The sequence below is a fragment of the Lithobates pipiens genome, unplaced genomic scaffold (assembly GCF_037356315.1).
Source record: "Lithobates pipiens isolate NorthernLeopardFrog02 unplaced genomic scaffold, aLitPip1_a1.2 Scaffold_8, whole genome shotgun sequence".
NCBI lineage: Eukaryota > Metazoa > Chordata > Amphibia > Anura > Ranidae > Lithobates > Lithobates pipiens.
Genome location: NW_027507903.1, coordinates 519,064,724 through 519,208,902, shown reverse-complemented (window position 1 = coordinate 519,208,902; position 144,179 = coordinate 519,064,724). Strand labels below are relative to the sequence as shown.

Here is a 144,179-nt window from a genome sequence, read left to right as displayed (position 1 = left end):
TTTTTTTAGAAATCTAGAAAGGACATTTTAAAAGTTCCTAACTTTGTCTTTATTATAAAGTGGTTTTAAAACAAATTATTTTTTAACTAAAATAAAAAAGATGTTATACATACCTGCTCTGTGTGGTACCTTCTCCTCTAGGGTCCCTAGCCGGCGCACTCTGCTCCTCCTCTTCTGTGTGTGACCCCATTGCAAGCTGTGTGCTATAGGGGCACATGTTATTTTTTTATTGGATATGTTATATAGCAGAAAGTAAAAAATATTTGGGGTTTTTTTTCCACAATTTGTTGTCTTTTTCCATTTATATTGCAAAAAAAAAATGAAAAAGACAGTGGTGATCAAATACCACCAAGAGAAAATTCTATTTGTGTGAAAAAAATTCTATAAATTTTGTTTGGGTGCAGTGTTGCATTATCAGTCAAAGTAGTGCAGAGCTTAATAACAAAAAATGGCCTGGTTATGAAGGCGGTAAAATCTTCCAGAGCTCAAGTGGTCAAAGCATTCCCCAAGCATGTTATTTACCGTAAATGATTTGTGTAATTTTAATGTTGCCCATTATGCTGCATTAAAATACCTTCTACTCGCTTCTCAGTATTTTGAATCTTTTTTTTTTATTTGCATTAGTATATGTTCCCCATGGCAGTGCCCAGCCACTTATGCACTTTTTTAACTATAGCTTGCCAAAGGACCTTTCATAAATGTTCTAAACTAGAAATAGTCCTGCTCCTGCTAACAAGAAGTATGTAGGATCTCATGTAAACCATTATTCTACCACACACATACAGTGGTGTGAAAAAGTGTTTGCCCCCTTCCTCATTTCCTGTTCCTTTGCATGTTTGTCACACTTAAGTGTTTCGGAACATCAAACCAATTTAAACAATAGTCAAGGACAACACAAGTAAACACAAAATGCAATTTGTAAATGAAGGTGTTTATTATTAAAGGTGAAAAAAAATCCAAACCATCATGGCCCTGTGTGAAAAAGTGATTGCCCCCCTTGTTAAAACATACTATAACTGTGGTTGTCCACACCTGAGTTCAATTTCTCTAGCCACACCCAGGCCTGATTATTGCCACACCTGTTCACAATCAAGGCATCACTTAAATAGGAGCTGCTTGACACAGTAAGGTCCACCAGAAGATCCTTAAAAGCTACACATCATGCCGAGACCCAAAGAAATTCAGGAACAATTGAGAAAGAAAGTAATTGAGATCTATCAGTCTGGAAAGGGTTATAAAGCCATTTCCAAAGCTTTGGGAATCCAGCGAACCACAGTGAGAGCCATTATCCACAAATGGCGAAGACATGGAACAGTGGTGAACCTTCCCAGGAGTGGCCGGCCGCCCAAAATTACCCCAAGAGCGCAGCATCGACTCATCCAAGAGGTCACAAAAGACCCCACAACAACGTCCAAGGAACTGCAGGCCTCACTTGCCTCAGTTAAGGTCAGGGTTCATGCCTCCGCCATCAGGAAAAGACTGGGCAAAAATGGCCTGCATGGCAGAGTTCCAAGGAGAAAACCACTGCTGAGCAAAAAGAACATCAAAGCTCGTCTCAATTTCTCCACAACACATCTTGATGATCCCCAAGACTTTTGGGACAACATTCTGTGGACCGATTAGACAAAAGTGGAACTCTTTGGAAGGTGTGTGTCCAAGTATATCTGGCGTAGAAGGAACACTGCATTTCATAAAAAGAACATTATACCAACAGTAAAATATGGTGGTGGTAGTGTGATGGTCTGGGGCTGTTTTGCTGCTTCAGGACCTGGAAGACTTGCCGTGATAAAAGGAACTATGAATTCTGCTGTCTACCAAGAGATCCTGAAGGAGAATGTCCGAACATCTGTTCGTGTACTCAAGCTGAAACGAACTTGGGTTCTGCAGCAGGACAATGATCCTAAACACACCAGCAAGTCCACCACCGAATGGCTGAAGAAAAACAAAATGAAGACTTTGGAGTGGCCTAGCCAAAGTCCTGACCTGAATCCTATTGAGATGTTGTGGTATGACCTTAAAAACCTCGAAAACCCTCTAATGTAACTGAATTAGGACAATTCTGCAAAGATGAGTGGGCCAAAATTCCTCCAGGACGCTGTAAAAGTCTCATTGCACGTTATCGCAAACGCTTGGTTGCAGTTGTTGCTGCTAAGGGTGGCCCAACCAGTTATAAGGTTTAGGGGGCAATCACTTTTTCACACAGGGCTATGATGGTTTGGATTTTTTTTCACCTTTAATAATAAACACCTTCATTTACAAATTGCATTTTGTGTTTACTTGTGTTGTCCTTGACTATTGTTTAAATTGGTTTGATGTTCCGAAACACTTAAGTGTGACAAACATGCAAAGGAACAGGAAATGAGGAAGGGGGCAAACACTTTTTCACACCACTGTATATGAGACAAGTGTAGCAGCTATCATTTTAGCCTCGCGTCAGTAAGAAAAATGTGTTTTTTACATCTGTCTATAGTGGTCTCCACTGGGATTAGGTCCAAAGAAAACAAGGGTACTTGTGATGACTTTATCTGTCATGGCCATTATCAAGGCTGCATCCATATTGTGCATGTCCTAGTTTTAAACCTTAACCTATCATTACAGCTCTGTCTCTCGCTATGTTTATCTCCATCCTTCTTCCTTCAGTTTTTCTCTTTTTCCTCCTCTCTATTTTCTATTTTTTTATTTGGTTCTCTATTTTATTTCCAACAGTTTTCTATTCTTCCCTTATATGTCTCTTACTTCTCTTTTATTTTTCTGTTTTCCAGCTACTCCCTGCCCAAATGTCTTATCCCCACTGCAGCAAAAAAATACTCTGAATTGTCTCTAAGGCCGCGTACACACGGGCGGACTGTTCGCCCAACTTTGTCCGCTGAACAGTGTTTCAGCGGACAGTCCGCTCTTGTGTGGGCTTCAGCGGACAGTTTCAGCGGACAGTCTGACGAACAAAGTTTTTCGGAATTTCCGTAAGACTGTCCGCTGAAACTTGGTTTGAGCGGACAGTCCGCTCGTGTGTAGGCTTGTTCGATAAACTAAGTCTCGCGCATGCTCAGAAAGAATTTACACGGCGAAGGTTGCATTGCAGTGTATTGGACTTCGAATTTCTCGTCCCGTCGTACGTGCCGTTCACGTCATCGCGCAAGTTTTCAGCGGACTGTTCGTTCGTCGTGTGTGGTCAAGTCCGTTCATGCTAATTTTGAACGGACTGTTTGTCAAACTGTTTGACGAACCTAGTTGGGCGGACAGTCCGCCCGTGTGTACGCGGCCTTAGGCTGGATTCACAACTATGCTTTTTTGTGCTTTCTGCATTTCGCAGATTTGCACTGCAAATCGTGTTCCATAGAAAACCATGTTAAATGGACTGTAGTGCAAATCTGCAAAATGCAAAAAGCACTAAAACTGCATAGGTGTGAATCCAGCCTCAAGCCCCATACACACTATCGATTTTCTGCTGATTTTTGTCTTCAGATTTACCAAAAACATGTAGTGCAAGGGCCTGCCTGATTGCATACAAATTGAAACTCCTAAGGTTTGACCTCATATTATATGGTTTTGGTAAATCTGAAGACAAAAATCAGCAGAAAATCTGAGTGTGTATGGGGCTTTAAAGTGGTTTTAAACCCTTACAGACCACTTTGACCTACAGGTAAGCCTAGATTAATTAGGTGTAGGTGCAAGAAATATCTCCTTAACCTACATGGTTAATGAGATATTTGCAAGAAAGATGGCACCGATGTCTACGGCGCATGTACGCCATAGACAAAGGAGCTGGCGCACTGAGAGTGCCATTTAATGGCACACTTGTTCGGCTCCCACGCACAAATGCGGGAGTGACGTCATCGTGGCTCCGGCCAGTCACAGTGCCGAAGCCGCGATATATGGATATTTTTTGTGCTATAAACAAAAAAAGAACAATTGAAAAAAAATAAAAATAAAAACAATATTTTTTACTTTCTACTATAAAACATATCCAATAAAAAAAAACAAAAAAATTTAAATCAAATTTCCTCATCAATTTAGGCCAATATGTATTCCTCTACATACTTTTGGTAGGAAAAGATCTGACCCCCGAAGGAGCTGCTGGTTTTTATTGGGCTTACCGTTACCTCACCTGCTCGCTTCGTCCGTCTCAGGGGTCCCGTTGTAAAGTAAATCAAAGAATGCCAGTCCTTTTTCCAAGATTTATTTGAGATAAACAAAAAGTTTTGTAATAGAGGGATAGAGGGTTAAGCGCAGTTCAGGTACCTTGTAATTGCGGGTTAGAGGTATTTCCTTGATCCAGAGGACAAACATCTTCCACAGACTGGATCTAGCAAACACCAGATAGGCCTCTCTCACTGACCTAGCAGCCAGTGAGATGCTCCAACAAAGTCTCTGCCACAGACTTGTCAATTTAAATGAACTCCTTGAGAAATTAAAGAGTTGTCACACAGTACCAGGCGATACTGTGCGGTTAGTGACCCGGGTTGCGTCCTCCAACTGAGTCTCCAGGCTCTTCCAGAGATACCAGCCTTGTTGCTCAGTCCTCTCCTGAAAAAGTCCTCCCCTGGACCTCCAGATATGTCAGACAGAGAGTCTATTTCAGAGTCCCGTAACTCCTCTGCAGGTACATATTTACACACAGTCCCAGTATGTACATTTTCCCCCGATTTCTCACCCGTTCCTGTCTTGGATTCCTCTGGAGCGATCTCTTTCTCTGGATCCGATTCAGGCAATCTCTGAGGTAGGCCTCGACCGCGGCCGTGGGTGGCTTTCACATATCCCACCTTCTTTTGGACAGGTGAAGCAAAGTGGGTAGCGGTAGAAGAAGCAGCTTCAGCAATGTCCACTGTTGTTCCTCTGATGGCAGTTACAGACCATCTCCCTTGGGACCACTCATTGTAGCAGGTTTTTAGAATGTAGGCCCGGCCGTAGGAGTGAATGTAGCGGTCTCCTCAGTGGCGATGCCCGTGGCCCAATCCATCCTGTAATCAAGAGGTGGCCTGGTGGGTTGCTCCACTGTGAACAGGTACTCCCCGCAATGTAAGCATCGGACAAATGGACGGAGGTTTGCGACCAGTCCCTCACACTTGTTACACAGCATGTTCAAGGCCTCGACATCTCCTGTTGTGTACAGTACGAAACACCCGTGTGGTTTCAGGCAAATACCAGTGTCCGTCAACAATGTTCCAGGCAATCTGACATTCATAGTGGTACCCCCAGAGAACATCCTGGGTCCCATAGCAGACTGCATTCCTGCCATTCGGAACATTTTAGCGACAGACAGATCCTTCCTCTCAATATCTCGACACAGACACGCAGTGCCTTGTGCAGCAAGTAGACATGAAGGCTCCTCCTACTGGCTCCTCTGGTCACGTAACTCATTGACTTTCTTGACTCTGCCCACAGCTCATGTGCCAGGCAGTGACCCGCAATTAACCCCTTGTAGAAAAAAGTATGGCGCAGTCCAGCACCCTCTATTGCATTGATTTCCTTGAGTTGCGAGAGGTAACGGAAAATCCCAGATGTACGAGCCCCCACATGTAGCACTGACCCCTGAAGGAGCTGCTGGTTTTTATTGAGCTTACCATTACCTCACCTGCTCGCTTCGTCCGTCTCAGGGGTCCCGTTGTAAAGTAAATCAAAGAATGCCAGCTCCAACACTTAGTCCTTTTTCCAAGATTTAATTGAGATAAACAAAAAGTTTTGCAATAGAGGGATAGAGGGTTAAGGGGAGTTAAGGTACCTTATAATTGTGGGTTGATCCAGAAGACAAACAGCTTCCACAGACTGGATCTAGCAATCACCAGATAGGCGTCTCTCACTGACCTAGCAGCCGGTGAGATACTCCAACAAAGTCTCTGCCACAGACTTGTCAATTTAAATGAACTTCTTGAGAAATAAAGAGTTGTCACACAGTACCAGTTTCCTTCAGCGACCCAGCGATACTGTGTGGTTAGTGACCCGGATTGCGTCCTCCAACTGAGTCTCCAGGCTCTTCCAGAGATACCAGCCTTGTTGCTCGGTCCTCTCCTGAAAAATTCCTCCCCTGGATCCTCCAGTTGCTTGGCTTCTTCCCACAGGCAAGACAGCACAGGACCACCCCTGGATCGATAGGCCCGAAGACTTTTGGGCCTACCCTTTCAGTTGCAAAGCCTCGGACCAGCTGGCCCCGAGACACAGGAACAGGCAGCACACACCCCTAGGCCAGGAGGGCCATGAGGTCGGGATAATGAACCCCAGACAAGAACCCTTCAAAATGGCATCAGTACCTTAAATACCCCCACCCAGAATGCACAGCAGGTGAACTCCTCCCACTGGGCTATCTCTGAGCAAAAGGGGAATGCAATGCATCCAGCCTGTTGCATTTCCAACACTTGTGACAATTAACATCAGGGGTGATCAAAGGGTTAACTGTGTGCCTAGTTGGTGTTTTACTGTATGGGAATGGGAGGTTGCTGCTTTGCAGGAACACAGGATCCATGCCTTACTTACTGACAGAACAGTGATCTGCCTTGTGTACCGAACGATCAGCGGGTGCCGGCAGGCATTGGGTCCGAGGGACCTGCTGATCAGGTCCCGTTGTGTAGAATCACAGCAGGAGCAAGTCGCCGGCAGCTTGCACTCAAACCCAATACCCAGAAGTGCAGGATCCAGTATATATACCGTATTTATCGGTGTATAACATGCGCCGGTGTATAACATGCACCCCAAGTTTAGGAGGGAATTTTAAAGAAAAAAACTTTTAGGAGGGAAGTTTAAGGAAAAAAACTTACATTTAAATGCCCATCAATGCAGCCTTGTCAGTGTAATTTTCAGCATTGCATTGCAGCCTTGTCAGTCATTTGCAGCCTTCCATTGCAGCCTTGCATGTCATTAGCAGCCTTCCATTGCAGCCTTGCATGTCATTAGCAGCCTTCCATTGCAGCCTTCCATGTCATTAGCAGCCTTCCATTGCAGCCTTACATGTCATTAGCAGCCTTCCATTGCAGCCTTACATGCCATTTGCAGCCTTCCTAGTCATTTGCAGCCTTCCATTGCAGCCTTGTCAGTTTCTTTTGCAGGCTTTCCGTTTAAAAATGGCGCCGCCGAGATACAGAGCGGATGTCCTGTGTATCTCGGCGGCGCTCGGTAGCTCTCGGCCGTTCTCGGCTATTTTCGGCCGCACTCAGCCAATCTCGGCTATTTTCGGCTATTTTCGGCTGTTCTCGGTGGCTTTCGGCTGTTCTTGGTGGCTTCCGAAAGCTGCCGAGAATGGCCGAAAATAGCAGAGAGAGCGGCTGAAAATAGCCAAAAGCTGCCAAGACCATCAGAAAAGGCAGAAGAGCTCGCAATCGGCGGGGGATCGCCGTATAACACGCACCCACGATTTTCCCCTGATTTTAAGGGGAAAAAAAGGGCATGTTATACACCGATAAATACGGTACGTGATCCTGCACAGTAAAATTGCTATAGGGCGGTCGGCAAGTGGATATTGTTTACCGGAAGCCAACTTCCACCACACTCAAAACATTTCAGGACCACAGGCATTTTATACAACTTCTAAACAGAGGCCAGCTAATTTCAATCTTTTTTTTTTTCTTTGGAAAAAAACAACATTATTGATATAAAACACATTTTTACAAGCCATTCGGGTACATATATTCATAGAAAGTCAATTACATATTATGACAGCGAAAGTAAATATGCAAAAGTATTGCAGGGTGTGTATACATATATTCACAGGTGTAGTGAATCGATTGGTACCTTAATCCATCCATCATGTAAGCAATGTGTGCCACTGGTGCAGGGGAGCACCGCACTGAGAAATACACAAGTCTCCCCGTCCTCCAACCATCTGTACCATATCTTAGAATATTTTTGTGAAGATTCCCTGTGTGCGTAGATCAGTCTCTTGATTGGTAGGGTATCATTTACTGCTTTTTTCCATAACTGTAGCGTGGGGGGCACATGAAATGAGTATTGTGTGATACTTATCCACCTCTACGTCAGGCAGAAGCCCCAAAATACATAACTTGGAGTCTAGCACCAGAGGGGACCCCATATTGTCATGGAGGAAACGGACAAGCTGCGCCCAATATGTCTGGACATGAGGGCAGCTCCATATGATATGATGATAAAACGAGCCTGGGTAAGCCCTGCACAAGCGATACGTCCGATCTGGCGTGTGCTGGAACTTCGCCATTCTCATTGATGTCAGGTAGACTTCATGAACTATATATTTTTGTGTCAGTCTATCGGACATCTTGGGAGATACTAGCTTGGTTCCCTCTAAAATTTCTTTCCAGTCAGTGTCATCTATGGGCCCTATATCCTGTCTTGGCATTGTGTGACACAGCTGCTACTCACCATTGTCTAATTGTGTAGTACAGGTGTGATATCAGCTTGGAGGGGTCATCTCCCAAAACTATACCCAGCAAAGGGGGAAGCTCCTTAGATCCAAGCTCGGTAATTGGGTTCTAAGTGTGTGACGGAGCTGCAAGTATTTAAATGCTAGTTGGTGTGGGAGGGAAAACTCCTCTTGTAGGCTGGATTTACACCTATGCAGTTTTAGTGCTTTTTGCATTTTGCAGATTTGCACTGCAGTCCATTTAACATTCTGTAGAGCAAATCTGCAAAATGCAAAAAGCACAAAAAATACATAGGTGTGAATCCAGCCTAAGGGTCTGAAACTGCTTAAGCCTGGAAGTGGATAGGACCTGATGGAGAACTGTAATCTTTTTAATTCAATCTTATTTTATTCAGAAAAAAAAGGGTGAGAAAGAGAAGGTAAACAACACAAGCAGTAACAAGATACACCAACAGTATGCTTCGTATATGCCTGAACAAAAACATGTCTATGTTACATATAAATGGATTGACAGCACGTAAATAAGGCCTTCCAGGAAACCGTCAATGAGACCAATCCGTATTTGCGGGGGAAGGGGAAAAGGAAAATAGAGAAGAAAAAAAAAAAAAATATATATATATATATATATATATATATATATATATACATACATACACATATACATATACATACACATATATACACATAAACAAATACATACAGAAAGAGTAAAATAAATACATCGTATAATCTAAAGAACCTTTCGTCTTCAGTACTGCCAGGGGGGTTCAAAACTGGCCCCCGCGCAGAACTCCGGACGAAGTTATATAAAAATCTGCAGGGAAGATATTACGTAGGGTTCTTACACCAGTTCAGGAACATTAGATAAGTCGGAGCCATGGTACATTAGCTAGATGTATTCCTAGGGGTGTATGGAAATATATAAAAAAGAAAGAGAATCAGGGACATAGAAGAGGGGGCATAGAGATAGGGGACGAGAATCGCTCCATCATGGACCCAGTGCGACGTCGTCCAGGCCACGTTCAGCCCAGGAGATAAACTCAGAGGAATATCGGAACATGGACCAAGATGTCCAGGTGAGAGTAAACTGTTCATTTTTACCACATTCCTCTGCCAACAGATGTTCCAGGTCCCTTATGCGGTCCACCTCCATAGCCCAGTCCCCAAGGGAAGGCATGATCATCGATCTCCAGTGACGGGGGATCACTACCCTGGCCGCCGCCAGGAAGTGTCGTAAAATATCTTTTTTGATAGATTTGAATGTACCAGGGAGTATAGATAAGAGAGCCACTTCAGGTGAGGGGTGTATAGAGGTCGCCATCAGCTTACAGTAAAGTTTGAATATCTGTTGCCAATACTTTTGTACCGGAGGGCATTCCCACCATATGTGTAGCATGGTTCCCCGGGAGCTAAGACACCGCCAGCAGGTATCTGGTACTCCCGGGTTGAAATGGAACTGTAATCTTTTTAATGCATGTTACAGTCCTCTTATGCCAGTGGTCAGTGAAGACTATACGCTCTTTGCTGTAATGGTGGGTAGACAGAATCACTTGGACTGTCTCCACTAGCAGCTGATGAACAACTGCCTTCTATTCATGACAACAAAGAATCAATCATGATTTAGTAATAGTGAATATTGATGCAAATAGAGAATTTTACTATTTTAATTACCGTATATACTCGAGTATAAGCCGAGATTTTCAGCCTCTTTTTTGAGGCTGAAAGTGCCCCCCTCGGCTTATACTCGAGTCATCGCTGTCTGCCCGCTCGATCAGCGTGTCGAGCAGACAGACAGCGGCCATTCTATTCAAAAGCCGCGCCTCCGGCTCCGCCTTCGCCTGTGATAGGCGGAACACTGAATTTCCCAGCAGCCTGTGTTCCGCCTATCACGGACATCGTATCATCCTCGTACTACGGACGAGGATGATACGACGTCTGTGATAGGCGGAACACAGGCTGCTGGGAAATTCAGTGTTCCGCCTATCACAGGCGAAGGCGGCGGCGCAGCTTTTGAACTTTACAATGGCCGCCGACGAAGAGGGCACGGGACGGAGGCAAGGGAAGGCACGGCACGGGACGGGACGGGACGGCGGCGGCAAGGCACGGCACGACACGGGACGGATGCAAGGAGGCAAGTCACGGCACGGGACGGAGGCAAGGAGGCAAGGCACGGGACGGAGGCTCGGGACAAAGGTAGGCTGGACACACACACACACACACACACACACACACACACACACACACACACACACACACACACACACACGGATGGAGACACACACAGGGATGGATGGATGGATGGATGGAGACACACACACACACAGGGATGGATGGATGGATGGATGGAGACACACACACACAGGGATGGATGGATGGATGGATGGAGACACACACACACAGGGATGGATGGATGGATGGACACACACACACACAGGGATGGATGGACGGACACACAGGGATGGACGGACACACAGGGATGGACGGACACACAGGGATGGACGGACACACAGGGATGGACGGACACACACACAGGGATGGACAGGCATGTCTCACCCTCGGCTTATACACGAGTCAATAAGTTTGCCAGTTTTTTTGGGGGTAAATTGGGGGCCTCGGCTTATATTCGGGTCGGCCTATACTCGAGTATATACGGTATGATAATTTTAAAATGTAATATATATTAGTTTATTTTTCTTTTTTTCTTTTATAATTTGTATTAATTTTAAAATGGGTGTACAACATACAGTGGTGTGAAAAAGTGTTTGCCCCCTTCCTCATTTCCTGTTCCTTTGCATGTTTGTCACACTTAAATGTTTCGGAACATCAAACCAATTTAAACAATAGTCAAGGACAACACAAGTAAACACAAAATGCAATTTGTAAATGAAGGTGTTTATTATTAAAGGTGAAAAAAAATCCAAACCATCATGGCCCTGTGTGAAAAAGTGATTGCCCCCTAAACCTAATAACTGGTTGGGCCACCCTTAGCAGCAACAACTGCAACCAAGCGTTTGCGATAACGTGCAATGAGGCTTTTACAGCGTCCTGGAGGAATTTTGGCCCACTCATCTTTGCAGAATTGTCCTAATTCAGTTACATTAGAGGGTTTTCGAGCATGAACAGCCTTTTTAAGGTCATACCACAACATCTCAATAGGATTCAGGTCAGGACTTTGGCTAGGCCACTCCAAAGTCTTCATTTTGTTTTTCTTCAGCCATTCGGTGGTGGACTTGCTGGTGTGTTTAGGATCATTGTCCTGCTGCAGAACCCAAGTTCGTTTCAGCTTGAGTACACGAACAGATGGTCGGACATTCTCCTTCAGGATCTCTTGGTAGACAGCAGAATTCATAGTTCCTTTTATCACGGCAAGTCTTCCAGGTCCTGAAGCAGCAAAACAGCCCCAGACCATCACACTACCACCACCATATTTTACTGTTGGTATAATGTTCTTTTTCTGAAATGCAGTGTTCCTTCTACGCCAGATATACTTGGACACACACCTTCCAAAGAGTTCCACTTTTGTCTCATCGGTCCACAGAATGTTGTCCCAAAAGTCTTGGGGATCATCAAGATGTGTTGTGGAGAAATTGAGACGAGCTTTGATGTTCTTTTTGCTCAGCAGTGGTTTTCTCCTTGGAACTCTGCCATGCAGGCCATTTTTGCCCAGTCTTTTCCTGATGGTGGAGGCATGAACGCTGACCTTAACTGAGGCAAGTGAGGCCTGCAGTTCCTTGGACGTTGTTGTGGGGTCTTTTGTGACCTCTTGGATGAGTCGTCGCTGCGCTCTTGGGGTAATTTTGGGCGGGCCGGCCACTCCTGGGAAGGTTCACCACTGTTCCATGTCTTCGCCATTTGTGGATAATGGCTCTCACTGTGGTTCGCTGGATTCCCAAAGCTTTGGAAATGGCTTTATAACCCTTTCCAGACTGATAGATCTCAAATACTTTCTTTCTCAATTGTTCCTGAATTTCTTTGGGTCTCGGCATGATGTGTAGCTTTTAAGGATCTTCTGGTGGACCTTACTGTGTCAAGCAGCTCCTATTTAAGTGATGCCTTGATTGTGAACAGGTGTGGCAATAATCAGGCCTGGGTGTGGCTAGAGAAATTGAACTCAGGTGTGGACAACCACAGTTATAGTATGTTTTAACAAGGGGGGCAATCACTTTTTCACACAGGGCCATGATGGTTTGGATTTTTTTTCACCTTTAATAATAAACACCTTCATTTACAAATTGCATTTTGTGTTTACTTGTGTTGTCCTTGACTATTGTTTAAATTGGTTTGATGTTCCGAAACACTTAAGTGTGACAAACATGCAAAGGAACAGGAAATGAGGAAGGGGGCAAAAACTTTTTCACACCACTGTACAAACATGTCATGTGCTTTTCCCTAGTACATTTGCAAACCAACCTAACACAATGTTTTCTTAAATGTTAGCCTGGCACATATTCCGAAGCAACATTATTAGAACCATTTCTTATGCACTCAAAAAGTGAATTGAGATGGCGAAATAAGATGATTATTATAAAAACAGAGACCTATAAACCAAAAGGGTTTGCTACCCACATGACAATGCTAATGTGAGCTTCTGCACACATAAATAGATACAGATAAATAAAGGGGATAAACTGGGTGGAAACAAGGAGGAAGAAGGGCAGAAGGAAAGGGCAAGAAGGGGTATGTAAAAAGATGTACCGTATATACTCGAGTATAGGCCAACCCGAATATAAGCCGAGGCCCCCAATTTACCCCCAAAAAAACTGGCAAACTTATTGACTCGTGTATAAGCCGAGGGTGAGACATGCCTGTCCATCCCTGTGTGTGTGTCCGTCCATCCCTGTGTGTCCGTCCATCCCTGTGTGTCCGTCCATCCCTGTGTGTCCGTCCATCCCTGTGTGTCCGTCCATCCATCCCTGTGTGTGTGTGTGTCCATCCATCCATCCCTGTGTGTGTGTGTCTCCATCCATCCATCCATCCATCCCTGTGTGTGTGTGTCTCCATCCATCCATCCATCCATCCCTGTGTGTGTGTGTCTCCATCCATCCATCCATCCATCCCTGTGTGTGTCTCCATCCATCCGTGTGTGTGTGTGTGTGTGTGTGTGTGTGTGTGTGTGTGTGTGTGTGTGTGTGTGTGTGTGTGTGTGTGTGTGTGTCCAGCCTACCTTTGTCCCGAGCCTCCGTCCCGTGCCTTGCCTCCTTGCCTCCGTCCCGTGCCGTGCCTTGCCTTGCATCCGTCCCGTGTCGTGCCTTGCCTTGCCCCCGTCCCGTCCCGTCCCGTGCCGTGCCGTGCCTTGCCTTGCCTCCGTCCCGTGCCCTCTTCGTCGGCGGCCATTGTAAAATTCAAAAGCTGCGCCGCCGCCTTCGCCTGTGATAGGCGGAACACTGAATTTCCCAGCAGCCTGTGTTCCGCCTATCACAGACGTCGTATCATCCTCGTCCGTAGTACGAGGATGATACGATGTCCGTGATAGGCGGAACACAGGCTGCTGGGAAATTCAGTGTTCCGCCTATCACAGGAGAAGGCGGAGCCGGAGGCGCGGCTTTTGAATAGAATGGCCGCTGTCTGTCTGCTCGACACGCTGATCGAGCGGGCAGACAGCGATGACTCGAGTATAAGCCGAGGGGGGCACTTTCAGCCTCAAAAAAGAGGCTGAAAATCTCGGCTTATACTCGAGTATATACGGTATACCATCTCTTCTTCCATCCCATGAGTTCAGTCTGTCACTCTATATACTGTACTATGTCTTCTGAAATGTAATGTATCTGTAGGTCCTATATTTTTTTAAATAACGGTAATTTATCTTGTAATGTGGTCGTCAATTTTTTGTTTATCATTATGCATGATAGCTTTGGTTTTATAGTGAGAACTGGAGGACCTCTGTGATCTAGCAATTGCTATCCTGGCTGCTAATAATATGAATAACATCAACTTAGTAGTATGTTTCAGTACCTCCTCTGATGGGCTGCCCAGTAAGGCTTGCCGTGGGTATTTTTTCAGATTTGTCTGGGTCGCAGAGTAGATAAAGTTATAAATTCAGATCCAGAATAGCTTGACTTTTCGGGCATGACCACCATAAATGGTAGTCTGTACCCCCTAAAACACTTTATTGAGGCGCCTGGAATATATGATGCTAGTTTTGTGGATACCTTAAAGTAATATATTTTAAAGTCAAATTAAACCACTAGTAAAAAATACATAGAACTATAAAACGTTAAAAAAATAAAAAATTTAAAGAATCTAAAATGTCCTCAAGTTCACATAATTTGCATTAGAGAATTTCTGCAATAAACCAGTAACATATATTTGATGAGCACATAGCAAAATAGAAAAAGATGTAACTGAAAAAAGTTATATAACATACTGAATAAAATGATATGAATGTGGCGTTAACAAAGAGTGACTTTAGTCACACTTGACCCATTCATGTTCCCAGGACATTTGCCAACCCTGCATCTCCTGTAGCCACGCTTGGGTCTCCTCTCTTAATGGGACATTTACCTTCCTTGTATCCCCTGTAATGAACTGGAGTCTTCTGCCCTCATGGAACATTTGCCTGCTGCAGATAGTATCCTGGACGAGCCCACAAATGTAGCACGGCCCCCTTGAGGACTGCTGAGATCTACCTGCTCATCTGCATGGCCATGACCAATTGAATCTTCCAACCTACCTGACACTCTGGGTTCAGACATCCTGTTAGTACTATAGAGCAATAATCAAGCAACTCAGTGATATAAGGTTCTGAAATATTTTACTTGAACCAAATAGGAAAAGTTATTTCACAAAGAAAGGAGTAAATCTGCTGAGCTGTGATAACAGCGCCAACTCAGCAAACAGACTCCTCCCGAAAACACAACAAGGTTTAAACAATAATGCTATATACAGAAAGATACACTGTATTCAGATCCAAAGTCACCATCTAGTGGATGTTTCAGTTGACTACATACACGTATGTGGCCACACTGAGATAGATGTAATCTAGACAGCTAGTGCTATTTTAATGAGAGAGCTAATCTCCCCCTGGTGTTATATATATATATATATATATATATATATATATATATATATATATATATAGGCTTCCTGTGAGTAATGGCAGTAGAGTTCCACATGGCAGGACTGTTATTCTTCGCTAGCTAGTTGGAGCTCATTAACTGTGTTCTTGGGTAGTGATGTGTACACACGTGTTCTGTAATGGTGGTAGTGAATAGATAAAGGTTAAGCAGCTTGCTCTCTCACCCAATGACCCAACTCGATCTGCAGTCTTCTGTACAGGAACATGGATGGCGACACTCCGGCAGCTGATCCTCTACTAATAACAGGATGTCCGACAGGGGGTAGCAAGACTAGGCCTCTCAGGCCTTGTGGTGGAAATAGCGTTCCATGTGGTAGGCCGCGACCTCTCTCTCTCTCATAGAAAGGTCCGTATTGCGTCAGGCCCAGGAGGAAGAGATGTCGCGCGAGCCTCTAAGCTCTTTTTATCATCCCTCCCAGCGTCCTTCAGGCCACTGCAAGGGCAATTGGGATTTGAAGTCTTGGGTACATGGATGCATAGCAGCAGATTCATAGAGGATTATCCTCCCCATAACTCACTCTGTTGACGCACAGGCTGCACGAATAATCACAGGGGAAAACAATGTTTACAACACTGGAAGGTGCAAGACTTTATGATAACAGTCCATATCACTACATCCATGTCAAAAAATATAATTGTCTGATTATGTGTGATATTGTTTGTAGTTTGCTTAATATTTCTCACTTGAAATACTGTACACGAGCGGAATGTACGACAGAAAAAGTCAGACGGAAGCTTTTCATCGTATATTCCGATGGTATGTATGTCTCCTCAGACTTTTTTTTTTTTAAATTCTGACGGACCTAGAAATAGAACATGTGCTCAATATTTCCGATGGAACCAATTCCTATAGGCAAAACCGCTTGTCTGTATGCGGTTCCGACAGACCAAAAACGACACATGCTCTGAAGCAAGTACGAGACGGAAGCGCTCGGTGTGGTAAACTAGCGTTCATATTGGAGCTAGCACATTCCTCACGCTGCTAATTCTGTGATCTTTTAATGCAGAACATTCTTTTCTTCTTTATAATGCTAGAAGAATGAAGTTGTTTTGCTGCTCATATTCACACAGAGTTCTCACAAACTTCTTTCTTCATTATTTAATCTGATCTCATGAATCATATTGTATGATTTAAAAGCCAGATCTCCATAATAATGTTTATGGTTATTTTTTATAGTCATCTTTTATTATTATTTCATCAAGATTTTTTTTAGGATTAATTAAAAGTTATTTTCTAGTGATCTCCATTTAATTTTATTTTTTGGTGTGTCAAGTTACCACAATAACATTATTATCTAGTATTTTTTTTAGTTAACCTCAACAAGGTTGGTGTCCCTTGTTAATTTGACATTGTCTTTTTGAATTTTACCTGCCTACTCACAAAGAAGCTGTCCTTTTTGTAGAAAAACACATAGGAAAGTATTCTCTGAAAATAAAATATCCATTTATTCTGGGTAACAAAATAAAGAGGAAGGCAACGCTGGAGAAACTTTTGGAATTTGCGAAGCCTTTTGGCCCCCAGGGCACACATCAAGTCTGTGGAAAAGAAAATTGGAAGCTTGAGGAGTTCATATAATTTGGAGCCAAATTTGGTCCAGGAATCCCAGAGATTAGGACCAGCAGCAGATGACACATTTGTCCCCAGGTAGTGGTACTACACCAGCCTGCGTCTTCTGTCAGATCAGACTGAACCCAGGTCATCACTTTCTTCTCTTCGCTGCAGCCTTCCCTCCACGCTTCCCTGCAGCCTTCCCTGCAGGCTTCCTTGGAGGCTGTGGCTCTGGTAGTGGACTTGTGGCAGGAGGAGGAGGAGGAGGATGGGATTGCTCATATATGAGGCTGTTCTCAGTCAGCTGCCCCCCCCCCAACCCCTTCTGAAGGGCCTCAAAATGAATTCCCTCACAGAGGAGGCATTGGCCCTTCTCCAATTCTAGCAACCTGGTGGCTAGATAGCAGCCATAGGCCTCTTCAGTGTTGGGGGGGCTCCTGAGGACATCGCTTGCTTCCCTAATTAGGCCCAGTGCTGCCTCCTCCGTCGTCGTCCCCTTCCTGGGCCTTTTGGTGGTAAGGCAGAGGGGAGGCACCTGGGATTGGGTGAGGCTCCTACTGGGCCTGCTCACCTCCTGGCTGCCACTGGGCACGGCCTCCTCCTGGATGACACTGGGCCCACCCACCTCCTGGCTGACACTGGGCACGGCCTCCTCCTGGCTGTCACTTTACAGACCCTCCTCCTGGCTGAGCTCAACCTGTATATGAAAAAGGAACATAGTTTTCATTTTTGCTTTATCAATCACACACAATTTTCAGCTCATGACTTGCAAATTCAATGTTAATAAATAGAAAATACTATCATTCTGACCCCAGCAATTTCAAGCTTGTCACAAACATTTTCAGCCACTACTGTGAATTGATATGTATACATAGTTTTTTGGATAAAATCATTAATTTGTAATCAGTTATCACATCTGGTTAACATCATTAATATTAGGACAATAAATATGTCTAAAAATAATATACCTGGCTCCAGCTGGGCGCATTCACTTCTTCCAGGATGGAAGGCCCAGGTTGCTCCTCGTCAGCTTCTGCTGGGGTTGAAGGAAGGGTGGAGGGAAGGCCTCAGGGAAGGGTCGGAAGTGATTCCCCGGCTTCAGTCTGGTCGTCCAGAAACCGCAGTTTGTTGAAGTACCATAGCCTGGGGATATACACATTCTCTGCTCCTGTTCGGAGTGATTTCTGGATCTTATTATGCATGTTTCTCAAGATCCCAATGTTCTTTTCCAAGAACTGGATGGTTCGATCTGGGACCCGAGTCTTCACAAATTCCAGAAGTTTCTCCAGCGTTGACTTCCTAGCTTGTTTATTATAATATAAACTGTGTTTCACCTCCCACAAATTCCGCATCTCCCTGTACTTGTCAATGAAACTGGCCATAAATTCTGGGTCGTTAAAGTGATTTATATTTTCTGTAAAGACAATACACAAGACAAAAACACCAATGTCATCCTAAACTCTCATAATCTTATGCCAATATAGGCCTCACAAACTTGAAGCAGTATATGCCACTGATGTACCAAAGTTAAGATTTTACCTTCATTAGAACGTTCATCCTCCTTCCTCAGCACAACGATCGTACGTACGACACACGTGTTACTTTTTATAAACACTGCGCATGCGTCGCCCCTGTCACCCGCCCCTGACGTTCTTTCTAGTGTATTCCCCGATCCTTCTCAGTAGGGGCAACATGGCGGAGACACAGCAGATGTGTGATTGGAGGAAAGCCCAGAGGCCGAAATGTCCCGATCCCGGAGGCGACAATTTAAGGCTACAAATATGTCCTTTCTTGAGATGGTGAACATCTTGAGGAGGAACAACTATGATGGCAATAATGGTTCGTACACCAACCCCAATGTGAGAAAGGCCAAAATAATGACAAAAGTTGTGAAGAGTCTGCACACAAATTTTAGGGAACGACGAATCAAAGGAGCAAATAAGGAAACGCTGGTCAGACATGAAACTGAGGGAGCTGGATTAGTATAGGAGGATCAAGAGAGTGCTTAGAAAAGTAAGTAGTTGTCATTTGTCACGATTCTTTATTATTACTTGCATGCTGCACCATGTGATTTTCTTTACTGTAGGACATTTTAAAATGATACGTACTGACTGCATGCACTGAAGACCAGATAGAAAGCCACAAGCACTAAAACGATCTGAAAAAGCAGGAGTCTGATAAACAAACGCAAATCATCTCTAACCAAACTTCTACTAACACGAGATTAGCAGAAGGAGCCCAAAGGGTGGCACACTAGGTCTTGAACCTTCTTTATCTAGTCCTGTCGTACGTGCTGTACGTCAACGCGTTCTTGACAATCGGACTTTGGTGTGATTGTGTGTACGCAGGTCAGTTTCAGCGGTATTCCGTCTGAACTCCGTCGGAAAAACCTTCAGAGTTTATTCCGATGGGAAAACCGGTTGTGTGTTCTGCAAATGTTATTGGTCCAATTTAGTCAAAATAATGCATGCTTTGGGATGTTGTGGCCACCAGGGGGCAGGTCAGTAACAGTAATAACTATTTGTTGCTGTGGAGTACTCTCCTGCTATGTGGTTTATTTTTACATGTTAGATAAGAATGTGCTTTTACATCATGAATGAGTAAAAATTCCCCAAGGACAAATGGCAGCAGCAAAACATTCCATGGGTAAAAATGATTTAGCTGCATATATGTTATCAAAATTGTAAACATGGATTCAGACATACTGGAAAAATAAACAGAAAGATAAAAGATATCACTTTTTGTATATATCAGACTGCAGAACATCAAATTGTGTATGGGACATGAACCTGATCATGACTGAGAGTGGCCATGAACAGATCAGCAATCAGCAGAGATAATCAGTCAGTCAACAGATTGAGCAAATTGTTGAATTTCACTTTTTTCTGTGAATCATGAATTTCTGAATATGTGCTGAATATGAGAACTGGTCAGTTCATGATCAGTCAATTTGTTTATCTGTACCAGGCAGGTTAAAAATGCAGGCATTGAAGTTCAAGAGGTTAATTAAAAGACTTGAGTCTATAGAAAATGACCTTTTTGTTCTTCTTTTCTGGTAGCCCCATGTAGAATGCAGTCCTGCTTGTTAAAGAGAACCTGTCACCTCCATACCTAGCTGACTGGAAAGCCTACACTGAGAGCCATTTCCCAACCTCTGGTTTCCCAAAAATTCTAAAACTATCTATAGCTAATGGGTGCCCCTCTATCCTTGTGCTCAGCCTGCTCAGATCATGCCTAAATCACCAAGACACACTCTAATTTAAGGGTGGACTGAGACCTGGCTGGCACCCACTCGTACCACGACTCTTCTAATGGGGACACTTAAGCTCCATACACACTATCAGATTTTCTGCTGATTTTTTCCTTCACATTTACCAAAACCATATAATATGAGGTCAAACCTTAGGAGTTTCAATGTGTATGCAATCAGGCAGGCCCTTGCACTACATGGTTTTGGTAAATCTGAAGACAAAAATCAGCAGAAAATCTGATAGTGTGTATGGGGCTAAAGAGCAAAATGTGGACAGTGAGGGGGAGGACTTAATACCCGCTCTCCATGAGAAAAAAGGTCCCCCACTACTACTTCCTCACCATCTGAATACTGAGCCCTCCACATTATTGGTTGAACGTTCAATCCTACTCTTGTTTTTTCATCTCTTCTCATTCATTATTATTATTATTATTTATACCTTATGTTTAATATTCTCTGAAAAACAGAAGTTGATTGTTAGATTGATGGAAATCAATCTATTGGAAAAATGTTCACAATCAGCGGCTGCAGACAATTCACTGCAGCCACTGATCACTGTATTCTGACAGTGGTGGGCGTTGTTGTCAGAATACAATGTCCTGCTTCAGTGGATGGAGGTATCTGTTAGTTTTCATTCAGTCCACTAGCTGAATTAAGAAAAACAATTGTGTATCAGTCTAAAATGGATATAGAGCAGTGGTTGTCAACTTATGAGATAAAGGGGGGCCCTGATGACATCACCAAAGAACCGCATACAATGTTCAATATGTGTAATGCTTGAGAGGACTGTCAGAAACTGCAGACCTTATAGAGAAAATAAGGGTCAGAGAGTTTGAATGCAACATTTTTGGCTGGGGATATGCTGCCGAAGACAATACGAAACTCAGCAGCCTGTAGAGATTAGGGTCCAAGGGGGCATCAGGGTTGTAAAGCATTAAAAGCACTGAAAAATTACCTTTCATGGAGAAAATGCTGCTACAGACTCTTGCCAGTGCTGGCCGCAGGACCAAAAGCCAAAGCATTTTCTCCAGGAAAGGCAAATGTTTCAGGTCTATATTTTTCGTTACAGCAAAGATTAAAATATGAAAACAGGTCCACTTTAAGGCAGAGCTCCACCCAAAAGGGGGATTTCTCCTTTAAGGCCTTCTCCCCAGCTCCTGTTTGCCTGTTTGTAAAGTGGGGGGGGAGTGGCTACCCGATTTTAACATGTACCCGCTCCCACTTCCGCTTCAGATCGCCTACCCCCTCTCTTCCTCCCAAAGTCTTCTGGGACATATGACAGGTCCCAGAAGACTTCAGGACCAGTCACAGAGCGCAGCGCCACTTGCGCTTGCACAGTGGGCACCCGGCTGTGAAGGCACAACCTGTCACAGCCGGGTGCCCATAGTAAAGATGCCAGCGCCACCGAGGGAGGGCACAATGTAAAAACAGCTGGGGTGAGTGCACCGCTGGATCGTAGGACAGGAGAGTGGCTGTATATTAAAAGTCAGCAGCTACATTTTTTGTAGCTGCTGAATTTTAATAAACACAAAAATGACTGGAACTCCTCTTTAACTACAAATGCAAGGGAATGCAGGCTTGCTTCACCCAAGCGTCTATGACCAAGAAGTGGGTAGACTGTGTGCAGAGTGTCTTATCGCCGGGGAATTTAGCATTTGGCTGGAAAAACAACTACCCAGTTGATCAACTGTTCTCTGAGATCATATGCCATATGCCACCTACAGACATTACAATCAACGACAACTACCATTTTATATCCAGGATTACTCATGACATTGAACTTTTCATTTTAGATGGAGTTTACTAAAAAATAAAAATATAAAAATAAAGAATATTTATATTTCTGGTTTTGCGTTTGGCTACCTATACTATGAAGTTCCTGGTATACTAATTATTTCCACTTTACACAGGTCTCCTCTATGTCTCCATCTAATGCGGCGAGAGTGCTATTTATTATGTATCCCTCAGTCATTTGAGGTGTTCACATTTGAGGAATACTGGATCCGCTATGTACCAAAGAAACATAAAGAGCACTGTAATGAATGGCTGTCTTGGCCGTATAAATGATGTAAATACAGACACCAGCATGATATTTACTTGACTCATTTTCCTACGAACCAAAAAAGTGACATTAACCGATTTATTTATATAGTGACAACATTGCCTGCAGACACAACAACAGTTTGTGATGGAAGTGTTCAAAGCAGATTTGTATTTGTGTTCTGGTCCCCTATTACTAATGTCATAGTCCCCGACTAACCCTTATTTCCTGGAACGGTCTAAGCTTGTCCCTGGAAATTTTAAACACTGGAAACTTACACATTTTCAGCGCTAAACACCAAATATTATACCACCCATACTTTCCTGTAATCCAACGATGATGTCATAGGAGGCCTTTAGGAAGCATCGCCTACCCAAAATTAATTCTGCGCTCTCCTAATGTACCTTTATATAGTGTTTTCTAGTATTTCTCCCATAATGATGGTGGACACTCCATTGGTTACAAATCTCCTCTCAGGTCTGTAATATCTATGGTATCGGCTCTACTATGAATGTAATGTGTATCTAAACCCAACAACCAAAAATGTATGGGAATGAAACTTACTGGTCCTTATGCTGCGTACACACGACCGGACTTTCCGGCAGAAAAGGTCAGACGGAATCATTTCATCGGATATTCCGATCGTGTGTGGGCTTCATCTGACTTTTTTTTTTCCAAAAATTCTGATGGACTTAGAAATAGAACAAGTTTTAAATCTTTCCGACGGAATCAATTCCTATTGGGAAAACCGTTCGTCTGTATGCTATTCCGACGGACCATAAACTACGCAAGGGCAGCTATTGGCTATTGACTATTGAACTTCTTTTTTCTAGTCTCGTCATACGTCATCGCATTCTAAATGAACGGACTTTGGTGTGATCGTGTGTAGGAAAGTCCCTTTCAGCAGAACTCCATCGGAAAGACCGTCAGAGTTTATTTTGATGGAAAGTCCGGGCGTGTGTAAGCTTCATTAGATGTGTTTGGTGCGTTAGTTTTCTTTTTCACTTTTTTTTTTTCATTTTATTTGGTAATCCTGCTATTAAAACACTTCCTTACCTAGAGTGACAACTGTACTAAGTAGCCTTATCCCCATAAGACAGGGAGTGTTTTAGGAAAACAGAACACCTCCCACTCTTCTCTTCTTCATAATATAAAGAGGTGTTTTGTAGTGCACAGAGATAGCAGATACCGCAGGAAGTTATCAGCTCACAAGATTTCCGGCTGGATGAAAAGCTATTTTTTATTCTTTTTTTGCACTTGTTGAACAGCTATAATAAAATGCTTTAACCTCTTCCCAGCCGCACTATAGCTGAATGACGGCTACAGTGTGGTTGCACATTTCCGGGAGAGCGTCTACTGACATTGTCTCGTGATCCCGCTTGACGCCCCCCCGCAGTGTGCATCTGCAGGGATATGTGATCAAAGATCGGGGTAAAGAGCCAATCACAGCAGCTCTTTGCTATGTGACCAGCTGTGTCCAATCACAGCTGATCACAGTGTAAACAGGAATTGCCGATTATCGGCAGTCCTTTCCTCATGTTGACTGCCTATCAATGACGCCTAATGCCGCGTACACACGGTCGAACTGTTTGACGTACTTAGTCCGTCTAAACACATTTCAGCGGACAATCCGCTCGTGTGTGGGCTTCAGCTGACTTTTTCAGCGTGCAGTCTGGAGTACTAAGAATTTCGGATTTTCCAAAAATCTGTCCGTCGTACTTTGGTTTCAGCGGACAATACGGTCGTCAGTATGCTAGTTCGACGGACTAAGAATGGCGCATGCCCAGAAAGGATTTACACGGTGGAAGGGTGCTTTGCTGTGTCTTGGACTTCCTATTTCTAGTCCCATCGTACGTGCTGTACACGTCATTGCGCAAGCTTTCGAAGGACTGTTTGTGCATTCGTGTGTGGTCAAGTCCGTTCAGTGGAAAGTACGACGGATTGTCCGTCGGATTGTATGACGAACTAAGTACGTCAAACAGTTCGACCGTGTGTACGCGGCATATCAGTGCAGCCTCAAAATTACTTATTTACAAAACTTTTTTTCATGTTTTCATTCTGTCTTTTTTCATTTGTTTAGCAAAAAATACATAAAAAACCCAGTGGTGATAAAATACTGCCAAAAGAAAGCTCTATCTGTGTAAAAAAAAAAATCTTAAAAACTTAATTTTGGTATAGAGTTGCATGACTACGCAATTGTCCTTCAAAGTGCAACAACGCTGAAAGCTAAAAATTTGCCTGGTCAGGAAGAGGGTGAAAGTGTTCAGCAGGCAAGTGGTTAAATGGTGTACAGTATTGTACAAAAGAAAAAGGACGAAAAATTGTATCTCAGTAGTTGCCTCTATTAGTAGTAGTGTTACAATAGCAGTTATTATTAAAGTGCCACATCACTATTATAAATATGATATTATATATTGTTATTACTCTTTTTATAGGAGCAATAGAAATAGTAATGGTATCAATGTAATTATAATAGTAATATCTCCACAGCCATTGAGGTCTAAAGTCTTGGCTAGTTTATTAGCTCATTTAGATTCTATTATAATTTATATGTAGTAATGAAATCTATCGGTCAGCTCTCCACTGTATTATCTCCTGTTTCTGACTCTTTTATGGGCTTTTCTCATCTTTGATGTCATCTTGTTTCCTTAGAAACTACATTGTCAAAACATATATTGTCTATTTCCCATCGTAATTGACCTCCCTGCCTGAAATAAAAGTTACAGTAGATAATACATCAGAATCTCCAGCATTTCATGTTTGTTGTTTCTGTGGGGCAATATTGGCTTCTTCTATCTTTGGAATTTCAGTTCCATTCCCTAGCTACCATTTCTGGCCTACGTTCCTTTATTTTCTATCTCATACATTGTTTCATAAACTCTTGGTCAAGACCCCAAATGGGTCGTGGAAGTGTTTGCATTATTACGCATAGAAGGTTATTGAAAATGTCGTTTTGCAATGTACTGTAGTGTAAAGTGAATACTGTCTGTATACTGTCTGTATACCAATCTTTTCTAATGAAAACTTTTTGTGCATAAAAAAAAGAAGAAAAGAAAATGTAAAAAAAATGGATTTATCATCTTTTCTAAAGCTGGCAGAAATGGTGAAAAGTACCTGCAATGTGTTATACGGCCATTGTTATGTGTCTCTGTTGGACCCTGCTGACATTTTGGTAAATTTCTCATCTAGGTTCCCTGTATGGTAATCATTTTTTATTGGGATCTTGGATAATGAAGTTTATACAAGTAATACTTGATGCAACAATAATTCTGATGTATTTCTGCTTTAGATTCTGGCTTGACTCTTATTTTACCCTCCTCTGTTGCCCACCAATGAACAAACGAATTAACATCATTACTCCAAACTATTTTAAACTTTGCTGTTTAAATCATGCACCTCTTATCCCAATCTTCGAGTGCTACACATAGGGTTGAATTACCATTAGGTAAAGTATGTCTCTGCCTATAGGCTCCATAAGCAAATAAGCAGCTTTGCCCTATATAGTTATTGGCCATGTGTTTTACTCATTAGTGGAAGGGTAGTCATCACATGTAAATCTATATACACGTTATCACAATATTGTATGCCAGGTTAGCACCAAATAAAAAGCAGAGAATATTTGCTTTGAGAGCCTACAGGTTGGACTGATGGAAAGCCCATCCTTTCAACAGGTATTCTTCTTCACTATTCTTCTTCACTAGTCCCTCACCTGGCAACCAGTTTTATAAGTAAAACAGGACAAAATCCTAACAAAGCTCACTCCGCACAACTGTTCCATAGGTCACCTAAAAATGTCAAGATTACACCCAAAGTGCAGCTTCTACTGAATTTCTTCCCACTTTCCCATTTCCCATTTTCTAGATCTGCTTTTCTCATGCTGTTTGGCATTCTGTAACCCAACCTTTCTCAATGTTTTTTCTCAATGTTTTCCCCCCAGAGGAACCCTTATAATAACTTTCAAGTCTCAGTGAACTCCTGCTAAGATTAGTCCACCAGGGTCATTAGGAAGATGCCCTTTACATTGGTGGTAAGCAGTGATGTAAGTAACTCAATTAAAATAAATGGAGTTACGTACAGTTACACAGTTACTTTAGAGGGTAACGAGTAATCTAACTGATTACTCTTCCCCTCATGATAACTCAGTTCCCATTACTTGGGTAGAGTTACCTCAATTAAATCTACCGCCCGGGAGGCCCACCGCGGCCGCGCTGCCTGGCCATTCGTTCTGCCGCGGGGAGGGGACCTTTCGCCTGCTGAGCTGAGAAGAGGTTGAGACTCAGAGAAACTGTCTGGACCGCCCCATCCCGCCCCGCCTATCCAGAGAGAGAATGTAGGGAGGCGGGGCGGACACTGAAAAATGAAGTCAGCTGACCAGCTGACACCAATCGAGGGAAGGAAAGGGTCTCTCTCTCCCCATGAGGAAAGGCATCCCTAGAGGCATTCAAGTAAGTGACTGTCTGAGGTTTCGAATTGCAGTGCAATCGATCCATCCCAAGTCCTCCACCACCTCTGCTTCTTACTGATCCCATCCCTACCCATCCACCATAACTTCTACAACAGAGGTGATGGGGGGGGGGGGGGGATAGGGTAGGGATGAGATCAGTGGTGGTGGGGGATGGGCTCAGTAAGAGGCAGGGGTGGTGGGTGGGAGAGGATGGCACCATTACCGCTGCCACCCCCCCCAAGTACCACCGCTGCCTGCCAACCCCCCAGTACACCATGGCAGTCACCCCCAAGTACTGTACACCACCACCACTGCCACCCCCTCAAGTACCACCGCTGCCACCCCCTCAAGTACCACTGCTGCCACCCCTGTCACAGTTACTTTGCTGAGTAACTAATTACTTTTCCAATGTAGTAACCGAGTTACTCACGCAATTCATTTTTGGGAGAAGTAATTTGTAACTTAACTAATTACTTTTTTAAAGTAAGATGACCAACACTGGTGGTAAGTAAGAAAAATGTCCCCCTTACAGTGGTGGATAGAATGCCACCATTAAAGTCACCTAAAAGATCACTGGTGTTATGCTACTGGCTCTGCCAACTGGCGATAGAAGTGGAACTATGCAGGGACCATCAGGTGGGAAGCCAACCAGCCACAGCTCAAGGAACCCCTATGAACCTTTTGAGGAACCCTGGAGTTCTCGAGAAGCCTGGTTGAGGATAGCTGCTCAAACCATTCAAATGCAATTTAAAAACTGACCTCTACATAAAAGTCTATGATTTGCCTTAAGGCATTCTATTGAGTCACTTATCCACCACTGCTTACTCTTCCACTCTCTGTAGTGCATACGGTTGCTTTATACACAAGTTCCCCAATCTCGTATTTTTTTCTAAAAATTATTTCTTTAGACTGTAAGCTCTGATGTGTAGAGCTTTCACTTTAATACTTATTGTTCCCATGTTTTTCACTGTACTGTATTCATTTACATTCTTTATAAAGCACCAATAGAAATTATGGAAATCATCAATTAAATACCCATAACTGTTATAGTAGTAAGAATTCTGCAGCTGCTGAAAAGACATACAGTAACAGTGTAGCAGTAACATTATTGGTTGCATCACATTATTAGTATGAACGATATTGTAAATGACATACAGGGATTTAAAAAAGTATTTATACCCCTTGAAATTTTCCACATTTTGTCATGTTGCAAGCAAAAACGTAAATTTTTTTATTGGGATTTTATGTGACAGACCAGCACAAAGTGGCACATAATTGTGAAGTGAAAGGAAAATGATAAATGGTTTTCAATTTTTTATACAAATAAATATGTGAAAAGTGTGGTGTTCATTTGTATTCAGCCCCCCGAGTCAATACTTAGAACCACCTTTCGCTGCAATTACAGCTGCAAGTCTTTTTGGGGATATCTCTACCAGCTTTGCACATCTAGAGAGTGACATTTTTGCCCATTCTTCTTTGCAAAATAGCTCAAGCTCTGTCAGATTAGATGGAGAGCAACTGTGAACAACAATTTTTAATGCCACGTACAAACAACCGGACTTTTCGACAGCAAAGGTCCAACGGAACGAATCCGCCAGACAATTGGATCGTGTGTGGGCTCCATCGGACCTTTGCAGTCCAAAAATCTGACAGACTTTAGAAATAGAACATGTTTAAAAAATTTTCGCCAGAACTCCGCCGGACCCAGTTCCTATTGAGAAATCCGCTCGTGTGTATTCTAGTCCGACGGACAAAAACCGACACTAGGGCAGCTATTGGCTACTGGCTATGAACTTCCTTATTCTAGTCCAGTCGTACGTCATCACGTTAGAATCCATCGGACTTTGGTGTGATTGTGTGTGGCCAAGTCTGTTCATTCAAAAAGTCAGTCGGAACTCCGCCGAAAGTCCATCGGGAAGACTGTCAAACCTAATCCGTCGAAAAGTCCAGTCGTGTGTACACGGCATAAGTCTTGTCATAGATTCTCAATTGGATTTAGGTCTGGACGATGGCTGGGCCATTCGAACACATGAATATGCTTTTATCAGAACCATTCCATTGTAGCTCTGGCTGTATGTTTACGATTGTTGTCCTGCTAGAAGGTAAACCTTCCCCCCCTTCTTAAGTCTTTGTAGACTTTAACAGGTTTTCATCTAAAGCCATGTACACACGGCTGGACTTTTCATCGGACTGAACTCTGAAGGACTTTTCGACGGAGTTCTGCTGAAATGGACTTGTCTACACACAATCACACCAAAGTCCGACGGATTCGACCGTGATGACGTACGATCGGACTAGAATAAGGAAGTTCATAGCCAGTAGCTAATAGCTGCTCTAGTGTCGGTTTTCGTCTATTGGACTAGCATACAGACGAACAGATTTTTCGACTGGACTCGAGTCCATCAGAAAGATTTGAAACATGTTCTAAATCTAAAGTGCGTCTGAATTTTCTAAAGCAAAGGTCCGATGAAGCCCACACACGATCAAATTATCTGATGAATGCGTTCCGTCAGACCTTTGCTGTAGAAAAGTCCGGCCGTGTGTACACAGCATAAGATTGCCCTGTATTTGGCTCAATTCACCTTCTCATGAACTCTGACCAGCTTCCCTGTCCCTACTGAAGAAAAGCATCACCACACCATGAAACTGCCACCACCATGTTTCACGATGGGGATGGTGTGTTCAGGTTGATGTGCAGTGTTAGTTTTCTGCCACAAATAATGTTTTGCTTTTAGGCCAAAAAGTTACATTTTGGTCTCATCTGAATAGAGCACCTTCTTCCACATGTTTGCTGTGTCTCCCACGTGGCTTCACGCAAATTGCAAACAGGACAACTTATGGCTTTCTTTCAATAATGGCTTTCTTCTTGCTACTCTTCCATAAAGGCCAGATTTGTGAAGTGCACGACTAATAGCTGGTCTGTGGACAGATTTTCCTACCTGAGCTGTGGATCTCTGCAGCTCCTCCAGAGTTACCATAGACCTCTTGGCTGCTTCTCTGATTAAGGCTTTCCTTGCATTGCCTGTCAGTTTAGGTGAACGGCCATGTCTTGGTAGGTTTGCAGTTGGGCCATACTCTTTCCATTTTCGGATGATGGATTGAACAGTGCTCTGTGAAATGTTCAAAGCTTGGGATATTTTTTTATAACCTAACCCTGCTTTAAACTTCTCCACAACTTTATCCCTGATATGTCTGGTGTGTTCCTTGGCCTTTATGATACTGTTTGTTCACTAATGTTCTCTAACAAACCTCTGGGGGCTTCCCAGAACAGCTGTATTTATACTGAGATTAAATTACACACAAGTGGACTCTATTTAGGTGACTTCTGAAAGCAATTGGTTCCACTAGATTTTAGTTAGGGGTATCAGAGTAAAGGGGGATAAATACAAATGCATGCCACACTTTTTAGATATTTATTTGTAAAAAATTTGGAAAACCATTTATCATTTTCCTTCCACTTCATAATTATGTGCCACTTTGTGTTAGTCTATCACATAAAATTCCAATAAAATACATTTACGTGGAAAATTTCAAGGGGTATGAATACATCCACTAGATGTGGACTGTCACTTGCGATGTCGCCTGGCACCAGATGTGGATTGTCACTTGCCATGTCACCTGCCACCATTTTCAGATTGCCACGTCACCTGCCACCATTTGCAGAGTGTCACTTGCCACGTCCCCTGCCACCATTTGCAGATTGTCACTTGCTAAATGATGTGGATTGTCACTTACCATGCCAGCCAGTGCCACCAAATGTGCATTGTCGCTGCATTAGTGGCAGGCTGGCAGCACTGGTCCATTTAGTGAGGGCAGGAGAGCGGTGATATGGGGAGGGCAGTGAGAGATGATGTAATCTTGCTGCTCCCCGCTACACCTTCAACTTAGAAGAGGCCCGTGCTGTGAGGGCAAAAGAGTGCTGATGTGTGGCGGGCAGTGAGCCATGATGTCATCTCTCTGCTCCCTGCCACACCTCACTCCCACGTTGAAGAGGCCTGGCTGTGAAGAGAGCTGATGTGGAGCGGGCGGAGAGAGATGATGTCATCTCTGCTCGTCTGCCCGCTCACTTCTCTCCTCTCATCCGCCTCTCTCATGCAGCCAGCCCGCCCGCCTGCCACAGTCATGGCCACGACCCGCTGGTTAGGCAGGGACCCTTTAACAAGAGACTCTGGGGTATGGGCCAGATTAAAGTGTGCTCACAATACAACTGTGACTGGCTAAATTTATTTACATTGGAGAATTGTCTGTGTTTGAAATTAAATAAAGCTGTGGCCTTGTCCTTTCCAACTTAATTTTTCTACGTGTGTTTCTTTTATGGGGGGGCAAGGTTAATGAATTATCAGTTGGTTTTCCAGGCTTATGCTCCTCAGCAACCAAGGACGCAGTCTTTTTCTGTTTTTGTTTCCCCGGACATGGATGGACTAGAAAGTAAGCGGATATAAATGGACACAAGTCTGTTTACATTAACCTGCCCACAGATCTGCATGAAAGGTCTGATCGGGTCTTGCTAAAAAACTGACAGGAAGACCCGATCAGAGAGCCTGTGTGAAAGGGGGCTTATCAGATATTTGTACTAATACTATGTTATCAATGCATGGTAAAATAGTCATAGCCCATGTGTATATGTCCTTACAGCCCAACTCTGAGCACAACTGGGAGACACTTATCACCCAGTAACAGGAAGTGCTGAAATATCGACCTTCATGACAGGAGTAACAGGTATTATTTTAATGAACTCTGTAAATTTAAAAACATTGAAGACACCTTTTGAAATTACAATAAAATATATATTAACAGCTCCGGAAGGTTTACCCCCCTTCATGACCAGGCCATTTTTTGAGATACGGCACTGCGGTACTTTAACTGACAATTGCGTGGTCGTGCAATGATGTGCCTAAACAGGTTTTTGTCCCTTTTTCCCACAAATAGAGCTTTCTTTTGGTGGTATTTGATCACCTCTGCATTTTTTTTTTTTTTGCACTATAAACAAAAAAAGACTATTTAAAAAAAAAAACAATATATTTTACTTTCTGCTAAAAAAAACATACCCAATATAAAAAATGTGAAAAAAATCGAATTTTGTTTCATCAATTTATGTATCCTGCTACATATTTTTGGTAAAAAAAAAAATCACAATAAGAGTATATTGATTGGTTTGTGCAAACGTTATAGCGTGGATATTTATTTTAAATTTTTTTTTTGCTAGTAATGTTGGTGATCAGCGACTTATAGTGAGACTGCGATACTGCAGCAGACACAGACACTTGACACTTTTTGGGGACCATTGACACTAAAACAGTGATCAGTGCTAAATAATATGCACTGTCACTGTACTAATGACTCTGGCAGGGAAGGGGTTAACATAAGGGGCGATCAAAGGGTTAAATGTGCTTCTGACATGTGCTTTACTACTGTGGGGAGCTGTTTGTACTAGGAGGAGGAATGGATCGGTGCCCCTGCTTAGCAGAGACACAGGATCCATGTCTTCCGTAGTGACAGAAAGGTGATCTGCCTTGTTTACATAGGCTGACCGTCGTTCTGTCAGTGTATTGAAGCATCGGTGGGTGCCGGAAAAACATGGATTCCGCCATACCCTTCAATCAGCTCCTGCTGTGTCTAATAACAGCGGGAACGGGTCGCCGGGAGTGCTAGGTGCATGGTACGTAATCCTGTGCAGGAGAGCCATCTTGCCACCGTATATCTACATTATGAGGTCAGCCACCAGTTAAAGGCCAAAAAACTTTTTTTTAGATAGACTAAGGAGGTGTTTTTAGTGCCGATTATGTCCTCTTTAGAGGGATTTTCCCTCTTTCTTTGTGCTGGTGACCACCATTACTGGGATAAAAAAATTTAAATTTTGAAGTGTCACAAGATCGGAAATAGAGGGTCAATCTTCCAATGGGATCACTACAGTGATAACAGTCTAAAGGGGATTTCCCTCCCTTCTTCACACTCTCTGTTGTGCCTATAGAGCATATAGTAATGGCAAAACAACCCAATAGTAGTTTTCAAGCATTCAATACACTATGCATTAAAAAAAAAAAAAAAAACTTTATCTTTAAGTGTTAGTAAATCCACAACAGTAAAATCGTTGTGTATATGCAGTGAAGCATGCTTGGTATACTCACTGTGGAACCTAAGGGGTTAATCTTCTGCATTGTGTAAAAAAGCAGTTTGATCCTGTCTTCTCTGATACTCCCCTCCATGCATTGTCCCCTGGACAAGTCCGGATAACACAGAGCCTTTGGAGTCAGGCTGCACATGCTCAGTTTGGTGTGTATTGCTAGAGAGGTTTTTTTTTTATTGGGAGAGTACATGAGACCAGCACAGGGCCAATCAGCACTTTCCAGACATGTCCAGATAGAAGCTCAGGAGCCCTGCAGACTCATATGACATTTCATTGCAGTATGAAAAATCCTTATACAAGCTTCACCAGGAACGTTTATTAAATGAATTGCATTTCCATGTTCTGTGTACTGTGGAGACCAGATATAGTGAATGCAGGGTCATAAGCATAAAAAATGCATCAAATATGCACCAGACCCCAGTACATTGGAAAAAAAAAACAAGAAAGAGGAAGAAGAAAAACATCTGGAATGTATCTGGAAACTCAACAAAAATGCACCAGAAATCATCAAAAACGTGTTAAAAATGCGAATGGAGGACATTTTTCGTGCTGTGAACGGGCGGCACTAATGATTGAGAACGTTGACCGGAGTGTTCTGGAGGGGGTGTCGTCCCCCTGTCAGAACACAATAGAACAGCAGGGGAGATCACTGTACTAATATCAGATAGTTAGTACAGCGGCTTCGACCTGAGCTGTCAGATTTTTTTCAATCTGCTGGGTTGAATGAAGAAAAACAAGCAGTGTGTACCAGGCTTAACTCTAAACTGTGAGCTGTAAAGGCTTTTAAAGGGTGGTCTATGGACAATTTTGAGTACCGTTGTTATTTTATTGCAATTGTACAGGTGTTTACAATTAAAAGACTTGACATGTTTGGCATTCATATATGCGACACAACCCCATCTTTTATATTTTACCAAAACTTTGGATATAATATAGTGTTTACTTGCACTAAAATATCCCCCCTCCCCTCCCACCGGTGTTTCTCAGGCTTGCAATTTCCATTGACTTGCCTGATAAACGATCCGACGGTGCCACCAGCTGGCTATACAGGCGATCAAAGAGCACATCCGCTTTGATCGCCATTATGGATTTGTAAGTTCGACGCAGCATCATGATGTCACTTCCGGTCCAGGGTGAAGATAAACAAGTTTTGTTTTTTTTGTATTTTAAAGCAAAAGTTTAATATATATATCTATATCTATATATATAGATATATCTATATCTATATATCTATATCTATATTTATATATATATATATTTACATTCCTCTTAATAGGAATAAAAGTGATAAAAAAATAAATAAAAATGAAGGGACAGTGTACAAAAAAATACAATAAAGAAAAAAACTTTTTTTTAAAGCGCCCCATCCCTCCATGCTTGTGCGCAGAAGCAAACATATAGGTAAGTCACACCCTCATATGTAAACGGTGTTCGCACCATGCATATATATATATATATATATATATATATATATATATATATATATATATATATATATATATATATATATATATATATATATTATTTTATTTTTTTATTTTTTTTTTTTTTTTTTTCTTTCTTTTTAGATCATGAAAGTGTATTTTGTAAAAAAAAATAAAAAAAAATTGCGTTTGCAAAATACTGTGTGACATAAATAATTGCTATGATCACCATTTTATTCCCTAGGGTCTTTGCTAAAAAAAATAAATAAAAAAAAGTATAATGTTTGGAGGTTACAAATAATTTTCTAGCAAAAAAATACTGATTAAAACTTTAAAAGAAAAAGTGTCAAGAAAAGTTCGGTCAGCAAGTGATGTGTCGTGGCTCGGTCTGTGTCCATTGATCAGAAGGGGACAGTTGGGTGACAATAGCGCCTCCATGGCGGAGCGCAGTGTGACAGCTGGGAGAGGGGCGGGGCCCCCGGACAGCTCAGCTCTGGGGCCAATCTCTGTCATTGCTCACCTGCAGCGCTCAGCTCAGCACTCAGCTCTCCGCCGGGACAGGCAGACCAAGAGGAGGAGGAGAGAGGAGCTCGGGGGGGATGAGATCCACTGACACCCCGATCTGTCCACACACCTGACACCATGAGAGTCATCTCCACAACAAGGTGTCACTGAGATCCCAGTCCCAGGATGGTGGCCGGAGCCTGCGCTGGGATCGGGCAGTGATCGGAGGAAATCAGCCGGAGATCCTGTGCTGGGATCAAGCAGTGATCGGAAGGGATCCTGTGCTGGGATCGGTCGGTGATCGGAAGGGATCCTGTGCTGGGATCGGTCGGTGATCGGAAGGGATCCTGTGCAGTGATCTGGTTGTTTTGGACTGTCCCATGGATGTGTGTTCCCTATAATTGGAAGGAGGTGAGTCGGCCGGCTGCAGAAGAGTGACAGGTCGGTGACAGTCGGAGGGCGGACTCGGGATCGGCTGGAGTATGGTGCTGTCATCTGCCGGGGAAGTCATGCTGCTGCTCTTAGGTAGGTCACCTCTGATCGCACAGGATCGGGAGGAGGGTTCTTTTATTGATCATCGCAGGTCTGTGGTGGAGATCTCAGCTGGAATGTAATGGGGGCCATACACGTATTGAGAACTTCTCCCCGATCCATCTCTTCCCATAGGAATAATTAATCAATAACGTAATCAATATGCCACACCCAGAGAGTGGAATCCGATCAATAATTGGATGATACAATCATAAGTTATCCATCGTATCCCTGTTTCCACTGGACAACTTCCCAATCCGATTTAATTCATGACCAAATCAGCTAAGATGCAATGGGATCAATAAATTTCCTCCCTGGCCGATCGTCTTTCTATGATCAAATCTGATGTAAATCGGTCGGGAGGGAAGTTCTGGATATTGATTAGTATCACTTTGATCAAATTGATCTGATTAAAAAAAAATGTTTATGGCCATTCTAAGGCTGACCATAATATATCTATATATATATATATATATATATATATATATATATATATATATATATATATATATATATATATATATATATATATATATATATATATATATTCGCATACATATAGCCTTAGAGCGGCCATACACACTTTGATTATTATTATTATTTTTTTTAATCAGGTCAATTATTATTATATAATCTGTACACACACACACATATATATTTGGACAGTCTCCTCCCTTTAGCGCGATGACCCATTTTATGAATGGTCTGCAGGTCACACTACAGACCCATAAAAGTAGCTGAAGTACCATTCTTTGGCATCTGCTGCCCACGTTTGGGGTGATATTCAGAAGTAACAGAGCCACAGACTGAGCACGTTTTTTTTTTGTTTTTTTTTGTGTGTGTTTTCACTCATTTCCAGAAATGCTTGCAGAAACGTCATTTTGTCAGATTGTATAGTGTATAGTCAGCGCTATCTAATAAAACCTAAGCAAGTATTGATGTTTCACTGTGTTTGGTGATAAAATAAGACGTTTGTAAACCCAAACATTTTGTGTGTCTGCCAGGGCCTGGACAAGGGGTGGGCAAGAGGGATGGCTGCCCTGGGCACAATGGTTTATTGCAGGGATGTGGGCGCCCTGACCCTAAGGGAAGGTGGGGGGCGCAGTTTGGCATCTTTGCCCTGGGCACTGGGTAGCCTTGTCCTGACACTGCTTACAATACGGGGACAATGACATTGTTTTGGAGATGTGTGACCACATCAAAGCTCTGACATCGGTGTCAGTAATGTGTGGTGTAGACCGCCTGTAGTGAACATGTATCATCTGCCACAGTGCCATCGATTGTATAAAGATCGAGGTTTGGTGATGCTTTGATAATCTGATCATACACTGTACAATCACCTTTTAGATCTACCAATAACTATTTAATGTAAGGGCCTGTGTGATTGGTTAGAAATGGATTGGCTTGTCTAGGTTTGTTCTTGGTAAATTTGAATGAGCTTGTACAATCTCTGCGATCTCTACTATGATTGTAGTGTGTATGGCGACTTTAAGCTGGATACACACTATACAATTTCCTTCATAATTTTTTTAATTTTAGATTCACCAAAACCATATCATATGAGGTCAAACCTAAACCCTTTCAATTTGTATGCAATCAGGCAGGCCCTTGCGCTACATAGTTGAAGGGAAATCTAAAGGAAATCGAACAACAAAAGTTGTATAGTGTGTATCCAGCCCTTGATGGGGAAGGGTTGAGCTGAGAGCCCCATTGAGAATTGCCATCCATGAGTAAGGTTTATAGTATGCTAATCCTCTGGGAAATGTTCTCATCACTGGGACTAATAATAAGTGCTGACATCACGGCTCATTAGACGAGGATGACAGAGAATAACACCCCCCACACACACCAAGATCACAGAGACGTGTAAGATCTTCAGGCATCTCTGCTACTCTGACCTCAACTTCTATTACTAGCCCCAGCCTGACAGGTCCTAATGGCTCTCCTACTCAGGAAGATCAGGATTGTCTGACATGCTGGGAGTGATAGTCCTGCATCTGTCCAGACACAGATCCCTCAGTGTATGGCGTGTAGAGGAGTTCGCACAGTGTATGGTGTGTAGAGGAGATCGCACAGTGTATGGCGTGTAGAGGAGATCGCACAGTGTATGGCGCGTAGAGGAGATCGCACAGTGTATGGCGCGTAGAGGAGATCGCACAGTGTATGGCGTGTAGAGGAGATCGCACAGTGTATGGCGCGTAGAGGAGATCGCACAGTGTATGGCGTGTAGAGGCGATCGCACAGTGTATGGCGCGTAGAGGCGATCGCACAGTGTATGGCGCTTAGAGGCGATCGCACAGTGTATGGCGCGTAGAGGCGATCGCACAGTGTATGGCGCGTAGAGGCGATCGCACAGTGTATGGCGCGTAGAGGCGATCGCACAGTGTATGGCGCGTAGAGGCGATCGCACAGTGTATGGCGCGTAGAGGCGATCGCACAGTGTATGGCGCGTAGAGGCGATCGCACAGTGTATGGCGCGTAGAGGCGATCGCACAGTGTATGGCGCGTAGAGGCGATCGCACAGTGTATGGCGCGTAGAGGCGATCGCACAGTGTATGGCGCGTAGAGGAGATCGCACAGTGTATGGCGTGTAGAGGCGATCGCACAGTGTATGGCGCGTAGAGGCGATCGCACAGTGTATGGCGCGTAGAGGCGATCGCACAGTGTATGGCGCGTAGAGGCGATCGCACAGTGTATGGCGCGTAGAGGCGATCGCACAGTGTATGGCGCGTAGAGGCGATCGCACAGTGTATGGCGCGTAGAGGCGATCGCACAGTGTATGGCGCGTAGAGGCGATCGCACAGTGTATGGCGCGTAGAGGCGATCGCACAGTGTATGGCGCGTAGAGGAGATCGCAGGAGACGGATGTCCAGAGCTGGAGAGCGTCCGATTCCTGTTTACTGGTGGCACTAGATTGTCATGTGGTGACTTCTCGTGGTGGGAGGTTGGGCGGCGGGCCGTGTGTAGCCGAGTAATGACAGATTTATGAATGGCTGGGATGTTTTGCTGGATGCCTGGAGGAGTTGGGAGACCTTAGAATAGAAATCTGTGTATATTGGAGTGTTTCTATATCTTCTGTATACCAGCTGATCTCTATCCGGGCTCCTCTGGAGGTTGTTTGGGGTTCCTGGAGCCGTGGCTGTCTCCTATTTGGGGACACCTCCATTTGGCAAAGCCGGCAGCATGACACCAATGACCCTTTTAGCTGTCTGTTAGGCTGCGCTCACACCCGTGCGTTTAGAAAACAAAATGTGAATTTGCCGCAAATTTCAGAAACGCTCAGCAATTTGCGGGTCACACTTGTGGTGCGATCAATTGTTAATGGAACCCCAAGTATGGATAGCAGACACAGGTTTTGCTACAGAACAAAATGCACTTCAAACGTGCACAGACACTGCACCCAAAAAGGTTCTGGAGCATTTGTCGCACATAGGACGCCCTCCTAGGTGTGAGCCGCATTACCCTTGAAGAGCACACAAAAAAACACAAAGTTCAGGTGTGAAGAGGCCTATCACACTGCTCCATTGAAAAACGCATATGCGTTTTTGGTGCATTCTGTCACCAAAAATCATGCAGCTGTGAAACATGGACATGTTACTAAAAGGCTGCATCATCACCTAGGCGTTTTGAATCGCAGGCAGAATCGCAGATTTTTAAAACGCTCTGGTAAAATGGTAAATCGCACAAGGTGAATTTCAGATACCACCCATATTAATGGTACCTAAAAACACGGTGCGCATCGTATGAAGCTTGTCACCCAAAAGTAGCTCCTGAACTTTTTTTGGATGACGAGCTTTCCAAGATGTGGTTTGCTGCACAATTTATCACGTGACAATCACGGCAGGACCGCACTGCGTTTTAGGTGCCATTAATATGAATAGCATCTGAGACTTCGCATTGTGCGCTTTGTCATCTTACCAGAGCATTTTGAAATAGCAGGCAGAATCGTTGTGATTCTTCCTGTGATTCCAAACACCCCGGTGTGAATGCAGCCAAAAAGTGCACCAAAAACACAAGCGTGGTGCATTTTGTTTGTGTTTTCCATTCATTTCAATAGGGAGGTGCGTTTTTAATGCACTTTTTAAACATACACAAACAAATGCAGCATGCAGGACTTTTATAAACGCACTTCACCCTCAGTTCACTGGTTCTATAGGTTTAGGTGACACATTTTTCTTGCGTTTTTTTTTTTTTTTTTTAAGCACCAAAATGCACATCAAAAACTGATCAGTGTGAAAGAGCCGTCAGGGTGATATTCTGAACACCATTGTCGGGGTGGGGGGCATTCCTTCCACTGACTACCAATATAAGGGAAATTTTTCCTTTTGAACCCCTGATGTTTTGGTTTTAGATCTGGTTAACACGAGTGTGACTTCTGATGCGACTTGAGTCTCACAAAATCGCATAACAAGGGAAATTTCTGCTGAGTTGTGGTCACACACTAACTGGCCGCATCTAATCAGCTAGTTTTGTATGTGGTCATAGCACAGAATGCGGCTGCATCCAATGATAGTGTTTAGCAGCCTCCGAACGCAGGATGTATATCCACTTCTGTACAACCAGCCTGCCCATACATGGATCGAAAATTCCGAGGGTCTCGGCTGAACCAGCTGAATAGTATGGCTGTCCTAATTGTGAGCACAGGGATGTTATTTTATTTCTTATTGATAGTTGCCGGTTAAATGTAACAAATGACAGATGAAGCCGACGCGGCCTGCTGCTACTTTTATATACTGTACGATCCGACCTCCTGTCCTCCCCCTATCCCCAACTCTCAGAAATCTCTGGATCCCTAGAGATTCTAGCAGATCTGGCCACATGTGGATTGGAGTTCGGCTGATTCCTGCTGAATCGGCTGAAATGAGTTTGGTGGCTGGCCCTGTCCGCACCATCCGGTTGGACCAAAGTCGATTTTCCAGATGTGGCTGGGCAGATTTGTGCTGGGAGGGGGTATTTGGTGTGTGTGGGAGGATGGGTACTCGGAGTGGAGATTTGAGGAGTAGAGAATTTGTGCTAGAAGGAGTGATTATATATATTTTTTTTGGGGGGGATGGGGGGGGGTTGTGCAGGGGTGATTTGCGTAGAGAGATTTTAGTTGGGAAGGGGCAAAGATTTGTACTGGGGGGGAGAGATTTCTGCAGGGGGGCTTGGGGTGGATTTTTCCTGGGAGGAGGGGTAATTTATATATACATCTTTGGGGGGGGGGCAGTTTGGCATGTCACCTAGAGCCCAGGGCAAACATGCCAAACTGTGCCACCCCCAAGATTCATGAGTGTCAGTAAAATTCCCCCCACAAAAACACTGAGCACTAATCTGCATGTTTACCCTCTAATGATAAATTTCTCCCTCCTCCCAGTACAAATCTGCCCCCTTGGCTGAAAGCCCCCCTCTCAGCACAAATTTATGCCCCCCCCCCTTCAAAAGAATAATTCACCCCTCCTAGCACAAATCCTCTTCCCCTAAAATTTCCCCTTCTAGGACACACCTTGTCTCCCTGCTGCATGATGTCACTCCTGTGCATGCGCAGGAAACCCTCATTCTGGCACACAGAGACCAGCCCGGCACTGTAAGCTGATCTGCACATGCGCAGCTCTGCAGAAGACAGCGAGCTGCCAGGTAGGGGCATTATATCGCAGAAGAGACAGGGCATGTTTCTTGGAATAAAAAAAAAAAATCTGTCTGTTCGCTGTTTGTTACAGTGGAACTTGAGTGTTGATTTGAGTTCTCTTTATCACGTCCTAGGACGGTGATGGTGAACCTTGGCACCCCGGATGTTTTAGAACTACATTTCCCATGATGCTCCAGAACGCTGCAGAATGCAGGAACATCATGGGAAATGTAGTTCCAAAGCATCTGGGGTGCCAAGGTTCACCATCACCGTCCTAGGACATTTTATATCCTATCTTTTTCCTACACCCCCCATTTATATTTATGCGTTTTCTGCTTCAGTTGCTGTTGTGCTGCGCTGCTTCTTTTGGTGTAGTGCATATTTTGCTCCATAGACTTCAATAGGATCACACCAGAAGCGTGTGCATGGACTTTTAGTGCATTTGGGGCAGATTATTGAGTATGAAATGTAGTCTCCTTCTACAAAACGATGCATGAAGCGTGGAAAATGTTGCAGAGAAACGCACTACAAAAATCACTGAAAAATGCATCATTATTCAGCGGCAACCAGTGTGAACGTCATGCGTACACACGATGGGAATTCCGGCCAGAAAAAGACCGATGAGAGCTTTTCATCGGAAAATGGGACCGTGTGTATGCTCCATCGGAATTTAGCTGTCCGAATTTCCGCCAGCCAAAAATTGATAGCATGTTCTCAATTTTCCCGATGGAAAAACTTTCTATCGGAAATTCCGATTGTGTGTGTGTGTATGCACTTTCAAGATGCCAAAAAACACGCATGCTCAGATTCAAATACGAGACGGAAGCTATTGGCTACTGGCTATTGAACTTCCTTTTTCTAGTCCCGTCTTACGTGTTGTACGTCACCGTGTTCTAAACGATCGGAATTTGGTGTGACTGTGTGTAGGCAAGACAGCTTGAGCAGAATTCCATTGGGAAAACCATCAGAGCTTTTTCCAACGAGAATTCCGATCGCGTGTACGCGGCATAAGAGTGACCCTTCTTCCAGAAACGCTCCCGTGTATCTCCATCCCTCCACCTCCAGCTCTCCCCCAGGAGAGGCTTCCTTCTGACAGCGCAGTCTGTGTTCTCCAACTCATATCCTTCGCCTCTGGACTCAATTTCTGCAACAAAACAGGAAGTTCCAGGTAGACTTCGAGCCCCCGGGTCGTGCAGAAAGAAACCGATCTGGAATTCTTCACATTGACATCATTTTTCTGCAGTTTGTATTTGTTTTGTTACTACATGCTACAAAACATATGGAGAATGATTAGGGCCTGCCAAAGGAAAGCAAACAATGCTTTCAGCCATGGCTAAATGTTGGCATGGCTAAATGTTGGCATGGCTAAACGTTGGCATGCCGTCATGTGGATTCTCCATTCTGGCATTGGTAGGAGAAGGCCCCCCCAAGGCGTGACATTCAGCTGTTTAGGCTGGGTTCACACTGCTGCGGTGTACAAGATCGGATGTGATTCGCACCGCAATGCAGTGCAAATCACATGCGATCTCTGTGCGAAGCGATTTCAGCCATACAGATAGTATGGCTGAATTCGCATCGCATCCGGCCCAAACTCGTACAGGACCCTTTTTTTGGTCCGCAGCAGAATCGGATCGCATTGGGTGTTCACACCATGCGATCCGATTCCTGTCCGAGTTTGCAGATCACACTGCGATATGCGAACTGATTTGGAGGTGTCATTAACTTTTCACTGACACTCCCAGCAGTTCGCATAGGGCAGTGTGAACTGCCGCCGAGAGGCATGCGATGCGGGAACCCGCAGTAGATTCGCAGCGTTCCCGCATCGCAGCAGTGTGAACCCAGCCTCAGAGAGGACTGAAAATAACTGGTACACAGAACATAGTATAATAATAATAATAATAATATATTAATAATGATAAAAATAATATGGAAAATAGTGATTGTTATGGCAATTCCTGCATCCATTATGCACTGGTCAGCCATAACATTATGACCGGTAACGTGAATGACATCTCATGACAATGGCACTTGGAAAGCGGGCGAGATATATTAAGCACTAAGTGAACATCTTGTCCTCTGAAGTTTTGAAAACAGAAAATTGGACAAGCGTAAGCAACTTTAACAAGGGCTAAATTGTAATGACTGAAAGACTGGGTCAGAGCAACTCCAGAACTGCAGCTCCTGTAGGATGTTCCTGGTCTGCAGTGGTCAGAACCGACCAAAAGTGGTCCAAGGAAGGACAAGTGACGAGTCAGTGACATGGTCCTTGATGGTTGAGGCACATGGGGAGTGAAGGCTGTCCTGCATAGTCTGGTCCAATAGAAGAGCTACTGAAGCTTGAACTGCTGAAAAAAGTTAATGTTGGCTCTGATAGAAAGGTATCAGAACACAAAGCGCATCACAGATTATGTATGGGACATGAGTAGTCGCAGAGCGGTCAGGGTGCCCATGCTGAGCCCAGTCCACAGCCAACAGCAACCTACAATGGGCATCTGAGCTTTGGAACTGAACCACAGAGAAGAAGGTAGCCTGGTCTCATGAATTCAACAATGGGTTGAGCAACACAAGTGTTGACTTGGCCTCCAAATTCTCCAGATCTTAATTCAATGCAATAGATCATTTGTGGGATGTTCAAGAACAGCAAGTCCGATCCATGGAGGGCCCCACCTCACAACTTACAGGACTAAGCCCCCCCCCCCCATTCAGATTGGAGCAACTTGTCATGCGATTTGACGGGTCGAATTGTATGATAAGTTGCATCTAATTGCCGACAGTCGCACTGCTCAAAACTGTGTGACGCTGACTTTGGGGCCGCATCGATTTGACAAAGTAGTACATGCACAACTTTTAGTGGCGTTGGGTGTGACTTGAATAAACATATGTGCATTGGGCCGCACAGATGTCTTCAAAGTCGCACCAGCATGTGGCTTTTAAATCGTGAAAGTTCAGATAAAGGTGTGCAATTTTAAAGCAGCAGTCAATGTGAATGGGGGTGTAAAGGATCTGCTACTGACTACAGATGCTGCAGCATACCTTCAGAGGTCCAGTATCTAGTAAAGGTCATATCCTTGACGGGATATGGTGGGTGGTCATAATGTTATGGCTGATCAGTGTAGTTTCGTAAATTGAGACTATGGAGTTTGAAAAGTGTCCGGTATCCATCCAGGACCACTGAGGGGAGGTATGGATTTTTCACAATACCGCTCCTAGGTCACAAATACCAAATCCACAAGAAGTAGAGGAGTATGTATAGAGGTAAAGGTCCGGGCATCCGGGCAAGGATCGGAGCAGGTGACGTTTGTACAGGAGCAAACCAGAGATATGAGGGAAATCACTTGCTTACCTAATGAAATTCTTTAGGCTATGATCACGCTGATCAGCTCACACAGGAAAACACAGTATTTTTTACCTTTTTTTTTTTTTTTTTTTTTTTTTTTTTTTTTTTTGCTGTAGAACTAAAGGCAAAACTTTTTTTATATTATTTTTTTTATTTTTTATTTTGGTTTTACTTTTTTGCCATCGGTGTTCCATTGGGGGAAATCTTCCTTCGCTTCCTGTCCCCTAGCCAAATCAGGAAGTGAGAGGAAGAAGTCCCCCTAAAATGTAAGAATCTCTGGTAGTCACCTGAACTAGTGTCCCCATTGGAAGAATTCCCTTGTATTCCCGTGAAACTGGCATGTACATTTATTGTGTGTGAATGGGGCAAAATGAAAGGTTCTCAGGCATATTCCTCTACAGGTCAAATGTTCTTCATTCATGTATTGTATAATAGAATCGTCTGGGCAAATCCTATATAGAGTGGGCGTAAATAAATAAAAATAAAAAAATACATAAAAATATAAAAATTATATATATATATATATATATATATATATATATATATCTCCATCTAGTGGCAATAATGCAGTATTTTCCCAACCACTCTATTATACATGATGCAAAAACATTCGACCTGTAGAGGAAGTAGCCTGAGAACATTCGATTTGCTCCATTTTGCACAGAATAAATGTACATCCCAGATTCGCTCAATTAATAGCTATGCGACTCATTGGAGGCTTGTGTGTTTTCTGTTATATTGCTGTGTTGTATAGGTGGGCCTCCACTAACACGTATTACAGCCTACAATCTTTAATGTTTCTACAGCTGAAAGTGTCTTGGAGGCACATAGGTAACCTAGGTAAGGATTATTATTATCATCATCGTCCGCATCAGTTAATGGGCAGGAGAATACAAAAATCTGGGTTGGAAAGGTTGAGACGCTGATTTATAGCTTTCCGATAATTGCCAGTGTAATCGTTCCTAATAACTGCTTGTCCATTACTTGTTTTGTTAACTGACTAATAAAATGCCTAAAAAAATAAAGTAATATTTTTTTTAAATGATTATAAATGCAGCAAATTTTTGTACTTCCCCGATGAGTAAAGATAAACATATTCAAGGTGTGATGTCATCGCTCATTCCATTGCCTTGTCTGTCACTCCAAAGTCTTTACACTGTTTATTAAAACCCAACTCCGGGGTGAAAAACCCTTTTGTAGAGTTGCCCCTCCGCACTGCAGGGGTTAAATGTGTGTCGGGTCCAGAGGGATGGAGAGGCTCTACTACTTCCTTTTCCTCTTCTGTCCTCTGCTGTGGAGGAGCCCCCATTGTCATCGTGTACATTGCGGGGCTATTAACCCTATGTTGCATGTGGAGGAGCTGACAACGCCTTAGGCCTGGTTCACATTCGTGCGAAGAGTTTTGAATGCGATATGAGGTGCAACTATGCATTGCAGGTGCTGTGCAATTTTTGCGTGAGTGTTCTGCGATTGCCATGCGATTTTTAGTGTCGTGCGTTTTGGACACGATTTTATGGTTTGGGTCTACTACTACAACTGTTTTTGGAAAAAACGCAACAAAATCACATCAAAAATGCATGTGTATGAAAGTCTAAACAAAATCACACTGCATCACACCAAAGTAGAACAAGACCCTTCCACAAAGTTGCATTGCAGCTGCATCACGCGATTTTGTGTGACCCAAGTTGCATCAGAAATCACACTAATGGGAACCAGGCCTTAGTGAGGAGGCTTCTTGGCACCAATGGTACTGATGGAGGGAGTCTATAGGAGGAAGGAGTATGGTATAAGGCCGGGTTCACACTGGTGTGCTGCGTTTTGGCTGTAGCATGGGTGTTTCTATGCGTTTTTGCTGCATTTTAATCCTCTGTCCCATTCATTTCTATTAGGTTGCATATTTTTACATAGTTACATAGTCGGTAAGGCTGAAAAAAGACAATAATCCATCCAGTTCAACCTGTGTAGGTGCATGTGTATCAGTGTCTATACTGATTTCCCTGTATGTTGTGTCCTTTAAGATGTTTATCTAAGCCCTTATACACACGGTCGGACATTCTGACAACCAAATCCATTGGATTTGTCCGACGGATTTTGTCCGAAACTGTTGCATACACACGGTCGGACAAAGTTGTCGGAAAATCCGATTGTACATAACGTGATGACGTTATTTCGTTACGACGGGACTACGTTCAGGCTAGTAGCCAATAGCTTTGGTCTAGGAATTTGATCTGAGCATGCGTGGCATTTTGTCCGTCGGAATAGGCTACACGTGATCGGAGTATGTCTGATCGGAGCATTTTGTCGGAAAATTTTACCGGCAAGTTGGAAAAGTTTGTCCGTCTGATATTCCGCCGGAAACAGTCCGATGGAGACCACACACTCGGAATATCCGACAAAACGGTCCGATAGAACACATTCCGTCGGAATCTCCAACCGTGTGCACAAGGGCTAAGAGTCTTTTAAAATATCCATACTCCCTGCAGCCACCACCAATTGTGTGAGAGAGTTCCACATCCTTATTGCCCTAACAGTAAAGAACCCCCTACGTAGTTTGAGGTTAAACCGCTTCTCCTCCAATCTCATTGTGTGGTCACATGTCCTTTTACACTTCCTAGGACTAATAATGAATAATAATTTTATTTCCTATCCCGGGATCCCCATTGAGGTATTTGTAAACCTCTATCATGTCCCCTCTTAAGCGTCTTTTCTCCAGAGAGAATACATTTAGTTTCTTTCGTAATTGAGGTCCTCCAGGTCCTCCAGTCCCCCTGTTTTTATTTTTTTTTTATTTTTATTTTTTTTGTTTTTTGTTTTTTTTGCTGTTTTCTGAAAATGCACCAAAAGTCCAGCATGCTGTCTCATTGATACACTCCTAGCACACAAGCTAATAGAAATCTGGCGACTAAAAATGTGGCAAAAATGCAGAAACCACACATACATCTGTGCTGTGCAGTGCACCAGTGTGAACCCGGCCTGAGGGCTCGGTATTAGGACTTGTTCTTTTTAGAGGGGCAGCCCTTGCTCGCCCCTCTAAAAAGTGGTCTGCAGTGGATTGTTTTTCAGAGGGCTTTTAACGGGCAGTGAGAAGGCAACGTTACGCCCTTTTCACCGCCTGTTTTAACCCTAAAAAGGCTGAACCACCATGCCACAACTGCTTGCTTTGTACGCAGTTGCAGGGCAGTTGTGGCATGGCCCCATACCCTTAAGAGTCGCATTCAGCAGTGGTTGTGCCTGCCAACTGTGACATGTAGTTTAATTTTGTTGCTGTGTGCATGACCTTCTTTAGGTCGGGGACAGTAAAACAATGGCTCAACTACCTGCTTTTACTGCCCCTTGCCTGCGTGTGTTAATGAGCCCTTATCCCTGTACCCCTAAACTTAGCAAGCAATTAACCCTCTCAAGAGGGTTATTTTTTTTTATTTTTTTTCTTGTGCTCAGAGTTGGGCTTTAAGCATCTTCCACACTGTGAAGTGTGGAGGATTCTTAAAGCTGGCCATAGATGATATCATTTTCTTTTTAACCCCTGGTTGCAGGAAAGAAAAACGCTTGATTCCCCCATCAACACAGTTAGTGTTGATGGAGGAATCCCCCCCCCCCCCCCTGGAGCGGTGGGGGTGGGGGGGAACCGTCCCTGCCAGGAGAACACTGAGATTATTTTTAGCGGCTTTCAATATTTTGCATCCTAAAAAAAATGACATGCTGGTTGTACCCAAGTTGATCGTTGGATCGACTTGGTTAATCCGCCTGCCCATACTTGGTTGGAATCATGGCTGATCCCCGCTGAGCCGGAGGAGATTCAAACTGTCTATGGCCGGCTTATGACTGTACTCCTTGTATTCATTGAAGAAAAGGGACAAGGCATTCTGTGAATGGAGGCAATGCAGAGCGAGTGACCCCCTGTGGCCATTGTGCAGAGGGGAAGCGCAGGACCCAGAAGATCCAGCTTCCCCCCAGGGTCCACCAGGTATGGGATATGTATACTTACAATGGTCCAAACTAAACAAATGTAAGTATACAATAAAGATCATACCTGGAGTTCAGCTTTAGGCACCATGTGGAGCAGTACAGACAAGTCTCCTAAGCCACTTATAAGGCAGACGAGGGAGGGCTAAGAATACCATTGTGCTGTGCCCAGTTACAAGGTGCCCAGGTGTAAGTGGCTTGAATGATAATAAATATATACATACACAAAAAATATATACAGTATATGAATGAGACCGCTCTGGTATAGACTACATAGGATGAAGTTTCCTTTACTGTACCCGGTGTGGTCAGCCCAGTTTTCTCTGGGAAATAAAGCGCGCATATTTCTTGGTCCCATATCCCTGTGACTCAGAGAAAGGATGACACCAGAGGTGTGGCTCTTGTTTGTTTTTTAATTTGGAGATATTAAAACCTACACAACCACGGAGGAGATTGTTAACCCTTGGCTCTCCAGCTGTCATGGACATCAGCTCCCTCACAATCTGTAAAGGTCTGAGAGCTTTGTTGCATAACATAATGCAAAGAGCTATGTAAGGGAAACTAGATTGCCCAATCAGTTGTCGGCATACAGAAGTGGAATGTGATCTGGTCAATAAAAGTTTACTTCACAATGGCTGCTTTGCTAATTGCACATCGTATAGGTCATCGGTGCTCAACCTGTGGCCCTCTGGCCGTTGCAAAACTACAAGTCCCATGAGGGATTGCAAGGCTGCCCGTTACAAGCGTGACAGCGTCATAACGACAGAGGTATGATGGGACTTTTAGTTCCACAGCTGGAGGGCCACAAGTTTAGCATCCATGGTATAGGTAAAGCTGTCCATAGATGGGTTCAAAATGAATCCGGTTCAGCAGGGTTGGGCTGAATTTCTAACCATCTATTGCCGATCCTATTCAAGAGGAGTCAGTCTGGTGATCGTTTCCTCCTGAACAGGACTGCTCATGTATTTTCACTCAATCAGTGGCTCCTACGCACTTTAAATTCTTTATATAGGTGGCTGCATGTGCCAACCATTGAAGAATTTGAGGTAAGACAACAACCTAGGCCAATTAAATTTAAATATGCAAATTACTGTCACCAGCTTTAACTTCCATAAGTTTCTATGGTCTGCCAGAGTCCCCAGGTGGGTGGTGCAATTATTATTATAATTTTTTTGCCTCTCCCTTCATTTGAATCCTTCTGTGATTGAAGCAGAATTCCGGGCAGATTTTGCAGTTATGTACTGTCAATTCACCATATCTGTGGGATACCTGTGGAAGCTGGAAACTACTGCTTCTACAGCGATTGCCTCTAGTTTTCAGGTCCTGTGCCGTGAAGCTGCCCTGCTGCTTACTGAACAGAGGAGGTCACTCGTTCTGCGTGGGGCACCATTCAGAGAATATTTTCTATTTTCTCAATGAATGCAAAGTGTTCTTCGATGGGGACGAGGTGGAGATTGTGATCGTACTGTGCCCGTCTATCCACCTTGTCCATCCGGAGAGCACCTTTGGGGTTGATTTGCTAAATCTGGTGCAGCTGGTAGCCAATCAGCTTCTTCACCTTGTTCAATTAAGCTTTGACAAAACCTGGCGGCTGATTGGTTTCTATGCAGAGCTGCACCAATTGTGCGCTCTCCAGTTTTAGTAAATCAACCCCTTTGCATTCATTGAGAGAGTGCAGAGCATTCTCTGAGTGGCACGTGTGTTGAACAGCCACCCTCCTCGGTATTGCCCTCCTCGGTATTGCCCTCCACGGTATTGCCCTCCACGGTATTGCCCTCCACGGTATTGCCTTCCACTGTATTGCTTCACATATAGGGGCCTTAATATGAACTATGGAGCGAGACCGCTCACATTACTGCCCAGATATAATGGACACAGCTATGCAGATCACCAACAGAGATGGTAGTTCTCTCTGAATATGATTCATAGAAGAACTATGCAGGGAAACGTAGGGCCACTGCAGAGACGCCCCATGTGTCCTCATCAGTCCTCTGTGTTGGTCCTCTACTGTGTTATTCTACAGTAAATCCTCTTCATGTTTACCATGTACTCTGATTAGCAGTAATGTGGAGGCAGAAACCAGCCCAGACCCGGGCTCCCTCTAAAACAGAGGCCTAGTTGAGGTTCAACCACTATGACCCCTGTATGCAGTCTGTAGTGGCACTTTGCCCCTCGTTAGTGCCCTTTGCATTGCTCGTGCCATTGTGTACATGAAACCTTAGCAGGTGGTTATGCCGCACTTAGGGGGTTAAAAGCTGGATGACTTATAGTTTACTAGAGAATCTTAATTTTTAAGAGTGTGTATAAAATGAGTGACGTACGCTGGCTGAAGGCCTGGTTTTATGAGACAGACGCAGTAAAGACTGGAAGGGGTGTCAAGTAATGTACAGCTAAAGGACAGCCCCTCCCCGGCTTTAAAAAAACTAATCACCTTGGCATTTTTATTAAACTCAGGTGACTGAAAACTGTAAAATAAATGTATGTTATTACATAACTATAATTCTTTCAGGACTACACCGTTACGTTAGACTGCTGGTGATATTGCAGCCTGGAGGTGTGTCTGGCGCCTGTTTACACCTGTGAAACAATGTACTTCAAAAGATACTTCACCCCGAGATGGGTTTATTTTTAATATACTCCTCTTACACTTTTTGCTGGCTCATCCACTATAAACATACTCACATAACCCACAAATCTAGCCTTGATCTGTTGTGATCCACTACTCCGGCACCACCTCATGGCCTCTGATGACACACCGCTAGGTTCCACCTTATCCAGCTTTGTGGAAGTGGAAGTCGATGCCCCCTGGGATCTGTGGCATGTATATCCCAGGAGGCACCAGAAGCAGGGTTCATGGCATTCTTGCCTAGGTGAAAATAAAGGCAGTGGCTAAAGCATGAAAACCAAAAAAATTGTGTGTGTTGGGGAGGAAGGGGGGCAAGGGGTGTTTACAATGGTGCAAATCATTTTTTTTAAAGTGAAGGTCCACTTTAAGTGAAACTTGTTGCCTTTTATTGAAGTGGTTGGTTTGTATGTGTTCAATGTGAGAAGACCAAGTAACAAAGAGCCAACAGATGTGTTGTAATAATGGAAACATTAAGTGTACCTCTGGAGTTATAACGTTTGAGTACAATATCTGTTCCCCCAGGTTGCAGTTGATAGGACTGCAATGAGAATCAACGTTTTTGAGGTGTCGGAATAACTCAGGCTGGGAGTTGAGGATTCCAGAAAATTGTTGAAGATCAAACCCTCCAAGTTCCTCTACTCCCATTTTCATAAATTAGCCCAGACTTTAAATGTAGGTACCAGTGGCAGTCTTTTCTGCCCATTTAGGCACCATTTTCTTGAGTTCTTCTAAGGGCCTTATGCACACTGCTGCTTGTAAATAGACATTTAGGAGCAGTTGGGCATTTTGTTTTCTGCTGCCCCGGAACTCTCCTCTATGCTATCTTATCAGCACATGTACACTGAGTAGTTTATAGTCGTTTCCAGGCAGTTGAGGTTAGAAGTATTTTTTGGAAACCAAAAAGATGCACTAAGGGCGGATGTTCAGAAGCATTTGAAACTCCAAATGCCTGTAACAGCTTGTAGACGTGGTAACTCTCATTTAGCCGCGTTTCGTTTATAGGCGTTTTTAATGGAGATTCTCTATCATTATTTATCATTCAAGACATTGAGAAAAATACATGATCTGTTATTTTTTTAGAATTTATATAATTTCCTTTGGTAGAGTTATACTGTAGCACTCCAATACTGGAGTCAAGTCAGACATTTTTAATGTCGGCTACATTGATGGCATACTTACGTTAAATTATAAGCTATGTTATATAAGGTGCCATGTCCCCAGTTCATGTAACAGAATGGTATTCGTCATATTTTGGTGATCCATTCTGAATGAATCTGATAAGCTCATGTAATTGCTCTGGGGTGGATTGACAATTAAGCACAGTAAGCACGTGCCTATAGGTGGCAAGGGCAAATAGGTGGCTCTTTCCTGTATAATTCTTGGCCATGCATTTTTTTTCTTCCATTAGCAGTAGAAATAATTATTTTCAGAAAAGGGTTTGTTATGTATCATAAAATTCTAAGCCAGGGTAGGACCAGGAACAAAAAAGTAAATGCCTTGTTTAGAAGAGGTGACCCAAGCAGAGGGGCGACAAATGTTGTGTGCCTACAAACTTCAATGTTGGAAATAAGACTCTGACTGCTGTAATATTGTGTGACTTCGTACGGATGGAGGATGGACCGACGTGCCCAAAACATTCAGCCTAGATAGATAAGAGAGCTGCACGATTAATTGTTTAAAAATCGAGATCTTGATTAAACCCCCCCTTACAATCTTAAAGCGGAGGTCCACCCTAAAATGGACCTCCGCTCATCGGAATCCCCCCCCCCTCCGGCGCCACAATCGGCACCTTTCAGGGGGGAGGGGGGTGCAGTTACCTGGATAATCCAGGTAACTGCACCCACTTCCGGGCTAGCTCTCTGCGGAACGAGCGTAGGTTACGCCCCCGTTCCGCAAGCGCCCGCCCCCTTCAGCAAGTGCCCCGCTGCCTGCTGGGAAACACACAGCTCCCAGAGGCAGCGGGGACCGTCCGGATTGCGCCGCGCGGCTCGCGCATGCGCAGTAGGGAACCGGGAAATGAAGCCGAAAGGCTCCATTTCCTGATTCCCATACCCAAGATGGCGGCGGGACCCGGCAGCCGAGCGAGCGATCGGCTTCGGGTGCCGACATCGCGGGCGCGCTGGACAGGTAAGTGTCACTATTTAAAAGTCAGCAGCTGCAGTATTTGTAGCTGCTGGCTTTTAAAAAAAAAAAAAAAAACGCGGAGTCCCGGTGGACTCCCGCTTTAATCTGGCATTTCCACGATTTTATGTAAATAGTGCAGAGTGGTTCTCTGCTCAGAGCTGTCAGAAAAAAAACAGAGAAACATTGTAACATTTTGTTCTTTCAAAGGGAAGAACTTCTGTCTGCAAATGAGGTCAGTTTAACCACTTAAAGAGGAGCTCCACCTTAAAAAAAAATATGCGGTGCCCACGATGTTGGCAGCAGAAGACGAGCAATCGCTCGTCTCTCGGCTGCCCCCCGCCGCCAGCCTCTGTGAGGAAATCAGGAAGTGAAACGTCACCGCTTCACTACCCGGTTCCCTACTGCGCATGCGCGAGTCGTGCCGAGCGTCTTCACTGGTCCCTGTTGTGTTCTGGGAACTGTGTGTTTCCCAGAACACAACAGGGGGGACGGGTGACGGGAAGTGATCCATCTGCGGATATTCTGCATCTATCTATGCCCGGAAGTGGGTGCAGATACCTGTATTCTGCAGGTATCTGCACCCCCTCCCCCCTGAAAGGAGGGAGGTAGGAATCCGATGAGCGGAAGTTCCACTTTAGGATGGAGCTCCGCTTTAAGGGTACTCTCACACAGGGGTGGAGGCAGCGTTAAGGGTAAAGAGCATCTGTTATAGCAGCACTTTTCAGCCACTAGCGGGGTGCTTTTAATCCTCGCTAGCAGTCAAAGAAAGGGTTAAAAGCACCCATTTTGCGGGCGCTTTTAATCCCAGGAGGCTTTAGTAGGGGGATGTTGTGATAGACTCCCCCATAACAGAGGCTTTTGGATAAGACTAAATGCTAGCCTCTTGCCTACTGGCTATGGGTCCTGGCATTTGAGGGAGCTACAAGCATTTAGGGAGACGTTCTGTTATGTAATGCAAAAGACATTATTAAAAAGGCCATGATGGTCTCTGCCAGGTTGGGACCCATAGCTGATGTTGATGTCATCAGCAAGCCATCTGTCTGGGGCCCCCTGCCATAATGTGTTTATTGTAAGTAGGTCTCCTGCTATTGTCTGAAGGTTTGCTCTGTTTGGGTGATACTTATGATGATGTGTATTGTACTCAGGAGCTTGGTGACAGCAAGACTTACCTAGAATGAAAACTCTGAATAGTAATAGTCTGGGTGGGCACTCACCTAGGTCACCCTGATGGCTAATTAAGGATCCTCTGTGATGGGATTAGCCATGAGTCAGCTGTATCTCTGTTAGCTAAACCGTTGTGTGATGTTTTGGATAAATATTTGGGTCATTGTTAATGTGGTGAGTGACCTCCTTCTCAAGTGTATAAAAGTCTGTATTCTTGTTCAAATAAACAATTCTTATTCTGGTTTACGCCAAAACTGGTGTTGCCTAGTTCTTCGGGTAACTATAGCCAGATTCACTGGTCTCATGTTCCAGAGCTTGGGAAGCAGCTTTTTGGTGGAGATACCCAGTCAGGGTATCCGGAGTCCGTCACAGATGTCATTCCTTCCAACGCAAGAAAGCCAGAAGTGTGGAGCTGGGTCCTGCAAAAAAAGTATTTTACATTTTTAAAAAGAGGAAGACTGGGTTTACACTGATGCGAATTGGATGCAGGTTTTACCACATTCAATTCGCATGACAGGACTGGCTGTGTGACTGGCTCTCAATGGAATCAGTTCACACACCTCCGGGGCGGCCACAGTCCGAATTGCAAAAGGGTCCTGTGCGTCTTTTGGTCTGTTTTCAGGTGCAAATTCAGACCAAAATTCCAACATGATTCGCACCTGAAACAGACCAGGAGACGCACAGGACCCTTCTGCAATTCGCACTATGGCCGAAACTGTGAACAGACCCGCATTGGACCCCCTGCTGTGAGCCATGGCTGCAGCTAGTGTAAACCCAGCCTTAGACTGCTTTCACACTGGGGCGGTGGCGTTGACGGTAAAACGCCGCTAGTAATTTTAGCGGCCACATTACAAGTCAAATGTGCCCATGTAGCGCCGCTGCTGAGGCACTTTGTAGGCCCTTCGGAAGCGCTGCCCATTCATTTCAAAGGGCAGGAGCGGTGTATACACCGCTTCTTCACCGCCCCAAAGATGCTGCTTGCAGGACATTTTTTAACGTCCTGCCAGCACATCGCCCCAGTGTGAAAGCACCCAGGCTCTCACTCTGGGACTGCAGGGGAGGTGTTTTTCAGGCGCTTTACATGTGCTATTTTTAGTCCAAAAGCGCCTGAAAAATGGCCCAGTGTGAAAGGGGTCTTAATGTCCGCTTGTATAACAGGTGGGGAGCAGGAGGAAAAACCTTGAAAAGTCATTAAAGAGGGTGAAGGTCTGCTTGTCTGCGTTAACTCTCATGAAGTGTATGGCACCTTCAGTGTCACTGCCTTTTCTTTAATATTTGCAGTTTCATTCCTACCAAGAAATACAGCATGAGACCTGTGGCATTCATACACAGAAGCCATACTGTCATGTATCTGCCCCCTCTCCGCTCATCCGTTCACAGAATGCCTGGTATTTTGTGAATGGCTCACAAAATACAAGGTGCTCTGTGAATAGATAAGGGAAGAGGAGAGAGGGTAAATGACACTAGAGCGAACCATTGCTCTCATAGCCACAGTGGGTCAGAAGTATATGGAGAGCTGTACTTCCCAGTGTAAATATAAATGACAGGGCAGCAATGCTGGACATGGCATATACCTTATGAGACTTAAAGTGGACCTCCACCCTCTTCAATGATTTTCCATAACTTTTTGTTACAAAGCACATTTTAATTAAAAAAATATTTGTCATGAGTTCTGCTTTGAGCATGTAACCAAAGTAAAACATTGATTTGTTCTGTGCAAAATGCAGTTGGATATGTATGTCTTACCTATCGCTCAGCATTCCTTTGATAAGAAGCACGCAAGTTTCTCACCAGTCTTGGCAGCACGTGGCTGGGAGGGGGCAGAGGAGACGATGATTAGGGACAACTCCCCTCTTTGGGAATGAGAGCAGGAGGGGGTGTACATAGGATGAATCACAGGTGTAGGCGTGGACTGTCTGCTCTTCATCTCCAGACTCCACACCTTACATCCTGAATAGAGGTGTCATCACAGGTGCACTGTAAATGTACCTCTGATGATCAGCAGAACAAGGTCAGTCTGGCCTGCCTGCAAATCGCACTACTAAACCTGAATGTTACGCTGCGGTGTTTACACAGAGGCCGAAGCTGACGTTGACCTTTGTGCTAGTGTGTTTACCAAGTGCCATGCATCACTTTCCTTCCTGGCATGCGGTGTACAGGTCTATACCGCACACCATGCACTCACTGTGTGACTGTTCAGGATTCGCCACAACAGCTGCTACAGTGCACTCATCTTAGAAATATATGTTAGGAACCCAATCAGGACTGAGCTATCATTTCAGCTAAAATATATTGGAAAAATTTTCTGCAAGAATCACCTGTACAGATGATTGTTGATGTTCATGATTGACACTTGACTTTTTGTAAATACGGCTATTCAGGACCAAGTTAAAAGGAACTTCAGCCAGGAGGAAAAAAATAGCATTATTAAAGTGCTTCCTTGGACAATCCAATAGACTATCCCTTTGCTTATAAAGTGCGCTCTTCCGTTCTTTGTACCCCTCAAACATGCCTCCATTTCCTGTTTTGCCTTTGCAAATGGGTACCGCTCTTTCCTCCCTATTGCAAAATGGCTCCTAGTCATATTTTCTACTCTGATTGATTACAGAAGGAAACAGCAATGTGCTTTTATCAGCTTCCTTCTATGAACAGGTGAAATCTCCATAGCCCCTGGTCCTGACCCAATTCAAAGAACAGCGCCCCCGCATGAATGCCAGTCCTATGACACCATGGAATAAGGTGGTTTTCTATCCCCACCTAGCTGTACACATGGGATGTGACGTTCTCTGTCTGCCTAGGCACCAAGGCTAAAGGAAAAAAAAAAAAAAATGAATGAAATTACATTTAAATTGCTGGCAATAGAATTTTTTTTTTAAACGGTGTGGGGTCCCCCCTCCAGTCCATACCAGGCCCTTATCTGAGCATGTAGCTTGGCAGGCCAGGAAAGGGGGTGATTGAATTATACCAGGCCACGTGCCCTCAACATGAGGGGTGGGTACTATGCTGTTTGACAGTTCATATATAGGTGGCCCCGCCTCCCTCATGACGTCCCCAACCGGTGCATGTTGGGTCAGTGACGTCACAAGGGAGTGAACACCTACCGTATGCCTGCCGAACTCCCTGCACATTCAGGTGTTCACTGAACAAAACAGGCAGTGTTTGGGCCGAACTTTTGCTCAGCCCAAACTGTTATCCCAACTCTACCAGCCGCTATTATTGTCACCACAATAATTGCTTGTTTTATGAGGTAGCCTTACTACAGGGAGATCCTTTGTATTGGAACCAATGACCTCACACAAAATCAAAGCATTAATTACTCAAAAAATAAAGGTGTGTTTTTTTTTTTTTTTTTTTTTTTTTTTTACATTTAAAAGCCCTTTTATTCTGGATGGGGACAGCTAAGGGTCAAAAGTGATCAGGCTACTGGGGTTCGGCTTTAAAAAAATCAAAGTTAATTTGCCATTAATTTTCAGCTCTGTATTAGGATACTACATTTAATCAGTTTGTTGTTGCTTGGTTGTGACTGGTTTGACACCTAGGCATGACTAATGGCCTGTACATACGATCCGAAAATCGTACGAAAGATACCACTTTTGACGCGACCATGCGATAATCGGATCGTTAGTACAGGGCTTTTGAGAGCCGATCATGACAGTTCCTCAGATATTATTAGATTGGACATGCATGAAAATTTTCCTACGATTTTTGTTTAGTCAGTAGAGTTATCATCCTAAAATACAATACAAATACACTACAACACATAACATCACTTCCGTTTTTTTTTTTCTTACGTACGAAAATTTTCGTGACTTTAGTAACCTATTAAATTTCTACTTGCGACTAGTAAGCGAAAAAAGTCAGATGATCTGTCGTCCGATTTTTGGATCATGTGGATGGGGCATTAGACTGGGTTCACACTGTGTGTGGAGCAGCTCGCAGTGGCCCTGGAGATGTGTGAACCGGCTCTATTGAGTGCTGGTCACACACTCCTGTCGTGAATTGGATGCAGAGAAACCCGCATTCAATTCGCAATAGTGTGAACCCAGCCTTACTCAAATATAACACATTGATTTTAATACAGGAGCCTATGTGTTCATTTCTGACAGTTACATTTCATGCAATGTTCCATATTAATCATTATTGATTATATATTGTCCTTACCTAAAATAATTAAAAAAAAATCCTGTATTGTAATTAGTCGGTAAAGCTGGCCATACAAATAAAGATTTTTGTTCAGTCCAGAAAGCTGAACGAGAGAAATCTATAGACCGCCCCATCTGTCCATACTAAACAACTTAAATAAACGGATCTCCCAATGCATGTATTGTATTCTGACAGCTGATACCTGTGGCTGTCAGAATACCTGAACAGTGATGATTTGAAGTCTGTCATGCTGGGTGATTTTGGTAAGGCCACCCACTGCTCAAATTTTGGTAGATTCACACAAAATCAAGCTTTTGATCGCCCCTTTTTTTTTTATGGTAGGATTTCTTTACATTTGCTGGTGTTTAGAAGATAAAGTTCAAGTTGGAAAACTTCTTCTAAAATAACATAAACATATATATTGAGTGTTCAATCACATTGGCTAAATATTATAGAAAAATCCCAGCTCAACAACCAGCCTGCAACTGACCGGTTGGTTGCAGCCTGGTTGGTAAGTTGAGCTGGGAATTTTGTTTTATTTGTTTCACATGCCTCATCTTTCCAAGTGCTCCCTGCTCGAAGGCCAGTTATAGATGGGGGCAGCAGCCATTTGTTTGTACAATTGGCTAAATATTACCTGTAGAGGCCTTGGATTCGCTTTTACTTTAAGCACACTATCTGCCAGAATGAATTATTACAAATGAGTATGAATGTTTCAAAGAGATGATGTGGCTTGACCCCTGCAGACATACAGTACTTGCCCTATGTATAGCTTTTAGCTTGAAAGTTATCTTATGGTGATTAGCAAAAATATCGGTGTTTGTTCTTTAGCACTGTTTCAGGCAAAATAAAGTGGTCAATTAAAGCAGAAATTCACCCAAAAGGGGAAGCGCTGCTTGTCTGCCTCCTCCTCTCCTCAGTTTTGGCACTTCATTTTTTTAGAGGGTGCAGGTACCTGTTTTTGACATGTATCTGCTCCCACTTCCAGTCGGATCGCCACAACGATCCAAGTAGAAGTTCGCTCCCCTTTTTCCCTGCGGTCTTCTGGTGCACGTCACAAGTCCCAGAAAGCTGCGGAACCATTCACAAAGCTCAGTTCGGCTTAAGCATGCACAGTGGGAAGCCGGTTCCAAGCAGCCACAGTTGGCTTACCTAAGTAAACATGCTGGTGCCTGATGGCCGAAGAGCTGGCTCAGGTGTGAACCACACTGGATCCTGGAACAGGTAAGTATCCTATTATTACAGTATTTTTAGCTGCTAATTGTTTGTTTCTGAGGTGAAGGACCGCTTTAAGATCTCCAATTTCCAACAGTACGTACTCGCCTTTGATTGCCCCTGCAACAAGCATACGCTTCAAACTGACATGCCGGAACTTCCACAGGGTTAATATAGACTTCAACAGCCACATGTAAAAGAACTTGGTCAATCGCATATCAGTAATATGATTTTTCTCTAACAGTCCTGCTTGTGATACTGGAGCAGACACAGCAGGCATCTTGTTGCCTCACTTAAAAAAAAGGCTGTAAAAAAAAAAAATGCCAGACCTAGGACCTTGGACATGGAGAATGAAGCTTGCCATGTGAATTTCAATGTGTTTGCTCATGTGGTAAGAGACAAAATACAGGTTTCCTGGAAGTTACTTCTATTATCCTCTTTAGGAGAACCATGCTTGTGGATGCACGTAACTATAAGGACATTGCGGTTTATTAATGGTTTACCAGCTAACTGGATATACAGTGCCTTGAATAGTATTCGTATTAGTATTGAATAAGTATTCGTACCCCTTTAAATCTTCCATATTTTATCATGTTACAACCAAAAATGCAAATGGGATTTTATTGGAATTTTATGTGATAGACCACATAATTGTGAAGTGGAAGGAAAATGATAAATGGTTTTCAATGGCAATTTTCAAGTCTTGCGACAGACTTTACATTGGATTTAGGTCTGCACTTTGACTGGGCCATTCTAACACATCCATATGCTTTGATCTAAATCATTCCATTGTAACTCTGGCTGTATGTTTAGGGTTGCTGTCCACACTTTTCAGATATTTATTTGTAAAAAATGTTGAAAACAATTTATAATTTTCCTTTCACTTCACAATTATGTGCCACTTTGTGTTGGTCTATTACATAAAATCCCAATAAAGTACATTTACGTCTTTGGTGGTAACATGACAAAATGTGGAAAATTTCAAGGGGTGTGAATACTTTTTCAAGGCACTGTATGTGATAAATGAAGTGGTTGTCTATGTCATGAGTAAAACTGAAGATCAGCCACCCCTGGTTTAAAATCTGCCAGTGTTAAATGGATCCAGCACTAAACAGATAAATCACTTTAACTGAAGAGCAGAGGCAGAATGACCTAGATCATTAACATTCCTTGACTACCAGTCTCTGCTTTCGCATGATCTGTGATATTTGATGAAGAATATTTTTTTTTAAGTTGGTTTTCCATCGTCTTTCCTCTTTTCCTTGTACATCCAAAGGAAAATGGAGACTGGAGTTTTCATCTCACAATTCATTTGATCTGCATGTGAGAACTGTCAATTTGTCAAATAATTGCTACCTTTGAAGGGATTTACATTGCGCGGCTGGAATGTTATCTGTCAGCCTCGATAGGCAGACAGAATTTTATACATGCAAATCATAAGCCGGTTTCTTTGTCACTTATCTTATAAATACCTACCCTGGAATTCCTTATGAATATAAAGTTGACTGAAAATACTTTTCTGGTTGCTGTTAAGTGTAAAATTGGCTTTGCACTGCCAAGACCAGAAATGGGGTCTCAAACTAAACCCATTGCATTGGAAGCTTACCAGATGTCACGTTCACATTTTACCCATAATTCAAATACAGGCAATTCATTTGGGGTTCAGAAGCCAGTGTGTGACATCTAAGGCTATATTAAATAGCTAAGAGCTTTTCCACTGGGAATAAGAGGAAAGGCTTAGGTTCTGGTTCGATACATGGCCCATTGGACATTTTTCTAGACCTGCTGTATCAGCAGATAAAAGGTCTCATCTGGAAGGAAAGGGCTTAAGCCCCATACACACTGTCAGATTTTCTGCTGATCTTTGTCATCAGATTTACCAAAACCATGTAGTGCAATGGCCTGCCTGATTGCATACAAATTGAAACTCCTAAGGTTTGACCTCATATTATATGGTTTGGTAAATCTGAAGGAAAAAATCAGCAGAAAATCTGATAGTGTGTATGGGGCTTAAGCCCTTTCCTTCCTTAGTGTGTAAGGTTTTCTAAACTGTAGCTGACAGTCACAGTTTGAGGTGTGGTTGAGTACCAATCACTTTACTTGGTTTCAGACGTTGATATCAAGACCAAAGCTCCTGAACACCATGTGGTACATAGTTACTTTTATATTTCTGGTGCCAATGGTTTAGCGCCCTGGTGTAATGTGCCTCCAGTCTATGACATAGTTACATAGTTACATAGTTAGTAAGGTTGAATAAAGACGTCAGTCCATCCAGTTCAACCTGAGTGAGTGTCTACAATTGTCCCTATCCCTGCACATTGCACACTCACATTGGTCCCTACCCTCAAGGAGCCCACAATCTAAGATCCCCATTCGTATACTAGGGCCAATTTTAGACAGAAGCCAATTAACCTAACTGCATGTCTTTGGAGTGTGGGAGGAAACCGGAGTACCCGGAGGAAACCCACGCAGGCACAGGGAGAACATGCAAACTCCAGGCAGGTAGCGTCATGGTTGGGATTTGAACCAGTGACCCTTCTTACTGCTAGGCGAGAGTGCTAACCACTACACCACTGTGCCACCCGTTTACTGTCTCCTAATGTGTGTCTCCAAGCTCCAACAACTTATATAGCATGTTCACAGTCTCTGGCAGTCACCTGCAGCATATCCATAGTATCTGACCATCTCTTGTATAAAGTCCGCAATCTCTGACCATCTCCTGTATCATGTCTCCAATCTTTGACCATCTCCTGTATCATGTCTTCAATCTCTGACCATCTCCTGTATCATGTCTCCAATCTCTGACCATCTCCTGTATCACGTCTCCAATCTTTGACCATCTACTGTATCATGTCTCCATTCTCTGACCATCTCCTGTATCATGTCTCCAATCTCTGACCATCTCTTATATCATGCCTAAAGTCTTTGCTATATCCTGTTGTGTGTCTGCTGTCTCTGATATTCATTGAAATTTACGTGTGACCCTTTTGTGATGTTGGGGGTCACACTGGAGGACCCCCATATCAAGAAAGTGAATTATACTCTGTGCACAGGCAGAGGGCATCGCACAAGATTTCTGGCAGGACCAACAGGTGTGTTTTTCATCTATCAAAGGATAGAAAAGAACACATTTAATGGTATTTTTAGCAGACCAAATGAGAGCAAATAAGAGATGTTGTGTTTTGTTTTGTGTTTTGTTTTGTGTTTTGTTTTGTGTTATGTTTTGTGTTATGTTTTGTGTTATGTTTTGTGTTATGTTTTGTGTTTTGTTTTGTGTTTTGTTTTGTTTTGTTTTTTGTTTTGTTCATATTTACATATACCATAAGCCACCATTTCACGCAGTCCTCAGATGGGTGAGTACAAATACCACTATTCTAGGGCTGGGAGTAATGTAGAACAGGCTGTACTGAATGTATGGGTGATATACAGTAATACCTTGGATTACGAGCATAATTGGTTCCAGAAGAATGCTTGTAATCCAAAGCACTTGTATATCAAAGCGAGTTTTCTCATAGGAAATAATGGAAACTCAGATAATCCATTTCACAGCCACTGCTTGTCTATGCAGTACCGCATGTGGCCAGAGGTGCGGGGGCGCCGGAGAGGCTCAGAGTCGCTCGGGAACTAAACCCTTGCGGCCCCCTGTACCTCTGGCCAAATGCAGTACTGCACAACCCAGAGGCTTGAATCCTGCTAGACCATGTTCACAAAGCAAGAAAGAGTATTTTTTTTTTTTAAACAGCTCGTATTGCAAAAAAAAAGTAAACCACTTTACTTGCAACCCGAGGTTCCGTTGTAAGATACTGAGGTTCTGATTTTTGCCTAGAATTTCACTCTGTTTCAATCATACTTCTGTTTACTATATTTGAAGTTCCCTCCACAAATGTGCACTGAGGATTTTGCTTCTTCTTTTTGCACTCCTTTATGGGAGAGGTATAGGGAAAACTACCGTGGTTCTGTAGTGAGTTTGGCCAGACTGGGACATAGTTAAAATGCCTCAATTTGTAGGTCATCACTTAGTGAATGTTTTATACATTGTTACTTCCAGCAATTATATTATTTTCTTCTTCTTATTATTCCTTTTCATAAGATCATAGAATTACACATTACTTTTCAAAATTTGTGAATACTGCAAAATATGCAACATTTATAGAATGGAAAAAATGAGTGAGAGCCTTGCTTGCAAGTGGTTGCATTGTGAAGGAACTGGGGGAAATGAGACATGAGGAATAGATATGCATTTTCTACGAAAGTCCAGCCACTGCTAATTATAAAACACCATCATTTTATATTAAAGTTCCGTGAGCCAGTCACACAGCTAAATTTAGTGAAAGGAAAAAAATAAACTGCAGTTAAAGAGAAAATGGGGATAACACTGTCAGGAAGAAGTAAGATAACTGAGGATAAGAAGTGGTAGTAAAAAAAAGACACAATTTGGTAAGATGTGTAATACCAGCACCATTGAAAACTACAGTGCCTTGCAAAAGTATTCAGCCCCTTGGCATTTTTCGTGTTTTGTTGCCTCACAACCTGGAATTAACATGGATTGTTTGAGGATTTGCATCATTTAATTTACAGAACATGCCCACAACTTTGAAGATTTTTTTTTTATTGTGAAGCAAACAACAAATAGGACAAAATAACAGAAAAAGTCAATGTGCAGAACTAGTCACCCCCCTAAAGTTAATACTTTGTAGAGCCACCTATCGCGGCTCCAAGTCGCTTTGGATAAGTCTCTATGAGCTTTCCACATCTTACCACTGAGATTTTTGCCCATTCCTCTTAGCAGAACTGCTCCAGCTCCTTCAAGTTGAATGGTTTGCACTTGTGAACAACAATCTTTAAGTCTAACCATAGATTTTCTATTGGATTGAGGTCCGGACTTTGACTAGGCCATTCCAATACATTTACATATTTCCCCTTAAACCACTCAAGTGTTGCTTTAGCAGTGTGTTTGGGGTCATTGTCTTGCTGGAAGGTGAACCTCTGTCCTAGCCTCAAATCACACACAGAGTGGTACAAGTTTTGCTCAAGAATATCCCTGTATTTAGCACCATCCATCTTTCCCTCAACTCTGACCAGTTTCCTGGTCCCGACTGCTGAAAAACATCCCCACAGCATGATGCTGCCACCACCATGTTTCACTGATGTGATGTGTTGAGTTTGCACCAGACATAGCGTTTTTTTTTGATGGCCAAAAAGTTCAATTTTAGTCTCATCAGACCAGAGCACCTTCCTCCATACATTTTTTGAGTCTCCCACATGCCTTTTCGCAAACTCAAAATGTTCCATTTAGTTTTTTTGCTGAAAGTAATGGCTTTCTTCTGGCCACTCTGCTGTAAAGCCCAACTCTATGGAGTGTACGGCTTATTGTCATCCTATGTACAGATACTTCCAGTCTCTGCTGTGGAACTCTGCAGCTCCTCCAGGGTTACCCTAGGTCTCTGTGCTGCCTCTCTGATTAATGCCTTGCTTGCCCGGTCTGTGAGTTTTGGTGTGCAGCCATCTCTTGGCAGGTTTGCTGTTGTGCCATGTTCTTTGCATTTGGTTATGATAGATTTGACTTGTACTTCTCAACAACATTGTTCCTTACTTGGAGAGTTCCTTGGTCTTCATGGCAGTGTTTGGTTAGTGGTGCCTCTTGCTTAGGTTTTGCAGCCTCTGGGGCCTTTCAAATAGGCCTTTCAAAAAGGTGTGTGCATATGTTTTTCTAATTTTTCTTCACCAACTTAGACTATTGTGTTCTGATCCATCACATATAATTCAGATTAAAAAAACATTGAACCAAAGGCTTTAATGTAACAAAAAATAGGTAAAAAGCCAAGGTGGGTGAATACTTTTGTAAGGCACTGTACATGGTTTGAGCAGTGTTTCTCAACCTTTTTTCAGTCAAGGCACCCTTCAAAAATGGACAATCTCGAGGCACCTTTTAAAAATTAAGGACAGTCTTGGGGCACCCCATTCTAAAAAAGTAAAAGCTATTCTTATAGTTTTACATAATGCAACAACATCCACAAGTCCAAGTAGGACACCTATTATTAGATGTGATTTATTCTTCCAACACGAATACACTTCTGCAAATTGATACTGACTAGTATTCCAGTGTTTCTCTTCTCCCTACGTTTTTCTCCATCACCCAGCTAATGTGACCCCCAACGCTGATGGAGAGGGGTAAGGGAGGGACAAACAAGGAGGAGCCTGACATCCTCCTCATCAACTGATGACACCATTGGTCATTACGTAGCTACATAGTACATAAGGTTGAAAAAAATACAATTGTCCATCCAGTTCAACCTGTGTAAGTGCACATGTATCCAGTGTTTATAATTATTACCTATATCCCTGTACATTGTGCTCTTTAAGATGCACATCCAAGAGTCTTAAGACTATCCATACTCCCCGCTGCCATTACCGATTGTGGAAGACAGTTCAACATCCTTATTGCTCTGACAATGAAAAACCCCCTGCACAGTTTAAGGTTAAAACGCTTCTCCTCCAAACTCCTTGTGTGGCCCCATGTCTTCGTACACTCCCTGAGACTGAATAGGTTTTTTTTCCTATGCTGGGAATACCATTGAGATATTTGTAGATCGCTATCATGTCCCCTCTCAATTGTCGCTTCTCCAGCGAGAATAAATTTGGTGCTTGTAGTCGTTCCACATAATTGAGGACATCTAGTCCCCTTATTAATTTCATTGCCCTTCTTGGGACTCTATCCAGTTCCAGCACATCCTTCCTGAGGACTGGTGACCAAAGCTGGACAGAGTACTCCAGATGAGGCCTAACCATATTTTTAAAAAGTGAAAGGATTATTATTTTTCATCCCTGGATTGGGACAGCTAGAATATTGTAATACCGTATATACTCGAGTATAGGCCGACCCGAATATAAGCCAAGGCCCCTAATTTACCACAAAAAAATGGGAAAACTTATTGACTCGTGTATAAGCCGAGGGTGAGACATGCCTGTCCATCCCTGTGTGTCCGTCCCTGTGTGTCCGTCCCTGTGTGTCCGTCCCTGTGTGTCCATCCCTGTGTGTCCGTCCCTGTGTGTCCGTCCCTGTGTGTCCGTCCCTGTGTGTCCAGCCCTGTGTGTCCAGCCCTGTGTGTCCAGCCCTGTGTGTCCAGCCCTGTGTGTCCAGCCCTGTGTGTCCAGCCCTGTGTGTCCAGCCCTGTGTGTCCAGCCCTGTGTGTCCAGCCCTGTGTGTCCAGCCCTGTGTGTCCCGAGCCTGTGTCCCGAGCCTGCGTCCTTCTGCACATACGGCGGCCATGCCAGGATCGCCGCACCTCTTCTCGTCTGTTAAAGACGGCGGCCATTCCACTGTTCAAAAGCCGCGCCTCCGTCTGTGATAGGCGGAACACTCAATTTCCCAGCAGTCTGTGTTCCGCCTATCACGGACATCCTCTCATCCTCGTCCGTAGTATGAGGATGAGCGGATGTCCGTGATAGGCGGACCACTGACTGCTGGGAAATTGAGTGTTCCGCCTATCACAGACAGGGAGGCGCGGCTTTTGAATAGTGGAATGGCCGCCGTCTGTCTGCTCGACACGCTGATCGGGTAGACAGACGGCGGTGACTCGAGTATAAGCCGAGGGGGGCACTTTCAGCCTCAAAAAAGAGGCTGAAAATCTCGGCTTATACTCGAGTATATACGGTAGTACAAATGCAAACCTGTGGCTTTGTGTAACTAAAAAGGCACCCTTCATCCAGACGCTGGCTTATACACAATTTTTGGGCAATTTTTAGGCATTTTGCCAAGACATTCCTGTAGAAACCTCAGGGCACCCCAGGGTGCCTGGTCACCCTGATTAAAAAAGGCTGGGTTAGAGGACATGCACGTTTTTGGGGTACTGAATCCCATAGAATAGGTCATTTATCACTGGAATGCCTGTGCAGGGCTGGCACAGCTTGCAATTCTCCTTGAGCTCAATACTGTGCATACAGAATCTTTTAGATAGGCAGCTGCCATATAAAATAACAGAAGTCCTTTTCTGCACCTAGGCCTTTTCTGCACCTAGGCACACATAGATTTCCCCCCACCCGCAAAACGTGCAGAATTGCGGGTGGGGGGAAATCTATTTTTTTTTTAAATTAGAGGGGAGGGGCATGACAAAATTTAAGGATAATTTAGGGCAAAGGTTCATTTTAAATTGACCCAAAAGACCCATGGCATCTTGTGAAAAAGAATAAGTAATGTGGGGACAGCTTTGTATTGAAGGTGGACCTTTTTTTTTTTTTTTTTTATGTCAATTTTTATTTTGGACTGGTTCTCTGCTTTAAGAAACTGATCTACAGATTACAAGTAGACTATACAAACCTACACATAGGATGGGGAACTTTTAGACTTTATATCTTCAAACACTTCTGTGGAATATCTACCTCAGAGTGAACGTGAAGCTTAATGTGTTATTTTTTTTTTTTTCATACAGGTAAAACTAGCTCCATGCAGCGATCATTTTTCTTCTACAGTCTCCTTTTAGCTAAATTACGCCACTGCCAGTAGCCAAATCAAACAAGAAGAGGAGAAAGGTCCTGCTTTACTTGTGCTCTAGGTAACTGCTGAAGAAGTCACTTGGGACTTCAGGTTCTAGCCTTTGAAGTGGCTTTGCTTGGCTTGTGCCAAGTTACAGAGCTATGTATTTTTTTTTGACAGGCATATTTAAAGTGCAAGCTCTTTGCTGCAAGAAGTGTAATGTGAATTTTATGGAGTAGTGTCAGCTAATGTTTGCTATCATTTACCTCTTTTCCTTGAGAAGGAACAACCCATCTTTTATGGCTAGGCGTCCACAGAATTATAGGCCAATAGAAAATTATAGACTGGTTGTTCAAGTGTTAAAAGTGACCTTAATTTTAACATGAAAAGGCAAACCAGGTATGACTTGACATAATAATTAGTCAAGAATAAAATGGTCAGACATGGTCAAATGTGGTCATTTATTGGTGAATGATAAATGCATAAAAAAAAGTTGAATTTGCATCAACAATATTTTGTGAGCATCTTCCAATATTTTAACCCCTTAAAACTGGTGCCTGCCGGTCTTTTAAGGAGTTTAGAATGCTGGGAGGAGGGGCTCATGGTCATATGACCGACATGATTGGCTGTCTCGGCCCCCCCCACCCGCATTTCTGTACGTGCACAGATGTGCCGCAGAGCTTTGGTTCCCAACAGAGCCCCGTGATACTTCTTCACATGCACGGCCCCACCCTCTTGCACATACAAACGATGGCTTTCATGGAAGTTTACAATCTGTGCTGTGTTTACGCATGTGCGGGAAATCTCATGCCCGTGTGTAGATGTGTCGAAGTGCTCTGCCAGGACCTGAAGGTCAGACAAAGAAAGCCCTTCCGTACATCTACACATGCACCATAAATGAAAATGTCGGCACCGGAAGAGGGCATGGAGCCAAACAAAAGGAAATTGGATCCTCTTTAAGGCCAGCATCATTAAACTTGGTTTCTCTGAGTTCAGTTAGTCATGTACTGTACCTGCCTTCAGCCTTATTGGACAGTGAAGGAAAAGCAGCACTGTGGTATGCACTGATTCCTTGCCAGCCCAATAAATGAGCTGTGCTGCTTCTTTTTCCCGATCTGAGCTATTCTGTCAAATTCATGTACATTGGGTGCTTGCACTGATTGTATTAAACTATACATTGATCAGCCATAATGTTTTTAGTAGCCCCCCCCCCCCCCCCCACCAAAACAACCTTAAGCCAGTGAGGCATGGAAGCCACTAAGTATGTAGAAAAATCTTTAGTTTCTATAAGTTGTAGGTGGGATCTTCATGAAATAGCCTTGTTTCTCCCTCACATCCCACAGATGCTCGATTGGATTGAGATGTGAAGAATTTGGAGGCCAACTCGTTGTGCTCCTCAAACCATTCCTGAACCGTGTAGTGTGGCATGGCTCATTGTTTTGCTGAAAGAGGCCACTGCCATCGGGTTATATAGTTTCCATGAAGGGGTGTACTTGGTCAGCAACAATGTTTATGTAGGTGAATCGTGTCAAATAACATCTACATGAATGGCAGGACCCATGGTTTCCCAGCAGAACATTGTCCAAAACATCACACTGCCTCCATCAGCTTGCCTTCTTCCTATTCTGCATCTTGCTGCCATCTCTTCCCCAAGTAAGTAACACACCCAGCCATCCACATGATGTAAAAGAAAATGTGAATAATCAGAAAAGGCTACCTTCTTCCTTTGCTCCGTGTTCCAGTTCTGATTGTCACATGCCCATTGTAGGAGCTTTTGGCTGTGGACACGGGTCAGCAGGGGGACACTGACTGTTCTGCCTCTGCACAGCCCCATACACAGCAAACTGCGATGCCCATTTTTTATGCTTTCAACACACAACTTCATGGACAACATGTTTACTTGCTGCCTAATGTCTCACACCGACTATCAGATGATCTTATAATGAGATAACCAGTGTTATTTACGTAACCTGTCAGTGGTTATAAAGTTATGGCTGATCGGTATATTACACAGGCAGGGTACACTGTTTTTACCATGAAATTGGTCTGCAACAAAATTTAACTTTGTATAACCTCCTAATGTAGCCCTATAAGAGCCAGTTCACACAGGGACGACTTGTCAGGCGACTTAGCCACCTGACAAGTCACGTTCCGTTCTGTACTATGGAACCGTTCTAATAGGAACGACTTAGAAAAAGGTTCCTGTACTACTTTTGGGGCGACTTCAAGTGACTTGCATTGACTTCTATACAGAAGTCATTTTGCAAGCTGCCGTTGAAGTCGCGTGCAGGTCGCCTCTGTGAGTTGCGCTGCAAGTCGTGCTGCCCCTGTGTGAACCGGCTCTTACAGGTGACAGTTCTCCTAGTACCTGGCCGAAAGTGTAGTCTCTTCTGGTTTGGGTATTTAAAAATTATTCCAGATTAGGTTTGATGTCTATGTCTCCCTGCTGTGTACTGTGGTTATCCTCTGTCCTGGCTGCTGTGTCACTAGTTTCTCCCTTTGGGGGAGCAGCGGGGAGACACAAGCATTGGATACACCTGGAAGTCTTAGATACAGAAGATTCTATAGAAGGCTCTACCTCCGCAACCGAGAAAAGCATGGATTTATGGTGAAACCAAAGAGATTAACGCCCCTTTTACACTGGACCGGTGTGGACGCCAGCGGTAAAACTGTGCTATTTTTGGCGCCGCTTTACCGTAGTTTTAGAGGCGGTATTCGGTCGCTAGTGGGGTGGTTTTACCCCCTGCTAGCGGCCGAGAAAGGGTTAAAACCACTCTCTCCCTCTCCTCTCCCTGGCATTACAAGTCTAGGCACTGGGCTGTATAGCCACGCTGCCCCATTCATTTCAATGGGCAGGAGCAGTGCAGGAGCAGTATACACACCGCTCCAAAGATGCTGCTAGGAGGACTTTCTTTAGCGTCCTGCCAGCATACCGATCCAGTGCGAAAGCCTGAGGGTGAGGAGCGGCTCTTTCAGGGCACTTTGCAGGTGCTATTATTAGCGCTGTATTGCCTTCAAAGCGCCCCAGTGTGAAAGGGGTCTAATGGTAAGAATTATACTGTACGTGTATTTTTAAAGCCAAAGTTATAAGGGAGCTCTACCCAAAAGGGAAAGCTCCGCTTTAAGCACTCCCCCATCCCCTCCTATGCCATATTTGGCATATCATTTTTTTTGGGGGGGAGCAGGTACCTAGTTTTGACTGGTACCCGCTCCCACTCCTGCTCAGGCCACCTAGGCGATCTGAGCAGAAGTTCTCCCCCTCCTTTACAGCAATCTTCTGGGACACGTCACAGACGATTTTCCGACCATTGAGGAGGTGCAGCGCAACTCGCACATGAGCAATGCACACCCAGCTGTGAAGCCGCAAGCTGTCACAGCCCAGTGCCTAGACTTGTAATGCCAGGGAGAGGAGAGGGAGAGAACTGAGGGTTCAGGCGGCCACATAGCTGGATCCTGAGACAGGTGAGTGTTTTGTACTCGAACTCCGCTTTAACTAAAGTGCCGCTGTAAAAAACTGTAAGCAGGCAGGCTTTTATTGTAGAAGAGACATGCACTGCTTGCTGTCTCCTCCAACACTGTAAACTGAGCTGTGCATGTGCAGCTCAGCTAATAGTGGGCTGGTCTCCAAGTGCTGGCATGATAGCCTTCTGCACATGCACAAGAGTGACGTCATCCCCCGCCGGCCAATGAAGAGGTCCAAAAAGTGGCACCCAGAAGAAGATGCTGGTGCAGGACCATTGGACAGGTAATTATGGAGACTTTAGTTCCACTTAAGAGCCCTCAGACCTGAGGCAAGCAGTAGACTGGCTCTTTGCTCTATGGATATCAGTCTGAAGGAGTGGGCATTTCCAGGCAGCCTGCAGTGGAATACAGACCACCCTAGATAATGCCCACATGTGATGCATGACTAAAAGAACTGATATTTATTGAAAGAAAGGAGCTGGCCAGGGACGGCAAGAGCAGGAGGAAAGGCTAGATGTTGTTGGAGTCTTCTGGCCAGGAAATTAGGCAGGCTCAGTTTGACTTGCTACAGGTTCAGATACACACTGTGAGAAGCTTACTGTGTGCAATGAAGATGTAGGTTCAAAGTAAAGATAACTCGCTGCTCCATGTAAAGTGTATGAGCCTGATAGAAACTGCGTGAGTGCTACCCCCGGCTCACCTCTGTGAATAGTGTCAAGGTAAGAAAAAATTGCTGCACGTGAAGTTGGTTCCAAATGCCTTTTATTAGGTTCCTCAAGGTGGCATTGCAGGAAACCAACAAAGTCTAGGTAGATGTCTTTCGCACAATAAGATTGTGCTTAATCATTAGGTTTATGTTCAACTTTGAATAATACATTTTTTTTTTTTTAATGATGGTGTTCTTGTTAGTGATTTCATCTCCATACTTTCCATTTCATTCCTACTGACTCCCCCGAAAAGCGTTTGGCGTAATTAGGCCCACTGATACCGGTTGTCGGCTAGGTGTCTACTTTTTAATAATAAACCTACATCCAGCAGTATTTAAGCTATGTGCGTCCTTTGTCCCTCTTCCTCTGTGGCGGCTATATGAGATAAATATGACCTGGAGATTAGGCATTTGGAGCCAGTGGGATACCTTTAGTCGGGATCTATTGGACCAGATCCAGTTGACTGCAGGACACCTGAAAGTGTCATGCCGTGTACACACGACCGGACTTTCCGACAGAAAAGGTCAGATGGAATAATTTCATCGGATATTCCGATCGTGTGTGGGCTTCATCTGACTTTTTTCTTAAAAAATTCTGACGGACCAAGATATAGAATGTGTTGTCCGATGGAATCAATTCCTATCGGGAAAACCGTTTGTCTGTATGCTATTCCGATGGACCAAAAACTACGCAAAGGCAACTATTGGCTACTGGCTATTTAACTTCCTTTTTCTAGTCCTGTCGTACGTGTTGTACATCACCACGTTCTAAACGATCGGACTTTGGTGTGATCGTGTATAGGCAAGTCCGTTCCGTCAGAACTCCGTAAAAAAAAAAAAACGTCAGATTTTATTCTGACGGAAAAAACGGTTGTGTTTACGCGGCATCAGTGTATCATGCTTGTTTGATCTCTGTAATTGGGGATTCAATTGATCCGGTAAGAGGCTTTCAGTATGGTGGAGGGCACGAGTCTGTGTTGGAATATACAGCACTTTTCACGCTGTTGGTGGCTTTGGAGAGCACCATCACATGATACAGAAGATATTGACTATTTTTTTTTTACCTCTTCTTTTCTGAACATATTGATGACACATCAGTTTTTCGTATATGGACCATTATTTGTTTGTTTATTCATATATTTGAATTGATTGGAATTTTTCACACATTTTCTATAGTTCTTTATTACAATTTGCACTGTATTGGATTAATAATTTTGTCTGGAAGTGCAAAATATTTTTCATATATGTTTTAAAATCATTCTATGTATTCGGATGATCTTTGGGTGCAGCTCTTGCTGATTATATTACACTAGCGCAAAATCATTTTTCTATGCTTTTTGAAAGAATATTGCTTTTTTAAGCATTGTATAAGTTCCTCCAATGTAGTGATAGTTTGTCACTAGGGAAGGGGCACCGTCTGTCCAGGAACAACTCATTCAGCTAAAAGCCAGGTTGGATATTAAAGGGTGCTTAAAGGAGTGAACTAGAGCACGTGCAGGAGCCACAATACTTCAGCTTCATAGGCAGTTGGTAGGTTTTGAAGTGCACTGTTATCAGCCAATTCTGATATATTCGGGCTGGACACAGTTTTAACCGCTACCCCACATACATATACTGTGGCAGGGTGGCCCTAGGGTGCAAAATCATGTACCTGTATGTGACTCCTCTCCTTGGCTCTGGGGCGCGGGCCACCTAGAGCCACACTCCCGCTGTGATTATACACAAGAGAGGCAAAGCGGCAGTCTGTCTATGTAAACAAGGCAGACTGCCGTTCTGTGAGGGAGGAAAATGGAGATATTGTGTTTGTGCTAAGCAGAAACACGGATCTTTGTTTTCCACCTGTCACAGCATTCCCCCCACTGTTAGATAGCACTCCCTAGGAGAACACTTAACCCTTTGAATTGCCCCTGATATTAACCCCTTCCCTGCCAGTGTCATTTATATCGTGACAGTGCATTTTTTTAAGTACTGATCACTGTATTAGTGTCACTGGTCCACAAAAAGTGACACTTGGTGTCAGATTTGTCCACCGCAATGTCGCAGTCCCGCTAAAAATCACTGATCGCCGTCATTACTAGTAAAAACAATAAAAAATACAAAGTCCATAAATCTATTCTATAGTTTGCAGAGGATATGGCTTTTGTGCAAACTGATCAATTATACGTTTATTGGGATTTATTTTACCAAACACATGTAGCAGAATACATACATATTGGCCTAAATGGATGAAGAAATTAGATTATTTACATTTTTTTTATTGGATATTTTTTACAGCAGAAAGTAAAAAATGTGTGTTTTTTTTTTTTTTTTTTTTGTATTTTTTTTCAAAATTGTCGACCTTTTTTTATAGCACAAAAAATAACCACAGAGGTGATCAAATATCACCAAAAGAAAGCTCTATTTGTGGCAAAAAAGGACATCAATGTTATTTGGGTACAGTGTCGCACGACCGCACAATTGTTCATTAAAGCAACGCAGTGCAGTATCGCAAAAAAATGGCCTTCCGGAGCTGAAGTGGTTAATGATTTTTTTTTTTTAAGGTTTTATTTTTGGATAACCAAAAAATACAAAAGCATAAAACTCAAGAAAAAAATAGAAGAACTGAGCTGGCTGTGGCAGGGTTAAAGGGTTAAATCCAGCGTTGAAAATGGGATTAAATTGCAGGCTGGGAATTTTTTCCACCTTAAGGGGAAACATTCAAATAGATTTCTTGGAGAGAGATCAAACTGCTGCCGTTTAATGTCTGGGTGTCTCAGATCAGAACATGAAGAAAAAAAATGTCATTTGTATTGTCCTCACCTGACTTCCTGTGCTAAGGAAATAACACGTCAAATTATTATCTTTTTTTTTTTTTAAATAGATTGTTATACACAACTTTTATAGCGCCAATTGTTTACATAGCACTTTACAATAATATGTAGTAATGGGTCCAAACAAATTAGATAATTTCCAATGGAATGGTGCATGTGGGGGGTATATAATTACTACTGCCTGTTATGTGCATGTATTTTATTTTGATTTTAAACCTAAAGACCTTTAATAAACTAGGCACAGTATTGGAAGCCAATAGGCAGAATTAGCATTCAGCCAATAGGCATCTAACATGCTACAGAACTGAAAGGTGTATTCATGAATATTGGCTCATACCATGGTGTGGCTGCTTCTGCCTTGTGTAGCTGTAAAGTTTATAAAAAAAAAAAAAACAAACTAATATTTCACTTACCCATGCAGCATGGATTCTTTCCTTTTTGTAGGCAAGTAAGATCACGTGTAAGCTCCCCTGGAAGTACAGCTGCCTCTGTACTTCCAGCCTTTCCTATTCATATTGAAATACCCAGACTGTGATAACACGGCAGCATTGAAAAACCCAGACTTGCCCGAGCTTGGGAGTTAGACCCAGGGAATACATGGAACCAAATCTAATGGTTTCAAGCATTCCAACCTTCTTCTAAAGGTATCTTGAATGTCTCTCTAATTGAAGCTAATGTTAAACTGTTGACTAGATGGTACTACGTTCCCCCCAGATTGGCGTTGATCTACCCAGATGCCTCCCTCTTGTGTTTTAGGGAGTGTAGTTTGGAGGGCTCAGTGTTCCATATCTGGTGGTCATGTCCTCGAATAAGGTAATACTGGCATAAGGTTTTCTGCATGTTGAGAAAAATCACAGGGACTGCAGTCTCTCAAGATCCTGCCATAGCCCTCTTGAACCACAAAGTTGCGAAGATTTCCAAAGATATGCAGGCACTGGTTTTCTTCATTCTAATGGGAGCCAAGATTACGCTTGCAAGGGCGTGGAAAAAAACCTTCTATATAATTTTTAGCGGCCAAGAGGAAAATATCCTGGATCATGTCTCAAGAGCAAATAGTCGCTAAACTACAGGATAAACTAGCAAAATTTGAAGCTATTTGGGAACCCTGGGTGATGTACAGCAACATATCCCTCTGTCCGAGCCCCGCAGATTCTGTTTGAGATGCTCCTAGTCTCCCGCTTCTTCCCTCCTTCCTTTACAATTTCTCTCTCAGGGATTCCTTGGATTCCCTGCCCACACTTCTTTCCCACTTTTATTATTTTTTAATGATCTGCCTATGTTTTACAAGAGGTAGAAGACTAACCAAGTTGATTCGTTGTTTACAAGTTGATAATATAATAGCTTAAAGTGGTTGTAAACCCTTACAACCAACTTTGACCTACAAGTAAGCCTAGATTAAGGCTTACCTGTAGGTCCAAGAAATATCCAAAAGACAGGCACCGCTGTCTACGGCGCATGCGCCGTAGACAGCGGCGCGCAGGTGCACTGAGCGTGCCGCTGTCAACGGTGATATGCCGCGAGTGGCGGCTCCCGTGCGCATGCGCTGAAGTGATGTCATCGAGGCTTTGCCGAATGACAGCGGCGGAGCAGCGAGACCCACCGAGAAGATGGATACTCCGGACTACAGGGACATCGGTGACTTCGCTGGCTCCTGTGTCAGGTAAGTGACACATAATGGACTACTATGCGATGCATAGTAGTCCATTATGCTTTACCTTTGCAGGGAATCAAAGAGGAAGTAAACTCATCAGGGTTTACTTCCTCTATAAAACTATTCTTCTTATCCAGACGCTTTGAGGATTTATGTATCTGCAGCTTCCCTGCTTTGAACTGGAGATCACTGGCCTCCGGTAAAGAGCCTGGGGCGCAGTGGCCTATGGATTTGAGCTCCGCAAGAGACACTGGGCACCTACAGATTGATCCCACGAGAGTGGTGTGTTGATGTCTGCTGGGGTTCGGGAGCCATGCCCATTTGGTCACCCAGACACTTACAATCTTTTGGACCCTGGCTTCTGGGCGAAGCTCAACATTTTTAGCCACAGAGGTGTTTCTTTTTCTTCCAAGCTGTTAAGCCTCGTACACACGATTGGATTTTCCGCAGACAAAACCTCAGACGTTTGTCTAAAGGCGCGTGCCTGGATTTTGCCTTGCATACAAGGAATTGTCAGCCAACAAACACAAACGTAGTGACGTACTACGTGTTTTTTTTTTCAGCTCTTTAGCACCACCCATTGGACTCCTTCTGCTAATTTCGTGTTAGCAGAAGTTTAGTGGGTCTTGATTTGCTCTTTTCATTTTGCGCTTTTCATTTAGCGCTCTTCAGTTCACACTTTTCATTTTCATTTCGTTTTTTAGTTCATCAACCGGACATGTTGCGGAATCGGATGAGATAATGTGCTATTTTTTATTGGCCTTGGAGTTATTGCTTTGACCCAAGTCCAATCCAGGAACAGGAAGAGGAGAAGTTCTTGGACCAAAAATTGGTTACTTTATTAATCGTGAACAATTTTTTGTCATATGGTGAAAGAAATAGGCCTTCGCGCTACTATTTAAAGGTGAAAAATATGAATAAAAAGCAGGGTAATAATATACCTCATATATAAAATATATATGCAAATGAATAAAATACGCTTAACAAATAATGCAATAAAATATGTGCACGTGCAAAATTGCAATAAAGTGCTAAAGGTTGCAGCTGGACCTGATAGCGTTACACAAAACTACCAAACAGAGAATAAAAAATAAAAAATGGTCCTGCACAAATCAACTATAATCATGAATAAGGTGCTACGTGCTTTTAACAAAAATCATATATAATAGTGAATATGCAGAAAGCAGGCACAGAATATAGTCCATATAATAAATCTCAGAATCTTGTTCAATGGCGCCAGAAGTATTCAAAAAACTTTTTTGAGAAACAGCAGGTAAAAGGTACTTCTACAACACGAGAGACTATGAGCTCCCAGAACTCCCACCTCCAATTGTTGAAAAGTAGGCACATCAAGCAAAGCAAACAACATCCATTCTTGTTATTGGCCACCAGGGGGTCTTCAGTTATGGCTGACTAGGGAACAATAACCTCCACACTAGGCCACAAGGGGGCCATGTATTCCTGTGCCGACTGTCTTGTAACTGCGGTGGCAATTTCCACGGGTATATGCCGCTCAAAAAAATAACATGGGGAGAGGGAAAAGGCTCTGATAGTGTAGTATTTAATTTAAACTATAAGGTTTAATCAATAAAATATTAATCAGACTCTCGCATCCTAAACAATAGAACAGCACACAAAGTAAAATGGTGACCTGGCGTCTTCTGCCAGTCCTATTTCACTTCCGGTACGGCGTCACGGCCACTCCCTACGCGTTGCGTCAATCACGTGACGCTCCCCTGAAGAAGTCACGTGATTGACGCAACGGATCAAAATCCAGATGTTTTTCGGAATTATCTCCAGATGACGGACCCCTGCTTTCACCAAATCTTTACCGTCTATATCAGGGATATGCAATTAGCAGACCTCCAGCTGTTGCAAAACTACAAGTCCCATCATGCCTCTGCCTCTGGGTGTAATGCTTGGGGCTGACAGAGTCTTGCTATGCCTCATGGGACTTGTAGTTCTGCAACAACTGGAGGTCCACTAATTGCATATCCCTGCCCTATATTAAGAAGCAGGACACATGCATGAGGCTTTTATTTTATTTTTTGGTTGAATAATGATTTGATTTGTTATATTTTTGGATGCATAGAATTCACTTTTTGGTTAAGTGCTATTGGCAGATATCATGTCTAATTTTATTTAATTTCTTTTTTTAATGCACAATAAAAAAATTGTGGAGAATACTACTTGGCTATGTATTTTACTTCAAATGACATTTTGGGAGTAGGCAGCTACATAAAAAAAAAAAATACAATGTAAAACTGGCAAGGGACAGCAACATAGTTGTATCTTTGTTCTTAAAAACTACTGGATAATGGCGTTGTGGTAACCAAAAAAAAACTAACAAAAAAACATAATATTATATTGATATCACTAGAAAAAAAAGCCTTTGAAAATTTGTTTGCAATAACTCCATCTGTATCACCTGCAAAGCAGCTTCATTATTATCTCATTAAAGAAGAAGAGAATGTGCGCTTCATTTTGAGATTTCATAATTTGCCACGTCACGAATGTGTATTCTCCATTATGAACGCTAGTTTACAAAACCGACCTCTTCTGGCTCATTCTTGCTTCTGAGCATGCGTGTTTGTACTTTGAACTTTTATCCATCGGACTTGCGTACACACACTTGGAAAATCCGACAACACATTTTCCGCTGAAAATTTTAAAGCCTGCAATCCAACATTTGTCTGCGGAAAATCCGACAATTGTCCGATGGAGCGCACAAACGGTCGGATTTTCCACCAACAGCCTGTCATCACACAATTCCCGTCAGAAAGTCCGATCGTGTGTACGAGGCTTTAGTGTATAAATGCATATTGTTGTATTCTAGCATACGATATAGTGACAATGACGACTTTATTTTACCATGATTTACCATGATCTAAAATCCCAAAAAAACGTATTGAAAGTCGAAAAACCCAGACTGTGATAACGATGCATCATTGAAACACCCATATTATGTTAGCGCTGCAGCGTCAAAAAACCTACACTGTGATACTGCTCCATCATTAAAAAACCCAGACTGTGATAACAACACATTTCTGGGTTTTCCAACACTGCAGCTTTATCACAGTCTGGGTTTTTCAATGCTGCGGTATAGGCATAGCACAGTTTGGGGTTTTTTAATGCTGCAGTCTTGGTTTTTCAATGCTGCAGTGTAGGCATAGCACAGTTTGGGGTTTTCAATGCTGCGGTGTAGGCATAGCACAGTCTTGGTTTTTCAATGCTGCAGTGTAGGCATAGCACAGTCTTGGTTTTTCAATGCTGCAGTGTAGGCATAGCACAGTTTGGGGTTTTCAATGCTGTGGTGTAGGCATAGCACAGTCTTGGTTTTTCAGTGCTGCGGTGTAGGCATAGCACAGTCTTGGTTTTTCAATGCTGCAGTGTAGGCATAGCACAGTTTGGGGTTTTCAATGCTGCGGTGTATCCATAGCACAGTCTTGGTTTTTCAGTGCTGCGGTGTAGGCATAGCACAGTCTTGGTTTTTCAATGCTGAGATGTAGGCATCGCACAGTCTGGGTTTTTCAATGCTGAGATGTAGGCATCGCACAGTCTGGGTTTTTCAATGCTGCGGTGTAGGCATCGCACAGTCTGGGTTTTTCAATGCTGCGGTGTAGGCATCGCACAGTCTGGGTTTTTCAGTGCTGCGGTGTAGGCATCGCACAGTCTGGGTTTTTCAGTGCTGCGGTGTAGGCATCGCACAGTCTGGGTTTTTCAATGCTGCGGTGTAGGCATCGCACAGTCTGGGTTTTTCAGTGCTGCGGTGTAGGCATCGCACAGTCTGGGTTTTTCAGTGCTGCGGTGTAGGCATCGCACAGTCTGGGTTTTTCAATGCTGCGGTGTAGGCATAGCACAGTCTGGGTTTTTGAAATGCTGCGGTGTAGGCATCGCACAGTCTGGGTTTTTCAATGCTGCGGTGTAGGCATAGCACAGTCTGGGATTTTCAGTGCTGCAGTGTAGGCATAGCACAGTTTGGGTTTTTGGGCACTGCATTGTTATTACAATCTGAGTGTTTTGGCGCTGCGGTGTTATCACATCCTGGGTTTTTTAATGTTGCAGTGTTATCACATCCTGGGTTTTTTAATGTTGCGGTGTTATCGCATCCTGGGGTTTTTAATGTTGCAGCATCATTACAGTTTGGGTTTTTCAACGTTGCAGTTTAAAAAAAATAAGACTGCTATGACATTGCAGCATTTTGACAGTCTGTATTTTCAGAACTATGCAGCAGGGTCATCACAGTCTGAATGTAAAAGAGTACACAGGACGACGGTGCCATGTGCCAAGTTCATCCAAAATATTCACCAGAATCCAAGTCATGTAAACCTTTCTCCTTTTTAAGATTTCATCTAATGAATTGCCTTTCCATAGTAATCTGTGCTGTATTGTGACCACTAATAGCCCTGTTATATGGCCGCCCATATCTGCAGAGTTCATTTAGAGGAGATTTTTCATTGTATCTTGGATACCCTTTGTGCTTATTGGCATGGCCACGTATCTGTTGGAACAAGCAGAGTTTCGCTGACGTGGAAAACTGGTAAATTGGTAAGTATTTAGATACAATACAGTTCCCAAGCAACTTAAGGTCTACAGACAAGCAACAGGGTAGAATTGATGGCAAATAAAATTGTTTGTCTTTTGTAAATTTTTTTCCTCTGAGCATTTTTTAGCACAGCCTAGCTCAACTGAAGTATGACTTTGTCACATTTATTAAATGTGACAACTACACCACTGCAGTTCTTTAGTGCTGTTTAATGCTCCCTTGATGAGGTCCGGACCAGTTTTAGACAAAATGGGACCATAGGCAAACATGAAAGTTGTGGCCCCCATGTGCTGAAATTCTGTACTGTGTGACGGGGGAAGCCTAATATAAAGTATGCCACATACAACATATTCCAGGAGTATGAAGGTAACAAACTACATAGAGTGCAGGGTTCAGGAGTATGTTACGGTCAGGGGTACGGGGTTCAGAAGGCTATATCATACAACATAGTGAATAGGGTGCGGGGATCATGTGAAAATATCCAAAGGTACAAACGCCAACATTTTTATTGAAGACAAAGACCGTGCATGCTCAGAAAGGACAGAATACATTGCAATACAACACATTACATCACTTCCAAAGTTGTATTCTGTCGTACAAGAATTTTCATACCTTTTCATTTTTTAAAACCTCTTAATTTCTGATACAAAACTAGCATGCAAAAAAAAAAAAAAATACAATCATTTGTCTAATATTCTCATCGTGTGTACGAGTCTTTAGATGAGAGATGTGGGGCCAGCTTTGGTGTGGACTTCCTGGTCCACTGAGCTTTATTCTCTTTGTAGAAGAATATAAAATAGATTTTCAAAAAAGAAATCTTTTTGATAATTTTTAGCAACATCAGAAGCTTGGGAGTTTGGTCAGATGTAATCTTGTCGGACATAAGATTTCCAACACATCATGTCATAAATGGAGCTTGAATGTGAGATTCTTGGGAAGAAATAGGGGTTGAGAGCTAGCTAGAAGCCTACAGAGAAGTATGAATTGTGTCCAGCTATGTGGCTTGTGTCATATACGTATGTTTGAGCTTGAAGTAAGATGATGCTTGATTGGAAATAACAAAGTGCACAGCGGTGCAGTCTGCTTGTGACACCCATGCAAATAAGCGTTTCCGGATGACTAATAACCACAAGGAAAACCTAGTTTACTTTACAAACAGTAGTGAATGGGTGGAACCAGGAATTTTACATATAGGATTCAATTCATTATTTTAGTGCAAAGACCTGTGATGAGCAGTTACTGATCCCATGTCAGCTTTTCAGTAATTTTAACCCATGTAAACATGTTTTCTGATTTGCTTTTTATTGGTTGGAGCAAATATGTGTTTGTACTTACCATATTTGCATAGCACTTCATAAGTACGGTAATAATTTTAAGCTGGAACAACATCTACTGTGCAAATTTTTTTGAGGTTGGTCTTAAGAAGTCGTGTAAAAATATATTTAGTTGCCAGTAGCAATTGGTCAAATATTTGTTTTTATTTTCAAACAAAAAAATAAACAACATTTTCAATTTCTAGCAAAAAATAAAACATATCTTGCTATGGGGAACCCTACTTTTGTATTACTTGGAGGTGTGTATCTTCATGATTCACTCTGTTCTGCATAAATGTATAACATTCAACCTGGAGAGAAAATAACCTGGTAACATTTGATTTTTGCCCCAATTCAAACCAGATAAATGCAGTTTAAGAGCATGAATAACGTAGCATTTTTTAAAAATATAAATACACCCCTGATATGCCGCGTACACACGATCGGACTATCAGCAGCGCTTTGCCAGCAGTATAGCTGCACTGCCCCATTGATTTCAATGGGCAGGAGAGGTGGAGGAGCAGTATACACATCGCTCCTTCACTGCTCCAAAGATGCTGCTAGCAGGACTTTTTTTAGCGTCCTGCCAGTGCACTGCTCCAGTGTGAAAGCCGACAAAATTTGTCTTCAAGTTCCCCAGGAACTGATATTTTATAGCTTTCCTTTTAAGCTGGCCATACATAGGTAGAAATGTGTCTGGTTCAGCAAGTGGCATTTTCGACCCATACATGGGCAGTGTGGTTGTACAGAATCGATGTACCGATTTGATTTTTGTATGACCACCCTGCTGAAGGCACTGATTGAGCAGCACCCTGCTAATCAATCAGTGCCATCAGTTATAATGGCTGTCCCGGTCAGTTTATTCTGACAGCGGGGAAGTCTCCCCACTGTCAAAATACAAAGGCAGAGCGGGAGGATTCCACCATCCAACTCAAATGTGTGGATGGGGGGGATCAAGCCCTTTTTTTTTTGTTTTTTTGTTTTTTTGTTTAACCCAATGGTTAAATAAAAAAATAAATAAAAATGAATCATCGATGGGCTGCCTTACTCTCCCAATGTTTTCTAAAAGCCTCTCTGCCTGTACAACTCACTTCGAGAGAGATGCTTGCAAATGTTCTTTCAAATTTGCAACAGAGTCATATACAATTTACGTAGTAGTACCGCAGGATTTATGACCCGCTTTATGAATTCCATTCTAAATAGTATAGTAAAAAATGTTTTTAAAAATCTTGCACAGAGTGGAACCCCCCCCCCCCCATAATGGTCTCAGCACTGTACATGTCCAGGAACTCAGCTGCAGAAATTTCACCAGCAACTTTGTACTACTCTCCAGCATCTATCAAAAACTGAAATGTCTATTTTAATTGGAATAACCATTTAAAAAAATGTATCATAGAAAAGTTTATGTAAAATATGTTCTTATATATATTTATTTTTATATATTTTTTTTTTCAGGGCTCCTTTTTGCTGCTTGCCATGCACTGGAGAACACAACAGCTGTGCTGAGTGGTGAGTAAGCTTATTTAGTTCATAGAGGTAATGATCTTGGGTGTGGATGAGGGAGTAAGGTGGTAGTAAGCTAATGTACGTATTTCTGTGGATTGCTACAAAAATTATAGAAACATCTTTAAAAAGTTTTAAGAATCAAGAAAGATTTTAGAAGCCAATATTCATGAGAATTTAGCCCGATGAACCAGAGTTTAGGCCCCATTCGCATCTGAGCATTTTGTAGCTTGAAGCCTGAAGCTACAAAACGCTGGAGGGAAAAAGTCAATTATTCTCTATGGAGATGGTTCACATCTCCGCTCCAAAACGCCTGAAGCCAGAAGCTCCAAAATGCCTTAAGCTCAAACAAATTCTAGAACTTTTTTTTTTAGGCGGATTTGGGCATTTTTCTGCTTTTTGCATTGGTGACCTTTTGGCCTGTATAAAATCGCAGCAAAAACACGCGACTTTCTGCCTGAAAACGCTACGCTTAGGTGTGAATGGAGCCTTTGCGATGTCATGGGGCTTTCTGAATGGTATGTATTGATAACACAAGGACACTAGTCGGTTGTCTATTTTTATACGTTTATGTTGAGCATGATGGAATTTTTCTTAATAGGCAGCGTAATCATAAAAAACAGTCACCAGCATGCTTGAAGTAAATTAATATAAACGATGACCATGAACTTCTCCTGTTCGCTTCCTTTTGGTCTGCTAAATATACTTTTCAAATAGATTTGTGTTATGACTTCCAAAAGTGTAAAAAATTACCTGTTGATTTTGACATAACTCTTGAGAGCTGATAACGTCCTGTGATCACTGCCTATGCACAAAGAGGGGTTATGGGGAGGAGTTGTGGAGATGGGGAGGAGTTGTGGAGATGGGGAGGAGTTGTGGAGTTGATGCAAGGTCTGTGGTCTTTGTAATCCATCCGAAATGAAGTAGGCAGGGCTGACAACGCATTCAAAGGCACTGGGGGCTAAAAATACACTCTGTTGTCATGTCAAAGAGGAAGGTAAGAGCACACCAGATTTCTGCCACATCAGCAGTTATTTTTTTTTTTATTATTATCTTGCTTTGACATACATTTTAAAGAGAACCTGTGCTGGGAACATACATAGATGCTATTGCCAAGCTTCACTTTTGTAAATGCTTTAAAACTCAACTCTGTGAAAATGAAAAAAATCCACCCTTGCAGTGCCCCTCTACCCACCAATCTGCAAACGATAATTGCTCATTATGTCTAGGGGATTGCAGAGCCTCGCTCCGACTGACTCCAGCGCTTCCCTCTTCATCCCAAAGTTCCAGTCAATAGGTGGAGTCTCGGCATCATCCCAGACAATACAGGGACATTAACCCTGTAGTGTATGTTTAGTGCAGCACAGCACACCAAAGCACGTGACATTAACTTTCGTGAGTTGTGGTGTTGTATTCATTAAAGTGTGCCTTACCATAGTGCAACAGCTCTGTTCTAAGTATACGTGTTCGCTTATGATAGCTTGAATGTTTTTTATTTGCTCATGAAATACTGATGATCTGAAATTTTGAGACACATGATCGGAGTTTGGTTGTGGTGTGTAAAAAGGTTCATCTTTCCTGTCTCCTTATGTTTTATCAGGTTTCTTATACTGGCCATACGTGGCTCTAATTTTGGCCAATTCAGCAGGAATTGGTTGAAAATTCTAGCCACGGTTGGTGCTTTGACTTGAGCACTACCCAGCTCCACAAAATTACAGCCACTCTTCATATAGTCGGAATGTTGCGGAAACAGCGCCTGTCTAAATACAAAATCAGGCAAGAATGATACCTCCATCCACACTGTTTACTGTGGATGGAGGAATCTATTTGAGCAATCTATGTGTGTAAGCTTAGCTTTTGGCTGGGTAAGGCTACTGCAAGCCCACCAGTCACTTCTGTCCTACAGATGACTAGAAATTGTGCTACTAGAATTGTGTTTGTTTCTGAACCAAAGTGATGAGAAAATTCAAAGAAGCAGGATGGAACATTTTTCTTGAATTAACGCATTCATAACATGTGTATGTAGTGTTAGTCCAGTAAAGTCCATTCATTCCAAAACCAAATGGCTAAATCTTTCAAGCAACATATCAATGTTCTGAGAAATTTCATACATAATTTTCCTGAGCCCTTGTACACACGGTCGGACATTCTGACAACCAAATCCATTGGATTTTGTCCGACGGATTTTGTCCGAAACTGTTGCATACACACGGTCGGACAAAGTTGTCGGAAAATCCGATTGTACATAACGTGATGACGTTATTTCGTTACGACGGGACTACGTTCAGGCTAGTAGCCAATAGCTTTGGTCTAGGAATTTGATCTGAGCATGCGTGGCACCTTGTCCGTCGTTGTAGGCTACACATGATCAGAGTATGTCCGATCGGAGCATTTTGTCAGAAAATTTTACGGACAAGTTGAAAAACTTGGTCCGTCGGAGTATCCGATGGAGACTACACACAGTCGGATTATCAGACAAAACAGTCCGATAGGACACATTCCGTCGGAATCTCTGACCGTGTGTACAAGGGCTAAGAGTTTTGGTTTGAAATTCTATCCATCTATGGCCAGCTTTAATCTGCTTCCAGCTGACAGTTTAATAGAAAGTCCTACTTTTGTCCCAGGGGCATTATGTAGATATGAGGAAAGCATAAAGAGCCCCCAATAATGTCCCATTATATAAGTTTATTATACATGCAGCCCCTAAAGACAGAAGACCAAATCCAAGCATGATGCCAAGCTCTCATCAGGTTTTCTCCAGGTAGCCCTCAAGCTTTGGTAAATGTCAGACACTGAGATCTCTGTACTGTCACATAGAAGAATGTATGGGCTGCATACCTGACACAAACCCTATACATTCACATGGGCTCTGTTACTGTACATAGCAGTTAAGCCAAATAGACGAAGGGAATTTGTACAGATTAAAAACTAAAAATTTGAAATTGTGTACCGAATTAATTTAAGATAAATTTATTTTATCACTAAAGTTAATGTCAACCACAATGGTACTTGGCTGTGGATTATTGAATACTGTTGGTCTTTGCACTGTTTAATGAAAGACCAATTCCATATATGATATAGTGTTGTTCTCAAAATTCTCCTTTTCTCCATAAAAAAATCCCAGGGACTTGTAGAGGTTTATCAGCCTGATGGAAGATGGGCCTTTGTCCAGTCCACTCCAAACAGGTTAATCCTTTATATATAGTTACAATGTGAAAAGTCTCCATTGAGTTAAAAAGCTTGAAAATATGCTCTTTCCAATTTTATTATGCAGTCAGGCTTTTAATGCACCAGTACTCACAGGAGCATACACTTGTGCTGCATATAGATCAGTAAAAAATACAAAAATATGCATTGCTGAACAGTATTTTATGCGCGTACATTCATATAAGCACAAATACACATGTGCAATGCAATCCAAGAAAAGCTAGAAGAATTTTTACATGTTTTTTTCGAATGAATGAAAATGTGCAAATGCATACATTTACTATACAACCCATCCTTGTGTTTTTCCAAAGGACCTTTCTACCTTTTTAAAACAAGACTTGGTTTACCGCAATCTACCTAAGCCTCCACACTCCCCACGACTTCCACGTGACTTTGAAGTCAGACCCCAGTGAGATTTCTTTAACAGAAGTCAATGTAAGTTGTACCAAAGTCGGACCAAAAGTAGTGCAGGAACCTTTTTTTTTTAAGTCGGAGCAACTCAAGTCACACTGTATAGAACTGTTCCATTGCACTGAATGGGGTTCCGACTTCTCATGCGACAAGTGCTCCAAAGGTGGAGCGATTGTCGCATCAGTGTGAACCAGGCCTCGTTCAATAAAAAGTTATGTTTTAGGTGTAGTAAGGCATAACAACCTGTCAGAAAATGAATCGTGCTGATTCTTAATTGTTTACCATGAATTACTCTAGTTTGGAATTAGTATTCTTTGTGAATAATTAAAAAAAAAATGTAAACTGTGCATTTACATTGTTTTCCCTGGATCTGCTTTAGGCTGTAGAAGTTAAAGATCAAGAAAAATCAGTAAAATAAGAGGACACATTTCCAAGACTATATGCCACCATTTTTGGCATATCCAGTGGTCCTGGTTGCACTTTTCCTCCAAGGCCCAAATCTTATAGTTTTGAGGGCAGCAACAGAGAATAAATGGCCAGCAATATATTTAGCCTTAAAGTAGTTCTAAAAGCAAAACCTTTATTTGTACTTTAATGTATTCCCTGCATTAAGGTAAATAATGATTTACTTTTTGCTGTCCTCCCCCATGCCTCTAAATACATACCTCAGTCGTCAGTCGATTTAGCTCTCTGCACAGTTGGATCTCTTCTCTTCTCTTCTCTTCTCTTCTCTTCTCTTCTCTTCTCTCTTCCTCTTCACACGGGGACTTGAGCAGGAGCCAATAGCTCCTTCTGCCATCAATCAAATGCTGTGAGGAGGAAGAGGGGGGCTGGGCCAAGCTGCGCTGTGTGTGTCTATGGAGTGCGGCTCCATAGACGCACACAGCTCAGAAGTGAGCATGCACATGGCTTGCTATGGGGGCCTATGGAGTAGAAAAGCCAAGATTGGCATTGGGGGACCCCAGAAGAATAGATGTGGGGCCACTCTGTGCAATACCATTGTGCAGAGCAGGTTAGTATAACATGTTTATAATTTTAATTTAAAAAAGAAATGTAACACTTTAAGCTGACCATACTTGTTACATACTGATTTATTATTGTATAGATACCCCAAAACTAGAGTGTAATGCAACCTAACTAAACAATCCATTCAATTGCCTCCATGAAAGCCCTTACAATACTTAGTTATTGGAAGATCTAAAGGACTTTGTACAGTCAAATTGTAACATGTTAAGCGTTTTTAAGCAAACTAATGGATGCTTCAGCTTGAGGTTTCAGCTCCAAAGGTTAAGTTTTTACACACTTCAAGGTCAACTAGTGTGCCTACAGTGGTGAGAACGGGTGGAAAGTAAGGTTGAGAGGCATTGTGTTTCAAAGAAGAGCAAAAGCTGGGGTGGATGGGCATGTGGAATACGGGCAGGGGAAACACAAACAGTCATGGTGAGAAAAGGAGTACACATATGGTGGTAAAGGGGTGGCCCAGCTGTGGTGGCCAAAAAAGAGGGGTGGTGTGTGTAGTGCAGTATAATGTGGAAGGGATTGCAGGCTTGATGGATGGTAAAGGTAGAAGGGTGCAGACATGGTAGATGGTGAGGAAAGGGTGGTGCAGTCTAACTGGCCAATACAGCGGAGGAGGCGCTTAGTGGAAGAGGAAGGAGGAGGAGAAATCTCCACTGGAGGCTGAATCTCTCAGTAGCAAAATAAAATATCTGGCTTATGCATTACCCTCAATGGGGAAGTGAAAGCGTACTGTGAAAACCAAAATCTAACTATAGGCAAAACTTTCCATTTTGGTATAGAGTAAGGGAGGGTTATAACTCCTGTAAGGTTTATTTTTGACATCTGTTTCCCATTGGTAAGATTTACCATCATTTCCTGTTCCATAACCAAAACAGGAAGTAAGAAGAAATCCCTGCAAACTAAGAGAATCCCTTGGGGACCACCAGGTCTCCAGAACTAGGGCCCCCATAGGAAGTTTTGTCCTCTGTTACTTTTCTGGGGGCGACACAAAATTTGGGATTTTCTTTTACTTTCAGTGATAAAAGTTAACAGGAGAAATAGAGAGGGTGAATCTCCCTAACGGGGGCATTGACAGATGTTCTAATCCCTCTCCACTACATCCAAAACTAAAAAATAATATTGTGCCTTTTAGGTATAATTTAAGTTTAACCACACAGTTTTTTTAGTTAACAAGTAAATGACAATTTCGCTTACAGTTCTAGAACACCTTCCCATTGGTGCATTGATAAAGCCTTTGCCAGGATTATTTTGGGAACTAGGACATATCTTTACCTCTGAATTCACAGAACAAACATTGCCAGCTTACTTAAAAGGTGCACTCTTGTGTGTGTTTGTTCACGTGTTGTTTGGCTAGCTGGTTCTAGCTCTTCCCCAGGCACAGGTTTTTATGAGTGCTCTGCTTTCGGTTTAGGCTTTTCCTTCTTGGAGAGCACATAGTAAGTATCTATGCTGTGCCCTAACCATTTACAAAGAACAAGATGATCCTGTTGTGTAAATGAGCAAAATACTGATGTCTGTGAGAGGTTTTAGCATTCATGGTACAATGAATCCTAAAACACATTGCGCTCCTGTTTGTGAGAACATCATGCTTTCAGTTTTACTGGAAACATGCAAAGTATTAAATAACATTGTGCTTTGTACTAAAAAATATGCAAATATTTCAACTTTGGTCCTACATTCTGATATTATAAAGCCAATCCGCCACCTACAAATAGTGTAGCGGGCCATTTTGTGGTTGAATTATACCATAAGTTCAATGTTTATTGCTTAGCCTGCAGCATGGTTGTGTTCTTTAGGATATAGGTAGTCTGAAATGTCAAGTTGGCCAAACACGGCTTGGGTTTCAGGCGATTCCTGTGAATGTGAACTGTGATTAAAGTAGAAGTAATGTCCACTTTTCGACTTGTACCTACAGGTAAGCCTATAATAAGAAGTAGGGATGCCGCTCCAAGCGTGTTGGTGTCTCTAATAACCGCCCTCCCCATTCACAACTTCAGGTACAGGCTCTGTGCAATGGTGTAGAGAATTTAAGAAAACGGCCGCACTCCGAATAACACCTTTTATTCGGGGATAAAACAGGTATGCGGCCGTTCAGCTGTTTTCTTCAATTTTCTAAGCCTATAATAAGGTAGAGTGTAATTCCTATGAATGGGCCAAATATTGAGCCGGGTGGAAAAAACTCAGCCGAATCGTAGCTGTAGTTAATGTTGGGGTATTCCAACAGATAGGATGCTAGCTATCAGAATACAATAGCTGACAGCGGGAGATTCATCCATCCATTCTGTTTAGCGCAGTTAGAGGAAGCTATGGATTTCCCTCAAAACCTATACAAGTATGTGCAGCTTAATCTACATTGCCAGTTAAAAAGTTTTAAATGTAATTAATTAGGTCTACATAAATGAGCAAATCAGGTACTCCTTTCCGGTCAATTGCACCATCCATGGACTTAGAGATATAGACTTTTGGTGTAGATAAGGTGCCAGCAGAACTGATTGTATTAAAACAATACAGACACACAGAAAATATACACACAATCCTAGAATGTCTGCATTTTCTAGCCTGAGCATTCAATGTCTAAGTGATATCTGTCAGTAGGACACAAACTGTTTATTTCTATTCCATTTAACAAAACCAGTGTAGCACAACCAATATAAAACACGTTCACTATATGATCAAAAGTCCCAATATTATGAAGATTCCACCGTTGTGTACTTTCTATTCCAATCTTTATAGGCACCATTATACATATAAAGGCTATTCCATTGCAGACTAAGGAGTTTATCACCATACTGTGATTTATCCTATAACGTCCAACAAGATAGCAAGCGTATCATAGCATTCACTCAATATTGGTTCAAGCCAGACAACCCAGAAGAGTTTTTCTTCTGGTTCTTATTTGTATAATTCTGCATTGCGATGTGGACTCTCACCTGATATAGCCCAAAACTGCCATCGTATACGTATGCCCATTGGATAACACAAAATGGAGGTTTATGTTATTTAAGTGGAGTAGTGTGAGATGTGTCCGTAGTGTCACTGTTTTTTAATGTTGTCTTTTATTTGGGGTTTGTGAATATTATTGAAGCCAAATAATTTCAGCTGGCAAATCGGCTTAAAACATAACTACAATTTTAGTTAATTACATGTTGTAAGATCAGTATAGTGTGTTTCCTTCCTATATTTGTCCCTTAAGCCATGGAAAGCCAAAGAAAAGTAATTGTGTATTTCCCTTGTGTACCTAAGAACTGTCTATTACAAATAAATCAGCTTTTTAATCCTAATTAAAGGTTTCCCTGTAATATGTCTGTTAGGTCCCCTCTCATTACTTCTTCACAATCTCGCTGATCCTTAATAATCCTGCGGCTAAACTGATTGGGGAAGGAAATGCAGTTAGTACTTTAAGGGAAAATTATGTCTGAGGATTTAACTGAGGCTGGGCTGGGTCTTAGGCTTGTAGTTAGTTGGGGGGATTTCCAAGTGCTGTATGAACGGTATAGTTGCTGAAGATTTTGACTTTCAATTGACCTATTTTGAACCGGTTTGGGGCAATGTAACTATTGTGATATTTCTTTATCTGAGACTTTTAACCACGTCAATATAATCTGTATCTGATGTATTTGATCAGGCAATGCAAAAAAGCAAAACTGGTAATATTCTGATTTCTTCTTTCACCAGCGTAGAGCAGTCAGTTTGGTAAGTCGAATGATAGGCAAGCAGCTAAATGGTGACATACTTTAAATAGTAACTTTTTTATCTACCAAAATATTTTTTATGTTGTGCAGCCAAGTTTTAAGATCAGGACACCCCTGCCAGGCAGAAAAAAAAAAAATCAGATCCCTTTTAGCGCAACTTGATCCAAAACACACCCCAGCTTTTTGACTGGACAGAGATTCAGTAGAAGCTCAAAGCTGGCAATACACTGTGAGATTTCTTTTGTTTAGGCTTTGTTTTAAGCTGAATAAAAAAAAATCTAAGCATAGATGGACAAATTCCCCAGTCATGCTATTGTATTCTAATAGCTGACATTGCTGCAATACTCACAGTCCCTGTATCTGATTGGATGCAGCTGCTGTTCAGTTGAAAATTTACCAGCAGCTGACTTCAACAAAATTTAACCTTTGAGTCGATCTTTTGTCGAATGGAATGGATCAGCATGGCCACCCACCCACCAGGAACTAGTTGAAATTGACTCCGTGTATGGCCAGTTAAGAAACTGCCACTCCATTCATTCTGCTGCTTCCTCCTGTCAGCATGGAGGTGAAAAATCTAAGTTCTCTACAACAAGCACTTTTAATAGTTGGAGGTTTTTATTGTGCCTTCAGATCTACAGCAAGATTGAGCCTTTCATACCAGTTAGAATTTAAAATACAATCATTCCTTGTCCACGGACATTGCTTTCCTTGGATTCTCAACAGGGGCTCCAGTGTTTGAGAGCAGAGTCAAATCCTAACATGAGTGCTGTGTGCTCTAGGTGTACCTACCTTGAAGGACCACAACACCTGAAGGTGCCTATTTGCTCTGGAGTTTGCTACTCTAGTTTTATTGTTATTCCTTGTGGTTATACCATTCTCCACAATTTGTGCACATTCAGCCAATAAACATTTGTAAGGCTAGGTACTGATATGTCCAGCTGACAGTTAAGTGCCATTTAGATGTGAGAGTCTTGTGTAACTCATTGTAATTGTAAAAACATTCACTACTCGACGTTTGAGGAAGGAAGGGGGGGAGGGGTCTTTCCCCTGAAATGCTTTAGCTGCATTTGATGCTCTTAATAAATAAATGCTTCAAAACGACCTCTGAGTGATATAAACATTTGTACTAGGGGTTCCCCGATACCCTCCTTAGTTACTGATGTTGAATGAAAAGACCTAGCTAGCACTTGGCATTCCAGTTAATCACAAAGGTGTTCAGTAGAGTTGAGGTCAGGGCTCTGTGTAGGCCACTCTGTTTTGTCTGTACCAGGAGTCTAAAGAAAGGACCAGTTTACTGTCCTTCAGACTTGGGGGGGGGGGGGCAGACTGTGCCCAGTGGGAATAAACAGTGCCCGATTAGGGGGAGAAATAGTTGATGTCGTTGGAAGGAATAGTGCCCCATTTTGTTGTCAGTGAAAGGCACTATGCCCCATCATTGGTATTATTGGAAGGAATAGTACCCCATTGTTGGTGACAATGGCAGGAATTATGCCCCATTGTTGGGATCAGTGGTAGGAATAATGCCCCAAGGGCCAGATAAAGACAAGCAAAGGGTCGCATCTGGCCCCAGAGCTGCACTTTGGAAACCACAGTTCTATACCTTTTTAATATTGAACAACATGTAGCCCTCTTAGTCCTTCTTTGTGGTCCTCAGTGGTTTAAGTAATTTAACTAAAAGAGGGCCCAGCTATTCTCCAGTTGACAAAAGAAATACTTCTTTATGTAATTTATCTGTGTAATACTTCAATTAATTATTTATGGTCCCTTTCTCTGGTACAACATGTTGTAAGTTGCAGTCATTCCTATGATATACCAAAGTGCTATAATCCTTTTTGGGGGGGGGCGGGGGGGAATTAAAGTGGATCTACATTGTATCTGAATGCCACAAAACAAGAACATCATTTCATACATTTTCAGTATTCAAAGTAAACTTCCCCATTCATCCATGTCTCCATGTTTTATTTTGCTGAGAAATCATCTTAAAAAATGCTTCCTAGCATTTCTGGCTGTGGCCATCTTGAGTAAGGGCAGATGATTCATGTAACATCTAAATCCTGGAATCCCTCTGCACTTAGCTCAGGCATGTAGGCAGGAGGGTGTGCTTTGCTGCGAAAGCCCCTCCTCCCCTCCTGAAGACTCCTGGGATTTATGACATAATTTGCCTAGGCATGCAAACCAGAAACTAACTGAAGAAATGGATGAAAAAAGTTTAAAACAAGTAAATATGATATACTTTCTTATATCTTTAGTAAAGAGTTTTTAAGGCACAGGCCTTAATGAATGTATTGCGGCCCTCTTGAAAATTTGTTCCACTCCGTTTGACTTACTGTTTCATTTGCGGTTGACGTGCCTGCTCTACAACAAACTCGTAAACCATTTCTTAATGGATCTGGGTTTGTGCCCAAGAGAAGTTATGCTGGAACAGAAAAGAACATTCCCCAAACCGTTTCCACAAGGTTGGACATGCACAATTGTCTTTATGTTGTAACAATAAGTACCCTTTACTGGAAGCACCTGAACTAAAGGATGTCCACATACTTTCGCCTGCTTAGTGATGGTCTGGTTTCTACAAACTTCTGGCCATGTAGTCGATCTTTGGCAATAACCATTACCAGTAAGTCAGCTGTGTTATATCAGATTTCAGAAGTGGAAGCAACATTCCCTGGTGACCCTTAGCAATCAAACACTTGATAATTGAAAAGCTGGTAACGGGTCACTCTTCTGCCGATTTGTGGAATCCATAGTCATATTTGGCAGAATAGTGTAGGCATGTCATTTTCATTTCTGTCACATTCTGTAATTGTGTGTTTGTTCATATTTTTTTTTTAACCAAAAAAAAAACACCTAGCGTTGTCTGAGAGCCTCTGTGTTTTTAACACATGCCAACAGCCGTGATTAATGACCCCCAGCTGTATTTGATGTGGCCGTAGACAGAAAATTTGGATGTAATTGCCTTGCTTCAAAGCAAGAAAACCTGTCCTTTGTGGGATCAAAGAAAAAAACAGTGGCACACATGTAGATCTACAATGCTACCATTTACAAAGAATAATTTAAAGAATTGTCATTGGATCCATTCAGTGATTCTTAGCCTTAGACAGGTGCTCTATTACTAGTTTTCTCGTATATTCGTATAGTTGCTCCCTCTAGTGGCCTTCTGTTTTAGGGAGTGCAGTCTGCATCCTTGGAAAAAAAAATGCAAAAAAATGCTGCACAGAAAATGACTTGTGGGAACTGGAATGGATTTGTCCAGTAACATTTGGAGTGGAGTCACACTTTTGTGTGCTTGCAGCATGTGTGGTACATGCATAGGGGTAAACGGGCTATAGTTTCTATTTCCAAAACGACATCACATAGATGTGAACCAACCCCTTAGGAGAGAATGAGATTTCTGCTCAAAATGCTTTTTCTTGCAGCAAAATATATGCCTTTTGTTGCATGAAAATTGGCAAGTGTAGAAAAGGCCCAAAACAAATCTATATAAGCCAGCATTGCATGGAGGTTTGTACTTAGCAGGAATAAAAGAACGAGCATTAAGAGCACAGTTTGCGTACTTGTAGATTGAAAGCATTGTAGGGATATGTATTAAATATGCTTGGTTTGGTGTAGATCGGCCATTCTCAGTCAAAGGTCCTTAGTGGATCCTTGTGCTATGGCTAATTGACCACCCATCTGATGGCACCAGCATAGTTCCAGATCTAACAACACTCTGCAGATATTTTTAGCTGTTGGGCATTCTTGATCACCATTGTAAGGGGGCATTTTTTCTTCTGACCACCAATGTAATAGAAATTCTTCCCACTGACCTCCCAATTACCTCTTTTGAACAGGGATTCCCTGAGACCTGAAAATAGTTTTGAGGGTTCCTCTGGGGTATTGGTCTCCAAACTGTGGCCTATGGGCCAAAAGCTACCTTTTGCTTACCTATCCGGCACTTGGGGCACTATTCCTCCGACTGAGCCCAACAAGGAGGCACCATTATTTCCACTGACACCAACACTGGGGAACAATTCCTTTTGTTGAAACCAACGATGCAGCATTTTTTCTAGTAAACTCAAAAGCAGTGATGCCAGCCATAGGCTCCCTGCTTTCCCCTACTACATCACATAGATGCGAACCAACCCCAGGCCCATAGGAAAGAATAAGATTTCATTTGAGTGGAATTACATGACTTGACTGGAGCGGGCTCAAAACATGTAAGCACATACATCATTCTTACACAGGTTAAGAAGCATAGGTGTTGAGGAGAGAGGAAACAGTTTTTAAGGCTAGTTAGGTTTAAGCTGGAATTCCACTTTAAGCCCCCTTCACAGAGGATACCATCTGGTCCAATCAGCAGATTGGAGCACAATGGGGGGGATGTTCCTTTTGGACATCTGTGCCTTTTTTTTTTTTTTTTTTGTATTTACAAACCGGAGCTATTTGGAGCCATGTTAGATTTGACTTTGAGTGGCCAGATGAAAACTCAGTCTCAGATTGCTTAAGAAGACACATTGCCAGTTAATGAAGCTGGAAAAGAAGCGGTGTAACCATAAACTATTTAGGGTGTTCTTTACTTGTAGAGCAGTAACGATGTGGCACTCCCTTCCACAATTGGTGGCAAAAGGAAGTGTTGATGATTTAAAAAATAACCCTAGATGGGCATCTTGGCAAACACAATTTACAGGGATATGAGAAATGGCAGAGACATAAATACACTTACACAGGTTGAACTGGATGGACTGATGTCTTTATTTAACCTTACCAACCATATAACTCTGGGGGAGATTTACCAAAACTGGAGCACACTGAATCTGGTGCAGCTGTTTATAGTAACCAATCATCTTCTAGGTTTTATTGTCAAAGCTTAATTGAACAAGCTAGTTAGAAGCCGATTGGCTACTATGCAAAGCTGCTCCAGATTTTGTGCACACCAGTTTTAGTAACTCTCCCCCTATGTAACCATATAACTATGTAAAACAGACCTCTGACCCATCACATTTTGGTCTGCAAAAACAGAAAGGAAGCAGACCCTTTCCATTTTTCTTCTCTGACCTTGACAGACTGACGGGTAAGCCGATGTAAACAAATGCACAAATTTAAACTAATGCACATCTGTTTGCAACTTCTTTGCCATAAACTGACATGGAGCTTTCTGTCAGGTCTGCCTGAAAAACTTGACCTGATCGTACTGTTCGTGTGAAAGGGGCCTTCTTTGCAGGATTGCAAAATAACAGAGAAAGCTTTAAAAAATATATAATGAACACAGCCAACACGTCTACAGACTGGCAAGCTGCAATATAATACATTAAGTTTTTGGGTTTAGATATGCTTTAGCTTGAGTGGACTGACCCTTTAAAGTGGTTGTAAAACCTTACATGTACCCAGTAAAGTGACTGGCCTCAGGTGATACACAGAGATGAAACTAATCCACCTAGATATGTTGTATCTGTTTATCTGCAGTCTTTGCTTCTCTACATCCATTCAAAGTACTGAATTAACCCCTTTGCGCTGGCGCCTCCTGGCACTTTTGAGACATTTCAGGAGGCAAGGAGGGGTTTATGATCACGTGATTGGCTGTCATGGCAGTCACATGATTGGGAGCTTTCCATTAGCCATTGATAACTGTGCCAGGAGCGAGCAGGGCGATCACACTCGGCACAGCTGTGTCTGCTAATTGGTACGCAAATCTGTGGCCTCTCTGGGCCAAGGCTCTCCCACAGAAAGGCCACAGATTTTTGTACAAAACGAGACCAGAGAAAATTCCCAGCTCAACTCACCAACCAGTCTGCTTACCAACTGAATTAACCTGTCCAACAGTATGCGTTAAAAACAAGGGTTTAGTTAGCACACTTTTGCAAACACATGCATATTTGCGTTCCATCAGCGCCCAGGGGTTAATAAAGCTTGAGAGTTCAGAAAAAGGGGGGCGGGGAGCTGAAAATACACTCTGTAAAGCTCAGTAAGGAGAGCGTTGAAAGCTGATTGGGGGGAAAGGAAACGCCTCCCTCCACACAGCTCACAAGAACAGAGCTGTGGCTGTCAATTAACTGGAGATCCCTCCCCGTCACCATTTTTCTCTTGGTTTCAGGAAAACGTGTCAGAAGTGACTCATGATGATAGCAAATGAAGGAAGCAGCAGACAGAAATGACACTTAGTGCTCCTAACATAGACAAGTACACATGATAGAGGGTTATGCTTTGTTCATATTTCATGTCAGAGGTCTACAACCACTTTAAGTGCCAGTCCAGCAGTCCGGCATTTTTTCTTCTGACCACCAATGTAGTAGACATTCTTCCTACTGATCTCCCAATTACCTCTTTTGAACAGGGATTCCCTGATACCTGAAAATAGTTTTGAGGGTTCCTCTGGGGTATTGGTCTCCACACTATCCGGCCCTTGGTTCAATATTCCCCTGACTGAGCCCAACAAGGAGGCACCATTATTTCCAATGACGCCAACAATGGGGAACCATTCCTTTTGTTGAAACCAACGATGGGGCATTTTTTCTAGTAAATCCTAAAGCAGTGATGCCAGCCATTGGCTCCTTCCTTTCCCCTACTACATCACATAGATGCAGGCCCATAGGGAAGACTCCATTGTATCACCTTGTGCTAGCAGCCTGTTTATACATAGACAGCCATCTGTCCCAGCAGCCTGTGTTCCCGTGTTTTGTGTCACTTGGCATGTATTAGATGCAGTGATATCCCTTCCAGGGCTTTGATGGCGTCTCTAGCAGGGAAAACATTAGGCCTGTAGAATGGTGAAGATCTGCAGCCTCTGGCCTTCGGATTGTAGCTGCACTGTGTAACCTATATGTTTTCACTGGGCGACGACTCGGCTCCATAATCACAAGTGACATGCCTCTATACACTGTCCCAGCAATCACAGACTTCATTCATAAACCTCCCATCTCAAGTCAGGAGCTGAAATCCGAAACTCCTAACCGTTCTGTGTTTCCGATTATACGGCGCCTGCTTTAAAAGAAAGGGGTTTTCTTACGTCTTTCCTCCTCTAATAAAGATGCAGCACTAAAGAGAAATTAAAATAAAGAAATAAAAACAGGTAATCCATGTTATTCTTCCCGCAGATTTCCCCATGGGCGGGAGGAGGGGCTGCTAATAAACGCAGAATTTCCTGAATTTTATTTTTCGGTTGATGCATTAAGGCAGGCATGTACTCTTGTTTGTAGTTGAATTATTTTCCGAAGAGTTCAAAGAGCATTTCATTAACAGCCCCGGCTTGTTTGCTCAGCGCGATGTTGAAAAGTAGGCTGTGTCTTTTGGAAGATCCGTCTGCAAATATGTCTGCTGGCAGGGCAATAAATAGGCCTTTTTTTTTTTTTTACAAGGTTTGGGGCATCCTCGCCTTTGAAAGGGCAGCCCGGGAACTTAAAGGGTTTTAAAAAAAAAAAGCAACATTTCTTTCTCTGTTTTTTCGTTTCAACCCCCTTCAATTTTTTTAGTGAGTGCGGGTGTAATGGCTTGGAATCCCCTCGCCCTTCTTGTCAGCGGCTTTTCTAATGTAGTCTGTTCTTGCTTGGATAGTTAAAAGGGCTTTCCACTTTAAGACCCCTTTCACACTGGGGCGTTTTTCAGGCGTTTTTCAAGCGCTTTAGCGTTAAAATGTGAAGCGCTTGAAAGAAGCCTCATCTGCAATCCCCATGTGAAAGCCCAAGTGCTTTAAGAGCCCTTTCACAATGTCAGCGCCCGAAAAAGGCTCGTAAAGCGCCGCTTAAACTAGCAGCGCTTTACCAGTGTTTTTCAAGCGCTATTGGGGCGCTTTTAACCCCTGCTAGTGGCCAAATAAAGGATTAAAATCGATTTTCATGCGTTTTTCATGCGTTTTTCAGGCGCTTCCCATAGATTTCAATGGGAAGGGGCGCTTTAGGAGCGGTGTATTCAGCTGCTTGCAGGACTTTTTTTGACACCCTGCCAACGCATCGCCTCAGTGTGAAAGCACTTGGGCTTTCACATTGGGATTGCAGTTGCAGCTTCTTTCAGGTGCTTTTTTTAACGCTAAAGCGCCTGAAAAAAGCCCCAGTGTGAAAGGGACCTCAGTGTGAAAGTACTCGGGCTTTTACATTGGGATTGCAGTTACGGCTTCTTTCAAACGCTAAAACGCCTGTGAAAGGGGTCTAAAGGAACAAGAAAGTGTGACATTCCTGCATGAGAGGGCTTTGACTGCAGCAGAATTGATATTCTTCTTATTATTATACAGGATTTATATAGCGCCAACAGTTTATGCAGCGATTTATGATATAAAAGGGAGACAATACAATACAATAAAATACAAGAGGATTAAGAGGGCCCTGAACAGAAGAGCTTACAATCTAATAGGGTGGGTGGGGCAGGTGGTATAAAAAGTTGTAACTGTGGGGAATGAGTTGATGGAAGTGGTAAAAGGTTAGTTGGAGGCGTGATAGGCTTCCCTGAAGAGATGAGTTTTCAAGGATTACCTGAAGGCAGCTAGAGAAGGAGATAGATGGACAGATTTAGGTAGAGATTCCAGAGGATGGGAGAGGCTCTGGAGAAAACCTGGAGACGAGAAGGGGAGGAGGAGACAAGGGAGCTTGAAAGTAGGAGGTCTTCAGAGGAGCGCAGAGGACGGTTTGAGTGATATTTTGAGACAAGATTGGTGATGTAGCTCGGGGCAGGGTTGTGAATGGCTTTGTATATTGTGGTTAGTATTTTGAATTTAATTTGCTGGGCGATCGGGAGCCAGAGTAGGGCTTGGCAGAGAGGAGTGGTTGGTAAGGTAGATAAGTCTGACAGCAGCATTCATGGTGGACTGAAGAGGGGATAGCCTATGGAGAGGCAGGCCAATGAGAAGGGAGTTGCAATAGTCAAGGCGAGAGATAACAAGGGAGTGAATGAGTAGCTTGGTGGTTTAATTCGTTAAAAAGGGGTACATTTTAGAGATGTTCCGGAGGTTAAATCTGCAAACTTATTGACAATGATTGGATTTGGGACTGAAAGGACAGGTCAGAGTCCAGGATTACACCTAATACCCTGGCATGAGGGGAGGGATTGATGGTTGCTTTATTGATTTTGATGGAAAAGTCATGGGGGGGGGGGGGGGGGGGATATTGCCACTCGGTTTTAGGCTGGATTCACACCTATGCATTTTTAGTCCTTTTTGCATTTTGCAGATTTGGACTACAGTCCATTTACCATGGTTTCCTATGGAACAGGTTCTGTAGTGCAAATCTGCAAAAAGCACTAAAAATGCGTAGGTGTGAATCAAGCCTTCGAGAGATTTAGTTTAAGGAAGAGGTGTGACATCCATGCTGATGTGTCAGTTTGTATAGACCACTGTCATTAAAAAATTATAGGCAGATTTAAAGGATCTGTATTTAATTTAGTATTCAATAAAGTGCATCTAAACCCCAGTATAAAAATTTAATCTTGCAGCTAAGAATTCTTAAATGTGATGGCTGCATTCGATTTCTTTCTTTATTTATTGATTTTTCCACTCTTGGATAGCCCTATTATCTATCTGTAGAGATTTAGTTAACACCTTTTTAAGCAGTTACAAAAATTATGGGATAAAGGTTTTAATGAAATGAATAAAAGCTGACCATTGAAAGCACACTTGTCAATGGTAAATGGTTTATCCCAACAATCTGAGTGCCACATTTGCTGGCAGCTTGGGTTGTTAAAGGAAGTAGAAAAATAACAGACTTACTGGCAGGATCGACAGTCAAACATAAAGAGAAAAAAAGCCTAAAAAAGAAAATGAAGGCAGCAACCACATCTAAGAATTGATAACTTGCAATATATTATATTTTTATTTTGGATATGCTCAAGGCTAGGGATAAGCTCAGGCATGTTCACATGGAACACACGCAGAGCCCGCCAGGAAGTTGGCGCTGCGCTAATCATAGGCATTGAGACATTGCCCGATCTCTGCAGACGCACATCAGGGCAATGTCTCACTGCCTGTGATTATCACACCGCTGCGCCGACTTCCTGGCGGGCTCTGCACGTGTTCCATGCAAACACACCTGAGCTCATCCCTACTCAGGGCCAGTTTGCACTACATGCAGTCCACTGCGGGTTTTCATTTCTTTTTTTTTTTTTTTTTGCATCAATAACACATGGAAATGGGGTCCCAATGGCATACTTCACGCCAGTTCCAGATAATAAAAAAAAAAGCAGAACATGCTGCATTTTTCCTGCACTGGACTGTGCTGAAATGTGGTAAAAGGTGTCAAAAAGCACTGAATGCATTGCAGTGGGAAAAAAAAATAGGAAGAAAAAAAATAAAGCATCTGGAATACACCTGGAAATGCACTGGAACTCTGCAAAAATGCATTAAAAACGCGCATACAGAAACGCATCCGGAACATATCTGGAGTGCTTTTTTATGGTGTGATTTGGCCCAGAGGCTAAACTCCAGGCAAACTGATGAACACATAGATAAATGCATATACCACTGGGGTTTATTCGTTCCTTTGGAACCACTTGTATTTCCTATGCACTGTTCCCCCCTTCTTTGGTGTCAGTGGAAGGTACAGTGCCTCACATCAGTGAAAGGAATAGTTCCTAGGGGGCCAGATAAAGGCAAGCAAAGGGCCACATCCAGCCCATGGGCCGCAGTTTGGAGACCAGTGGCGGGCGGTCCATAAGGGGCACAGTTTAGCTCGTTTTAGGTTGTATTCGGGGTGCAGAGCACTGCACTGCAACCCCGAACCCTCCCACTTGTGATTTAGCAAATCAATATTTGCCATTGGTTTCCAGCTTCTCGTCCTGGCCAATCAGGACAGGAGGCTGAAGATTTGAAACCCGGAAAGCTCACTAGGTTAACACTGAAGCCGCGGCTCTGTGTATCAGGGGAGTCATGACTGCTGGAGGGCTTTGTAGGGTGAGTGCGGACCTGGAGGGGTTTATTTGCGCCCCCCCAAAACAATTTTGTAGCATTAGCCACCACTGTGGGAGACCCCTGTACTAGTGTATACCTTAAGTGCGAGATGCACAGAAGGATAATAGATCAATCCTGGTTATAACTTGCCATTGGGTCTGGCTCTACTCTCAATTTTTGCTTTCTCTTGGCACATGAAGAGAAAATAATAGAGCAATAAAACACATTAACTTCCCTGCATTAAAATGCATTTCTACTAGAAATCCCATTCTTTCCTATGTGGCTGCTTCCTATCTACGTGCTGCGGTTTAATGTGTTATTTCAGAAGGAAGCTGTAAGGAACTATTAACACCTATTCATGTGTGCTACTAGGTGTGAAGGAGACTTTACAGGAGGGCCTTCCTAAAAACAAAAGGCGTTTTCATGTTCTCACTTGGATCACAGATTCAAAGGTTAATGGATGAGGACGTGCAGGTCATTCCTTTGAAAAGAAGCTGTTACTGAAAGTTTTTTGTTGTGGGGACATCTGAATTGGCGATATGGTATGGCTGGGGTTAAGTCCCGTATAGTTGCAAATGAGGTTATTAAGTAACGGGAGAAAAGGGTTCAAAGAAATAGACATCTGTGATAAAGTTCAAAGCAGCTGTAAACAGGTGGCCACAGATAGTTCAGAGTTTTCTTATTGTTGTAATGTTGATGGAATTAGGAAAGAATAGGTAAGTAAGACAATACAACTCATAGGTGGCCTCCTGAACCAGCCAAGACCACCATGTTATAGTACATTGTACACAGGAAGGAATAAAGGGACAATCACTTGTAAAGCAAATAAATCTATCATCAACAAGAACATATTCAGGAGTTCCTGCTTCTACGGTTCCCCGTTCACACCGTGCCGCAGTGTAGTTATATTTTGGATGCAAATTGTACATTCTTCATGGGTTTTTCCTAGTAAACAAATAAATGAAAATGAACAAAAACTAAAAATCACATTGTTACAATGAATTACAAATAACATATATCTGTATACAGTATTTCTATATGAGGTGGTATGAAAAAGTTTTGAGTAAGTACTTTATCTACGTTTACACACTATCACCTTCAAAATATTCCGCTTGCACAGCAATACAGTGATCCCAGCATTCCTGCCACTTCCGGAAACGTGTCCTGGAAGGCTTCTTTTCAAAGCGTGTCAAGAACCTTTTGCTATTTGCGCTGGATCTCTAGAATGGTGTCAAAATGATCAACCTTTGAGCTGAATCTTCAACTCATGGCAGCTTCATCATAAACTTGGCGAAACATGACAAATGTCTCTGTGGCAGATTCGCCCAGTTTCAGGCAGAATTTCACATTGCTTTTTGTTTCGACTTGCTCTCCATGATGAAATCACAGATGTGGTAACACACGTGGTCAAAATAGCCCCAGTTGCACAGCTCCCGATGTACACAGGACGATGCCTTTTGGCACACTAACTTATGAAGGTTGCCGGAGGGCCTGGTCATTGTATTACACAATGGCCACCTTTTCACTCTCCTTCTCCACTATCCCTTCCTCACTTTATTTATTTTATCTTTGTGTGTTGTGTCACATTTTTTGTTTCGTCACTGCACGTTTGACGAGTAGGGTGTCGGTCCTCGGGCCAACCCTGAAAGTTTTGTGGGAGGGTGGACATAGGCCTTCTGGCTTGGTTTGCCTTCTCTTTGGGGGGTCTCCCTTCGGGGGAACCTCTATCCTAGTACCTGGGTGGGTCTGTTTCGGCAGACCTTCCGGAGAAAGGCGGTCGTCTGGTATAGTCCCCATCTGGAGCTTAACGCCCCGGGAGATCAGGGTAAGGTCCTTCCTAGTGAAGGACAGTAGGACACCCGTTGCACATTTTTGTGTTCACTCTTGATGTGTGTGCACTTTTTTTGGCACCGGGTGGAAGTTTTTGGGTGTGTTTTGCACGCCACAGGCTTTTCAATAAATAAAAACGCATGAAGGTTGGTGCGCCCTGTGACTGTGCGTGTAGCCTTGTGCTGTGTTACAAAAATAGTATTTTCTTCTTCTTTTTTTCTTTTTTTGCATTACCAATTATTTATATAGGCTTGGCAAATTTTTTATCCTTAAAATATTTGGGATTCTACTATCCTGTACTTAGCTCCTAGAGTTTGTCAACAACCATATACTTTTGGGTATACAGGGGGGAGCACATGACCCCTCCCCCCACAGCCCACAAGTCAGTGCCGGGACAGCCTTTTGTTTGGTCCACTTGTTCTCTCATTGGGGTGAGGGGGCATTTGCAAAGCTTTACAGCGCCTTGAAAAAGTATTCGTACCCCTTGAAATTTTCCACATTTTGTCATGTTACAACCAAAAATGTAAATGTATTTTATTGTTTTTTTATGTGATAGACCAACACAAAGTTGGCCATAATTGGAAAGTGGAAGGAAAATGATAAATGGTTTTCAAATTTTTTTTTTTAAAGTAAATCTCTAAAAAGTGTGGTGTGCAATTGTATTCAGCTACCTTTGCTCTGATACCCCTAAATAAAATCTAGTGGAACCAATTGCCTTCAGAAGTCACCTAATTAGTAAATAGAGTCCACTTGTGTATAATTTAATCTCTGTATAAATACAGCTGTTCTATGAAGCCCTCAAAGGTTTATTAGAGAACCCTAGGCTGGCCATACATGGTCAAATTACGAAATAAATTTTCTTTTGAAAATCTGAAATTTTGTGCGTTTTGTGATCTGATGGTGCCACCATCGATTTCAAAATTCTACCAACCAAGCCTTCAATTTCACCTCCAGTTTTGTACTACAGAAAATAATTTGTGTGGCTGGGAATCTTCTTTTAGGGAATTTTCTTATCTCGCACATGCTCATTTCTTTTTAGATTTCATTTCTCACAAAATTCTCCCGTCATTGATTAGAAAATCGTTAGATTTTCAAAAAATGTCCAACATACCCGATTACTCAAATTCGATGGCCGCATGAAAATCAGCTGTTGTTGCCGCCCACTAATGGTGGGAAATTCGAACGAAAATTCTTACACAAGATTTTCAAAAGAAAACTCTTTTGAAATTCGACCCATATATGGCCTGCCTTTGTGAACAAACGGCATCATGAAAGCCAAGTAACAAACCAGACAATCAAATATTTCTTATAAAACCAACAACAAACCGTTTCATGCGGTCAAGATGTATATACAGTGGTTTCAGCTCTACATGTTTCACCAGAAATATGGCTTCTTCAGGAGTCTCATGAAGCCCTATACAGAGTACAGTATAAAAAAAAAAAAATCTATACATTATAGATTCAATTTTTTACATGCATACAGTGCCTTGAAAATGATATTCATGCCCCTTGAAACATTTCACATTTTGTCATGTTACAACTAAAAACTTAATGTATTTTATGTGATAGACCAACACAAAGTGGCACATAATTGTGAAGTGGAAGGAAAATGATTAATGGTTTTCAAAATGTTTTATTTATTTTTTCATATCATAGCAGGACATGTGCATTATGGTCCATTTTTAGATGTGTGTTTTTCAAGCATTCCAGTGTGGTTATTATGCGTTTTGCCACATTTCAGATGTGTTCTTGAAAAAATGCAATCATTTTCAGGTCTCGGGAAACCCCTGCTGAAATTTAAGCTATCATGGCTCGGTATGAAAATAATTTTTACATTTGTGGTCAGGGAAGAATGGCCACCTTACATCGACAGTCTGAATGCCAACCTTCAAGATCGCTTATAAGATCATTGGTGCCATGTTGTTTGGGCACAGATCAATCCTGGGATTATCAGATGGGAGGTCAATCATCCACAGCTCAAAGAACCCCTAGCAACCTCTGGAGGAACCCTAAGGTTCCACTGAACACTCGTTGAGAATGGCTGGTCTAACTGACTGCCTGAACTCACAGAATTTTATTATTTTAGGCTACACAATTTTTATAAATTTGTCATCCTCAATATAAAATGAATATATATTTTTATAGTGAGATTTCAGATGGCACCTAATGCACATCAAATTGCAAATAAAATCAGTGATATGCTAGACCGATTACCCATACCTTTATGACCACCCACCCAATATTAAGTAGGTTCCCCTTATGCCAACAAAACAGCCTTGACCTGTCGAGACATGGGCATCACTAGTCCTCTGAAGGTATACTGTGGTATGTGGCCTCAAGCTGTCAGTAGCATATCTTTTAAGTCCTGTATGTTGCAAGGCCTCCATTGATCGGACTTGTTTTTCCACATCCCACAGATGCTCAATTGGGTTGAGGCCTGGAGAATTTTGAGGCCAAGTCAACACCTAAAACGCGTTGTTGTGTTCCTCAAACCATTCTTGAACAATTTTTTTTATTGTGGCAGGGTGCATTATCCTGCTGAAAGAGGCCACTGCCACTGGGGAATATCGTTTCCATGATGGGGTGTACTTGGTCAGCAACAATGTTTTTTGATAGGTGGTACAAGTCAAAGTAACATCCACATGAATGGCAGGACCCAAGGTTTCCCAGCAGAACATTACCAAAAGCATCACACTGGCTCCACCGGCTTGTCTTCTTCTTATACCGCATCCTGGAGCCATCTCTTCCCCTAGTAAACAAAGTACAAGCACCCAGCCATCCACATGGCAACATTATTGTAGGTACTTTTGGCTGTGGACACGGGTCAACATGGGCACCCTGACGGGTTTACAGCATGACCCCATACACAATAAACATGCCTTCTGCTTTGAACACATTCACATCAGGGACAACATGTTTACTTGCTGCCTAATATATACCACGTACTTTCAGATGCCATTGTATTGAGATAATAGATGTTATTCACTTTACCTGTCAGTTGTCATAAAGTTATGGCTGATCGGGTTTATATTCCAGTACCTTTTGGCTCTGTTATTACTGTTGCTACCAGTGTAGGTAGTGTTTGTATCAGGCCGTATTATTCAGATAACAGCCCTTTACCTGTTCTGGGGATGGCTGTCCCTTTTTACATACACCCTTTAGTCATGTGTGACAAGAAACTGACCCTGTAATCTTGGGAAAATAAGCCAAGTTTTGTATCAGAGTTGTGGAATGTCCATGTTTCTCCCTGTGCATATAAAACAATTACTTATTTATCAGCTGCCTGGCCCAGGGAGGTTTTAAGCTGTTTAGCAAATTCCAATACAACTGCAAAGTGTGGCTGAGATAATGACAAGGGGGTAAAGTTAACCCATCATATGACAGATACTGATACAACTGACGCAACAAAATCCTCTTCATATAAAAAGGTATCTAGGGAGTTCCAGGGCCTTTCCAGTACTTTAAAATCATATATGAGTTGTTGGAAAAACCCATTTCAATATGCTAGACCGAGGGGAGCATTTGTATGGCAGAATATTGCATAAACAAACAATTAAAGCTGAACCCCAGGCTAAGAACATAAAAGAAATGTATGTGTATATATATATATATATATATATATATATATATATATATATATATATATATATATATATATATATTGTGAGGGGTTAGCTCGGTAGCGGGTGTGTGTGACCCCCTGGATGGGTTCACAACACAAAGTCAGGCACAGCAGACAGCGGTGTAGGTTCAAAAAACAAAAGATCCGGTTTATTTCTGCTACATGCAGTGATACATAAACAGCCAAACAAAATAAAACAAGAAAATAAATCCTGGTCAGCTTGACCTCTAACTACACACGTAGACTCCCTGTCTAACAACTGGGTACAGCCTTGTGCTGCCCCAGTCCCTGTCTCTATTGTAGGGGTTTGCCACACAGGCGTTAACTCACCGCACAGAACAGATCTCAGACTCCCCAGTCTATACACACAAAACTGGTTCCAGGATGGAGCATCTCCCTATGCATGCTGGGGTTTTTTGTAGAGGCCTTAATGAGCCCACTTAATACAGCTGGGCTCATTAACTCTTCCCCTCTAATTGTAAAAGTCTGCATACAGCCTGAATCTAGGACACACATATTTCCCATCCTGAATACAACCAGGTGATTTTACCTGCGTGCTGCCACAATATATATATATATATATATATATATATATACGGCTTGATGCTAAATTTACCTGTATTTATCAAAAATGTATTCTCGCCATCAGGTGACTCTAGGGGCTCAGTGCTATCACTCCGCTTTCTGTATAGCGGTTAAAATAAAGCCCCATACACACTATCAGATTGTCTGCTGATTTTTTCCTTCAGGTTTACCAAAACCATGTAGTACAAGGGCCTGCCTGATTGCATACACATTGAAATCCCTAAGGTTTGACCTCATATTATATGGTTTTGGTAAATCTGATGGAAAAAATCAGCAGAAAATCTGATAGTGTGTATGGGGCTTAAGATCTCTCACGCACTGGAGGAGTGCATCTTCAATTGGCTGATACATAGACTTGCATTGTGAGAAAGGGCAGTAAAGGGTGCCCATTTTATAGTACAGCACAGCAGGAGTATACATACGTAATGAGTAAATATGGCACTTAAAACTGTTTAAGTGACGCGAACTTTCATTATAGGTGATCCTCAATACCTACTCCAGAGTTCATCTACATGTACAACTAATTACCTTGAAAAAAAGTTTTGTTAATCCCCATCCTTTTTCAGTCACTTTCTGTCTACATGCATTTACCTAATCTTAATATCATTATTCTGAATTGACCGCGCCTGCAGAATGTGTGTCAGCCAATTTTAGTCTTCAGCTGGAGTGCAAGTGATAGGGTGACAGCTCAGGAGCACAGTTGAGAGACAGCTGACCTTAAAGTGATTTGTAAAGTTCAATTTCTTTGTTTAAATGACAAATGTGTTATACTTACCTGCATTGTGCAATAGAATTGCAAAACTGGGCCTGATCCTCCTCTTCTGGGTCTCCCACCGGTGCTCCTGGCTCCTCCTTCACTTTCTATTGCAGTACACCTGCGGGCTCGATCCCAAATCGCATTGCCTGCATTTATAGACATTGCTCCCCATTTCTTTGTCACAGGATTTGACAGGATGGGAGTCAATGGCTTGCACTGTCTCAGCAAAGTCTGTGAGAGGGGGAAGAGTGGCTATATATGGGCTGGATCAAGTGAGGGCTCATATAGATATAAAGGGGTATGGGAGCTGATATTGCACACATTAAGGTAAAAAATGTTTAGCCCTAAGGCCCCATTCACACCTGAACATAGCGCTTTCAGGCAGAAAATCGCGTGATTTTACTGCGTTTTTGCAGTGTTTTTTACCGCGATTTTGTGCAGGGCAAAAGGTCACCAATGTAAAAAGAAGAAAAACGCCAAAATCTGCCCGATTCGAGCGACAAAAAAGGGTCCAAAACTTGTTTGAGCTTCAGGCGTTCAGTTTCAGGCAACTTGGACCATCTCCATTGAGAATAATAGATTTTTTTCCCCTCCAGTGTTTTGTAGCTTCAGGCTTCAAGCTACAAAACGCTCAGGTGTGAATGGGGCCTAAGAACCACTTTAAGTGGTAAGGCTTATATGATATTTTAGTATTTAGATTTAGATATACTTTAAATCGGTTCGTTTTTGACAACCTCAAAGCCTTGATCTCTAATATGGTCTTTTGTATGTTTATTTGCAGATCCTCCAGTTGCAGCAGCAGTGAGAGCCACGTTTCTAGACTGCACGGAAGCCCACAATGACTTCTGCTTCCACGGGACTTGCAGGTTTCTGGTGCAGGAGGCAGAACCATCCTGTGTGTAAGTCATCATTTTCTTCCCAGGTTACTATATTACCAACACTCATCTGAAAGCATGGAATGCTGCAACTGACAAATAAGAGGTTACTTTATTAGGCCAACAGACCTGCTGATCTTCTGAACATGTCAGGTGTGTCAGAAAAAAGGCAGATGTCCTTATTTGCATGCTTGTTCTAAGTCAGTAACTACCGTAAGAAAGTAAGAGGGCCAGCAGTACAGCCAGGCAACAAGCATTTTCAAAGAATGACAGTCTTGGAGCATGCATTTTTAAAAGCAGGTGGATACTGCCCATCTTTCTAGCATGGCAGGTCTCCTTTAATGCTCCACACTAGATGCTGCACAGCCTCTTCTGATTGCACAGGAAAACCTCCATTAAATTCTATGGAGAGGCTGTCTACCACCGGGACTCCTAACAGACGCTCTGCTTGTAAGAATGAATTCTGTTTCTGCATGAAACAAGAGTCTGGGTAGTAGGAGATTTTACTGCAGTGGCTTTTCAGTTATCAGCAGGACTCATGGAGTGATTTACCTGCGAATGATCGGCCCTGGACGCAGACATTTATTACATCTATTCTCTGACTCATTATACTATAAGACCCATTAGACTACCCCAAGGTACCAACACAGTTAAGAACATTTTTAACAGAACCAACATAAAGAGGAAAAAGGGGGCTTTAAAGGTACCGGAATAACACTTAAAAAACATTTTAAAATGAATTCTAAATGTTTTACATTAAAAAAAATTTAATCAGTGTTAAAAACATTACATATACAAATAATCCTTGTGATCACATTAAGTTGAAACTCCAGCATGTTTCGCCTACCGTGTCTTCTTCAGGGAGATTTGCTAACTACAAGAAGCAATGACTGTGTTTATAAAACACAAAGAGTTACAATCATAAAATAAACAAAACCTTTCATTGTAAAAGATACAGCAGCACGACTAATGCACTAGCTTACCACCATACAGTATATGTTCAATACATGTATTTTCTGAATGCAAGCAGTGAAAATAACAAAATCTTAGTTGCTATCAGATTTTTGCAGTCCCTGTACAACAGGGCTCAGGCTGGGAGAAAGAGAAGCAGCATAAGGAGCCCAGTCAGTTATGCTGCAAGGGTCATATGATAACAAGGGACATACTGATAAAGAGAAAGTGACAAATTGATACTTCTCCTTTCACTGACCAGTCTAGGGTGGGTGAGGGACAATACCTGTCAATGTTAGAGAAAAATCAGGTCTCTTTGCCTGCCAGATAGGGTTGAACTGTGTGGCAGGAATGGCTAGGCAGAAATACAAATTATTTAATTAAGAGAGCTCCCATATACCCTATATTGCCAAAAGTATTAGGACGCCTGCCTTTACACGCACATATGAACTTTAATGGCATCCCAGTCTTATTTATTGAGTTGGCATACCCTTTGCAACTTCAACTCTTCTGGGAAGGCTGTCCACAAGGTTTAGGAGTGTGTCCATAGGAATGTTAGACTGTTCTTTCAGAAGCGCATTTGTGAGGTCAGGCTCTGATGTTAGACGAGAAGGGCCTGGCTCACAGTCTCCTTTCTAAATGATTCATAAGGTGTCCTATCAGATTGAAGCCAGGACTCTGTGAAGGCCAGTCAAAGTCCTCCACCCCAAACTCGCTCATCCCTGTCTTTATGGACCTTGCTATGTTCACTGGTGCCCAATCATGTTGAAACAGGAAGGGGACATCCCCAAACTGTTCCAACAAAGTTGGTTGGGAGCATGAAATTGTCCAAAATGTATGCTGACGCCTTAAGAGTTCCCTTCACTGGAAATAAGGGGGTCAAGCCCAACCCCTGAAAAACAACCCAGGCCTTCTTGTCCAACATCAGTGCCTGACCTCACAAATGCGCTTCTGGAGGAATGGTCAAACATTCCCATAGACAAACTCCTAACCCTTCTGGACAGCCTTCCCTGAAGAGTTGAATCTGTTATAGCTGCAAAGGGTGGGCCAACTCATTATTGAACCCTGCAGACTAAGACTAAGATGCCATTAAAAAAAGGTAGGCATCCCAATACCTTTGGCAATATTGTGTATGTATTTCATCTGTGTATTTAACAGTTTGCCTGGAGTTCAGCTTTAAAATAGCAAAAGTTCTAAGAGCTGTTCTAGAAACTAGCATAGTAGTAGTAATTTATCAGGAACAAACTCCACTTTGATCCGTAATAAACCCTTCTCAAAAAATGCGTTTGACGTACAGATACTGTGATATGAAGCAGCATCATCGGTATTTTCATTTATTCTATGTCTGTGACCTGCCGTATTAAAATCCATTCGTCATGATCAAATGCACCGTCACATCAATTCTTCAGAATATCCCCAATAAAACGCATAACCTTTGATTATCTATATTGACAAGAGCTATGAAAGCTCAGCAAGGATAAGATTTTATGTACTTCTAGGTCATTTACTTGGCTACTGTTGCAGTTGTTTGCTTGTGTGAATGAAAAACAATAGAGAAAAATTTCACTAGACGGTAAAATGTATCCTTCACCTACAGGCAATGTAGACGAGAGAGGGAATTATTATTCACAGGTGCACAATTATATTACATGTATATAGTGTATACATATTTTTTTAAAATATTTTTGTAAGTGTAAATATTGCATATGAAATGTCATATTTACAATTTTCAAGTAGGTAATGGAACTCTAGGCTTCCTTTCACATGTTTACCAGGCTATTCATAACTGCATTTCTTAGGGAAAAAAAAAGGATGCTCATTGAGTTCCCTTTTTATGTTTTTTTTTTTCAGATGTATTCCAGGCTATGTGGGTATACGTTGTGAGCATGCCGACCTCCTGGCGGTGGTGGCAGCAAATCAGAAGAAACAGACTATTACTGCACTAGTAGTGGTGTCCGTGGTAGCCACAGCTCTGCTGATTGTTGCCTGTATATTAATGCAGTAAGTAAATCACCATCTACTTCAACAAGATTACATTTTACTTCCTATCTGCCACCTACTTTTACATTTTTTTCCTGAAAGGAACATATGATGCTTTGTATTGACAGACCACTTTTGGTACCTCTTGGCTACATTTTGGTACCTTTTGGCTGTAGTACCCTAGTGTGGCCATTGTTAATTCCTGGTGCCTAATGTGTGTAAGCCTTGCAAAATACATGTCCCCTTGTGTCTTAAAATGTATGTAAACCCTAACAATACATTTCTTTTATTTGCTCCCCTTTTTTTTCTGTTTAATACACAATTGAATGCATTTTGTTATACATGTTCAACAAGTGCGGAAAATACCTGTTGGTCTTGTCAGAAATTCAAAGCTGTTCTTTGCTATCTCTAGCAGTATTATTAGCTCTTGTAGTTCTTATCTTGGATTACAAAACGATTAGTCCTTAAATTGTGGAGAAAGGGAAGAGATTCAGTAGTTTAGAAAAAAGACAACTGGGCAGGGCTGACACTATTGTATGCCGTTTTAGTCTACAAAATTTGTGTCAGCGTACAAAGGGAAATTGGGAGTTGAATGCATTTCTGGCATTTGTATTTTTCTGTACTTGAAGGGTCTTTAAAGCAGGAGTCTCAAACTGGTGGCCCTCCAGCTGTTGCGAAACTACAAGTCCCATCATGCCTCTGCCTGTGGGAGTCATGCTTGTAACTTTCAGCATTGCAATGCCTCATGGGACTTGTAGTTTCGCAACAGCTGGAGGGCCACCAGTTTGAGACCCCTGCTTTAAAGGGTATCAACATGAAGAAATGTGCATGTATTGCAGAGATGTACTGTTTTGTTGTTTTTTTGGTGCAGCTGTGCATAGTAGCCAATGACCTTGTAGCTTCAGCTTGTTCAATTAAGCTTTGACAAAAAAAAAGCTGGAAGTTGATTGGTTTCTATGCAGAACTGCACCAGATTTTGCACTCTCCAGTTTTAGTACATAAACCCCATACTTTTTACCAAATAACTCATAAATTAGCGTGAGTATTTCTTAAAATGAATTTACTTTTTAACATGCGGTTTACGTAGGTTGCTCTATCGCTGAAGGCCGCGTTTTGTCATCATTCATATTGAAAAAGAATAACGACTAGTAATTAAAAATCTGATGAATCCCACAAAGACAGGGTTACCTTAAATCCTAGTAATATGTGTGTAATGTTTTTACATGCTAGCATAGCCCTATATGCCGGCTTTCGAAATAAAGATCCTAGTAAAAAGTCAACTATACCCAAACTGCCCACATTGTGAAAAGCCCTTTCCATGTGTAAACCGGGGTCTTCATTACTATTTTATAAGACTGTATGTTAACAGAGAAGTACAACCAAAGATTGTTTGACTGTACTTCTCCTATGAATCACAGGAGTGCAGCTTGTCCTGTACTTCTGTGACCTGTTTTCAGCAGACAATAGGCTGAAGCCTGCACTCAGCTGACATCACAGAGCCGGTCCATGCTCTGGGGAAAGATAGCGACCATATGGTCGGGATGCCCCGGAGACTGGACAAGCACCCAGCTCAGCCCCTGAGAACCTGAGCCAGCCACTCCCATCCCTTCCACAGCCAAGAGTTCCAGTGAGCACAGGGGGAGGGGGCAGAACAGAGAGCCGGTGACTGACAGTCACCAGCTTTCTGCTCATGGAGAACTGAGCGATCAGCAGTGTTTGACTGCTCAGTTCTCTGCCAAAGAGGTGGCAGGTGACAGACACAGTATCATACTGATGTGGCATTCGCCTAGATAAGTATAATTTCTCAAAAACAAAATCCCTAAACTCTCTTAAGTTGGCCATACAGGGCGTGAATGTCGACCAGTTCCTGCTGAATCAGCCAAAATCGGCTCTGTCGGCACCACTCGGCTCAACAATAGTTGTTTTTTTGAAGGAGCCCCATGGAAAATTGTTGGCTGAACAGTTAACTGCATCCAGCCAAATGTTTAACATGGATTGAGGAATCTATTAGATTTCTTGCATTCAGCCTGGAGGTTGAACAAAGTAAATCTATATATGTCTATGGCTAGGCTTAGACCAGGTGATAGAGAAGGTACAGTATTCGAGGTCCATTTATTGACTGTTCACATACATTGGGAAGTGGGCAAGTTCTTTATTAGCATGCTCTAATATGTGTCCAATGCCAGGATGGGATGCTAAAGAAATTAAATCTCAAAGTTTTGTCCTATACAAGTCTGTTTGTGTTTCTGTCAGTTATCAAGGTTTACTTTTCAGCTTACCGTCGACTAACAATAGTTCCCTTGTGCTTTTGTAGCTGTTGTAGCTGGAGGAAACAGTGTGAGTGGTGTCGATCAGTTTTATGCCGACACGAGAAACCAGATGGTGTCTTCAAAGGAGGAGCATCCTGTTGCAAGTCAGAAACAGGTAAACTGCTAACCCTGAATGGGAGAATGATGGTTATTATGCCATTCACACTGTAAAACTGGGTGTCTGCAGACAGGAAGGGTGTATATTGCAATGCCCTTCAAGAGGGGGTGCGAGGAAGAGAAGGTAGGGGGTCATATGGGTAGGGAAGGAAAAGGGGCCTGAGCATGAGTAGGGGTGCAAGATCTCCATCCCCTCCTGGTCACCCACCCAGAAATTGGAGAAACAGGACGAGAATCCAAGGCCTGGAAGCTACATTTGTGAAGCCAGAGGGGACTGGTCTTTAAAGAAAAAGTAAGGAGTCTCACTCACTCTGTTCCTTCAGTGACATTGTCAGGTCTTCCATTTACTGGATTTCTATTATTATACCTAGCCAGTGAGATTTATTTGGCGAGACTGTGCTCTTCAATAGACCTGGAATGCTTGCCTTTTTGCAGCCATAAGGAGATATTTCAAAAGTGAATTTTTATACTTTTTGTTAGACAAATGTGTATCATGAACCAAATATATTCCTATCGAGAGACACACCTGTTAGGACTTTGTTTAACCATATCCCAAAATTCAGTCAGCCTTGGGTATAGAGTATCCTCCGACTTCCGATAGCTGTGTTTACTCTTTTTAAATCATAATCACAACAGAAGCTACCCAAATGACCCTGATCAAAAGTTTACACACCCCAGTTCTTAATACTGTGTATTGCCCCCTTTAACATCAATGACAGCTTGAAGTCATTTGTGGATGAGGCTCTTTATCTTCTCAGATGGTAAAACTGCCCATTCCTCTTGGAAAAAAAGTCTCCAATTCCTGTCAGTTCTTGGGCTGTCTTGCATGAACTGCACATTTGAGATCTCCCCAGAGTGGCTCAATGATATTGAGGTCAGGAGACTGAGATGGCCACTCCAGAACCTTCACTTTATTCTGCTGTAGCCAGTGACAGGTGGACTTGGCTTTGTGTTTTGGATCATTGTCATTTTGGAATGTCCAAGTACGTCCCGTGCTCAGCTTCCTGTCTGATGAATGCAAATGTTCCTCCAGTATTTTTTGATAACATACTGCATTTATCTTGCCATCAATTTTCACCAAATGTCATGTGCCTTTGTAGCTTACACATCCCCAAAACATCAGCAATCCACCTACATGTTTTGTTGATTCCTCTCCCAAGTGTAGCGATTATGGTCATGGCCAAAAAGCTCAATTTTGGTCTCAGCATTCCAAATTAATTTGTGCCAGAAGGTTTGAGTCTTGCCTCTGTGCTGTTTGGCTTATTGTAAGGGGAATACTTTGTGGCATTTGCATAGCAATGGCTTTCTTCTGGAGACTCAACCATGCAGTGCCTCCTTATTGTGAATCTTGAAACAGCCACACCACATGTTTTCAGAGAGTCCTGTATTTCACCTGAAGTTATTTATGGGTTTTTCTTTGCATCCCAAACAATTTTCCTGGCAGTTGTGGTTGAAGTTTTTGTTGGTTTACCTGACTGTGGTTTGGTTTCAACAGAACCCCTCATTTTCCACTTCTTGAGTAGAGTTTGAACATTGCTGATTGGCATTCTCAATTCCTTGGATATCTTTTTGTATTCCTTTCCTGTGTTAAACAGTTCAACTACCTTTTCTTGCAGATCCTTTGAAAATTCTTTTGCTTTCCCCATGACTCAGAATCCAGAAATGTCAGTGCAGCACTGGATGAAAGATGCAAGGGTCTGTCAGGAGTCCAAAAACTCATTGACCTTTTATACATACACACACACACACACTAATTACAAGCAAACAGATCACAGGTGAGGATGGTTACCATTACTAGCCATTCAAACCCCTTTGTGTCAACTTATGTGCATGCTATCATGCCAAAATCACCAGGGTATGTAAATGTTTGATCAGGGTCATTTGGATAGTTTCCGTTGTGAATATGATTTAAAAAGAGTAAACACAGTTGATTGATAATAAATGACTTCAGCCAAACACTAACCATGAGTGAAATAAAAGTTTTTGTGTTATCATTCATATTCTCTGAAAAATGGCCAAGAAATCATAAATTCTGCCAGGGTATGTAAACTTATGAGCACAACTGTAAGCAAAGAGTACCATTCAGTCTTGATTGATTTCATTTTGAAGAGATTACCTCTCACTCCCTGTTGTGTCTACAGGACCGGAAGTGATGGGAAATTTCTCCAATGGAACATCAACAGCAAAAGCAAAAAAATATATTTTAATATAGTAAAAAACCTGTATAATAAGTTTTCAAAATTAGAGCAGCTGGCATCCTTGTCTCTTCAAATTTTGTAGTACTTTTAACTAGCAATGTAACAGACAGAAGAAAGGGCTTTCCATGTATGCAGCATTTATTCAAAACCAACACGACATTTGCCGTACAGTGGAAAGTGGAAACCGGATGTTCTGTAAAATGGAGCCTGGAAGCCAGGGAGGTTCATGGTTTAGGGGGTGAAAAGGCCAGCTTAAACCATAAATCCATGGCATCTTGCCAAATGCAGTTAAAAAAGAGGTTACAGTATCCACAGGAGGAACGTTTAACTGCCGACGTGAAAATAACGCAGCCATTGTGAGGTCGAGTGAGATGGGGACTTGCACAAGGTTACTTTGTCTCTTATGGAAACATGTGGATATGTGGAAAGAGCCCTCTCCTTCCTGAGCCGCCGCATTTACACAAATGGTCAAATACATATTGCCGTGATTTCATCTCCTCCTTGCATCAGCCAAGTCACACCTGCTGTTTTCCAGTTTAATGTAAAGATAAATGGAACAGTCACGACATGATTCACAGATCCGTCACCATGTATTAAATTACTTCTAAGTCAGGAAAATATGTATCACTCTGTATTAAAGGCTCCAGTCAGTTTTGCGGGGCTTCTATAGAGAAAAAAAATTGCTGGCAGTGTATGACAGGTACACTTTACTTACAAACAGTCTCTCTGCAAAAGAACGCAATGACTGTAATCTGATAATTGCAGTGCGTTCCCATGTAGGTGAAGGGAAACTAGATGTGAAGAACGTAGGAGCCATTTTTGAGCATCAGAAAAAAAAAAGGTGTGCAAATATTTGCATTTCTGTCTCTCCCTCTCTCCAAATATACATTTATGTGCATTTATCTTTCTATCTTGTAATAATTATTTGCATGTACAATATGACAGATTCTCTCTGTTCACGAGCAGAAGTAAGCCAAGAAGTAAAACTAGACAGAGAAAGATTGCACAGGGTTGGTGGAACATCTTGGCCAAGGTGTCTTTCTTTATTGTTTACCAGCTCCGTGTTCTTGAACTGAGATCTGTTTAAAAAAAGCAGCCAAGGAACCATTCATGTGCATTTGTTGGCAGTTTGTCAGTTGTGGTATTTACCAGTAGGTTCTAAGGGTGGAGGAGAGTTTCCAGCTGTAGAATGGCTTATTAAACTGTTTGGAATCATTTCCAGTCCAGCTTTTAATAAGCTTGATGACACGCCTATAATGAATTTCCTATGTATTCTACACTAATACTGACCTTTAGCTTAGACTAATTCTGAAACTAACGTGATATTTGCATGAAAAGCATATCTATATAAGGATTCACCAAAAACATTATGACCAACAGCATTAACTATTAACAAAATAGAAAACAATATTTTTATTTTCTGCTATAAAACCTATCAAATACAAAATTAAGAAAATAAAATTTCAGGCCAAAATGTCTTTGGTAAAAAAAAGAAAAAATCCCAATAAATGTGTATAAGTATGGTTGTATGAAAGTTATAGCTTCTACAAACTATGGCATATGTACTGGAATTTTTATTTTATTTTTTATACCAGTAATGGTGGTGATCAACGACTTCTAGTGAGATTGTGCAGAGTACACTGGGTGGGAACTGACACTGACATTAATACAGTGAGCTCTGGGCTGTGATTGAAGACAGCCGATCAGCAGGTGCCAGCCCTGAATCATTGCAGTCACGGTGGGAGTCAGAAGGTGGGGGCACCTGCCCTGAACCTGGAAACGGGTACGTTGCTGTGCCTGTATGTGCTGCCCATTAGCAGGACAATGAAGGCAGGCGGGCATTACTTAAATCATGACTGATTTTCTTTAATGTGACTTGAACTAGTAGGACCTGAGTATAGGTCCTATAAGCAGATTTCACATTTTGTTTTATGTTGTAACCTGTTCTTTAGTTTCTGGACAACTGACCATCACACTTATATGAACTTGTTGGAGATTCTATTCTGTTTGATCTGTTGGAGATTCTATTCCAAAACCATATTCATTGATATACTGTAGACTTAGTTTCATTTATGTCTATATCCTCCGCGCTTCTGAGAAGAATTTCCACGAGATTTTGGAGCATATCTTTGGGAATTTGTTCCGGTTATACAAAACAGAATTCATAAGGTCAGGTACTGATTTTAGGCTGGAAGATCTAGCTCAGAATTGACACTCCAACTTATCCAAAAGGAGTTTATTAGGGATAAGATCAGTGCTCTGTAAAGACCACTCAAGTTCCTCCACGCAAAGTTCATCTTTATGGACATAGCTTTGTGCACAGGAGCATAGGCTTACCGGAATTAAAAAAGAACCGTTTTGAAACAGTTGCCATAAGATTGGAAAGGCACCGTTGTCTAAAATGTCTTTTGCAAGAAAGCATCTGTAATCAGTAGTTTGGAGGTGTGACCACATTTAGGTTTAGACATATACAAGTGTGATGGTCAGATATCCATGTTTTTGGTCATGTAAAGTAATACATAATGACTTATAATTTTCTCTAATTCTTTGTCTTGCTTTTTAGTGGTCTGAAAGAGATTGCAAGAGTCCAAAGGCAACTTCTTGGCTACAGAACATTACTGATCCAGCCTGTTCAACCAAATTCTCAGACTACAGCTGGGACGCGTTATTGTAACCGGACACATGTTGGGCTCTATGATGAGTCATGGGAACTCTTTTACCCAACGTCCCCTGCACAATGTGAAGCAGTGATCCTAGGAGGAGCTCACTTCACACTGGATATTGAGACGTATTTGGATTCTAAGTAGTCTGGGTGGATCATGGAGTGCTGCCAGCGGTGGATGGACTGACCCTATAAGTGTTGAGTTTATTTTTGTTACAAAAGGGTCTACTTTGGGTTTGATTGTTCTTTTAACGATCCATCTGTCAGGTGGGCCTTGAAAACATTGTGAGTCATTGCCGTATAGGCCTACCTATTGGCAAGATGGGCAGAATATTCATATTTTATATTCTTCAAAAAGACTGCAAAAGTGTTGCTTTACATGGACCATTCTTTAATATACCATGCTGCTGGCATTTCAGTATACATAGATATATATCTAGGGACAGCCTGGTGATATCCACAGGAGTAGAAAATCCATTTTGAGTTAATTTTTTGAAGAGCAGAAAGTTATTTTTATGTCTTTAAACTCAAATTACCTATACAGTGCATTAGTATTAACTTCTCATACAACCTTTTAACCTGGTCATAGTTACAGTTCTAGATAAACTTACGGAAGGCTTTAAAAACTGTTTTGAAAATATTCAGTCCTATGAGTCTGCCTAATGTACCTCCTTCTTCTAAGTTCATCATCTGGTCTCCTGCAGCATGTGTTATTCATGGCTTTGGATTGGATCGTCACACACTAAAAGACATTTGATTGCAGTATGGACATTGTGGACTTGTGGATGTTTTTCAATCTTGATGCTTCATTGTTTGATTCCATGCAGATTGTTGGGTGGTAATCCCACTACAAACTTCACTCTAAACTATTCTTTTTTGTCTGTAATATTCATATACTGTCTACAGAATGCAGGTGAGCCAGTTCAGGATTAGCAATAGCAGAAGTAGTGCTGGTAGAAGTTAACTTGTCCATAGCGTAAACATATTAGCGGTCAAACATGAATCATGCTCTGGAAGCATGCTACTAAAATGCAAGTTTTCTATATCCTAGGGTAGAACCTTTCCAAAAATAGAAAAGCAGAGTCATGTTTTAAAAAGTGGAAATGTCAAAAGCAAATAATATTCAGGCCTCTGCCTGACACCCTTAAATAATTTGTGTCAGTACCCACCTTTTCTACTGCATCAGTGTTTCCCAAGCACTACCCAGGTAATGCCACCTTACAATTAAAAATCGGCACATCTACTTGCTGAGGTCCAGTTAGAAAATTGCATTTTCCAAAATATCAACTGTAACAAGTACAAGCCCAGACAGCATCTTTATCCAAGCCACTGATTGCTTACACTACAATACAAATGTTGTCCTGCAAGACCTTCTGAACAAAAATGCAGAGCCACCAGTGATACAAGTTCCAGACCATGGGTAACCATGGGTAACCCTATACTAAATTTTTCTAATTGAGCAGAACAGCTTACACTGGCCAGCTGATTTTTTTTTCATGATAATGTTGAAGAAAGGTATTCCCATATAGACCTTTGAGGGTTGCTCAAAAGTTTATGCGCTTTTTTTTTTATACTTAATAGAGTTTTTAAAAAGTGCAGAAACTTTTTGAAGAACTCTCGTACTTTTTATTAATTATTATACATATGACAGCTAGAGGTGTTGAGAACCAGATAGTACTAAGGGTTGTTCATATTCTTAAACTATATTGGGGTTCTGTAATGCGGTCCATTTAAATGTACATGGCGCTGATCAGCATTCTCCTGTAAAGCCAGCCTAGCCTATGCACCTTGAGTTTAAACTGCCCCTTGTATTGTTCTATTATAAAGAAAGAAACATACTGATACAGCAACCAACATAAAAGTTACTGTGTTACTCCTCCTGCCCCCCCCCCCCCCCCCCCAGGTTCCTCCTCTACCTTTTGTGTGTTGGTCCCTACAGCACTGTTTTCCCTGTATGATATTGCTCCAGCAGCCTCCAGATTCTTGTGAGATGCAGTATTTTCTTGTTAAGAGCCATCGATTTCCCACTACCGGGACATCACATAATCATTGAAGGGTAATGGAAAGCATACATGAGTGTTCCAATACCCATCATGACTTATGTGTCACTATATTATAGTGTCAACTGGCTGCAATAGGAAAGCCGCGTGCAAGGCCTGAGAGGAGACACAGCATTTCTACGGAAACCAGAATGGTCTCCGATGTCTTCGTTTCTATTTTGGTAAGAAAAAATAACAGTACTTTGCAACTTTTTTTTTTTTTTTTTACCTCATTAATTTATAGGGCATCATTGATGCATCTATCTTATATGGGAAAACTTTTATTATTCAGTTAAATGCACCCTTTGATGTTTAATTGTTTAGTATTAATTTATGACATGACATTTGAATCACCGGTGGCGTATAATTCCTCATCCTCCCAACTGAAGTACATCTAAGATAGAACAATTATTTGCTAGAACAATTATTATTTTCAACTACAGAAGCCAATGAAAGCTAAAAAAGAAAGCAATTGTAAGGCTGAAATCGTGACCCTTGGCAAAATATATGCTTTATCTTTGTGAACATAGCTTCATATTAAATGACTTATACTACAAGAACTGTAAATGTACTACCCCAAAACATATCAGTTTACAGTAGAGGGACCGTTTAATCTATAAAGAAAAAAAATACAAAAAAGGGCAAAATACTTTCATGTAATTTGCTTTTTAGGTGATAGAAGTGTCATAGCTAAAGAAATGTGTAGCAAAATACATCAGGGAATACAGACTGGACATTTGTAAATAGTTGTGCTGGTTTGTTTTAAACAGAATTCAATAAAATTTACAATTTAATTAAATAAAGTGTGAACCTCACTGTATACAGTTTAATAGCCTGCCATGTGCGCTTCTCCAGTTGGCCGTTAGGCTGCCTATCTGATTTACCCGATAGGCAGCCATACAGCCAAGTGAAGGAGCTTGTACAGCAGATTAATAACACGGCTGCTTAATTTTAAGGCAATAGCCTAGTGTTGTCAGCCAGACACTGGAGGTTCTGTTACTGGTAGGATCTCCGGAATATAAATTTGCAACACGTTCAAAAAAATGTGTTAAAAAAAACTGTATACAGTGAGGCATGGGGCCAAACACATAAAAAAAAATAAAAAAAAAAACAATTTAGGGATTACAAACACTTACATTTTTATTTTTTTGGACAATTTTAAAAGTTCCCCTGTCAGATTAAACAATCTATTTTCCTGGGTTTCACAGACAGTTTTGATTTTATTTTTGTAAATTTTCCATGGATTTTTAGACTGTGTCTTGCTGGTCATACACTGATTAAAATGTATCCAGTTCAGCAGGGACCAGACGGATTTTGTTCAGTGTTTGGCCGCCCCCGCTCAACAGAAGTCAGATGTTTTGAATCCTGTCAAAGGGATGTGGTGGAAAACTTGTTGCTAATCGGTGTATTTTGACAGTGGTGGGTTCTGTTGTCAGAGTACAATATTCTGGCAGGGGGGATTCCGCCATCCACCTCGTTTTTGCGTATGGAAGAATCTATTCATTTTTTTCATTTAGCCCTCTGAACGAAAAAAAAACCTAACTCTGTATGACCAGCTTAAGGCTTCCTGACTCTTTGCAGACTCTCTGCCTATGCTCCTTCCCAACATTCATTATGTAAACTCCTCACATCATTATCACCCTTAAAGTGCATCACAAGTTTCAGCAGTCTTGAAGTTTTTGGCTCCAACCCCAGTAGACTCGTTTGATGCCTTATTTATAGTTTCGTTGTGGGCACAGAAGAAAATAAATTGTCCAGTCATAAATAATAGGTTTTATACTCCCACTATAGTATGCCAGGCATTATAGGAACAGCTGTTTTGTTCATGACATGACCCTTATGTGGTCTACATTACTGAGTTCTTTCCCACCTAATGTTTTCTCCTGTCCATTCCAAAGACATGACGTGTGTCTGAGGTCATAGTCACTGCAGGGAAGCAGGTTCCAGCATGTCTGATAATGCCAGTGTTTGGGAGTCAAAGGATGAGTAGGAAACCTCCACAGGGATACATCATACTTTTATTTTGCTGATAGATACAGTATAATGAAATTAAAGATAGAATAGAGATTGTCTCCGCAGCAATGGTGAACATTCCGAAAATGTGTCCTCTTGACTGAGTGTATGAAAGAACAACTGGCCTTGTTTCCCAGAACAACTCAAATCTTCAGTTTCTTCATACATTGGGAGACATAGAAGAGAGAAATGGATAGGCTGTAATAGTAAATGAAAGAGATCCGCCATCAAACACTTTCGGACTTGAGGTCCATTGTGTTTTTTGAATCGTTAAAGGACTGTCAATATTTTATTACATTACCATAATCTGTGCTATATCCCTGTAGTTTATTCATACCAGGCCCGTTCTGTGCTTTGTAGGTTACTGTACTCTAGGAGCAGCTCAGTGTCATAGTTTATGATATTGAAAACTGTAATGTTGTAAAGAATGAGCTAAAACACTACATACGATGAAACAATGCGTTTAGTCTATGTTGTTGCTGGACATGTAGAAGTGTAATTAAACAACACTCCTTTTTTAGGGAAAGCTGGACTCTTGGGACAGACTATACAAAAACATTAGTTAGGTTTTGAATGTAATAATGTCATCCAACCAGTGACACTTAAAGGCTAAGTTTACCTTTGGGAACATATTACATGTTCCACCCATTTTTGAGGCGGAACATGTAACATGTTCCCACTTCTGCAGAAGCTCCCAGATCCAAGCCCTCTCTGTGACAGCAGCCATGGGATCTTCTCCCCGCACCTGCTATCACTATTTAAAAACAACACGGTTGTGTGGGGCTCTGCCCACACAGCCGAAACATTCATTCACAAAGTTTTGAACTACACATACTAACATCCTTTGTGGATGTTAGCTTGTAGTTCCTAATAAACTGCCAGGTTATACTTTCATATATAATGCAGTAAATGAAAGGTTTTAAAACTCTAGTGTGGAGTAATTATGACAATAACACTACCAAAATATATTCAGTATATTAGTTTATTCTTCCCAAGAATACAGTTGAGATCCCCACCAGGATGGATTTTTCTCTCATTAGTTTCAGTGACATTTGTAAATCCTTAAAGTAGAACTATAGGCAAAATTTTTATTTTTATTTTGTATAGATCAGGGGAGAGTTATAACCCCTGATTTTTTTCCATCTGTGTCCCATTGGGGAGATTTACCTTCACTTCCTGTCCCATAGCCAAAACACAAAGGAAGATGAAATTCCTGCAATTTAAGGAAATCCCTTGAGCCCCTCCAGGTCACCAGAAGTAGTGTCACATTTGGAAGATGTCCCCTCTATTACTTTTCCGGTGACAACCCAAAATTTGGAATTTTCTTTTTACTTTCAATGATAACAGTAAACAGGACACATAGAGAGGGTGAATCTCCCTAATGGGTGTTCTAATCCATCTCCACTCTCAAAATTAAAAAAAATCTAAGTTTTGTCTTTTGTTATACTATAGACTACAACAAATATTTTCACACTGCCTCGGCATATAGTGAACTTGTTTCCAAAACTAAAAACCTTTTTCCATGTGAAACAAAATTCTATTTGTCCTTGAAGTCGTTCAGGGGTAGTTTTACTCCATCACCTAGGATTACAGTTGATCAATATGTAGGCCTTCACATTTAACTTCTGCTTACTCAGCTAGGTAGCCTTTACTATCTTACTACTATTAATCTCACCACTGGTGCAAGTGGAGCTCAGAAATACCTGCATGCTGTGTGTACAGTATGCTAAACGATGGACGAATGATTGCAGCATTTGGAAGCTAGATGGCCAAATCTTGAAGCCAGTAAACCATTTTATAAGTCAGGAGACAGAACTGCAGCGGTCTCCTATGTGACCTGCTGGTGTGTGGTACCATATGAAGGATTACTATTGCCCCAGTTGTCTGCATTATGAAAAAAATTATATGTTGTATGTTGTGTATGTCACTAGTTCCATTACTCAGCTCTTACACAATTGCTAAAATGCACCCAGCATTGACAAATATCTCTTTGCAGTTCATGATATGCTATTAGGGTGGGTTCTCCTACATAGAAATACAACTGACAAAATGGTTGTCTTTTCACATTTGTGTAACAAATAGTATTTATTGAAGATATGGTCTAAAATGCAAATTTTTCTACAAAAAAGTGTTTTTGTAAAACGTCATTTTTTGCAGCAAGTTTAGTGATGCAAAAGAGATATTTTAGCTGCTGTATCTGGTTGTACTCTTGTGGTTGGAATCATCTACTAGCATTTTACATCTCTCAAGGACTACATTGAGATCTTAGCATTATAGTTTGTTATATCTTTACCTGCCAAATGGTCTTACTCTGCGGTAGCTAGAGGAGTCTTAGCACTCCTGCTGCATTCTTAACAGTATACAATGAAATACCATCCAAGAAGAAGATATATAATGGACATGGCAGTTTGGTGAAGCTGAAAACCCAGGTGAAAAGCTCTTGCTGCTGTACTCTTCAAGAGATATTAGAATTTGGAGTGTGAGTAGAATGACCCGCTTAAAGGCTTTAAAGGGCAAATCCACTTTTTTAATATAATTGGCTATGCTGATTTTAAGGGCCAGGACAGCAAAATAATCAACTTTGTATTTTATTATTACCTGTATTGCTCTAGTTCGGGTATGCATAGGTTTTGGCATGTCTGCTGTGCCCAAATCAAAAAGCTTTGGTAGCCAACAGTCCAGTTCAGTATGGAATGTTCACATATGGCATTACATTGTGTCTACAATCCGGTATCAGCTGGAGCAAAAACGTCAACAATCTGTAAAAAGAATTATGGCAACATGGGTAATAAATATAATTTACCAACGGAATGTATGCTTCCCTGGCTCAGAATATAACAAAAGCTGTTTAAAAGGAAATTATCTTTTAAAGTTCACGTGTAATTGTTTTTTGGAGTGTAACGTAAGAAAGAAGTTGAGCAGATGCCACCATATGGACTATGCACATTACAGTGCTTGGGCTTGATGATAGGTGATTCAGTGAATGACAATGGGGGTGGAAGATATACGCATTGTAAAGGTTTGTTCCATACCTGGGACTACCTAAATGCAATAAAACCCAACAATACTGTTGAGGTTAGAGAAAGAACCTTATGGCTGCTGTCCAGTTTCATCCCAAAATGTACTCTGCAAAAAAGTCATTAAAGCTTCCTTGCAACCCTCGTTTAATAAAATATTTTTTTGTTAGTCCAACCCATACTTTCTCTTTTATCATATTCTTCTGCCCCAGGTATTAGCAACAAAATGTTCTTCTGATCTGTTTTTTTTTTTTTTTTTTTTTTTTTTTACTTTAACAAACCAGTCACTTTGTAGAAATGGTAACTTTAATGTATATCTTGCACTGAAAGAAAAGGTAATATTTAAAGTTTAATTTATTTGTATTCTAAATTAATTGCAATTTTGTGTAATTGTGATTGGCTGAATATTAGTTATTTAAAAACCCTTGGATATTAAACACCATTTTTGTACTCAGCTGTCTTTTTGTCTTCTGTTTATTTAAAATAAAATTAATAACTATGTTATAAACTGGAAGCATGTCAACAAATAACCTTTGCATTTGTGATTTAAAAAATATGCAAATAATAAAAACAGGAATCAAAGCTTTACCTAATAATATGCAACCACTTCATTCTGGTTTTGATTAGCCAATCCTAAAATAGTTATGCAACCTAGAATGAAATTCTACTTTTTCATCTTGCATAAAAAAAAATTCAGAGATACTTGTCCGCTATGTAGACTTTCTCCCATTACAGGTAATAAAAAATGGCCTTCATTACATTATTTACATGCACTGTGTACTGCAGAGCAGAATACAAATTCTTATATGTAATAGCATTGTTAAATTGTGACCTGCACTAGCAGGCAGATTAGCATGTTCTCCAGCAGCCACTATGGTCACTACATTGTTTGTTTGCCACTGAATACCTTCAACATTTCTTGACATGCAAGGCTAGCCATACATGCTAAGGGTTTTCTCATTTGGTTCCACAGGCTGAAAAAGAGAAATCAAATGATTTCTCAATTAAGTTTAACAATGTGGATGGAGGAATCTCCAAAACAACTGTGCTGTTTAAGTTGTAAGCACTTAGCATTAAAAAGGACAAAAGAAAATAAATTAAGTTGGCCCTGGCATTAAATCTTAAGGCTGGTGCACACAGGTCACATATCAGCCAGTATCGCCCTGTTTTCTGTTGGTCCATGTGTACAGTAGCCTGTCAGACAAAAAAGAAACTCGCTGTGTGTACCTAGCATTACACTTAAGACAAACCGTACACATCAGTATAACCACATTGTGTTTTTGATATCTTTTCTTGCTATGAGTGTATAAAAGAAGTTGCTCCTGAGCTCCCTCATATGTCTAGGCAAGAATCACATGGTCTTTTATCCACCAGAAGCATTGTGGGTGTTTTATGCCTGCAGTTTGTCTATTGTTTCCAGTCAGAAAGACACTGTTTGACTGGCTGTGCAATAGGATTATCAAGAGTACACAACTAAGAAGCAGAACCTGCATGTGTAATGAACAATTTTAGTTGCTCCCAAATACAAACTATGCACCACTATGCACACCACTGAGAACCTGAGCCAGCCATTCCCGCCCCCTGCACAGCCGGCACTCCTATGAGTGCTGGAGGGGCAGAGCATAGAGCTGGTGACTGACAGTCACCGTCTCTCTGCTCACTGAAGACCAAGAACTGAGCAGGCTTTGGTTGCTCAGTTCTCAGTCTAGAGTTGGAAGTCCACCTAGGTAGGTATGATTGTGTTTTTTGTTTTTTCTTATCCCGAAACTTCTCTTTTAAGTGGGGAAGGGTTAGGAGTGACTCTTCTCAGGTTTTTAGTGCTGTCTTTGTCCCTATTTCCCTGCCCCTATTGGAGCTATTCTTCCGATGATCACGGAGGAGGTTAGGATAAACCTCATCTCAGGTTCTATTTATGTATAGAGGTGTGACTACATTTTAACACTGAAGATACTGAGTTGTCCTTGCATACAAATGCCCAGGGCCGTCTTTAAGGCAGGGCAAAAGGGGCAGCTGCCCTGGGCCCAGTCATTGTTGTGGGGCCCAAGGCAGCTGCCTAATACTTGCCAACTATCCCAGTTTAAATTCCCTTGTTCCTTGAAGATTTAGTCCTGTGCTGTGTCCTGATATATCAGTGGAAGTGCTGCCCAGCTCTGCCCTATTGTTGTGTACAGCTGACTCACCTGCAGACCCTGTGTTTACATGTAAATAACCAGTATTCATATGTAAATAGCGGCAGCATTACTAAGTAAATAGCTGCGGCCGGAGGCATTGATATATAAATAAAGGCAGCATTCATATGTATATCATGCTCCCCTGCAGTGAGGAGATGATGTGCTGTAACCTCTAGCAACTAATTTGTGCATTTAATGTGTGCTGTAACCTCTAGCAACCAGTCAGCAAGCAGTAATGATATGCTGTAACTGCTGGCAACCAATCAAAATTTCTGCCTGATCTGATACAGTAAACTGATTTTAAGTCTAGCTGCTATTTATTGTATGTCTCAGAGCAGATGGAGAGTGAAATTGCATGGGGGGGGGGGCAAGAAATCTTTTTGCCCAGGGTCCAATCAATATTAAAGACGGCCCTGCAAATGCCTACATATTTTCTAACAAACTTTTGCATAAAAACAAGGATTCTTAGCCAACTGCGTCAAAGCGATCCCTCTAGTCCCTGACAGTGTCCATCGGAACAGGTTGTGAGTGGAAATGGTCCCTGTGGAGAAACATACACCAATCCTTCCCTCCTCCAATGGTACACTTTACATCAAATCACTTCATGCAATTTCTCTAAGTTCTATGATGCAGAAAATATGCAATACAGTAAGCGGAGACAAGCCTTAACATTGATTGAATAGCATCAAATATTTAGAGCAGTGTTAAGCTCAGATTTCCTAACAAGCCCAAGGGGGGTGAATACTTTTGCAAGGCACTGTATGTGTCTCTTCAATCTTGTTTTAAATTGGACTGCAAGCCTTTCTATTAAAAAAAAGGTATAGAAAAAAAGAAATGCACCATATTTTACAGGTTAATGCCAGTAATGTAACCATTTTTCACATAGATCCCTCAATGCTAAAGTAAATCTCAGTTTTTTTTTTCTTTACATAGACTTTACTACCGCTTTAAGGAGACGTTAGCAACAATGATGAGCTTGGGTTCTGTAAATGTGGTTTATGTGAATATGTAGTACCTGGCCACTGATCAACTACCTAGGAATGGTCTCAGCACTAACTGAATAGTGTGCAGGGTGCTAAGTAGAATCACCTTTTCGTACAATTTAAGCATGGAGGAACCCTTGAAACAATGTTCGGGCATCAATAAACCCCTTCTAAAATGTATTATAGCCACAGTTCATGGTACATTAGCATAACCAGACAGTTGTAAATTTAGAAACACATAATAGAATAAGGAATGTGGTGTTAATTTAGCATGTTATATGCCCATAATTTTTAGTGCTAAATAATAATGGTCAGAAATTAAATTTAGACAGTGAAAACTGTAGTGTCCCTTTATATTGGAGGTCAATGGAAAACTGCCTCCTTATCCATATGGTCAATTAAAACATGCCACCTTACTTACTAAAGTGTTCCTTTAACTTGTGGGTCAATGGGTGAAAATGGCAGATGTAAATTAGTGATAAGTGGATAGAATGCCCTGTTACATTAGTGGTCAGTGTTGTGTCCCCTTATGTCAGGGGTGGCCAACCAGTGGCCCGTGGAGCCCTTTGATGTGGCCTGCGACCTCCCGTTCTGGAATGGCAGGTTACCAAGCCCAAATCGCAGATTGTCGACCCGTCATTTCACAGTATCAGTGTTGTGAATGAAGCTGGTGGTAGAGGAAGAAAACGGCTGCAGAGCAGAATCCATAAGCCGATGCTTCCTATACAGCGCTGGATTTTGCCACAAGCAGAGTCTATGGGAAAGTTCAGTTAACCCACAGGATCAGGGCCGCTGATAGGCCAGTACAACTGGCCCTGCTGTACCGGGCCTGACCAGCAGGGGGGGCCCGGGCAACCTGAACTGCAAAGTAAATAAAAAAAAAAAAAAAAAAAAAAAAGATTCTCCTCCACCGATCATCGTCCGCACAACCCCACCCCCGTTCAGTAAGGTTTTTTTTTTAATTAGATGTGATTAGTCTGTGCTGTATGAGGCTGCAGGGGAGGGACTATTTGTTGTATTTCGGGCGCGGAAGAATACGCCTTCTGCGCCCGCTCCTCCTGCTCCGCACACAGCACAAGTCCAGGCCAGCATACCCTATGGTGTTGCGGAGTGATATTTCTCTCTCTCTCTCTCCGCGTGAAAAGAAGTAGCAGAGTGAGAGGAGCAGAGAGTGCAGGGGCCGGGCGATCGAGCTATTGTGGACAGTCAAGAAGAGGGAGGAAGTGATCTCTGCTGCCCTGCTGGAGCTAACAATTACACAGGTGAGGTGTATGCTTGAAGTTCAACATCTACTACTACTCTGCAAATACTCTGCAATACATACTCTGCAATACTCTGCAATATATACTCTGCAATACATACTCTGCAATACATACTCTGCAATACATACTCTGCAATATATACTCTGCAATATATACTCTGCAATATATACTCTGCAATACATACTCTGCAATACATACTCTGCAATACATACTCTGCAATACATACTCTGCAATATATACTCTGCAATACATACTCTGCAATACATACCCTGCCAATACATACCCTGCCAATACTCTGCAATACATACTCTGCCAATACTCTGCAATACTTTATACCTACCCTGCCAATACTCTGCAATACTTACCCTGCCAATACTCTGCCAATGCTCTGCAATACTTACTCTGCCAATACCCTGCAATACTTACCCTGCCAATACTCTGCAATACTTACCCTGCCAATACTCTGCAATACATACCCCGCCAATACTCTGCAATACTTACCCCGCCAATACTCTGCAATACTTACCCCGCCAATACTCTGCAATACATACCCCGCCAAATACTCTGCAATACATACCCCGCCAATACCCCGCCAATACTCTGGCAATACTCTGCAATACTTACCCTGCCAATACTCTGCAATACATACCCCGCCAATACTCTGCAATACATACCCCGCCAATACCCTGGCAATACTCTGCAATACTTACCCTGCCAATACTCTGCAATACTTACCCTGCCAATACTCTGCAATACTTACCCTGCTAATACTCTGCAATAAATACCCTGCCAATACTCTCCAAAATACCATTTTATTTATTCATTAATGGTTTGTATTACATATAGATATTAAAGAGGTATGTTCTCATCTGAAAACAGTATTTCTTTTGGATAATCAAACCTATAACTGACTGGAGAAAAACAAATATCACTTGTAGACAAACCTACACTTTGTTTCAAGGCGGGGTCTGGGGAGGGGAAATGGGTGGGGCCAGGGGTGGGGCTAAAGGAGGGACCAGGGGCGGGGCCAGGGTGGAGCTGAAGGGGGCCCCATCAGATAGGCTGTACGGGGCCCCATGATTTCTATCAGCGGCCCTGCACAGGATATACACAGGTGCACTATGCTGCACCCACGGTGTGGGTAATCATCAGTGTGAAAGCAGTTTAGGCCCTTTTCACACAATCGGCCCTACCCAATCAGACCCTCAATTCACTTCTACAGAGCGGCAGATGTAAACAGACTTTTGTCCGTTTACTCTTGTCTGCCTCCAATCCGGTCCTAAAAATCCGATAAAAAAAATAGAAGGGGGTTTGCCCCCTTCCAGCTGGGTGGATCAAATCGGAGGGCCTATAGAGTAGCCGTGACCTGTCAACCGCCCGCTCCGCTCATTGTGGCCCGCGACTGGTACACCCTATGGAGGAACCCTATGGTTTCACAGAACAGTTGTTGATAAAGACTGATGTTGGTGCTGGGAATCCCTCAGCAAATGTGGGGCAGAAAGGATACCTAGTAACCTAACATGAAGCAATAGAGAGATAGGGTCTTGGTAAGCTGGGTACCTCCAAGACTGAGGCACACTTGTGGCTTACGGTTTGCTGTGTCTGTCTGAAGATTCTTTTCTGTAGCCTGATCCAAGTCACTCTGCAAACATAGCTTACTAAGTGGACATCTGGACCACACATGGGCAGCACATAGCACTGTCATAGTGGCACCAAAGCCACAGACCTCAAAAAGTATATTTATTAAACCAACCCTCCACCTGACATATTCTAGTGAAGACTGACCACAAAGGATGCTGACAGCTCTCTTCCCAGCTGTGAAAACCTTTTCTCTCTGGGGGTTTTGCCCAGCTCTGGCCAAGCTCAAACCAAGAAAAGTCAACGCAACCAGGCAGCAGAGTAAACAAGAATAACCAGGGCCTTTTTTTCAGCGGGAATGCAGGTGAATGTGCTTCCAGAGGTGTTGTGTGCTGGAGAGTCTATTGATGCTGACTGCTGGGGCATTTATTATCATTGCGGGATCTATTGTTGCAGGAGATCTATTGTTGGTGGTGTGAATCTATTGTTGTTGGGTAGGGGGCTATTGTTGCTGATGGATCTATTGCTGCTGAGGGGGTATATTCCTGCTGGCTGTAGTGGATCTTTTTTACTGCATTTCTTGTTATAAGTAAAGTCCATAAAAATTACTTGGCACTAGGGATGAGCCGAACACCCCCCGGTTCGGTTCGCACCAGAACTTGCGAACGGCCCCCGCGTTCGTTACAAACGTTAGAACCCCATTGAAGTCTATGGGACTCGAACGTTCGAAATGGAAAGTGCTAATTTTAACGGCTAATATGCAAGATACTGTCCTAAAAAGGGTTTGGGGACCTGCCTCCTGCCTCAGGGGACATGGGTCAATGCAAAAAAAAGTTTTAAAAACTGCCGTTTTGGCGGGAGCACTGATTTTAATGACGATTAAAGTGAAAAAAAAAAAGTGAAATATTACTTTAAATATGGTGCCTGGGGGGTGTCTGTAGTATGCCTGTGAAATGCCACGTGTTTCCCGTGTTTAGAACAGTCCCTGCACAAAATGACATTTAACGGAAATAACACCATTTAAAACTGCTTGCGGTTTTAATGTTATATCTGGTTCCTGCAATATGGTTGAAAATCATTCAGAAAAATGGCATGGGTAGCCCTCCCTGCCCATTACCAGCCTATTTGGGTCTTGTATGCATATTAAGGGGAACCCTGTACCCATATTAAAAAAAAGGAAATGCGTGTGGCCCCCAGGCCCTATATACTCAGAACAGCAGTATACAGGCGGTGCAAACAAGACAGGGACTGTGTAGGTTTGTTGTGTTAAGTTGAATCTGTTTGTAATTTTCAACTGGTACATTTTTAAAGTGTAGCTCCAGTCAAAAAAACTATTTTTAAGCTTTTTGGAAAACATAGGGAAGGGTTATCACCCCTGTATAATTTGTTTTGCCATCCGTCTTTTTTCATCTCACTTGCTGCTGTCTCCTTCCGTTTGCAAGTAGGAGATGTTTGTAAGTTGGATGTTTGAAAGTAGGGGCCTGCCCTATATTATAGCGGTATGTACTGGGTACAGAGCACGCAGACAGCACGCACTATCTCCTAACACTACTGACTGCAAGCTCTATTATTAACCACTTGACCACTGGGCACTTAAACACCCTTAATAACCAGACCAATTTTCAGCTTTTGGTGCTCTCACATTTTGAATGACAATTACTCAGTCATGCAACACTGGACCTATATGAAATGTTTGTCCTTTTTTTCACACAAATAGAGCTTTCTTTTGGTGGTATTTAATCACCTCTCAGTTTTTTTATTTTTTGTGCTATAAAAGAAAAAAGACCGGAAATTCTGCGAAAAAATGAATTTTTCTTTGTTTCTGTTATAAAATTTTGCAGATTAGTAATTTTTTCTTCATAAATTTTTTTTTACTGGTTACATGTTTTGAGTTGCAGAGGAGGTCTAGGACTAGAATTATTGCTCTCGCTCTAACGTTCTCGGCAATACCTCACATGTGTGGTTTGAACACCGTTTTCATATGTGGGCGGGGCTTACGCATGCGTTCGCTTCTGCATGCGAGCACATGGGGACATGGGCGCTTTAATTTATTTTATTTTTTTTATTGTTCATTTTACTTTATTTATTTTAGTTTGACATTTTTTTCCCCAAAAATATATTTTTGATCACTTTTATTCCTATTACAAGGAATGTAAACATCCCTTGTAATAGGAATATGGGGTGACAGGTCCTCTTTACAGTGAAATCTGGGGGTCAATATGACCCCACATCTCACCTCTAGGCTGGGAAGCCTGAAATAAAAAATAAAAAAAAGATTCTGGCTTTGATCGTACTGGCGAGTTGGTAGAAGCACCGGAGGGCGGTGAGGGGTGGGGGGCGTCTATGGCTGGGTATTTCAGGGTATCACCGAGTATGGCTGGGTATCTCCGAGTATGGCTGGGTATCTCCGAGTATGGCTGGGTATGGCAATTTATGGCAGGGTATTGCAGAGTATTGGCGGGGTACTACAGAGTAATAGCAGGGTACTGCAGAGTATTGGGGAGTACTACAGAGTAATGGCAGGGTACTGCAGAGTAAAGGCAGGGTACTGCAGAGTAATGGGGGGTACTGCAGAGTAATGGCAGGGTACTGCAGAGTATGCACTGGTATTGCAGAGTATCGGCGGGGTATTGGCGGGGTACTACAGAGTAATAGCAGGGTACTGCAGAGTATTGGGGAGTACTACAGAGTAATGGCAGGGTACTGCAGAGTAAAGGCAGGGTACTGCAGAGTAATGGCAGGGTACTGCAGAGTAATGGCAGGGTACTGCACTGCAGAGTAATGGCGGGGTACTGCAGAGTAATGGCAGGGTACTGCACTTCAGAGTAATGGTGGGGTACTGCAGAGTAATGGCGGGTACTGCAGAGTATTGGGGGGTACTGCAGAGTAATGGCAGGGTACTGCAGAGTAATGGGGGTTACTGCAGAGTAATGGGGGGTACTGCAGAGTAAAGGCAGGGTACTGCAGAGTAATGGGGGGTACTGCAGAGTAATGGCAGGGTACTGCAGAGTATGCACTGGTATTGCAGAGTATTGGCAGGGAATTGAGGGGTTAAATTCGGTGAGCAGCGATGTGGGCACTGCAGATGCAGCCCACATCGCTGCTGACACCGATCTCTTTCCCCTCCGCTGTACCGATCGGTACAGAGAGGGGAGGGAGGAACCGGCGTCATAACATGACGCCGGTTTGTTTACAAGTGATCACTCCGTCATTTGACGGAGCAATCACGTGGTAAACGGCCGCGACGAGCGGCCGTTTACCGTGATCCGTGATGCGCCGGGTCCTGTGGACCCGGTGGTCACGGATGCTCTCGAGTGCGCGCCCCAGGGGGCGCGCGAGAGCAGAATTCTGGGAGGCCGTTAATTAACGGCCTCTCAGAGTTAAACAACCGCCCTGAAGCCGTTAATCGGCAATGGGCGGTTGTTAAGTGGTTAAAGATAGATCACTAGCTAGCTATATAGGTGAGGTGAATATAGTGTAGTAGTGTATACTGCGGTCAGGGCACAGACAATAACCACTACACAAGAGCAAGATAGGAAATGAGCCAAAAACGATTGGTGTGTAACTGTGTTGAAGGTACACAGAACACCCACTGCTTCAGATTCCAACACACTACACGAGGCCGCCTCAAAGGCGGCCTTATATAGTGTGGGGCGTGCACTACACAGCCTGAGCTATGATTGGCCACAGGCAGGATGCCTGTGGCCAATCATGGCTCTCCTCGCTGCTGGCGCTGCGATTGGCCAAGCATGCGGGGTCACAGTGCATGCTTGGCCAATCGTGAGCCAGCAATGCACTGCGCCATCGCAGTGCATTGTGGTCCGCGAGCGCCATACGAATTTTGACGCGAACGGACCAAGAGTTCGGATTTCGCCGAACGCCCGAACAGCCAATGTTCGAGTCGAACGTACGTTCGACTCGAACACGAAGCTCATCCCTACTTGGCACCACAAAATGATATTTGTTTCTGTATTCTCTAAAAGAGGTGGTACTGGGAGGTGGAATCAAGGGACAGTGTTCTGAGGTGGGTAGGGGGTAGAGACAAGGAGTTACTTGGAAGAGAGAAGATAGGAGTACCTGCACCAATTTTCTGGGGGAAAAGGCCCAGAGGATAACAAACTGTAATCCAGTCTGGAGCAGGTGTATTAGAAAGCTATTAGCTATATCTGAAGGAATCTTATTTCATCTCTTCTTCTTTTCTTTTCATTGCAGAAATCATTTCCCAAATGTGGTTTGTTATACCAGCAACCAGGTAGTGTTTGTCTCCTATTCTGCTAGGAAGTACAGAAAAGTGGATTAGCAATTCAAATAATACAGGTTCCTGAGCCTTCCTGAGAAGGCAAACCCTGCACCACCCAATAATGGCCAGGCAGCGCTTCCCAGCATTTTGGCAAGTACAGTATCTCACAAAAGTAAGTACACCCCTCACATTTTTGTAAATATTTTCTTCTATCTTTTCATGTGACAACACTGAAGAAATAACACTTTGCTACAATGTAAAGTAGTGAGTGTACAGCTTGTATAACAGTGTAAATTTGCTGTCCCCTCAAAATAACTCAACACACAGCGATTAATGTCTAAACCGCTGGAAACAAAAGTGACTACACCCCTAAGTGAAAATGTCCAAATTGGACCCAATTAGCCATTCTCCCTCCCTGGTGTCATGTGACTCATTAATGTTACAAGGTCTCAGGTGTGAATGCGGAGCAGGTGTGTTAAATTCAGTGTTATCGCTCTCACTCTCTCACACTGGTCACTGGAAGTTCAACATGGCACCTTATGGCAAAGAACTCTCTGAGGTTCTGAAAAAAATAATTGTTGCACTATATAAAGATGGCCTAGGCTATAAGACAGGGGTCTCAAACAGGTGGCCCTCCAGCTGTTTTAAAACTACAAGTCCCATGAGGCCTTGCGAGGCTGACAGCCACAAGCATGACTCCCACAGGCAGAGGCATGATGGGACTTGTAGTTTTGCAACAGCTGGAGGGCCGCCAGTTTGAGGCCCCTGCTATAAGAAGATTGCCAAGACCCTGAAACTGAGCTGCAGCATGGTGGCCAAGACCATACAGCGGTTTAACAGGACAAGTTCCACTCAGAACAGGCCTCGCCATGGTCAACCAAAGAAGTTCAGTGCACATGCTCAGAGTCATATCCAGAGGTTGTCTTTGGGAAATAGAAGTATGAGCATTGCTGCAGAGGTTGAAGGTGTGGAGGGGTCAGCCTGTCAGTGATCAGGCCATACGCCGCACACACTGCATCAAACTGGTCTGCATGGCTGTCGTGCCAGAAGGAAGCCTCTTCTAAAGATGATGCACAAGAAAGCACACAGTTTGCTGAAGACAAACAGACTAAGGACATGGATTACTGGAACCATGTCCTGTGGTCTAATGAGACCAAGATAAACTTATTTGGATCAGATGGTGTCAAGCGTGTGTGGCGGCAACCAGGTGAGGAGTACAAAGACAAGTGTGTCTTGTCTCCAGTTAAGTATGGTAGTGGGAGTGTAATGGTCAGTTCATTGAGGGAACCATGAATGTCAACGTGTACTGTGACATTATGAAGCAGAGCATGATCCCCTCTCTTCGGAGACTGGACCGCAGGGCAGTATTCCAACATGATAACGACCCCAAACAAACCTTCAAGATGACCACTGACTTGCTAAAGAAGCTGAGGGTAAAGGTGATGGACTGGCCAAGCATGTCTTCAGGCCTAAACCCTATTGAGCATCTGTGGAGCATACTCAAATGGAAGGTGGAGAAGCACAAGGTCTCTAACATTCACCAGCTCCGTGATGTTAACATGGGGGAGTGGAAGATGACTCCAGTGGCAACCTGTGAAGCTCTGGTGAACTCCATGCCCAAGAGGGTTAAGGCAGTGCTGGAAAATAATGGTGGCCACTAGGGATGCAACGGATCGTCACCGATCCGTGATTCAAACGGGTCACCCTGTTCGAATCGGCACACGTCACGCTCCGTGTCCTCGGCCTTAGGAAAGGCCACGGCTTCGGCCTAGCTCCGGAGCGGCAGCCATCTTTGTACACCCGGCGGCTGTTTACAATGTGATCGCTCTGTCATAACGCTGGTTCCTCTTTCCCCACTGTGTACTGATCTGTACAGTGGAGGGGAGAGATCAGATGGCAGCAGCGATGTGGGCTGGATCTGTAGTGCCTACAGCGCTGCTCTATGACAATTGCAGTCACAGCCATTCATCCATACTTTGTCAATACCCTGCCATACCCTGGCAATACTCTGCAATACCCTGCCAATACTCTGCAATACCTAGCCAATACCCAGCCATACTCTGCCATACCCAGCAATACTCTGCAATACCCAGCCATACTCTGCAATACCCAGCCATACCCAGCCATACTCAGCCAATATTACAGTGGGGGAGATGTATACTACAGTGGAGAGATTGTGGATATTACAGTGGGGACTATATGGTGGTGGAATTTTCACAGGTTTTTGCAAATTCAATTATTATTTGCTGATCCGAAAAATGATCCGATCCGTGACTGATCCGAGGAATGATCCGATCCGTGAGTTTTTTGATCCATTGCACCCCTAGTGGCCACACAAAACATTGACACTTTGGACCCAATTTGGATATTTTCACTTAGGGGTGTACTCACTTTTGTTGCCAGCGGTTTATACATTAATGGCTGTGTGTTGAGTTATTTTGAGGGGACAGCAAATTCACATTGTTATACAATCTGTACACTCACTACTTTACATTGTAGCAAAGTGTAATTTCTTCAGTGTTGTCGCATGAAAAGATAGAAGAAAATATTTACAAAAATGTGAGGGGTGTGCTTACTTTTGTGAGATACTGTATGTACCCAATTATGCTAACTATTTTGAAGTACTCACTGTAATTATTTCGGGCCCAAAAGTCAGTTTACAAAGCACTGTCCTACATTGTAATTAGTGATGGACGAACTTCCGACGGGACGTTTCGCGAACGCGAAACGCGAACGGACACAAACGTTCGCGAAAACGACCGTTCGCCGCGGGCTCCATTGACTTCAATGGGAGGCGAATTTCGCAAACCTTTAGGTCGAATTTGCGGCCACGGGGTAATTATTAGGGGGTAGCACGTAGTCCCACCACCTGGACAATAGCATAATACATGTATGAGGTGAATTTGGGATCGATAACTACAAGCATTTTTTTTTTATTTGGGAAATTGTTCTGACAATTCAGGACTATGGAGCTAATGAAGGCAATGGAGGAGAGGGAAGGTCAGGGACCAGGGTAGGCAAACAAGAGGGTGCAGGAGATACAGAGCACTGACAGCAGCACCGTAATACAGAGCACTGACATCAGCACCGTGACATACAGCGCTGACAGCAGCTCCGTGACATACAGCGCTGACAGCAGCTCCGTGACATACAGCGCTGACAGCAGCTCCGTGACATACAGCGCTGACAGCAGCTCCGTGACATACAGCGCTGACAGCAGCTCCGTGACATACAGCGCTGACAGCAGCACCGTGACATACAGCGCTGACAGCAGCTCCGTGACATACAGCGCTGACAGCAGCTCCGTGACATACAGCGCTGACAGCAGCTCCGTGACATACAGCACTGACAGCAGCTCCGTGACATACAGCGCTGACAGCAGCTCCGTGACATACAGCGCTGACAGCAGCACCGTGACATACAGCGCTGACAGCAGCTCCGTGACATACAGCGCTGACAGCAGCTCCGTGACATACAGCGCTGACAGCAGCTCCGTGACATACAGCGCTGACAGCAGCTCCGTGACATACAGCGCTGACAGCAGCTCCGTGACATACAGCGCTGACAGCAGCTCCGTGACATACAGCGCTGACAGCAGCTCCGTGACATACAGCGCTGACAGCAGCTCCGTGACATACAGCGCTGACAGCAGCTCCGTGACATACAGCGCTGACAGCAGCTCCGTGACATACAGCGCTGACAGCAGCACCGTAAGCAGCCCCAGGAGGAAGTCAGCACAGCACAGGGATGGTGTGATCCCCTCATAATAAGAACCCCCAGGAGGAAGTCAGCACAGCACAGGGATGGTGGGAGCCCCTCATAATAAGAACACCCAGGAGGAAGTCAGCACAGCACAGGGATGGTGGGAACCCCTCATAATAAGCAGCCCCAGTAGAAATATGACACCGCTCAACCTCTTCAAAGAGGAGGGTAGGGGCATATAGTACGGTGTGCTTTTTTGGGTCAGGGAAGTGAGCCAAATGAATTAAGAAGGTCTGTGTGCTTGATTCCAAAAATTGTTTATAGACATATACATGGTCTACTGATCACATGTGTTGAATTCCTCCGAGATCCATGCCTCATTCATTTTTAGAAATGTGAGGTAGTTAACACTGTGGTGAGCTAGGCGAGTACGCTTATCGGTCACAATCCCCCCTGCTGCGCTGAACGTCCTTTCGGACAGGACACTGGATGAGGGGCAAGCCAACAGTTCGATTGCAAATTGGGCAAGCTCTGGCCAGAGGTCAAGCCTGCCCACCCAGTAGTCTAGGGGTTCATCACTCCTCAGAGCGTCCACATCGGCCGTTAACCCAATGTAGTCGGACACCTGACGGTCTAGGCGTTCCCTGATGCTGGATCCGGATGACACCTGTCGATGGGTCGGCTGAAAGAATGACCTCATATCCGAAGTCACCAACACATCTTCAAACCGGCCTCTTCTTGCAGGCGCTGTTGGATTGGTACCCGCAAATCCTTCTCTGGGAGTGGGAATTGCTCCTCTGCCAGCGCACGCAAAAGCAGAATGCAGCATTTCTCGAAGCAAGGCCTGGAAGTGCTGCATTCTGACAGCCCTCTGCGACGGCGGTAACATTTCCGCCATTTTGTGTTTGTACCGGGGGTCTAAGTACGTTGCCACCCAGTACTGGTCCTTGACCCTCATGCTTTTTATACGGGGGTCCCTATTAAAACACTGGAGCATGAAGGCCCCCATTTGCACTAAAGTGGAAGCGGTGTGGTGGCCTGGCTCCTGCTCATCATCCAGGATAATGTCGTCCTCTTCATTCTCCTCTCCCCATCCTCGCACAACAGGGATCCCAGAAAGGTTTAAAGCATGCTCTTCTTGCTCCTGCTCATCCGCCCCGGCACCATCCTCCTCTGACTCCTCATCAGACTCCTGTTGTTGACTTGTCTCAGATAGAGTAGCCCCCCCTGGGAATTCATCCAGCATTGCGACTTCCTCATCTTCCCGCTCCTGCTCCTCCACAGCCTGATCAATGACACGACGCAATGCACGCTCCAGAAAGAAGGCATAAGGTACCATGTCACTGATGGCGCCATGGCTGCGACTGACCAGTTTGGTGATCTCCTCAAATGGCCGCAGAAGTCTGCATGTGTCGCGCATGAGCAGCCACTGGCGCGGTGAAAAAAAACCCAGCTCCCCAGAACCGTTTCTTTCGCAGAGTTCATACAGGTAGACGTTAACTGCACGTTTCTGCTGGAGCAGCCTATCAAGCATATAGAAGGTTGAGTTCCATCGCGTCGGGCAATCGCAAATAAGACGTCTGACCGGCAGATGGTGTCGCCGCTGAATGTCAGCAAGGCGAGCCATGGCCGTGTAAGATCTTCTGAAATGGGCCGAGATTTTCCTTGCCTGCCGCAAGATGTCCTGGACCCCAGGGTATTTGACAAGGAATCGCTGCACGACCAAGTTTAAGACGTGTGCCATGCACGGCACGTGCGTGATTTTGCCCTGTTTCAATGCGCTAAGCAGATTGGCACCGTTGTCACACACCACTTTACCAACTGTCAAATTGAGCGGTGTTAGCCACTCATCTGCCTGTGAACGCAAAGCTGAAAGGAGTGCCGGGCCAGTGTGGCTCTTTGCTTCCAGGCACAACAGACGCAGCACGGCATGGCAACGTCTCACCTGGCATGTGGAATAGGTTCTGGGGAGCTTGGGCGGTGCAGTGGAAGAGACGCTAGCAGCGGAAAAGGAGGAGGCAGCTGAGGAGGAGAGGGAGGAGGATGGAGTAGGAGGAGGAGAAGAAGAGTCAGGCCTGCATGCAATCCGTGGCGGTAAAACCAAATCTACACGGGTGCCACGGGTTACATGCTTGACGGCCGTCAGAAGGTTCACCCAGTGGGCAGTAAAACTGATATACCTTCCCTGCCCGTGTTTGCTAGACCA

General features: G+C 42.7%; 1 protein-coding gene across 1 annotated transcript; it reads left to right on the top strand.

Annotated features, from left to right (window-relative positions):
• The first annotated feature begins 34,739 nt into the window (after positions 1-34,739).
• Positions 34,740-128,491, top strand: TGFA (transforming growth factor alpha). Its single transcript, XM_077469452.1, has 6 exons — positions 34,740-35,262; positions 83,865-83,918; positions 110,658-110,775; positions 113,554-113,703; positions 115,997-116,106; positions 120,870-128,491. The coding sequence occupies exons 1-6, from the start codon at positions 35,220-35,222 to the stop codon at positions 120,875-120,877; spliced, it is 483 nt and encodes a 160-aa protein (XP_077325578.1). The 5' UTR covers positions 34,740-35,219; the 3' UTR covers positions 120,878-128,491.
• The last annotated feature ends 15,688 nt before the right edge of the window (positions 128,492-144,179 follow it).

Excerpts from the sequence above, each read along its gene's own strand:
- TGFA (XM_077469452.1), top strand. The coding sequence starts at position 35,220 with ATGGTGCTGTCATCTGCCGGGGAAGTCATGCTGCTGCTCTTAG. Across the intron at positions 83,919-110,657 it reads CACAACAGCTGTGCTGAGTG|ATCCTCCAGTTGCAGCAGCA; the intron begins GTGAGTAAGCTT and ends GTTTATTTGCAG. Across the intron at positions 113,704-115,996 it reads GTTGCCTGTATATTAATGCA|CTGTTGTAGCTGGAGGAAAC; the intron begins GTAAGTAAATCA and ends GTGCTTTTGTAG.